Source organism: Corylus avellana, chromosome ca1 (assembly GCF_901000735.1).
Source record: "Corylus avellana chromosome ca1, CavTom2PMs-1.0".
In the NCBI taxonomy this organism is placed as follows: Eukaryota; Viridiplantae; Streptophyta; class Magnoliopsida; order Fagales; family Betulaceae; genus Corylus; species Corylus avellana.
In genome coordinates, this window is record NC_081541.1 from 22,399,890 (window position 1) to 22,510,422 (window position 110,533).

Consider the following 110,533-nt stretch of genomic DNA (forward strand, 5'->3'; position numbering starts at 1 on the left):
ATTGATTCTTTGACCCAAGATAGCTCCCAAGGTAAAGTCATTGGCATCACACATGAGCTCAAATGGTAGATTCCAATCAGGTGCCATCATTATTGGTGCAGATGTGAGCAGCTTTTTCAGTGTGTTGAAAGCAGTCATGCATTCTTCAGTCCATTCAAACTTGGCCTTCTTGCCTAGCAATGCACAAAGGGGTCTAGAAATCTTGAAAAAATCCTTGATGAACCTTCTATAGAACTCGGCATATCCAAGAAAACTTTGCACCCGCTTCACTTTCATATTAGGGGGAAGTTTGGAGATGATGTCAATCTTGGCCTTATCTACCTCAATGCCCTTGCTGGAAATAGAATGACCCAACACAATGCCTTGTTGAACCATGAAGTGGCATTTTTCCCAATTGAGCACTAGGTTGCATTCTTCACATCTCTTGAGGACACTCTTCAGATGATTGAGGCATTCATCGAAACTAGATCCAAAAACACTAAAATTATCCATAAATACCTCAACGAATTTTTCCACCATATTTGAGAAAATGCTCATCATGCATCTTTGGAAGGTGGCTGGTGCATTACATAATCTAAATGGCATCCTTCTGCAGGCGAATGTGCCAAAAGGACATGTGAAGGTGGTCTTCTCTTGGTCCTCTGGTGCTATAGCAATTTGGTTGTAGCCACTGTACCCATCCAAGAAGCAGTAGTAGCTATGGCCAGCTAACCTCTCTAGCATTTGATCAATGAAGGGTAGGTGAAAATGGTCTTTCCTTGTCACCTTGTTCAGTTTTCTGTAATCAATGCATACCCTCCAACCAGTGGTTATTCTTGTAGGTATTAGCTAATCATCTTCATTCTTTATCACTGTGATCCCACACTTCTTTGGAACTACTTGGACTGGAATTACCTATTTACTGTCTGAGATTGGGTAGATAATGCCCACATCCAACAGTTTCAATACCTCTGCCTTGACTACCTCCTTCATGTGTGGGTTAAGTCTTCTCTGTGCATCTTTGGTTGGCTTTGCTTCGTCTTCAAGGAAGATTTGATGCATGCACTTAGCTGGACTTATCCCCTTGATGTTAGCAATGGTACATCCCAAAGCAGTTTTATGCTCTCTAAGAACTCTCAACATCATCTCTTCTTCTACAGAACTCAGATTTGCAGCAATTATGATTGGTAATGTCTTGTTTTCTCCTAAGTAGGCATATGTCAGGTGTTCTGGCAATTGCTTCAATTCCAATATTGGTGCTTGGACATTAGAAGGGACAAGAGTTGTATTAGTAGGCTCAAGAGTCTCAAAAGGAGGGGTATACTTACTTGGATGCTTTGAAGAGGCCTCAAGAAGGTGTACGACTTCAATGATATCATCAGTAACATCCTCAGATTTTGGCTCAGTGTCCAGCTTTGTGAAACTATTGGTGAGGGTGGCTTCCAACGGGTCAATGTGATGGGCCTGGAAAATTTTCTCAACAATGCCTTGGACCATGCAAACATTAAAGCATTCTAAATCATCTTGAGGTAATTTCAATGCATCAAAAATTTTTGAACTCTATTTTCTCACCATTCACTTTCATGCTCACAATACCCTTTTTCACACATATTTTAGTATCTGTAGTTCTCATAAAGGGTCTTCCTAAGATGATAGGCAAGAGCAATGGCATAGGTGATTCTTCCATATCTAATACGATGAAATCAGCAGGTAAAATAAATTCACCAACCTTTACCAAGACATTCTCAAGTATACCTCTTGGTCTTTTGATGCTTCTGTCTGCCAGTTGCAAAGTGATAGATGTTGGTTGAAGCTCCCCCAAACCCAGCTTCTCATACACAGTGTAGGGTAGAAAGTTGACCCCTGCTCCTAGATCCAGTAGTGCCTTTACAAAAAGATGGTCTCCTATCCTGCAAGGAATGGTAAAGTTACCTGGATCTTTTAGCTTTGGTGGTAGCTTTCTTAATAGCACCGCACTTACCTCCTCTGTTAAAGCTACTGTCTCATGCTCCTGAAACTTCCTTTTATGAGTGCAACAATCCTTTAAGAATTTAGCATATGAGGGAATTTGTTTAATTGCATCTAATAAAGGAATGTTAATCTCTACTTTTCTCAAAGTCTCAAAAATGTCAAGAAGCTATTTGTCTTTCTTTGGTTTTACTAACCTTTGAGGGAAGGGTGGTGCATTTACCTTCTCCATTTTACTTACCTTGGATGTTGAGGTTTCGTCTGAGGATACTTGTGGTGGCTCTTCAGCTACTATCACCTTGCCATTTCTGAGAGTTGTTACAGCTTTCAGTTGCTGGTGACCTCCTAGATTAGGTATTGTTTGGGCTGAAAATTCACCTTGCTTTCTTTCACTAAGCTCTTTAGCCATTTGCTCCATCTGTACTTCTAGTCTTTGAATGGCTTGATCGGCCCTTGTATTGATTTGTATTTGATCAGTCATAAATTGCAATTACGAAGTCACGAGGGTATGTACTAGACTCTCCAATTTATTCAGCTTTAACTCTTGAATTGGTTGACTTACTTGTTAGGGGTTCCTTTACTGCCCTTGAAGGTTCTGATTATTACTCCATGAGAAATCAGGGTGGTTTCGCCACCCTGATTGTAGGTGTTGGAGTAAGAATTGTTCTTGGGAGGAGAATTGTTTTTCCCCACATAGTGTGTTTGTCGCTCATCTACAGATTAAAACAAAGGGCAAGTCTCAGTAGTGTGATCTAAATGAGAACATATGGCACATACCTGAAGTTAGGCGGCTTGCTAAATGGGAGAGATGTTCTATGTAGTTATGGAGTTTACAAGCATATTTAATGTCTTCTGCATGGTAGCCATCTGATTTTGCACTCTGTTATTTACTTTATACCTGCCTTTGCTCCTACAACTTACCTCCCTCTGGATGGGAATTGTTGGGTGTGTTCACTCAATGTCTCAAAGATCTCTATGGCTTCCTCACAGCTCTTTTCCATCAGCACACCTCCACAAGCTGTATCAACAATACCCTTGTTAATATCATCCAACCCTTCATAAAAAATTTGTACCTGGTCATCTTGAGGTATGTTGTGATTTGGACATTTAAGAAGCAGTGCATTGAAGTGGTCCCATGCATCAAAGAAAAGGTCTCCATCTCTTTGTTGGAACGATTGCAGCTCCCTTCTAAGCTACTTTTAAGTGCTAAAATATTCATATTTTTAGCCCTTAACTTACATGTTTTATTCATTTTGTTTTAGTTAATTAGGCCATTTTAGTTCTTTTATGTGTTTTCTTTGATTTTGTAGTTCATTGGAAGAAAAAGAAGCAATCTCAAAAGTTTTGGACTTAAAAAGAGCAATTTTGGATTTTGGAAGGCTCTGGTAGAGCGATCGATTGCAGGGGAGCTACGATTGAGCGCACTACAGGCGAGGATGGCACATTGCAAGGCAACCATGATCGAGCGCAGGCACAAAAAGGATCGATCATAGACCTGCGATCGATCACACTCGAGCTGCGATCGAGCGCACCAGTGCGTGATGGCCAAGACAGCCGCCAGCCTTAATAAGGAAAGAGCAGTTTCTAGGGTTTTGTAGCTTAGTGCGAACTAGGGCTCAAACCCTACGATTTTTAGGGATTCTATAGTATTCCTAAAGGCCTATAAATAGACCCTTAAACCACTAGAATAGACACACTTTCCAAGGGAGAAGAATTGGATCTCTTCAAGTTCAAGTTTCGGGTTTATTCTTTTCATTTATTTTATTTAGTTTATGAAGATGTTTAACATCAAACTTATGTGTAACTAATTTATTTAGTAGGGCTAGATTGAAGCCCTAGTTATGTTTAGTTGATATTCAATATTGGCACCCTTGTGATGATCTTGTTGTGATATCTAATTGATTAATTTCTGTTTTCATGAATTCCTCATATGTGTGTGCCTGATCAACATGTGCATGTGGTATGGACTAGTTAGTTAAATCAATTTAGATGACCGAGTCCTGGGTTTAACATAAGTAACAAAAGCAATCAACACCGGGTTCTTGGGTTAATCAACATGGGGAACCGGGAGTATACACCCATGCCTTAGGCCTCATGTGTTTGTCGATTTCCATAAAATATATACTTTCCTAAAAAACAACTTAGTATACACCCAGACTAAATCCTTTAGGAAAGAAAAGAGTTAGAGTATACACCTATGCCTAACTCGTTGCTTAGGGAAATCTATAGCTTAAGGAGTATACACCCATGCCCTTAGGTTGACAAACATTAGATACACATAACATGATCAAAACATTGGCATATTGACATATTATCTAAATATAATTAGTGGCGGATATCAAAGCCCTACCTTTTTATCATCATCAACTCAAATCCAATCTTTTGTTTTATTTTACTTTAGGAATTTATTTTAGACAAAATTCAGCAATCCTAGTGGGAATGACCCTGTATTTGCACACTATACTACTGTGTTGACCTCGTGTACTTGCGGGTAAAACATCCAATTATTTGCTTATTAATTTAGGTAGATAATTGTGACAACAAGTTTTTGGCGCCGTTGCTGGGGATTGTGGCAAATTTTGTTTAGAATTAATTTCCTTTAGTTGTGTTATTTTTACTTTCAATTTTCAATTTTGGTTTTGCCTTTAGTTTATTTTTGTTTTAAATTTTTCTGCTTTTCTAGTTTTTTTTTTTCGCAGTTCCGATTTTGCCTCTGGAGGTGCGCTCGAGCGCCCAACCAGGGCGATCGAGCACACCAGTACGATCGATCGCACATCCAGAAAGCATCACAGTTACTGCATTAACTATAGATCTCATTTTTTTTTTCTTTTGTTTCGTGTAGGGTCATTCGAGTCCGCATATTGGTAAGTTTTCTTTTTAAATTTGGTTTTTAATTTCCCTTTTTAATTTTTTTGTTATTTTATTTTCACATATGTGGGGAGGCATTCCGATGCCCCATGGACCATTTTCTTTACGCCACGACCCTTATCACCATGTTAGAGAATGTACTTCAATAAGACAAATTTCTAACAAAATTTTTGGGCATAAGAACACATTGTATTCTTGACCGGGGAACGGCCGCTATTTTGATTTATGTAACCCAACATGGAGCCAACAGTCCAATCTCTCATGGCAAGCTCAAGCTCCCGAAATTCATACTCAACAATCTCATAGACTACAACATCACTCATATCAGCAATTCTATGATCATGCATATTCCTGTCAATCAGTTCCACAGCAGCAATGTCAGGCTGAACCACCTTCTCTCATAGATATGATAAATACATTGATTAAGACTACACAGCAAGCATCTGAGGAGATGAAGACCTATTTCAAACCGAAAGGCAATAGTCTCAAAGAAGAAGAAGCATATCAAGAGGAGCCATCTTCGACCTATTGGCCTCCACAATACCAAGAAGAGGAGCCATCTCCCATATATGATCATTTGGACTCTTCTCCCCATCAACAATATCAAGAAGAACCACCTCCTCCAAAAAAATCTGCCTTACAAGAGCAGTTGATGCCTTAGAAAAACAGTGTGCTGACTTTACAAAACATACAGCAGCTCATATTAGCCACATGGAGGAAAGAGAGCAATCATTTGAATGGATGAAGGCCCACCTCAAGCAAAAATCAGATACACTTAAAGAAAAAGAAGAAGAAGAGTGTCAAAGTCAATTGGTGACCAATCCTAATGAGAATTACATGGAGGAAGAGTGCACCTACTATCATGCGCGAGCTGTCACAGTGAGGAGTCAAGAGGTGGTTGAAAATCAATTGGAAGAGGGAAAGGAGGAGCAGACCGAAGTTCCAAAGGAGCCACATCAGGAAAAAGAAGGAAGCACTAAGATTTTTTCACCATTAGCTATTATTCCTGAAACACTAAGAGGCCAAGAGAGAAGTCTGTTAGAGCTACCACATGAGCAAATTGAGGACATCAAGATAGAGAAGTTCCCTGAGTTTTCTTCTTACTATATTCCAGTTCATGATTCCCCACCGGATGAGCAATTGTTTGAGAAAACTCTGAGTGGTCCTCCCGGATCGATAAACACTTGGAAGTATCTTGCAGCAGAAAAGATTCATTCCCTTTGGTGCAGGAGAAGGAAAGATTGGTGCTTTGTTAAGTGCTAAAATATTCATATTTTTAGTCCTTAACTTACATGTTTTAATCCTTTAGTTTTAATTAATTCATGCTATTTTACTTCCTTTTTGTATTTTCTTTGTTTTATAGGTTTTTGGAAGAAAAGAAAGCGTTTTTGGAAAAGTTCCAAGCTTAAAGGGAAAATTGGGAAGACCTAAAAGATATGGTTAAGCTTAACCAATCATGGTTAAGTTTAATCAAATAAAGGAAATGATTAAATCGGAATTTTTCAAATTGGAGTCAAAATTGGATTGGATTCAAAATTGGATTCTGCATACCTCTCGGTATTTTGATCATAACTTTCAGATCAAATATCCAATTGAGGTGATTCAAGCGGAACTGGAAAGCTAACTCAAAATTATACAAATCATTGGGAAATAGCATTTTCCTAATTCAGAGCGTCGCAATGCCAAAATCACGCCGTAAGACAGGACCACAATTCTGGGCGAATCTTATTCCGATTTGGACTTAGGTTTTCTTTATCCTAATTGGACTTGGACTTAAATCTCCGAAATTCCTAGGATTACTAGGGCTTTTAGGACTCTCCTAAGCCCTATAAATAGACCTCTAAGCCTCACAATTCAATACATCCTTGGAAGAGGCATAGCTTGGGGAGAGGAATTGGAGGCTACTTCTAGGAGCGGTTTTCGGTTCTTTCTTTTCCTTTTCCTTTTCCTTTTCTTTTATTTTAATTATGTGTAACTAACTCTTATGGAGGGCTAGATTGAAGCCCTAATTATGCTTATTTAATATTTCAATATTGGCGCCTTTGTGATGATCATGTTGTGATATTTAAATTGATTAATTCCTGTTTTCATAAATTCCTCATATGTATGTGACTGGCCATTCTATGCATGTGGTATGGACTAGTTAGTTAAATCAATTTAGATGGCCGAGTCCTGGGTTTAATAAAAGTAACAAAAGAATCCACACCGTGGGTCTTGGGTTAATCAACATGGAGAACCGGGAATATACGCCCATGCCCTAGGCCTCATGTGTTTGTCAATTTTCATAGAGTATATGCTTTCCTAAGGAACAACTTAGTATACACCATGCTAAATCCCTTAGAAAGGAAAAGAGTTAGAGTATACGCCCATGCCTAACTTGTTGCTTAGGGAAATCTATAGCTTAAGGAGTATACGCCATGCCCTTAAGTTGACAAACATTAGATATGCATAACATGATCAAAGCATTGGCATATTGTTATATTATCTAAGTATGGTTAGTGGTGGATATCAAAGCCCTACATTTAGCTTTTCATTTATCTTTATTATCTTTTTATTTTTTTTTCACAATATCAATTCAGTGACAAGTTGATATTTTTAATTAATTTTAAATAAAATCACAATTTCCGTGGGATTGATCTCGTACTTGCTGCACTATACTATTGTTTTGATCTTGTGCACTTACGAGTTAAAACGTACTAAATATTATCTGTTAATTTAGGTAGTATTTGGCACAACATGCTTCAAGTTTAAAGAACCACCATCTAGCTGAAGACGTTAAACTTAACGCTCATGGGAGGCACCCCATAGTTTATCTTTTTATTTTTGTTTTGTTTAGTGTGTTTTAAGTCAATCTTTTTATTTATCTTTAGGTTTGTTTCTTTTTACTTGTTTTTGTGTTTTCTTATTTTACAGGGACAAGTGTGCTTTAATAAAAGTTTGGGGGTGTGCTATGAGCCATGCTTTCCAAGACTATGTCGTCCATCTCCCGAGTACACTCTTTCCTTAATTTAGACACATTAGGGAAAATGTGTCATTTAAGTTTGGGGGTATGGGCACACATGCTGTTCACACACTTTGTCCCAATTTCATGTTATTTGTTTTGTGTGTTTGTTTGGTTATTTGGAAAAAAAAAAAAAAAAAAAAAAAATTATGCATGTTCATGTTTGTCCTAAAATTTTAAGTTAATCTAAAAAAAATTGTGGCTTGAATTCATCAGTGAACTTAAAATTTTGAACACATGATCTGATGAGTGAATCTGTTAGTTTGGTTACTTGTTTAGGACAGTTGAAAAATCACATGTTTGATCTAATCACACAAGCACATTAGCACATAATTTGTGAGGTATGACATGAGGTCTAATATGTGTGTTTCTGTATCTTGGATGAAATGGGATGATTTATTAGATGGACACTTTGGCATATATATATGTTCAATAAATAATAATAATAATAAAAAGAATGATCATTGATAGGCTTTTCACTGAGTAACTGGGTCTCTTGCCTCAAAGCATTAAGTGTTCACGTCAAAAGGTGAAAAATTTGGATTTGATCAATGTCATGGTTAGTTTTATTTCGTAGCCTTTTTGACTCGAGTTAGTAGGTCCTTAGGGGTGTCTTTACACCTAATATCCTAAAACCATCTGGTTTGGGAGTCATTGACTTAACACTCGCTACATGGGTCAATTAGAAAGCTTAAGGGAACCAAACATTGCACAACCTGACCAAAAAAAAAAAAAAGAAAAAAAAAAAAAAGAAAAAGAATTATGCCATGGTTGTTCATTCTAATAGGGATTCAAGTGAATTTTGAGATATGGAGACACTACACATTGGAAAGATTTGGAAGCCTCATAATTTTGTGTTAGTTCACTCTACACTGTTTTCAAACTTGTGATGTTTTAGCATGTCATTTGTAAGTAATTGAACTTTGAGATTCTAATTCATTGTGAAGATGGAGTTCATCTTTTTAAGCTTGCTAATAAATGAAAATCATGATCTTGAAGTGATACTTTAATTTTTGGGATAACATGAACTGTGCATGATGTTTATGGGTAACATTTCTGAAAAACCCTCACGAGACTTCACTCGTCCTCTAGGGAATTCCTAGGGATTTAAAAAGCTTGTTGTATATGTTAAATGCAATCGTACATCCCACGAAAGATGGATTTATCTTTTTGTTCTCTGTTTTTCATTTTCATTTTTAGTTTTGTATTGCTAAGGGACTAGCAATATGTAAGTTTGGGGGTGTGTTAAGTGCTAAAATATTCATATTTTTAGCCCTTAACTTACATGTTTTAATCCTCTAGTTTTCGTTAATTAGGCCATTTTAGTTCTTTTATGTGTTTTCTTTGATTTTGTAGGTCATTGGAAGAAAAAGAAGCAATCTCAGAAGTTTTGGACTTAAAAGGAGCAATTTTGGATTTTGGAAAGCTCTGGTAGAGCGATTGATCGCAGGGGAGCTGCGATCGAGCGCACTACAGGCGAGGATGGCACATTGCAAGGCAACCACGATTGAGCGCAGGCACCAAGAGGATCGATCGCTGACCTGCGATAGATCGCACTCGGGCTGCGATCGAGGGCACTAGTGTGTGATGGCCAAGACAGCCGCCAGCCTTAATAAGGAAAGAGCAATTTCTAGGGTTTTGTAGCTTAGTGCGAACTAGGGCTCAAACCCTACGATTTTTAGGGATTCTATAATATTCCTAAAGGCCTATAAATAGACCCTTACGCCTCTAGAATAGACACACTTTCCAAGGGAGAAGAATTGGAGCTCTTCAAGTTCAAGTTTAGAGTTTATTCTTTTCCTTTCTTTTATTTTATTTTATGAAGATGTTTAACATCAAACTTATGTGTAACTAATTTATTTAGTAGGGCTAGATTGATGCTCTTGTTATGTTTAGTTGATATTAAATATTGGCGCCCTTGTGATGATCTTGTTGTGATATCTAATTGATTAATTCCTGTTTTCATGAATTCCTCATATGTGTGTGGCTGATTAACATGTGCATGTGGTATGGACTAGTTAGTTAAATCAATTTGGATGACCAAGTCCTGGGTTTAACATAAGTAACAAAAGCAATCCACACTGGGTTCTTGGGTTAATCAACATTGGGAACTAAGAGTATACACCCATGTCCTAGGCCTTGTGTTTGTGGATTTCCACAGAATATATGCTTTCCTAAAGAACAACTTAGTATACACCATGCTAAATCATTTAGCAAAGAAAAGAGTTAGAGTATACACCCATGCCTAACTCGTTGCTTAGGGAAATCTATAGCTTAAGGAGTATACACCCATGCCCTTAGGTTGACAAACATTATATATACATAACATGATCAAAACATTGGCATATTGACATATTATCTAAATATAATGAGTGGCGGATATCAAAGCCCTACCTTTTTATCATCATCAACTCAAATCCAATCTTTTATTTTATTTTACTTTCGGAATTTATTTTAGACAAAATTTAGCAATCCTTGTGGGAATGACCCCGTATTTGCACACTATACTACTGTGTTGACTTCATGCACCTGCGGGTAAAACATCCAATTATTTGTTTATTAATTTAGGTAGATAATTGTGACAACAGGTGCCTTGTCCTTTGAGCTGGGAAAAACTTCTTCTGGAATTTACTGGGTAGCTCTTCCCAAGTACGAACGGATTCTGCAGGTACGGAATTATACCACAACTTAACATTGTCTTTCAAGGAAAAAGGGAATAAGACTAACCTGAGTCTCTCAGGAGTTAGGCCTTGAATGTGCTAAAGCTTGCAGAGATCAAAGAACTCCCTGAGGTGTAAGTTTGGATCCTCAGTAGCTTTGCCTCTGAAGTGAGTCAAAACATTGAGTATTTGTGGGGATATATAGCAATTGCCTTCCACTTCTACTTGATAGGCGATGCATGATGGCTAGTTGAGGTTTCTTGGGATGAAATACTATTTCATGGGCCTTCGTACTAGTGGCGTGTTTTCTATCAGATCTTCCATTGTTACCTCAACTTCTTCTTCTTCTTCCGTGTCAAAGTTGTCTTTAGGCCCTTGTTGAATGGTCTCCTTATTTTCTTGCATAAGAAGATTTACCCTTGCAGTCATAGCAGCTTTAGTGCTGGTGTCCAGATACTCCCTGGAATTGCGCTTGATCGCAGGTTAGTGTGCTCAATCGCACACGGCCTCCACTTGATCGCGATAACAGTATGCAAGCACCGCAGAACTGAAACAGAACAGACACAGGGGAGTAAAAAGAAACAGAAAAATACTTTTGATTTTTGATAAAACAAAATTAAAATTAAAAATTAAATTAACCAAACTAAAGGAAAATAATTCTAAACAAAATTTGACACAATCCCCGGCAACAGTGCCAAAAACGTATTGTGCAAATATGTACCTAAATTAATAGGCAAATAATTGTATGTTTTTCCCGCAAGTGCACAAGGTCAACATAGTAGTATATGGTGCAAGTACGGGATCATTCCTACGAGGATTACTAAATTTTGCTTAAAAAAAATTCGTAAGTAAAACAAAACAAAGATTGATTTTGAGTTGATAATAATAAAAAGGTAGGGCTTTGATATCAACCACTAATCATATTTAGATAACATAACAATATGCCAATGATCCAATCATGTTATGAATATTTAATGTTTGCCAACCTAAGGGTATGGGTGTCTACTCCTTAAGCTATTGATTTTCCTAAGCAACAAATTAGGCATGGGTGACTACTCTAATTCTTTTCTTTCTTAAAGGATTTAGCATGGGTGTCTACTAAGTTGTTCTTTAGGAAAGTATAAATTTGTGGAAATCGACAAACACATGAGGCCTAGGGTATGGGTGTCTTCTCCCGGTTCCCCATATTGATTAACCCAAGAACCCGGTATGGATTTCTTTTGTTACTCTTATTAAATCCAAGACTCGATCATTCAAATTGATTTAATTAACTAGTCCATACCACATGTATATGTTGATCAGACAAACACATATGAGGAATTCATGAAAACATGAATTAATCAAGTTAAATATAACAACATGATCATCACAAAGGCGCTAATATTGAAATATTAACTAAACATAATTAAGGCTTCAATCTAGCCCTACTAAGTAAATTAGTTACACATGAGTTTGATATTAAACATCTTCATAAAATAAAATAGAAAGGAAAAGAATAAACCCGAAACTTGAACTTGAAGAGCTCCAATTCTTCTCCTTGGAAATTATGTGTGTATTCTAAAGGTTTAAGGGTCTATTTATAGACTTTAGGAATACTCTAGAAACCCTAAAAAACGTAGGTTTTGAACCCTAGTTCGTACAAAGCTTCAAAACCCAAAAATCAACACTTTACATAAAAAGGCTAGCGGCTGACTTGCTCCTCACGCAAGGGTGCGCTCGATCGCATCCCGTGTGTGATCGATCACAGGACTGCGATCGATCTTCTGTGCTGGGCACTCGATCGTAGGTGCGATCGAGGCTGCTTCTTGTGCACACGCCTTGCGCTCGTCTTGATCCTTGCCTATAGTGCGCTTGATCGCAAATCTACTGCGATCGATCGCACTACCAGAGCCTCTAGCTTTTCCCAAAATTGCTCTTTAAGCTCAAAACTTTCGAAATTGCTTCATTTTCTTCCAAAAGCCTACAAGAACAAAGAAAGCACATAAAAGAACTAAAATGGCATAAACTAACAAAACTAAGGAATTAACAAATATAAGTTAAGGGCTAGAATATGAATATTTTCGCACTTAACATACATCCCACAAAAGATGGACTTATCTTTTTGCATTTCAATTTATTTTCTATTTTGTATTGCTAAGGGACTAGTAATATGTAAGTTTGGGGGTATGATAAGCACTGAATGTTTCACATTTTAGCCCCTTAATTTGCATATGTTAATTCCTTAGCATTGTTATTTGTTTGATTTTTGTGTTCCATGTTTTAATTGGCAAACCATTGAAAATTGGGCATAAAAGGCAAAAGCTGAAGGCATTTTGGACTTAGGATTGAGCACACTGCGCTCGAGCGCACATCCTTAGGATCAAGCAAATTGCGATCGAGCGCACATCCATAGGATCGAGCCCATATGGGCGTACAGTGCACGGCAAGAATCCTTTTACAGCTTGGAATTGGTTTTCAATCTCCCAATTGGACTAGGAGACTGACTTTCGGTTTTCCTAGGGTTTCTAGGGTTTTTAAGGTTTTTAGGGTTTTCCTAATCCCTATAAATAGGCCTCTAAACATTGTAAAAAGACAGACCTCTTCCTACAGTTAGAAATTAGAAAATTATCTTTGGAGCTTAAAAGATCATGAGCGGCTAAACCCCTTCATGGGGTGTTGATGTAACCCTATCCAAGCACAATGGTTTGCTTTTATTTAATTTTTAGATTTTCAATTTATGCATGTTGATTGTATAACTATGAGAGTTGCTACCTTTTGATTCTGTTCTTAATTATTAAATGCAATTGTTCTTAAATTCCAAAATCAATATTTCTAAAATTCTTCTCTTGTCTTAGAAAGTATTTTACTTTTGTTGATCTCAAATCATTATTGTTTTCTGTGATTATGAGGATGATGGTTATACAATGGGTTTAATTGACATATGATCAATAGGATTTGATAGGCCATGCCTAAGGAAGACGGATTGTACTACACCCTAGTTTAGTGTAATTTAAGTAGACAGTTTATGCCAACCAAAAATGGGTTACACTTATTCATTAATTGTATTTATCCTGTTAAAGAATTTGATAATTTATACCTAGGGAAGATGGGTCGTACCGCATCTTAATGGTTAGGTGGATGATCCGTGCCAATTGAAGATAGATTATGCTTATTCTTTAATAAGGTAGTTTCTTGTTTATTTATAACATGCATAGAATGAATTTCTGGGATTAATTATGATTAGCCAGTGTTGTGCAGATAGAGGTGCAATACCCTATACTCTCTCTCTTATTTTAAATCTCTTTTATTTTCATGCACTTTAGTTTTAAAGAAAATCAAATCAATTCTCTTTTTAATTAAGTTAATTTTGATCTTTTGAAGTTAATAACAAAACCCTTGCAGTCCTTGAGGTTCGACACCCTCTTTATAGCTGTATCCTACAAAGATTCATCCTATTGCGAGTAGTTATTTTTATAATTGATATTTTTGGTCACAAAAATACCACATCAGTGAGGCGAAGCGATGCTTGCTGTTGTGAGGCGGAGCGATGCTTGCCGTGGTGAGGCAGAACGAAGCTCCGCCATGCTGAGGTAGAGCGATGCTCGACCGTGGTGAGATAGAGCGAGGCTAACCGTGGTGAGGCGGAGTGATGCTCGGCCATGCTAAGGCGGTGTAAGGCTCGCCATGGTGACGGGGAGCGATGCTCAATTGTGGTGAGGCAGAGCAATGCTCACCGTGCTGAGGCGGAGCGAGGCTCTACCATGGTGACGCAGAGCAATGCTTGCCGTGTTGAGGTGGAGCGATGCTCACCATGGTGAGGCAGAGCGAGGCTCGGTCCTGGTGAGGCGGAGTGATGCTCACTGTGGTGAGGCGGAGTGATGCTTGGCCCTGTTGAGGCGGAGCGAGGCTCGCTGTGGTGAGGCGAACTAATGCTCACCGTGCTGAGGCGGATGATAAGCGCCGAATGTTGCACATTCTTAATTTGCATATGTTAATTCCTTAGCGTTGTTATTTGTTTGATTTTCTTTTGTTTTTATGTTTCAGGGCTTTAAATGACAAATACAAGAAAAATCATTGATTTTGGGCGTAAAATGAAATTTACTATACCAGGGTACTATAGCTGGTTACTGTGGCTACAGTGCGCTCGAGTGCACACTGACGGCAAAGACAAAAATGAGTCCAAAATTGATAAGGAAAGTTTTTCTAGGTCTCCCAATCTGGTTGGGAGACTGAATTACGATTTTTCTGGGATTCCTAGGGCTTCTAGGGTTCTCCTAATCCCTATAAATCGGCCTCTAAGGATTGAGAAAAATAACACACAACTTCCTAGAGTTAGAAATCAAAAAATTGTCTTTAGAGCTTAGAAGATCATGAGCGGCTAAACTCCCTCGTAGGGTGTTGATGTAACCCTATCCAAGCACAATGGTTTGATTGTATTTAATTTCTAGATTTTCAATTTATGCATATTGATTGTATAACTATGAGAATTGCTACCTTTTGATTCTGTTGTTAATTATTAAATGCAATTGTTCTTAAAATCCAAAATCAATATTTGTGAAATTCTTCTCTTGTCTTAAAAAAGTATTTTACTTTTATTGATCTCAAATCATTTTTATTTTCTGTGATTATGAAAATGATGGTTATACAATAGGTTTAATTGACATATGATCAATAGGATTTGATAGGCCATGCCTAGGAAAGATGGTAGACTAAAAAAGGTGTTGCCTCACATCATCTCCTCTAATCAAAGCGCATTCATTTCAGGTAAGCTTATTACGGATAATATATTGGTAGCCTTTGAGGCGCTACATACAATGGATACTCGGATGAAGGGGAGAAAAGGGTTTATGGCTCTAAAACTCGACATGAGTAAAGCTTATGATCGAGTTGAATGGGAGTTCTTGGAGGCTATCATGGTTAAGCTTGGTTTTGCAAGGAGGTGGGTGGAGCTTATGATGACTTGTGTACGTACAGTCACCTATTCTATTTTGATTAATGGCCAACCATATAGGAAAATTACTCCGTCTCAAGGGGATTAGGCAAGGTGATCCACTTTCCCCCTATTTTTTCATACTATGTGCGGAAGGCTTAAGCACTCTTCTCAAGAGGGCCGAACAAGAGGGAAGTATAACGGGGCTGGCCATTTTGAGAGGTGGAACAAAAATTAATCATCTGTTTTTTGCAGATGATAGTTTATTGTTTTGCAGGACAAGCATTTTGGAGTGGGTGCAAATACAAGGGGTATTGGAGAAATATGAGAAGGCATCAGGGCAGAAATTAAACTGTGAGAAGACCTCTATATTCTTCAGTCGGAACACAAAGAGAGAGGCTAAGGAACTCATTTTTGCGGCGGCAGGGGTGACCTCAACTACATGGCATGAGAAATATTTAGGGCTCCCAACTCTTGTTGGGAGGTCCAAATTGCAATCTTTTTTAGTACTTAAAGGGATAATTTGGGAGCGTTTAAATGGGTGGAAAGAAAAATTCCTGGTTCAAGCAGGAAAGGAAGTTTTCCTGAAGGCTATTGTTCAAGCAATTCCCACATACACTATGAGTGTATTTTTGCTCCAAAAGGTCTATGTATGAAGATAGGTTCGATGATGTTGAAGTTCTGGTGGGGTCACAAGGAGAAGGATTCCTGGATTGTATGGATGAGCTAGAGTAGAATGAGAAGGTCCACGGAGAAGGGTGGCTTGGGGTTTAGAGATCTTGAGATGTTCAATCTAGCGCTTCTTGCCAAACAAGGCTGGAGATTAACCCAAAGTCATAACACCCGGGCTGCAACAATATTTCATGAAAAATACTATCCTAATGGGACATTTATGGAATCAGATTTGGGGCGTAGGCCCTCGTATGCATGGAGGAGTATTTGGATAGCAAACTCTTTTGTACAAGAGAGTGCAGTGTGGTGTGTGGGGAACGGTCAGTCTATACGTGTCTGGGAAGATAGGTGGCTACCAAATTTGAAGAACATTACTGACTTGGCTAGTGGGGCTTTTATTGATCGAGATGCAAGAGTAAGTGAGCTTTTGGATCTTGACACTAATTGGTGGAAAATGGATGTAGTCCATAATATGTTCAATGAAGATGAAGTGTGGGAAATCTATGGGATTACTGGGTGGGTGAAAAAAATGGGGAGTTTACTGTGAGGAGTGCTTATCACATGGCTAAGAAGAAAGGGCTAAGACATGAAGGGAGATGCTCCAATCCGCAGCTTTCGGAATCTTTATGTAAGGAAATTTGGAAGATAAAGGGATCTAGTGTGGTGAAGACCTTTATATGGCAGGCTTGTAATGATATTTTGCCAAGAAAGGAGAGATTATTTACGAGACATATTACAGTAGATCCGTTGTGCCCTATTTGTGGTCTGGAAACCGAAACTATAGGTCATATTCTTTGGAGTTGTCTGTCTGCAAGAGATGTGTGGCTAGAGTGTACTCCCCAGATTCAGAAAAGTACAAGTGATGAGATTGAGTTCATCTTTATCATGGAGAAGCTACTAGAGAGACTTAATGCAGATCAAATGCAGCTAGTAGCAACGATGGCCAGACTAATCTGGTTGAAAAGGAATTCATTGGTCTTCGGTGGTGATTTTATGGACCCGTCATCGCTTCTTCAGTGAGCACAGGACCAAGTTGAGGCCTATACCAAAGCATCCCAACGGAGGACTGGGAGAGGAGAAAAGCCAAACACCCCTTCCATTGTAGTATGGCAAAAACCACATGTTAGGTGCGTAAAGCTTAATTGGGATGCAACTCTTGACAGTCAATGGAAGAGGATGGGTATAGGAGTCATTGTTCGTGATCATTAGGGGAAGTCTCTTGCTATGCTTTGCGCAAGTAAGAGTTATGTCTCTGATCCTACAATGGCAGGGCAGTAGCTGTGTGGAGAGCTGTGAAGCTTGCTATCCAACTGGATCTTCGTCGTATCATTTTGGAAGGGGATGCATTAGTGATAGTCCAGGCGCTAAGGAAAGATGAAGATTGTTGGAGTTTGTTTGGCCAAGTGGTGAATGATGCTCGTGATATGTTGAATAACCATCAAGTTTGGGAGGTGCAACAAGTTAGTAGAAATGCTAATAGTGAGGCGCACCGTCTGGCGAAGATGGCCCTTATGAGGGAGGACGATTGTCTATGGAGGGATGCTTTTCCTTTTTCTTGCTAGTTCTGTAGTCATTTATGCTCTGCTGTTTTTTTGGCTTGAATGATTAGTACCAATTCAAAAAAAAAAAAAAAAAAAAAAAAAAAAAAAAAATCCTCTCCTAAATCAAAACTATGAAGATTAATTTGACAATAACCTAAACGACTAATTTAATAATGGACACAAATTTCCTTCAAATTGGTTTCGAGGAAACCTTCAAACTACTCTAATAAGTGACAAGTATCATTCAACATTTTTGGGTTTCTAAGAAATTAATGTTTTGGTTCCTACATTAGTGGAATGATAATAAATGACTGTTAAAATATTAAATAAATATTAAATAAAACATGTAATATATGACACTTGTTACTTATTAGAATAGGAAGAAAAACCTATCCTTCAATAATTTTCATATTATTAAAATCAAAGGGTGAAAACAGTACGAACTCGTGAGTCGTCGCCAAGTCAATGCACAGCATAATCAACCTTGGGAAGGGTGGGGTGCATTGGTCAAAAGCAAGTAAACCTCTTGACCATTTGCCCAAGGACCACAACTGCTGGCGCATGAAGAACAAAACATAAAAGTAGGAGAATTCTAGAATCATCCATTCTCTAAATTGAATTGGTGAATACTCTGACGTTCAAAAAGAACGAATGGGGTAGATGATAGATCCCTAGATCTGGATCTCTGGAATTCCCTCTTGTGGAATTCTAGATCCTGACCCTTCAATTTCATCCAAAAGCTAGTGTCCTGCTACGTGTCCTACTTATAATAAATTAATAAAATAATAATTAAATATTAAAAAGAAAATATAAAATAATAAAATAATTTGGGATGGCCGGGAAAAATGAGGTGGCCGGCCACCCTATATTTGCCATGGGGGTGGCTCCATGGGGGTGGCCGAAGCTGCAGCCAAGGGCCATGGGGTGGCTGAAGCCACGTGTCCTACTTATTTATTATAAGTGGGACACGTGGCGGGACACTAGCCTTTGCATGAAATTGAAGGGCCAGGATCTGGAATTCCAGGGGATCCAGATCCCCTTCATCAGTGCTGAAGGCTGAAGCTTATATGCCACGTAGTGAACTGTTTAAGTGGGACCCTTGATATTTATATCCTGATGATTATTATTATTATTATTATTATTAGTATTATTATTTCTAATAAAATGAGGGAAAGGTTACAAAGGTGGATCTTTCCTATTTTTGATCCTGATGGAAGAGAGAATGGAGAATCCTGTGGGAATGCTACCAAACGCAAGGTAGATAGTGACCCATTTTGCTAAAGCGTGTGCACGATAATTGGCACATTTAGAAACTTTCGAAGCATGCCAGCTTTGAAAGAAAGAGAGGACTAATCTAATGTCTGAAAGAAAAGAAGAAAAATGCCAAGAAGAGAAAAATAAGAGGTTGATTCACAGCAAGTGTAACCAAAAGGGCATCTCCTTTAAGGAGAAAATGAGCAGCACTTGCAGAGGCTGCCAACCGAGAGAAGAGGAGGGCAGCAAAGGCTTCTCCCATGAGCACATCAGTCGAAGAGAGTCTTTGAGTAGCAGTTAGGACAATTTCACCAGAAGAGTTACTAATCACAGCTGCTGCCATGGCAAAATTCTCATAGATGGCTACATCAAAATTCCCTTTCAAAAAACCAACACCAGGAGGAAGCCAAAGAGAGGGGAGAGCAGCAGCACTTCAAGCCATACAATGCTGCTACATGGTAGCTTTAAGCTTTTAAATAACCAATACCCAAGAAAATCAAAAACCACAACATGTCTCGACTCCGGCAAATTAGATATCCCAATACCTAATCCTCCTATTAAAGTATTTGTTCATCCTATAAGCCACCCGAACTAGTGAAGATGAAGCCCCATGAGGATGACTCATTTGTGGAAACCTTTCGTTCTGGGCAATTGTTACTTGAGGCATCTTGATAACACCCTCTTCAAAATTTTCTTAGTTTCTAAGAAACAAAATCAGATAGAAAAGAAGAAGAAACTATTACATAATAATTAATATGATATTTGTATATACATATTATATTTAATTAGGTAGATCGATATGAAGAGTGATGAGTACAAAAAAATAAGTATATCTATGTTAACATAAACTACCCTATAATATGCTAAACTATAACCCGCACTGGTGTTTTATTTTTCACTGTATTATTAATATAATGGCATCTAACGTGCTATTATATATTTGATATTATTAATATAATGGCATCCACATTTGCTATTATACATATAATACAATGTGATGTTTTTGAACTATGTTTGTAAGCAAATCTAATAGCACACTCAGGGCATGTTTGAGATTGTGTTTAAAAAACCTAAAAGTGCCTTTAACACTCAAAAAGTTCATTTAAAGGAAAAAGTACTTGTTTGGTAAAACAATTAAAAACACTTTTAAGGTTCAAAAACCTAAAAATAGCCAAAACGCAGGTTTGACAAAAACTTTAAAATGATGCTTTTGCCCAAAAGTGCTTTTTAATTTAAAACCTGTATTTTTCAAACGCAGTCCCAAACAAGCTCTTACAACATTATGAAATATTTAATGTTAAAAAAACAAAGTAAGCAAAAACAATCACATGTATGCAATATTTACACACATTAAATTCAAGAGACCATTTACATAATATTGTAATAAACAACATTGTGAAAAACAAAAAACAATGGGCCCACCTTTTGTCACATTAAAAAAAAAAAAAAAGACAATTATAATAAAGTGAGTTTTGAGATAATTAAGATACCGCAAGCTTATAATTAAAATCGTAACGGTGTTGCTCAAAAAATAATGCAAACAAATACTTTAATAGGAGGATTAGGTATTGCGATATACAATTTGCCGAAACCATGCATTGATCAATAAATATTGGAAAATTAAGATATATAGTTGTGAATTCCTCCCTCAGATTCTTTAAGGACGGGTGGCTTAAATGGCTTCCTCTTAGTTTAAATTAGTGAAAAATATATATAACAAGCGAAAAATAGTTTACATAAGTCGAAGTCTGATTACAGACACGAGAAATAAACAAAAAAAGATAGGAAAATTTGTTGTGAGAATAAGCATGTAACAATTCCCTGGCAACAGCGCCAAAAAACTTGTTATGCAAATTTATTTAACTCACACGTGCACGAATCGATTGTAGTTTAACGGATTGCAAGTGCGAGGTCGAACCCATAGAGAATTGTGTTAAGTGCTAAAATATTCATATTTTCAGCCCTTAACTTACATGTTTTAATCCTTTGGTTTTAGTTAATTAGGCCATTTTAATTTCTTTTTGTGTTTTCCATACTTTTGTAGGCTTTTAGAAGAAAATGAAGTAAATCTAGAAGATTTGGGCTCAAAGAGAGAAGATGGGAAAAATGGGAGCCCCTGACACTGTGAACGATCATAGGTTCCCTGCGATTGAGCGCAGTACTAGAGAAGACAATGCATGAAGCAAGCCATGAGCGTTCGAGTGCACAACAGAAGAGGCTCGATCGCAGACCTGCGATCGAGCGCACACGTGCGCAAGAGGCACATCAAAGCTACAGCCAGAATGTTAATATTTCCATATTAGGGTTTTCCAACTCCCAATTGTAATAGGTTTTGAAACCCTACGAAATTCCTAGGTTTACTAGTTTGTCAAGGACTTCTAAAGCCTATAAATAAACCCTTAAACCTCTAGAGTATGTATGTTTTGGAAGGAGACAACTTTGGGGGGAGGAATTTTGAGGCTACTTCTAGGAGCACTTTTCGGTTCTTTCTTTCCCTTTACTTTTCCTTTATTTTCATTATATGTAACTAACTCTTTAGGAGGGCTAGATTGAAGCCCTAATAATGCTTATTTAATATTCCAATATTGGCGCCTTTGTGATGATCATGTTTTGATATTTAACTTGATTAATTCCTATTTTCATGAATTCCTCATATGTATGTGACCAGCCATTATATGCATATGGTATGGACTAATTAGTTAAATCAATTTGGATGACTGAGTCCTGGGTTTAATAAAAGTAACAAAAGAAATACACACCGGGTTCTTGGGTTAATCAACATGGGGAACTGGGAGTATACACCAATGCCCTAGGCTTCATATGTTTGTCGATTTTCATAGAATATATGCTTTCCTAAAGAACAACTTACTATACACCCATGCTAAATCCTTTAGGAAAGAAGAGAGTTAGAGTATACACCCATGCCTAACTCATTGCTTATGGAAATCAATAGCTTAAGGAGTAGCACCCATGCCCTTAGGTTGATAAACATTAGATATACATGACATGATCAAAACATTGGCATATTGATATATTATCTAAATATAATTAGTGGTGGATATCAAAGCCCTACCTTTAGTTTTTCATTTATCTTTAGATCTTTTTATTTCTTTTTCACAATATCAATTCAGTGACAAGTTGATATTTTTAATTAATTCTAAATAAAATCACAATCCTCGTGGGATCAATCTCGTACTTGCTGCACTATACTATTGTTTTGATTTTGTGCACTTGCAAGTTAAAACGTACTAAATATTATCTATTAATTTATGTAGTATTTGGCACAACAAGTTTTTGTCGCTGTTGCCAGGGATTGTTTGATTTTGTTTGGAATTTTTTTTTCTTTTAATTTATTTTTGCTTTAAATTTTTCTGTTTTTATAGTCTTTTCCGTAGTTTCTGTGCCTCTGGAGGTGCGCTCGAGCGCCCAACCAGGGCGATCGAGCGCACCTTACGGTGTGATCGACGCACATCTAGAGAGCAGTACAATACTGCGATAATTATAGATCTGATTTTTTCTGTTGTTTTATGCAAGGTCAGTTGAGTTTGCATCTTCGTAAGTTTTATTTTTAATTTTATTTTTATTTTAATCTTTTGTTATTTTTACCTTCACACATGTGGGGCGGCACTCCGACACCCCTTAGACCATGTTCATGTTGCCACGACCCTTATCACAGTGTTAGAGAATGTCCTACATTGAGGCAAATTTCTAACCAATACATGAACGCAGCATTCTCTAGACTGGGGAACGGCCACTATTTTAATTCCTTTAACCCAACATGGAGCCAACAATCCAATCTTTCATGGCAAGCTCAAGCTCCTAGAAATCATTCATATTCCTCTCAATCGGATCCACCACTACAAGATCAGCTGGATGCCATGCAAAAGACATTAAATATACTTGTAAAATCCATGGCTAATCGAAACATCTCTCATATTCAGCCAGCCACCCAACTCCAGCAATTGATGACTGATCAAGAACAAATCAATACAAGGATCGATCAAGCGTTTCAAAGAAATGATCAAGCCATTCAAAGACTGGAAGTACGAATGGGACAATTTGACAAGGAGCGGAGTGCATTCCCCATCGATTGGCCTCAACAGTACCAAAAAGAAACACCTCCTCCAAAAAGGTCTGCATTAGAAGAAGCAATTGCTGCCTTCGTAAAACAGTGTGTTGACTTTGCAAAACATACAGCAGCTCGTCTTAGCCGCATGGAGGAAAGAGAGAAATGATTTGAATGGATGGAGGCCCACCTCAAACAAAAATCAGATACACTTAAAGAAGACGAAGAGTGTCAAAATCAGTTGGTGGCCAATCCTAATGAGCATTACATGGAGGAAGAGTGCACATACTATTATGAGCAAGTTGTCACACTGAAGAGAGAAGAGGTGGTTGAAAATCAAGTGGAAGAGGGGAGTGAGGAGCAAACCAAAGTTCTAGAGGAGCTACATCGGGAAAAAGAAGAGAGCACTAAGATTTTTTCACCATTAGCTCTTATTCCTGAAACACCAAGAGGCCAAGAGAGAAGTCTGTTAGAGCTACCACATGAGCAATTTGAGGACATCAAGATAGAAAAGCTTCCTGAGTTTTCTTCTTACTTTATTCCAGTTCATGATTCCCCACCGGATGAGCACCTGCTTGAGAAAACTCAGAGTGGTCCTCCCCGATCTAAAAACACTCGGAATCACCTTGCAGTAGAAAAGATTCATTCCCTTTGGTGCAAGAGAAGGAAAGATTGGTGCTTCAAGTTTAAAGTACCACCGCCTGGCTGAAGACGTTAAACTTAGCATTCATGGGAGGCACCCCATAGCATATCCTTTTTATTTTGTTGTTTGTTTTATTTTATTTATATTTTGTCTTTGTTTTCCTTTGTGTTTTATTTTACTTTAGTGTTTTAATGTTTCTAGTCCCTGGTCAATTTTGTTACATTCTATTACTGCGATTGAGCGCACCCTGAGTGCGATCGAGCACACTAACCAACTTTTGGCTGCATTGCATTCTATCAATGCGATCGAGCACACCATGTGTGCGTTCGAAGGCACATCACCCAAACACGCACTCCACTGCACGAGTGCGATCAAGCGCACCATGAGTGCGATCGAGCGCACACTCGGGCAGCAGGCCACATAACCTATTTTTGGTCACTTTCCCCCATTCCCCACATCCTTTTCTTCCCTACGCCATACACACTCCATCACTGCACATCACCTCTACCGGCACACCCCGCCTTATCCCTTACTTCCACCGGTCTTCAACCTAGGGGTGCCAAGGCGGTTAAGGTTAGCGGTTATTGACAATAACCGCTAACCGTAACCGCCTTAGCAGTTAGTAGATTTCACTAACCGTAACCGCTAACCGCCTAATGGTTAACGGTTAGCGATTAACCGCCGGTTAGCGGTTAGTGAAATAGATAACCGCCCGCTAACCGCTTTTTCAAAATTGGGCTTTTTTTTTTTGGCTTTTTGGGCTTTCTTTAGGGCTTTTTGGGCTTCTTTTTTTTGGGCTTTTTTTTTTTTTTTTTTTTTTTTTTTGTATTTTTAGTATCTTCTTGAGCCCAATTACTATAAAAAGAGCCCATATTGAAAAATCAAAAATATTTGACCCAAAATTTACATTTACTTGTACTTTAAAAAAATTTCCTTAAATATTAAATCATAACCGGTGAACCTTTATTTTTTTCTTTTTTTTAAAAAAAAACATATTAAAAAAAAAAATCAACACAACATATAAAAAAAAGTTCAGAATTCAAACAACTGTCACAATATATAATGATAATACATTAATACTTAAATTATGTTTATAAGTAACACATTGGTCATTGTTTAATCCAATGTCAATTACTTAATTTGATATTATACGAATCATATCATCATTGTACATTAATAATATGATTTACTTGAAGTCTTGAATAAAGTATTTGAATTGTCATTAAATCATATGATTAAGTATTGATATTATACATTTATATTATTCATATGCATATGTAGACTTATATAGACTTATAAGAGCATTCCCAATGGAAGAGCCAAATGTTACTTTTATCTAAAATAGCTCTTCAAATGTTTAAAAAACTCCCTATATTGCCCAAAAAAAAAATGTAAAATCGATATTTGATTGGAAGAGCTTAAAAAAAAGCTAAATGTAGCAGCACTTTTCAAGAGAGCTATTTTATTTTTCATTGTTTCTCTCACCTGTTTTCTCTTTTTCCCAAATTTTTTCCTACTTTTTCTCTGCATGTTCTCTTTTTCCCAAAAATTTTCCCATTTTTTCTCACATGTTCTCTTTTTCCCAAAACTTTTCTTACTTTTAATAATATTTTAATAGAATAGATAGAAATATAGCTAATCAGATGTAAAGACATTTAAAAATGACTTAGCTAAACTAGATAAAAGTGAGTCTTGAGAAGGCATTTTACATAAAATATAGCTCTTCCATTGGGAATGCTCTAACATATATAGATTTATAAGTTTATAACATACATTGGAAATAACTCTCTAGATATTTAATTCTTGTATTAGTATGAATTGGTATACTTACGAGTTATGTCATATTATATATGTATAATTTGTTATTATATAATCAAATGATTTAATGATCAATTGATCATGTGATATAATCATATGAATTATAGTGATAATATATTAATACTTAAATTGTGATTTAACTATTTTTAAAAAAAATTGTGATTTAATGATCAAGTGATTATATGATATAATCATATAAATTATAGTGATAATATATTAATACTCAAATTGTGTTTAATTATTTTTTAAAAAAAATTGTGATTTAATGATCAAGTGATTATGTTATATATATAAATATTTTCATAATTATAATTATAAAAATAGATTATATAAAAAGGCGGTTAGCGGTTACGGTTAGTAAACCCAATAACTGCTAACCGCTAACCGCTAGGCGGTTATAGTGGTTAGGCGGTTAGCGGTTAATACTGTTAAGCAGTTAAGCGGTTAGCAGTTAACGGTTATAAGGTTAGCAGTTAGCTGACGGTTAAAAACTGCCAGCATTGACACCCCTACTTCAACCACCACCTCACCGCACCTCCACAACACCACCACAAAACCACACAACCCGTTTTCCCATCACACAACACATCACACACCCAACTCCTACTCCCCCAACTTCCATTTTTACATAATTTTTGCAAAGTGTGGGTGTTTCACCACCCACATTTGCATCTCTGTGGTTGGGTTTTCATCTTTTGCAAGGGGTTTTGGGCAGTCGTTGCCATGCCTTAGCAACGTTGGTCATCACAGTGCACACCAGGTGTTCGACAGAATTCCCGAACCAAGCATCTTCTTCGGGACAACTTTGAGCAGGGACCACAGTCTGGCTGAAGACGTTAAACTTAGTGCTCATGGGAGGCACCCCATAGTTATCATGTTATTTTATTTTTGTCGTTGTGTATTTTCATTTCATCCTTTTATCTTTAGTTTTGTTTCATTTTACTTGTTTTTGTGTTTTCTTGTTTTGCAGGGACAAGTGTGCTTCAATTCAAGTTTGGGGGTATGCAATGAGCCATGCTATTTCAAATAGTTCGTCCATCTCCCGAGTAAATTCTTTCCATATTATACACACATTGGGTACAATTTGTAATTTAAGTTTGGGGGTATAAGGGACACTTTACACACACTTTATCCCAGTTTTATTTTATTTTTATTTGTGAAAAATCAAAAAGAAAATAATATATGCATATTCATGTTTGTCTTAAAATTTTGGTTGATCTAAAAGAATTGTGGCTTGAAATTATCAGTGAGCTTAAAATTTTGAACACATTATCTGATGAGTGAATCTATTAGTTTGATTACTTGTTTAGGACAGTTGAAAAATCACATGTTTGATCTAAGCACTCAAGCATGTTAGCACATAATTTGTGAGGTATGACATGAGGTCTGATATGTGTGTTTCTGTATCTTGGATGAAACTGGATGATTTATTAGATGGACACTTTGGAATATTTGTAAAAAAAGAAAAAAAAAAGAATAAATAAATGATCATTGATAGGCTTTTCACTGAGTAATTGGACCTCTTGCCTCAAAGCATTGAGTGTTCATGTCAAAAAGTGAAAAATTTTGATTTGATTGATGTCATGGTTAGTTTGGTTTTGTAGTCTCTTTGACTCGAGTTAGTAGGTCCTTAGGGGTGTCTCTACACCTAATGCCCTAAAACCATCTGGTTTGGGAGTCATTGACTTAACACTCGCTACAAGGGTCAATTAGAAAGCTTAAGGGAACCAAACATTACACAACCTGACAAAAAAAAAAAAAAAAAAAGAGAAAAATAAATATGCCATGGTTGTTCACTCTAATAGGGATTTCAGTGAATTTTGAGATATAGAGACATTACACATTGGAAAGATTTGAAAGCCTCATAATTTTGTGCTAACTCACCTTACACAGTTTTCAAATTGGTAATGTTTTAGCATGTCCTCTGTAAGTAATTAAACTTTGAGATTCCAATTCATTGTGAAGATGGAGTTTATCATTTTAAGCTTGCTAATGAATGAAAATCATGATCTTAATTTTTGGAATAACATGAACTGTGCATGATGTTTGTGGGTAACATTTCTAGAAAACCCTCACGAGACTTCACTCGTCCTCTAGGGAATTCCTAGAAGTTTAAAAGGCTTGTTGCATATGCTAAATGCAATCGTACATCCCACGAAAGATGGATTTATCTTTTTGTTCTCTGTTTTTCATTTTTGTTGTTAGTTTTGTATTGCTAAGGGACTAGCAATATGTAAGTTTGGGGGTGTGTTAAGTGCTAAAATAATCATATTTTCAGCCCTTAACTTACATGTTTTAATCCTTTGGTTTAGCTAATTAGGCCATTTTAATTCCTTTTTGTGTTTTCCATACTTTTGCAGGCTTTTGAAAGAAAATGAAGTAAATCTGGAAGATTTGGGCCCCAAGAGAGAAGATGGGAAAAATGGGAGCCCTTAACACTATGATCGATCATAGGTTCCCTGCGATCGAGCGCAGTACCAGAGAAGACAACGCATGAAGCAGGCTACGAGCACTCGAGCGCACAACAGAAGAGTCTCGATCACAGACCTGCGATCGAGCGCACACGAGTTGCAATCCATCTCACCCATGCGCAAAAGGCACATCAAAGCTGCGGCCAGAATGCTAATATTTCCTTATTAGGGTTTTCCAACTCCCAACTGTAATAGGTTTTGAAACCCTACAAAATTCCTAGGTTTACTAGTTTGTCTAGGACTTCTAAAGCCTATAAATAGACCCTTAAGCCTCTAGAGTATGTATGCTTTGGAAGGAGACAACTTTGGAGAGAGGAATTTGGAGGCTACTTCTAGGGGCTGTTTTTGGTTCTTTCTTTCCCTTTACGTTTCCTTTATTTTCACTATGTGTAACTAACTCTTTAGGAGGGCTAGATTGAAGCCCTAATTATGCTTATTTAATATTTCAATATTGGCACCTTTGTGATGATCATGTTGTGATATTTAACTTGATTAGTTCCTGTTTTCATAAGTTCCTCATATGTATGTGACTGGCCATTATATGCGTTATGTCATAGATCAAACCATTAAATACTCGATAATCCTCGGCTCCAGCTTAATCATGGAAAGGCCCAGGCCTAGTAAGGATTCGGGCAAACAAGTCTGAGACCTACATATCCGAGGCCCTCATATCCGAGACCCTTAAGCCGAGGCCGTTAAGTTCAAGACTAACTCAGGACACACAGGTCTCGGCTACAAGGATAACTCGGGTATCTTAAAAGATACAGCTGTTAACAGATAAGTGATCTTTTTTATTCAAAAGCTACCATATCTATCTAAAATGCAAATCAAATATATTATCCAACAAATCATGTACAAATGTTCAAATCAAGGGATACATGCAACTACCAAATCCTATGATCTTGATCCCCTAAGATCTCGGAGAGGATGATCACTCAAATCCCATATTAGTAACTGCATCGCAGAAACTAAGGGAAGAGTGATTCATTGGTGAAGGGACGTCCACTACTTCATGCCTATAAAAGACAGATGATCTCTCCATAAAGGGGTAAGCGCAACTTTGCCTTTGACTTCTTCTTTTGTTGCTCATACTATCTCTCATTCTGACTTAGGCATCGGAGTGTCTCCGCCGGCTCACCCCCGGTCTCTTCGATCCTTCTCTTCTTCTTTGTTGTGCAGTCAAACCACTTATGTGTTGGTCAACTCAAAGCCAGCAGGCATGCCACGTTATCTTTAGGAAAACTGTGCTTCAACAATTTGGCGCCGTCTGTGGGAACTCTATTTTTATCAGTTCTTACCATCTATTAATCCATTATGGTGACCACTCGTTCTATTGCCGGAGCCTCCAACGCACTAGTACCTTCCAACCTAGTTGAGTTTATGAAGCAGATGACCGAGTCTATGAAGGCCCTGAAGAAGCAGAATGAAGACCTCGCCACAAGGCTCACGGTTACTGAAGGCCACAATAGCCAGAGGGACCAAGAGCACGAGGAAAGGCGGGCAAAGAAGTGTGAAGAAAGGCGTGAGAAGGAAAGGTGTGTAGAAATCCACAAGGGAAAGTTGATTGCAGATTCGCACCGTGAAGAAGATGCAAGTTCGATTCATGCCAGCCATCATACGATTGTCCAGAATGAGGAACGTCATGAGCAGGAGAGCCCGGAGAGGTCTCAGCATACTAGGCCTCGACGGGAACAACCTCACCAAGGCGACCAGCATAATGGGCGGAATGAGGGCCAGATGAGTGATGACATGGAAGATCTTAAAAAGAAGTATGAAGAACTAACTCGCAAGTTCGCTGCCAAAGAGGAGAAAAGCCCTGCTAGGGAGCTTATGTACAACACCGACCTGCCTTTCACTGATCAAGTGTTGGGTTTCCCCTTGCCTGACAACTTCAAGATGCCTCGTGTCAAGGAGTTTGACGGTAATGGCGACCCTTCTAAACACATGGAAAACATCCGTGCTCATTTTTTCCTTCATAGATTTTTGGACGAAATTGCATTCAGAATCTTTCCCCTCACCTTAGAAGGAGTTGCTAAAGATTGGTTCGCCAGATTGCCCGCCAAGTCAATGGATAACTTCAAAGAACTCGGATGCCTCTTCTTAAGCCAATTCTTGGCGACCCGGAAGAGGAAGAAGCACTCAGCTTGTTTGCTATCTCTTCGTCAGGAAAAAGAAGAGAGTCTGAAGGATTTCATGCTCAGGTTTAATAAAGAAAAGCTGTTGGTGGAGAACCTAGGAGATCAAACAGTATTATCCGCATTATGGCACGGAGTCAGGCCAAATGGGCCTCTGATGGCCGAAGTATCAAAGAGTTCGACAGAGATAACTCTTCGCCAGTTTATCAATAAGACTGAGGAATACATCAATCAGGAGGAAATGATTAAGGCTTTAATGAAAGGTCAGGAGGAAGAGGACTGAGAAAAGGAGGAAAGCAAGAAGGAGATACCCGCAACGTCCACTGCGAAAGAAGGGAAATTCCAAAAGAAAGTGGTGAAGAAGACCGTGCCATCCTTCCTGAAGATAGAGCCCCATCGACGTGAAGATCGAAGGTTCACACCCTTGAATGTTGGTGTCAATGAAGTATTCATGGAGATTAGAAGGGACCCAACTTTCAGGTGGCCGAGTAAGTGCGGGGTGATCCGAGGAAGCGAGACCAGACAAAGTTCTGTGAGTATCATAATGATCACGGGCATTTGACGGAAGATTGTATAACTCTGCGTCAGGAGATTGAAACTTTCATCAGAAATGGAAGGCTTGTGAGGTTCCTTGCAGGAGAAAGGAATCGAGATGCAGTTCACCAACAGGCCCTTCTATTGGATGCAAACCGAGGCGCAAAAGAAAGAGATCGGAGACATGATCGCGAGGATGCTCCCAGAGAGGATCCGAGAGCTCCTCGGGACCAAGGAGTGGTAGGTGAAATCCACACTATTGCCGGAGGAATAGCTGGTGGAGGACAATCCAACTCAGCTAGAAATGCTTATGCGAGAAAAACACAGACTGAAGAGGTCCTTACAGTGCAAAGACCTTCTAAGGTTTCGAGGAAGGATTCAATGACTCTTTCTTTCTTTGAGGAGGATGCTAGGGGTAATGCAGCTGCATGACGATCCACTAGTAGTAATAGTGACAGTGGCCAACCATATGATCCATCAAATTTTGGTGGACAATGGAAGTTCAGCCGATGTCCTGTATTGGCCGGTTTTCAAGCAAATGGGTACTGGTCGCGACAGGATCAAACCATTTAATTCTCCTTTGGTTGGATTTGCAGGGGAGCAAGTCCAGCCAATTGGCCTTATTTCACTACCTGTGACGGCGGGACGGCACCCAAGCAGAAGACTGTAATGGTAGACTTCTTGGTCATTGACCGACCTGGTGCTTACAATGCTATCATAGGTCTTCCTGCTTTGAATAAGTTGAAGGCCGTAACTTCAACATACCACTTGATGATGAAGTTCCCAACTAAGGAAGGAGTTGGAGAACTAAGGGGGGAACAGACTTAGGCGAGAAGATGTTACAATACATCTCTCAAGAAGGCCTCGAATCCAACTCCTATAGTAATTGGTACAGTAGGTGGTAAAGGTAGGAATGAGCCTAAGGGAGAGCCAGCCGAGCCATTAGAAGACATAGTGGTCGGTGAAGGAAAATTTTTGAAAATTGGGACACAAATCAGTCCCAGGGTCCAAGACGGTCTTGTCACCTTCCTTCGACGGAACTTAGAAGTTTTCGTGTGGACCCATGGAGATATGCTAGGAATCAGTCCTGAAGACATTCTTCACCAACTCAACGTGGATCGAAGTATGAAGCCGGTGAAGCAAACGAGAAGAACGTTCGCTCTTGAACGGAATATATGGCTATAGCTGAAGAAGTAGAGAAGCTTCTCAAGGCTCGTTTTATTGAGGAAGTTTATTATCCCGATTGGTTAGCCAACGTAGTATTGGTTAAAAAATCCAATGGAAAATAGAGGATGTGCGTGGATTTTACCGACCTCAACAAAGTTTGTCCAAAAGACAGCTTTCCATTACCCCATATCGATGCATTGGTGGACTTGACAGCGGGGTATGGCTTACTCAGCTTTATGGACGCTTTCTCTAGTTACAACCAGATATATATGCATCAAGAAGATCGTGAAAAAATTGCATTCATAACCGACCGAGACCTGTACTGTTACAGACTCATGCCTTTCGGTTTGAAGAATGCAGGGGCAACATACCAGAGACTGGTTAACAAAATGTTTTGTGACCAGATCGGATGGAATATGGAGGTATACGTTGATGACATGCTAGACAAGAGTGTGCTACTGCAGAACCATGCACTCAACTTGCAAAAAACGTTTGTAACCTTGAAGAAGTACGGGATGAAGTTGAATCCCTCGAAATGTGCATTTGGAGTCTCATCGGGAAAGTTCCTCGGTTACATGGTGTCGAGCCGAGGAATAGAGGCTAACCCCGAGAAGATACAAGCTGTCTTAGACATGTAGTCTCCAAAAACTTTGAAACAACTCAGGAATTAAAGGGAAGAATAGCGGCACTAAATCGGTTCATTTCACTATCAATCGATAAGTGTCTTCCATTTTTTAAAGTCTTATGAAAGGCCTTTGAATGGACGGACGAATGTGAGGAAGCCTTCGGACAGCTAAAAAAGTATCTAATGAGCTCACCTTTGCTAAGCCAGACGAGGCTTGGGGAAGCACTGTATCTGTACTTAGCTATGTCTCCCACAGCTGTGAGTGCAGCATTAATCCGAAAAGAAGATGGAATTCAGAGGCCTGTGTACTTCATCAGTAAAGCCTTAAGGGGCGTTGAAGAAAGATATCCCCAGATGGAAAAACTGGATTTCGCCTTGATTATAGCGTCTAGAAAACTCCGACTCTACTTTCAAGTGCATACTATAAGGGTATTAACTGAGTATCCTTTGAAGAAGGTTTTAAGAAAGCTAAATCTATCGGGAAGATTAGCTAACTGGGAAATTGAACTGGGAGAATTTGACATTGAGTTTCTCCCTCGGAATTCTCTCAAAGGTCAAGCACTGGCTGATATTTTGGCAGAGTTCACTAATTTGCCGGATGTGACAGGTTGGCCGAATGATGAAACATGGGTAATTTATGTTGATGGATCATCTACGAAGAAGCACGGTGGAGCTAGAATAATGATGATTACCCCGAATGGGGAAGAACTGTGCAGTTCCTTGAAGGTAAAATTTAAAACTACAAATAACGAAGCCGAGTATGAGGCAGTTCTGGCAAGACTTGGTTTCGCTCGAGAAATGGGTGCTAAATTCGTAGAAGTGCGAAGTGATTCCCAAGTCATCGTTGGTCATGTTCGAGGTGAATTCGAAGCCAAGGGGGAAAAGATGAAGTTATACTTGTCGAAAGTACAAGAAATGCAAAGTTTATTTGAGAGGTTCAGCATTGTCAAAGTTTTGAGACCTGAGAATGAGAGAGCAGACAGGTTGGCCCGAATAGCCTCGGCAGCGAATGGGGAGATTGAAGACGAGACACCTGTCCAAATTCTTCCACAGTCATCCATTATCGAGACGGTGTCGGTCTCAACAACCGAGACCATACCCAATTGGCAATTGGAAATCATGGAATACCTGGAAAAAGGAGTCCTCCCGCCAGATCGAAAGTCGGCTATTCAGTTCAAAATAAGAGCTGCATGGTTTACGATGGTAAATGGAATTCTTTACAAGAGGGGTTTCATGTTACCACTCCTCAAGTGTGTTTCAAAAGAAGAGGGAAATTATATTCTCAGAGAGATCCAAGAAGGGATCTGAGAGCCACTCTGGAGCTAGAATACTAGCGCACAAAGCAGTTCGAGCGGGTTTCTATTGGCCCAACATGAATCGGGACTCGGTAGAGTTAGTTAGAAATTGTGACAAATGCCAAAGATTCACTAATGTCACTCACCAACCCCCTGAAAACCTGAGTGCAATCTCTTCACCTTGGCCCTTCTCACAATGGGGGGTAGATATAGTGGGACCATTGCCTCAAAGCAGGGGAGGTGTACGGTTTGTGGTTGGCGCTGTGGATTATTTCACTAAATAGGCAGAGGTTGAAGCCTTAATAAATATCACAGCCAAGGCAATAGAACGGTTTTTGTGGAAGAGCATCATATCCCGGTACGGCATTCCCCATGCATTCGTCACAGATAATTGATGTGCGCCAAATATTGCATATTTGGACCCCTAATTTACTTGTGTTAATCCTTTAGCTGTGTTATTATCTGATGTTCTGTGTTAGTTTTGTGTTTTTAGTATTTTGTAGGTGTTGAAGAAAAAAATACTTTTTGGAAGAAAACATACTTTGAGAAGACCTAGATGATGTGGTTAAGTTTAACCAAATCCAAGAAATGGGTAAATCGGATTAAGGATAAGATTGAATAAAATTTCGAATTGGATTCAAATTCAGATTCTATACGTCTCAGTATTTTGACCATAACTTTTCGTTCACATATCCGATTGAGGTGATTCAAGTGGCGTTGGAAAGCTAACTCAAAATACTACAATTCATTGTGAAATAGGATTTTGCTAATTCGGACGTTTACTATTCCAAAATCGTCCCGTAATTAAATGGTACAAACCTGGACGAATTGTATCCGATTTCAACTTGTAAAACCCTAAGTTTTAGGTCTATAAATAGGGAATTATCAGATTAGTTGAGGGGACTACGAATTTGAAGATTGCAGAGGAGAAAGAAGAGAGTTTAAGGTTTTCCTAACTTTTGAATCTCTACTTTGTGATTCTTATTTGTAAGTACTCGATTTTACATTATGAATTCAATCAATTTTGTTTTGTCTTTCAATAACATGAGAGGCTAAACCTTCAACTAAGGTTGAAGATGAAGCCTCACTTATGATTAGCAACTTTGTTTCATGTATGTAATATTTCCCAATTTAATGGTTTAATTGCTCTATTGTTTTACTTCTAATCAATTGGATTGAATAACTCTTGGATATCTTTTGTGATTCAAGGATACACTTGATGATTTAAGATTATTCAATATAATTGATTGCTTGGTTTTCTTTGTTAAAAATTGGATTTCCCCTGTGATTTATTCTCTGGATACAATTGATGTTTTGATAAAGATTGGATATTTTCTTGTGATTTCTGGATACAGTTAATGATTTGATCGAATATTGGATTTCTTTTGTGATTCGGGTTATGAATGGATACATGAGATCTTTTGATTAATTCTTTGAAGCAATAGTAAAACAAACTTAAGATTTATATGTGAGAACTTTGGAGAATATTATAGATCATGAAATTATGTTGTTATGAATTTGTGAGTGCGGATTCCGAAACCTTAGTGCTTCGTCATAAGATTTTAATCCCTTTAAATTGTTCATGCTTTTGCTTTTTCATTCAAACAAAAAAATCTCTCAAAAATTTGGAACTAGATTAGGGTTTAATTAATTTAGATTTAAAATTGCTTTCAAGAATACAATTCCCTGTAGGTTCGACCTCGCACTTGCAATCCATTAACTACAATTGATTCGTGCACTTGCGAGTTAAATAAATTTGCACAACAAGTTTTTGGCGCCGTTGCCGGGGACTTGTTTATTTTTTGAAACCAATTTATTTCTAAATTAGTTTTATTCTTCTACTAGTTATAATTAAGATTTTATTTTTCTGCAATTTGTTTTGTTTTATTCGTGTTACTAATAAATAAAAAAAAATAAAAAAAGATTTTTCTTTTTGTTTTTTGTTGTTGTTTTGTTTGTGTTACAGCCCTGCTACGATCGAGCACACTTGTGGCCAAGACAGCAACCGCAACAGTTCAGTAGATTTTTGCCATAATCTTTTGGTCCTTTTTTGTGAGTTTTTAGTTTCTGTTTAAATTAATTTCTGCTTGCAATTGTGTTTAGTTAGTTTAATATAATTTAATTTAGTTCAATTCATTTCAGTTTTTAGTTTATTAGTTTGTTAGCTTGTTAGCTTGTTAGTTCCTATTTGCATGTTCGGTCGTAGGGCTTTAAATCTGGAGTTAAACGCTTTTGATCCTGAAATTGAAAGAACAGCGAGAGAGAATCTAAGACAGCCACCAAACTCACCCACCAATTCTCAAAGTTCCGAGTCTGATTCAGAAAAGTCTGTTAAGATGGGAGAACGAAATCAACCTAGATCCCTCAGGGAGCTGTTCGTACCCAATATTACCAACACACCATCGTGTATAGTGTTGCCAGCTACTCGCTTCGAGTTGAAGCCGAGTACAATAGGCCACCTTCCTGCATTTAGAGGATTAGAGAATGAGGATCCATATGTTCATGTGAGGATTTTTTTGGAAATTTGCGACATTGTTAATACGCAAAATGCCCCAGCAGAAGCGGTGCGTCTTCGGTTATTCCCTCTGTCCCTACATGATAGGGCGAAATCCTGGCTACTCAACAATAGACCTGGATCTATCACTTCTTGGGATATGCTGCAAAGCAAATTTTACAACAAATTCTTCCCAATTTCCAAAATCAATAACCTCCGTCTACAGATCACCAATTTCAGACAGAAAGAAGGGGAAAGATTCACCGATAGTTGGGAGAAGTTTAAAGAGCTTACTATAAAATGCCCACCCCACGGGTTTGAGAATGAGGTGCTTGTTCAAATTTTCTATAGGGGACTAACACCAAGTGAGCGAAACTCACTTGAGACTATGAATGGTAGAGAATTCTTAAGTCTTACTGGGGATGAAGCCTATAAGACTTTGGACGAAATGGCTGAACGAGCACAACAATGGGATTTTCAAGATTGTTGGGACAGACAACAACCCGCTCCCAAGACAGGAGGCATCCATGAGGTGAGGAATGATGCTGAATTAAGGGAAGAGTTCAAGGTTCTCAGGCGTCAGTTTGACACTATGGTCTTAAACAAATCAGTGAATGCAGCAGATACTTACCAAGTTGATGCATGCGGGTTATGTGAGAGTCAAATGCATTTCACTCAAAACTGCCCAACTCTGTCAACAGAGTATCCAACTGAGCAAGTCAATGCCTTCAATGAGTACAGAAAACCCACAACTGGACCGTCTTCTGAAACTTACAATCCAGGGTGGCGGAATCACCCTAATTTCTCTTGGAAGCAGAATCAACCACTGAACTAGAGAGATACATCCATTCAAGCTCAGAATCAGTTCAGGCCATCTCACCAAACTCAACCTCCTGCTTATCAATCCACCACTCAAGGGCCACAGCCTGCACCACAGTCATCACTGGAAGACATGATGAAAGCATTCATGCAATCAATGGATAAGAACATACAAGATATGAAGAATGCTACCATGAGTAATTCCCAAGCTGTACAGGAGCTGAGGAATTCCAACATGGCTAATGGCAGAGACATACAAGAACTTAAGCAGGCCATGATCAAGGTAGAAGGACAAGTTGGCCATATAGCAAATCAAGTGGGGGAAAGAGAAAGAGGGAAGTTCCCTAGTCAACCTGTGCCTAACCCAAAAGGGCAATTTGTGATTTGAAGTTCCTCTGCCTCTACGCATGGTCAGGATCATGTACAAGCCATCACCACTTTGAGGTCAGGCAAACAGGTGGATAATCAAGTGGTCATGCCTGAAGAGGCCACTAAGGCTGCAGAAGAGAAGGAAAACCTGGACAAGCCTACGGAAGACACAGGACCGGACATTGCCATTCCGATTACTGAGGATCCTTCCAAAAAGTATATACCCAAGGCTCCGTATCCAGAAAGACTGAAACTGCCAAAGAAGAGCTCGAAGTTCAATGATATTTTGGAAGTGTTCAAGCAAGTGCAGATAAACATTCCATTCCTAGATGCCATCCAGCAAGTGCCTTCTTATGCCAAATTTCTGAAGGATTTGGTCACCATCAAGAGAAAGACGAACGTCCCCAAGAAAGCTTTCCTGACTGAGCAGGTCAGCTCTATCTTGCAATACAAGATGCCTGTAAAGTATAAGGACCCTGGATGTCCTACCATTGCTTGCAAGATTGGTGACAATCGAGTTGAGAAAGCTCTGTTGGATTTGGGTGCCAGTGTAAATCTACTGCCATATTCAGTATTTGTTCAGTTGGGATTGGGAGAATTGAAATCCACTTCAATTACACTTCAGTTGGCTGACAGATCTGTGAAGGTTCCAAGGGGAATTATTGAAGACGTGCTGATCAAAGTTGATAAGTTCTACTACCCTGTGGACTTCATTGTCTTAGATACAGAGATGGAAAATGCAGAAATTCAAGTTCCAATCATATTAGGGCGTCCCTTTTTAGCTACGGCTAATGCCCTAATCAACTGTAGAACTGGAGTCATGAAGATATCATTTGGAAACATGACAGTGGAACTGAACATCTTTGATATCAGCAAGCAGACCATTTGAGTATGAGGAGGTCAGAAGCACATGCTTAATTGAGGAGATAGTAGAGAAAACTGTCAATGAACCAGATATTGAAGACCCCTTGGGAGAATGCCTGATTGCACTGGGAAGTGACATGGCACTGGACACTTTATTGGAACAAGTTGACGCCTTGTTAGACTCAACGCCTGAGATAAAGACGGAGACTACAAAAATTACTTTGACATCGTCCCCTGATCCATCTTCATTAGCAGTTGAGCCTGTCAAGCGGGAGTTGAAGCCTCTACCAGACACCCTGAAGTACAAGTATCTGGATCCTATAGAATCTCTGCCTGTGATCATTGCTGCCGATTTGGATAGTGATCAGGAACATGAGCTGTTAGAAGTTTTGAGAGAGCATAAAGAAGCAATCGGGTTGTCAATAGAAGATATCAAAGGAATCAGCCCTACAGTAGTGATGCATAAGATTCATCTGGAAGAAAATGCTAAAACTTCTCGCGAGCCACAGAGACGGTTGAATCCGGCCATGCAAGAGGTAGTTCGAGCAGAGGTAATTAAACTTCTGGATGCGGGAATCATATACCCAATCTCTGACAGCAAATGGGTGAGTCCCATTCATGTGGTGCCGAAGAAGGCAGGGATTACAGTTATCAAGAACAAGGAAAATGAGTTGGTCCCCACTCGTGTGCAGTCAGGATGGAGAGTGTGCATTGACTACAGGAAGTTAAATGCCGTGACAAGAAAAGACCATTTTCCTCTACCTTTCATCGATCAGATGTTGGAGAGATTGGCAGGCCATGAGTACTACTGTTTCCTTGATGGTTACTCCGGCTACAACCAAATTCCACTGGACCCCGAAGATCAAGAGAAGACTACTTTCACTTGTCCGTTCGGTACGTTTGCCTATCGCCGTATGCCGTTTGGATTGTGCAATGCACCCGCCACTTTTCAGCGATGTATGATCAGCATCTTTTCAGATATGGTTGAACGTCACCTGGAGATCTTCATGGATGACTTCTCAGTCTTTGGTTCATCATTTAGGGAATGTCTACATCATCTCACATTGGTGCTGGTACGGTGCAAGGAGAAGAATTTGGTTCTGAATTGGGAAAAATGCCACTTCATGGTGAAACAAGGAATTGTTTTAGGGCATGTAATTTCCCACAAAGGTATTGAGGTTGACAGAGCTAAGGTTGATCTGATATCTAACCTTCCGCCCCCGCGGACAGTTAAGGAGGTTCGGTCATTTCTGGGACATGCTGGGTTCTACAGAAGATTCATCAAGGACTTCAGCAAGATAGCAAGACCTCTATGTAATCTATTGGCAAAAGATGTTCCTTTTGACTTCAATGACAAGTGCCAAACAGCCTTTGAGATTCTGAAAAAGACCTTAACTTCTACACCAATCATTCAGCCACCTAATTGGGGGGTTCCGTTCGAGATAATGTGTGATGCCTCTGATTATGCTATGGGAGCCGTTTTGGGTCAGCGAGTAGAGAAGATTCCGCATGTCATATACTATGCCAGCAAGACTCTGAATGATGCACAACTTAACTACTCCACTACTGAAAAGGAGTTGTTAGCTGTAGTGTTTGCTTTGGATAAGTTTAGATCTTACTTGCTAGGGTCTAAAGTCATAGTCTACTCGGATCATGCTGCACTAAAATATCTATTGTCAAAGAAAGATGCTAAATCTCGTCTCATCCGGTGGATTCTGTTGCTGCAAGAGTTTGATATTGAAATTCGGGACAAGAAGGGTTCCGAGAATGTGGTAGCTGACCATCTATCTAGGCTGGTTGTGGACTTCAATGAAAATGCTGTGCCGATTGCTGAGACATTCCCTGATGAACAACTTATGCACATCTCTCAAAATCCTGCACCATGGTGCGCAGACATAGTGAACTACCTTGTCACTGCCCAAATGCCATCACATTGGACTAGGCAAGACAAATCAAAATTCTTGGCTGGGGCAAAGTACTTCTTTTGGAATGATCCTTACCTGTTCAAATACTGCCCAGATCAGATTATAAGGAGATGCATTCCTGAAAATGACCAGCAAAATGTCCTATCTTTTTGCCATGATCATGCATGTGGAGGCCACTTCAGTTCTAAAAAGACGGCGGCGAAGATTCTTCAAAGTGGATTCTATTGGCCCTCCATTTTTCGAGATGCCCATGCCTACTGTTCAGCCTGTGATAGATGCCAGAAGTTGGGGAGCATTGGAAGAAGGAATATGATGCCGCTGAACCCGATCCTTATTGTGGAGTTGTTTGATGTTTGGGGCATTGATTTCATGGGTCCCTTCCCTAATTCTTATGGGTATCTTTTCATCCTTGTGGCGGTGGATTATGTTTCCAAGTGGGTGGAGGCTATTGCCTGCAAGACTAATGATCACAGAGTCGTGTTGCAATTTTTGAAAGAAAATGTGTTCGCACGTTTTGGGACACCACGTGCCATCATCAGTGATGGGGGGAAGCATTTTTGCAACCGATATTTTGAGCAACTCATGAAGAAGTATGGTATTACTCATAAAGTTGCAACTCCCTACCAAAACATTTTGAGAAGATCATTTGAAGTTGGTCAAAAAGTCCTCCTTTACAACTCACGTCTGCATCTGTTTCCAGGAAAGCTCAAATCCCGATGGACTGGACCATTCATAGTGCGTGCAGTTTCTACTCATGGAGCCATCGAAATCCAGGATCCTAAGAATGGAAGTGTTCTCAAGGTCAATGGTCAGCGGTTGAAGCCATTCTTGGAACTGGAAATTTCGGAGAGTGAGGAATTGCCTTTGGAAGATCCTACATCGTCTACTTAATCATCAGCGGTGAAAAGTCTGGCTGAAGACTGTAAACTTAGCGCTTATGGGAGGCATTCCTTTTTCTTTGGTATTTTTAGTCATTTTTTGTGTTGTTTAGTCTATCTTCATTTTTGTTTTATTTTTGTGTTTTTCAGGACAGGTGTTATTATGAGTAAGTTTGGGGGTCGTCTCTTTGCTCACTCTGGTTCCTTATACCTCTTGGTATTGTGTTTCTGCCTACATTGAGGACAATGTGTGATTCAAGTTTGGGGGTATGGAAAAACACTTTGTCTATCTTTGTCTATTTATTTTTGTTTTTTATTTGTTTAGTTTTATTTGTCTTTTTGTGTTTTTTTAAAAAAAAAAATTTGAAAAAAAAAAAATTATGCTATGTTTTTGTCAAGTTTGAGTTAAACTGTGACTGTGGTTTGCATTTCATTAGCTTTCTTAAAGGGTTGAACACATCATTATGTCATTTGGAGTCTGAGTCCTTTGACTTATTTTTGGGTAAAAGAGATTTCACTTGTTTTGAGATAAATTTTTATGAGCACATTAGCATGTTTTCTGTGAGGTATGATGTTTGAGCTTAAGCTTGTTCTCTTTGAGATTTGTTGGATGACCTATTGATGAATAACCATTGGCTTGCAAGATATAAAAAAATAAAAAAGTAAATAAATAAATAAAAAGAGAAGGAAAAAGAAAAGAAAGATCATGTTGAGTTTTTCGTTGAGTAACCGGACCTCTTGCCTCATTAAGCATTGAGTGTTCGTGTCAAAAGGTGTGAAATTCAATATTGATTTAAGATATGGCTAGTCTGGCTTCGTAGCCTTGTTGACTTAAGTTACTAAGCCCTTAGAGATGTTTTACATCTAGTGCCCTAAAGCCACCTGGCTTGGGAGTCATTGGCCTAACACTTGTTACATGGGTCAATTAGAAAGCTTAAGGGAGTTAGACACTACAAAGTCTGTTAAAAAAAAAAAAAAAAAAATTGCATATCTTGCCTTGGTTGTTTCATCTGTTAGGGATTCTTACAAATTTTATAGAACTTGTCTTGAGTTTAAGCTGAAAGCTTCATGATTGTATGCTAATTACACTTTACACATTTCAGAACATATGAAGTCTAAATTGTTCATTTATGAGTGATTTGATTCTGGATTTCCTTTTGATAGTGATGATGGTGTTTGTCTTTTTAAGTTTGCTCATAAATAAGAACCATGGTTTATGTGAAACTTCTTTCTTGTTAACAACATAGTACTACAATGTTTGTGGGTATCATTCCTGTTAAGCCCTCACGAGACTTCACTCGTCCACTAGGGATGCCTAGGGGTTTAAAAGGCTTGTTGCATATGCTAAATGCAATCGTCTCTCCCACGAAAGAGGATTTATGTTTTGTTTTGTTTTGTTTTCATTCTATTTTTCGTTTTGTTTTGCTAAGGGACTAGCAAAAGTTAAGTTTGGGGGTGTTTGATGTGTGCCAAATATTGCATATTTGGACCCCTTAATTTACTTGTGTTAATCCTTTAGCTGTGTTATTATCTGATGTTCTGTGTTAGTTTTGTGTTTTTAGTATTTTGTAGGTGTTGAAGAAAAAATACTTTTTGGAAGAAAACATACTTTGAGAAGACCTAGATGATGTGGTTAAGTTTAACCAAATCCAAGAAATGGGTAAATCGGATTAAGGATAAGATTGAATAAAATTTCGAATTGGATTCAAATTCAGATTCTATACGTCTCAGTATTTTGACCATAACTTTTCGCTCACATATCCGATTGAGGTGATTCAAGTGGCATTGGAAAGATAACTCAAAATACTACAATTCATTGTGAAATAGGAGTTTGCTAGTTCGGACGTTTACTATTCCAAAATCGTCCCGTAATTAAATGGTACAAACCTGGACGAATTGTATCCGATTTCAACTTGTAAAACCCTAAGTTTTAGGTCTATAAATAGGGAATTATCAGATTAGTTGAGGGGACTACGAATTTGAAGATTGCAGAGGAGAAAGAAGAGAGTTTAAGGTTTTCCTAACTTTTGAATCTCTACTTTGTGATTCTTATTTGTAAGTACTCGATTTTACATTATGAATTCAATCAATTTTGTTTTGTCTTTCAATAACATGAGAGGCTAAACCTTCAACTAAGGTTGAAGATGAAGCCTCACTTATGATTAACAACTTTGTTTCATGTATGTAATATTTCCCAATTTAATGGTTTAATTGCTCTATTGTTTTACTTCTAATCAATTGGATTGAATAACTCTTGGATATCTTTTGTGATTCAAGGATACACTTGATGATTTAAGATTATTCAATATAATTGATTGCTTGGTTTTCTTTGTTAAAAATTGGATTTCCCCTGTGATTTATTCTCTGGATACAATTGATGTTTTGATAAAGATTGGATATTTTCTTGTGATTTACGGATACAGTTAATGATTTGATCGAATATTGGATTTCTTTTGTGATTTGGGTTATGAATGGATACATGGGATCTTTTGATTAATTCTTTGAAGCAATAGTAAAACAAACTTAAGATTTATATGTGAGAACTTTGGAGAATATTATAGATCATGAAATTATGTTGTTATGAATTTGTGAGTGCGGATTCCGAAACCTTAGTGCTTCGTCATAAGATTTTAATCACTTTAAATTGTTCATGCTTTTGCTTTTTCATTCAAACAAAAAAATCTCTCAAAAATTTGGAACTAGATTAGGGTTTAATTAATTTAGATTTAAAATTGCTTTCAAGAATACAATTCCCTGTGGGTTCGACCTCGCACTTGCAATCCATTAACTACAATTGATTCGTGCACTTGCGAGTTAAATAAATTTGCACAACAATAATGGCAGGCAATTTGACTGCGACTCATTCCGAGACTAGTGTGCCAAGCTCCGGGTAAGGAACTACAACTCATCTCCAGGGCATTCCCAGGCTAACGAACAAGTGGAGGCTACCAACAAAACGATTTTCAAAATCTTGAAGAAAAAACTTGATGATTGTAAAGGAGATTAGGTTGAAGATCTTCCAAAAGTTTTGTGGGCATACCGGACAACCAGAAGAACTCCAACTGAGGAGACACCATATGCCTTGGCATTCGAAACTGAGGTAGTCATTCCAGTCGAGGTAGGCTCAGGCAGCTATCGTGTAGAGGCCTTCCAGCCCGAGACCAACAACGAGGGTTTACAGCTCCACCTGGACTTGCTACAAGAGAAGCGGGATCGAGCCTAAATGACTATGTCAGCATACCAAGCAAGAGTGACTCGGTATTTTAACAGGAAGGTCAAACCTCGACGCTTCAAAGTTGGGGATATGGTCTTATGTAGAATCACACTGGCAACCAAGGACCCAGTTGAGGGAAAGCTGGCTCCTAATTGGGAAGGACCCTACAGGGTGATTAAGTGCAAAAGGGCAGGAGCATACCACTTGGAGGATTCCAAAGGTAAGGCTTTTCCGTGGCCTTGGAATGCTGAGCACCTCAAAAAGTACTATGTTTAAAATGCTGTAATGTGTGATTTCTCTATTCATTTCATTATTTTTATTTCGATGAATAAAGTATCTTGGAGTTAAGGAGCATTCAATATTCATAAGTACAAATTAAAAGGTTTTATAAGTCTCGAAAAATACAGCTGAAAAGGCTTTTCCGAGCCTTAAAGAAATGCATGCGAAAGAAGCTTTCTTTAAACAAAACCCAGAAATCAAAAACCTTAGGGATTCCCCGAGATTTAACTCGGGGTACCATAACTATGGTTAAGTTAAAAACCCAAGGGATTCCCCGAGACGTAACTCAGAGAAGCATAACTAATGTTAAATCAAATTCCCCGAGACCTAACTTGGAGAAACATAACTAAGGTTAAACCAAATTTTTCGAGACCTAACTCGGAGAAACATAATTATGGGCTCTTTCAAACTACCTTAACCAACAGGCAAACATCAAAAGGTTATTATTCCAAGACCTTATGATAGACTTATGTTATTCTTCCAAACTTTTAACACAAAATTATTCACAAAAACTCATTTCATTAAAAGATTTGAGATATACAAAGAATCCGTAAAAAGTTTTACATCATTCTTCTTTGGGGACGGAAGTAGGAGCAACTTCAGAGGACTCGGCAAATGTGGTCTCGACGGTATCGGCCTCTACAGATTGCGCATTACGCGGGGCAGACTTGGTACCTTGGCGCTGTGGATCCAAAAAGGTGATCATAGAAAAATTATTTTATCTCTGTTGCATTAGGCATGTGTTCTTAGCCCAAGTTTACCAGTTGTACCTTAGTTGCATCCAAACAAGGGATGTCCTCGATCTTCACCTTGTCAAGATTTATTCTTCGGGTCGAGTCCTTAGCCCATGCTCGAAAGGTTTCGAAGCCCAAGATAAGCCTGTCGGCCCAGGCAGAGTTTCGAACCCATGAGGCAAAGGATAGCTAACGCAGATAATTGGCAGCTTGGGTTTTGGCCTCCTTCAGCTGAGCCCTCACCTAGACGTGCTTGCCTTTGAAGAATTTGAGTTTCTCCTCGGCAACGACCTTGGCTTCATTTTCCTTCACCACCAAGGCCCTCTAATCCAAGATCTCATTTTGAGCCAATTTCAGCTGATCCGAGACCTCTATGTGCGCTTCTTCTAGCTGATTTAGGTCTTCTTTGATGATAGAATTGTCCTCCTGAAGTCGGTTTACTTCAGCTCAGAGACCTTCAATCTCAGCCGACTGCTCTATGACCTTTGACTCAGCCCTTGCCCGAGCCGCAACTGCCTCGGAAGTCTTTGCTTGCATTATTGATTGTTGTTGACCTGAGCGCAGCAACTCTTCATCTTGCTTAGCTACCATCTCCTTCAGCCTGGCATTCTCAGCCTCTAGATCAGCAACTTTGTGTTCAAGACTACTCGTTTTAGTAGCCGAGTCCTTGGCCGCCTTCCGAAAGTAGCAATACAAAATCAACGACTTCATGATGCTCTGCAACAAGAATTTCATTAGCATGTATGTATAAATAGAAAGAAAGAGAAAGATATTATACTTACAAAAAGTTGAAAGAAAATCATCTGCTCAGTCATGCTTTGAGCAGATGTGTCACAGTCCATCGTAAGGTTCTCGTGTGGAATCAAATCCACTAGTGCTAAGAAAGGGTTGCCCTTCAGGTCACCGCTGAACTTTGCCAGGGGCCCGCTGACAGTCCAATCCTCCTCTAGAGGCCTTACTGGTGAGACGGAAGAAGATGAGGTCTCGGCAGCAGAGGCTCTCTCGGCAGCTGAGACCCTCTCGGCAGCAGCAGCCTTCTTGGCACATATATGTGTCGACAGCCGAGCCTTTCCTGATTTAGAAGCATGGGCTTCTGGTTCCTCCTCAGCAATGGGGGGTGGAGGTCGAGCTTCCCCGGCAGCTGCAGTAGGCCCCTCGGTCCTTTCACACACCATCCCCACGGAACTATTTGAGTTCACTTCTAATTGTATCTCAACCAGTATGTGTTGGATATTCGAGCCTAGGGGTAGGAGTGATATAGAACCAATGGGGATCGCGGTCTCGGCCACGACTCCAGCCGAGGCCAAAAGAGTAGCATTTAACGGCCGCTCCGGGACGGGCTCGTTTGCAAGGAAGGCCTCGACCTCTGCCATTGGTTTCTCCACGGGTTCAAGACCGGTCTTTCACCTAGCGGCCAAGAAGCTGGCGAATTGATCCTAAACCTTGGCCTCTGCCGCTTTTATTAGTTTCCTCTTTTTTAGTTGAGGGGCTTCAAGCTCTTCGGGTTCTTCGGGCTCATCTACCAAGCTCAAAGCCCTGGCCACCCGAGGAGGAGTGTTGAGTTTTTTAGCCCTAACGTCCATTTTCAAGGGCCTTGTAGTTCGAAATTGTGGAGTAACAGGTTGGACTACTCCCACCTGTATGAAGTGGGAAGTTCTTCTGCTTAGGTGGCTCGATTACTTTGCCTTTACCTTCATCAAGCCTGGGCTTCCGCAGGGTAGCTCCTCGGGTGTTGGTTGCCGGAGGGTCTGAGACAACAAGCTTTGAGTCTTAGACGACCACGGAAGCAGGCCTCTTTTTTGCTCCTCCAGCACCTCCTTCTTGAGCAACGAGGCCTCTCCCTTCCGAGGCCGTACTAATCAATAGGGAGTAGTTCAGTAGACTCTCGTGTCTCTGAGTCCACGCTAAAACGTCGTTCACACAACACTGCTCATCTTTGGTGAGGATTGGCTCTTTGGACGTGTTCCCTGCAAGAACGCATGTTTCCCGAGGCACCCTCGGACCTTTGACAGCTTCAGTAGGATGGAACTCCCACTGACCTGTAGCGAAGAAGTATTTACTTTTCCATGCATGATTGCTGGAATATTTGCCGTCTACATGAATGAATTTTTCCCGTCGTGATTGGAAGTTGTACAAACCTTCACACTTTGGGTTCTTTTGGAGCCAATATACCCATAAAAATTCTCGGGCAGAGAGATAATGCCCCAGTCCGAGCGCCATAGGCCAAAGCAACATGCAGGCATAGATATGCTTCCATGCGTTGGGCACAATCTGATGCTGAGCCAAGTTTACATAGCTCAACAATTCTCGCACTACCGACAGGAAGGGCAGTTGGAAACCAGTGTGAAACATGGTCTCGTACAGACAAACCTCGTGCGCATCAGATCGCACTATAGCGCCCACCTGTTCATCATCAAACCGATGCTTCACCGATTTGGGAATAAAACACTCCTCCCGAATTCTAGCTTCGTCAGCTCTGGTCAACGCCGGCTGCCAGCAGGCTGGATAAGTGTTGCCGCCGAGGACGTTGGAACCTGATCCCTCGTCACCAGACATAATGATGCAAGGAAAAGAGGAAAGAAAGAAAGCTTTTGGAGAACGAAAAGAAAGCAGAAAGTTAGAGCTCTGACCAGGAAGTAGTAGATGGAAAAAGGGAAGTCTACTACCACTTTTTAAAGACTCGCCTCGGCAATATGTGCATTAAATGCGCCGAGAGGAGCATGCCTTTGCAGATGACACATGGAGGTACTCGAGTACCTAGCTTAACGAACCGACAAGGTCTCGGGAATACCAACCATCACCACTTCGAATTTGAAATTCAATTTTCCTACCAAGATTTGAAAATTGAGCCGCCTCAAATTTGAAATTCAAATTTCAAAAGTTTTTCCCGCCTCAGTCATCCGAGACGGGACCCGGAAGACCATAAGTCGTCCCGGATGTCTCCATATGGGGGACAGCCTCGGAAGATAGACCTATTCCTACAGACATGAAATTTCCTTGGTTCTAAAAACATGGAAATTGGGGGGTAACTATTGGGTCATAGATCAAACCATTAAATACCCGGTAATCCTCAGCTCCAGCTCAATCATGGAAAGGCCCAGGACCAGTAAGGATTCAGGCAAACAAGTCCGAGACCTACATATCCGAGGCCCTCATATCCGAGACCCATGGGATCCGAGACCTTTGAGCCGAGACCGTTAAGTCCGAGACTAACTCAGGACACACAGGTCTTGACTACAAGAATAACTCGGGTATCTTAAAAGATACAGCCGTTAACAGATAAGTAATCTTGTTTATTCAAAAGCTGCTATATCTATCTAAAATGCAAATCAAATATATTGTCCAACAAATCATGTACAAATGTTCAAATCAAGTAATACATGCAACCACCAAATCCTATGATCTTGATCCCCTAAGATCTCGGAGAGGATGATCACCCAAATCCCTTGTCAGTAACTGCATCGCAGAAACTCAGGGAAGAGTGATTCATTGGTGAAGGGACTTCCACTACTTCATACCTATAAAAGACAAATGATCTCTCCATAAAGGGTAAGCGCAACTTTGCCTTTGACTTCTTCTTTTGTTGCTCATACTATCTCTCATTCTGACTTAGGCATCAGAATGTCCCTACCGGCTCACCCCCGGTCTCTTCGATCCTTCTCTTCTTCTTTGTTGTGCAGTCAAACCACTTGTGTGTTGGTCAACTCAGAGCCAGCAGGCGTGCCACGTCATCACTAGGAAAACTGTGCTTCAACAATATGCATATGGTATGGACTAAAAAGTTAAATCAATTTGGATGACCGAGTCTTAGGTTTAATAAAAGTAGCAAAAGAAATCCACACCGGGTTCTTGGGTTAATCAACATAGGGAACCGGGAGTATACACCCATGCCCTAGGCCCCATGTGTTTGTCGATTTTCACAAAATATATGTTTTCCTAAAAAACAATTTAGTATACACCCATGCTAAATCCTTTAGGAAAGAAAAGAGTTAGTATACACCCATGCCTAACTCGTTGCTTGGGAAAATCTATAGCTTAAGGAGTATACACCCATTTCCTTAGGTTGACAAACATTAGATATATATGACATGATCAAAACATTGACATATTGATATATTATCTAAATATAATTAGCTGTGGATATCAAAGCCCTACCTTTAGTTTTTCATTTATCTTTAGATCTTTTTATTTCTTTTTCACAATATCAATTCAGTGACAAGTTGATATTTTCAATTAATTCTAAATAAAATCACAGTCCTTGTGGGATTGATCTCGTACTTGCTGCACTATACTATTGTTTTGATTTTGTGCATTTGCGAGTTAAAACGTACTAAATATTATCTATTAATTTAGGTAGTATTTGGCACAACAAATTGTATTTTTGAAATAGCAATTTAAATCTAAACTAATTAAATCCTAACCTAGTTCCAAAAGGGTTTTGAATTTTAATTTTTGAAATTAAAAGACAAACATAAACTAATTAAAATAAATTAGGAGATAAAATACTAAGGTTTGAGAATTCACACTCATCGAATCATAACAACATACTTCCATGTTTATCAATATTAATCTGAAGTTCTCACAATTAAAATCTTAGATATGTTTTACTATGCTTCAACACTTAATCAAAACCATCACATGTATTCATTCATTGCACAAATCACAAAAGGAATCCAATATCAATTAAATCATCAAATCCATACGTAAATCACAAAAGATATCTAATCTTAATTGAAACACCAAATGTATCCGTAGAACAAATCACAAGGGATATCCAATTATTTAGGCAAATAAAATCAAGCAATTAATTATGTAAAATTATTTTAAATCATCAAGTGTATCCTTGAATCACAAAAGATATCCAAGAATCACTCCACACATTGAAAATAAGTAAAACAATTGAAATATTATATCCAATAAAATCAGATAAATAAATATTTACATGAAAGTATTGATGTTCTTTATCGGTGAGGCTTCATCCCAACCTTAGTTGGGAATTTAGCTCCACATAAAAATAAAACATACATCTAAAGAAAACCTAAACTAAAAATAGAAAAACTGTAGAATTTTGCTCTCTGGAATTCTATATCTTTTCTTGAATGCAAAAAGGTCTATTTATAGGCTTAGAAAAGTCCTAAAAGCCTTATTAAACCTAGATAATTCGAAGGTCTGTCTCCCAGTCAAAATAGAAGTCTGAAATCGGAATAGGATTCGTCCAAATTTGTGTCATTTGATTGCGGAGTGATTTTGGCATAGTAACCGTCCGAATTAGTAAAATCCTATTTCACAACGAATTGTATTATTTTGAGTTAGCTTTGCAATGCTACTTGAATTACTTCGATCCAATATTTGAGTAGAAAGTTATGGTCAAAATATTGAGATATGTGCAAAATCTGAATTTGAATCCAATCCAAAATTTATCTAATCTGAACTTTAATCCGATTTAACCATTTCTTGGATTTAGTTAAACTTAACCACATCATGTAGGTCTTTTCAAAGTATGTTTTCTTTCGAAAAGTAGTTTTTCTTCAACGACCTACAAAATACTAAAAACACAAAACTAATACAGAACATTAGATAATAACACTGTTAAAGGATTAACTAATGTAAATAAAGGGGTTCAAATATGTAATATTTGGCACTTATCAAATACCCTAAAGGCCAGCCGAGCCATAGCTTAACTGCCCGTGCCACCAAGGCATCAATGAGAACCAATGTGGTTTATACTACAAACTACCAATGCTATTACTATATTGTCAATATCTCTTCAAACTATCAATTATGTTAATATTCTTTCTAAAGTATTAAAAAAAGTCATTATCCACCACAAAGACAAAAATAACTTTAAAATTTTTTAATAAAACAAAAATACCTCTATAAATTAGAAAAAAAAAAAGAAAAGAAAAGAAAGGAAAAATTACAACTTAAAAAAAAAAACAAAACAAAAGAAAACAGAAACAAAACTAAAAGGAGTGCTTCCCAAATCAAATCGGCACGCTGCAGCTCTAAATGGCAGTAGAAAAAGGGAGAAATATTAAACATCTCAATTTTTTTTTTTTTCAAAAGTTAATTCCTAAATGATGTGTCATCACCTTATGAGTTCGTTACATATTTTTTAGAGTAATAAATTTCATTAGATGTTAACACATCATTTATAAATTAATTTTTAAAAATAAAATTTAAAATATATAACACTTCTAAAAATATAAATAAAAATTGTCCCCTAGAAAGTCGGGTCCTGCGTGACAGAGTCAATGCAGAAAGTACAAGGCGACTACACGCCGCGCGCATAGGCGGCGAGATTTGGATGCCGCTCTACTCCCACAGGAACGGTAAAAAGGTTCGGCTGCCAATTATAGTTTGACTCTTGTTTTTTCCCTTGAATTCACACTATTTCCCAAACCCATTTTACTACTTCAAGAGGATCCTCCTCAAGAGATTCCCTTGGTGGGAAAAGCAGTGTGATAGAACTGATGCTGGCTGAGATTGCTGAGGTGGAAAGAAGTGATTTGGTCGTTGTTAACGGCTACTTTGTCATTTTGTCTTTTTTTTATTTTTTATTTTTTTTTATTTTTATTTTTTTTTAACTTACTTTTAAATTCTTGAAGTATTAAAAAAAAAAATTTAAAACTTTAAAACTTATCAATTTGAACTCTTAAATTTTCAATTGCAGTCAATTTAGATTCATCCGTCAGATTTTAAAAGTTAAAAGTGAAATAATAACATTTATATCCTAGACTTTTTTATAAAATTTCAAATTTATCATTAATTTTAAATTAAAACTTAAAAAATATATATTATAAAAAAAAAATCATACATTGATCCACGGTTGGGCTACCTTGTGACCTTTTTTTTTTTTTTTTTAATTTTATATTTTTTAATAAAAAGAAAATTGGATGATAATATTGTCTTTTTAAAGGTTTTAACGGTAAAAATTGACGTAAATGTTCAAATTGATTGCAATTTAAAGTTTATGGATCCAACTTGAGAGGTTTTGAAGTTAGGGAATTTCTCAAATGGGATGGTAATTAAGTTATCCCTTTTTTTTTTTTTCAATGCGTTTATGGCTTCAAATGTCAAAAGAGAGAGGAAGTTTAAGGGGTTGTTTGTCAATTGGCTCATACTATTTATCTCAAATTCAATTTTAAAATTAGTGCTTTTTTATATCACATTAATTACATTTTACTACTATTTAAATAAAATAATAACTATAAAACAAAAATTTTCTATATTTCATATAAAATATTCATACTTTTTTAAGTCATCAATCAAATCTTGCTTCAATAGACACTTTCTTTTTTTCAAACCAATGACAAACAACCCCGGATCAATGTGATGCACTCTACGCGTAAGACTTTTACTTGAGTCTCGTGCATCCATCTTCCCACATTTTTTTAACAATTTCTATTGCCTCCCCCACCTCTTTTGCACATTTCCCTGCATTAGAGGAATGTTACCTATTCTTATGATATTATTTTTGTGTTTTTTCTAGTCTTGAAAAAGAAAAAAATTAAGAAAAAGCTACGAGTACCAATAAATAAACTATACATCATTTTGATACCCATTTTTAGGTAACAAATTTAATACCCATAGTGTATATATATATGAATGGTACTACTTGGTCCCTCCTAAGAGCCAAATAGTCATGAGAAATTATTATTTTTCTTTCCATCCGTCCTCTTATCTAATTCTTGCAAATTCACCATTAAATTTTTGAAATAGATATGCTATAGTATAATAAAAAGATTATTTTTAGCTCATAGAAATTCTAAGAAGCAAGAGGTCACAGGGTCATCAGTGGGTGAGGTCACAGCAACTACGGAGGGACCTATGACCTCTTGCCACCTAAAACTTTTATAGGCAAAAAATAATCTTTTTATTGTACTATAACATTTATCTTTTTGAAACCCATATAAACTCAATGATAAATTTATAAGGAGTAATACTATAAGTCTTTGAAAATTCTAAATACGACTCCAAACGACACCAATAAGGGGGTTGAATAGGTGTATGCAAATAATACGCAAAATTAAAAATTAAACAATCATACAACCAAAATATGTAGAACAATAGATCACAGAGACACAAATATTTTGGTTACGAAGAGGAAACCATTTAGAGAACTCTCTAAAATGTAAAACCTCTCAGGGGCAACCAAACCCAGGAAATCAATCAACTATAAAAGAATAAGGATTACAAGAAGTTCACACTTACAAAACCTTTGTAATTGACATTTCCTTGCATAAGACAAGCGACCCACTTGACTTCTACCGCAGTAGCCCTTTCCAGAACATCTGGCACAATCCTTCTACTTAATCTCCTTTACCGGAACTCCGGTAGACTTCGGTTGTATATGATTTGTGATAAAGACACAACCTTTAACTCTAAGAGAGACTAACCCTAACACTCAATATCTTAAACGCTCTCTTAGCACATGGAATTCTTATGTGGAATTCCTTACAATTTCGTGCATAACAGCTCTCTATATATAGACTACAAAAAAACCTAGTACTAGTTGAAATGTGAAGAAAAACTATATCTAGTTGGAATAGGATTCATCCAAATTTTCTTCCTTATCTTGCAAGACGATTTTGGCATAGCTAACTTTCGAATTTAGAAAATCTTATTTCACCAAGATTTGTATAATTTTGTGTTAGCTTTCCAATGCCGCTAGTTTCACCTCAATCCGATTCTTGAGCCGAAAGTTATGATCCGAATACTGATACATGTGCAGGATACGAAATTTAATCAAATCCTATTTTAACTCTAATTAAAGAATTCCGATTTGATTAAACTTAACCATATCATATAGGTCTTCTATTATGATTGGTTAAGCTTAACCACATTTTCTAGGTCTTCTCTTGACACAACACCTCGTATATGCACTGCTGACGGGATTGCAGATGAATGTATTTTGTCACTAAATTTGGCAATTCAAAACCCAACAGTCTTCTTAGAGTCATCCTAAATATGATGTGGTTTTTAAAATTACCGTTGAATTTGATATGTGATTTATTAGCTTATGATCTATTAGTAATTTTAAAAGCCACATCACATTTACGATGACTCAAAGAAAACTCTAAAAAAACTTATAGTATTACTCATTTAAAAGAGTCGAATTTCATGTCCCAAAAAAAAAAATCGTTGTCGAAACTTAATTTCATCCATGTTCCACAAAAGTCAACAAATGATTAGGTTTCGTCGTGGGGTTAAAAAATAAAATCGAATATGTGCTAATTAAGGGCTAAATTTAATATTTTGCTAAAAGGTCAAAAAGAGAGGCATCCACACGTGCGTAACCAATTTGTCTTTGTCCCTTGGAAAGTTGGGAATGACTTGTGTCGGTGCAGGCTTGCCAAATGCTTATGACTTAGCATCGAAGTGTTGACACGTGTGTAACCAAATGCTTATGACTTACTATTCAACTTGGAAAGTTGCAAGGGAAAAATACTTTTTTTTTACGGGTCGTCCTATACATCATTTTTCAGTCTTTTTAAGTCTTTTTGATATATATATATATATATATATATATATGAGATATTTTTTAAAATGTGCGATTTGAAAATGTAATTTTTAAAAACATAGATAAACCTTTAAAATTGTGCGTTTTTAAAAAGGAACCTCATTACCTACGATCACACTTTTTTAAAAATTGCGATTCTAAACAATTTATTTTTTGTGATTTAGATTAAAATCGTACTTTTTGTATATGGAATCGAGATCTCCAACATGCCTTTAGGTTTAGAGTGCTTTTACAGTAAAACCCTGGAGCACCGCACCGAGAGCAAAAAAAAAAATAAATAAATAAATAAAAGCATTCAATTTGGGTTAATTAGGTACTCATGACTTGACCTATTTATGCAATCTAAAGTTAGTAAATTACCATTAAAATAAAATAAAATAAGCTTAGAAATAGGTAGCAAAATTGTGTAATTGAAAATAGCCTGCGAGCAAGCAGTGGTATTTGCGATACAGAACCTAAGCCCCACCGATTCATGGACCGTAGTTGGGCCCATTGACCCAACGCTTACACACTCTAACCAGGCCTTTGACAGTTCACACTTCACATAAATTTAGAATTCACAGTTCACACTTCACATAAATTTAGAATTGAGAATGCTCATCCATCTTGATGAAGATGAGATCATGGTGTAATGGATTGCATTAAGGCCCCATTTGTTTCAGCATAAAATGATTTTCAGAAAATATTTTTTGTCTTTTTTAAATGAAAATATTTTTCATTTGACCAAAAATTTTTCTTGAATTAATTTTCTGTGTTTTCTTTAAGAGTTAAATTTAACTATTGGTTTAATTAACCACAGATCCTTTATATGTTGCGAGATTAAAGTTGTTATAAAATTTTTACCAAGAGTACATTAATGTATATAATTGAACACAATTCTAGTCCAAGAGCCTAAGTTAATGGGATAAGGTTCACTTAAGTATATTAAGCACTCTTTTCTTTTATATTTTCTCAATGTAGGACACAACATTCACAACAATCTCTCACTCACTTGTAAGAGCATTCCTAGCAGCCTCACCAAATTTTACTCATCAAAATAACCAAAAATACACTTTTGGTTATTTTGACAACTCACATTTTTAGATCACTCATAGTAGCCTCACTACTTAACAATCTACTTTCACTATTTAATTTAAATATTATTTTTCAATGATTTGTTTATTCTTTCTCTAACTTTTATATTTTTGAATGTTTATATTTTCCTAATGGTCTATTTTAAGAATATTTGTCTTATTTTAATGGTAATATTTTTAAAAATTTGTAATATTTCTCTTATTTTCTTAGTTTTAATTTCTATTGGAAGAAGATAATGTTTTCATGATTGATTTTGGATTGTTACACGTCGGCTTATTAATTTCCACTCCCATATCAATTCTGGGAATTTAAAAAAAAAAAAAATTAAAAAAAAAACAGGGATTTTTCGTCTGGAGAGGGAGAGAGAGAATATATATACTTTGATTTCATTGAAGAGGGGAGAGAGGTTGTAGAGAAAAGGGAAAGAAAAAAAAAAAAAAAAGAGAGAGAAATGAAAAGCGAAAAGGGAGAGAGAAAATATATTTGTTTAATGAATAGGTGAGTGAATAGTAAATTTTAAGTTTGGTGAGTATTGCTCCTCACCAAATTTTTTTGTTATAATGGTGAGGCTGAAAAGTATACATTTAAGCCATTTTGGTTAAATTGGTGAGCCATTTTAGTTAAATTGGTGAGCCAATTTAACGAAAAAGTGGATTTGAAGAGGCTGCTATGAGTGCTCTGAGTCTTTTCATATTGACCCAACTCTCCTTCGCTTGTGAGTCTTTTTACATTTCTAAGAGTCTCATGTCAAGAGTTGCGGATGGAGAAAACTCTAAACCTGATGCGTCTAAACACTTGTCCCAAGAAGGGAACCATGGCTCTGATAGCATTTGTTGGGAGATTAAAGCGGTTATAGAGTTTTTACCAATAGTACATTAATATACATAATTGAACACAACCCTAGCCCTAAAGCCTAAGCTAATGGGCTAAAGTCCACTTCAGTATATTAAGCACTCTTTTCTTTTATATTTTCTCAATGTGTGACACAATACTCACAAGTGTACTCACAACAATTCTATGTCGTTGAATTTTTCGATTCCTATCTTTGTTATTCTACTGCCATTGTGCTAAATACTACCTAAATTAATAGATAATATTTAGTACGTTTTAACTCGCAAGTGCAAAAGATCAAAACAATAGTATAGTGCAACAAGTACGAGATCGTTCCCATGAGGATTGTGATTTTATTTAGAATTAATTAAAAATATCAACTTGTCATTGAATTGATATTGTTAAAAAGAAATAAAAAGATAATAAAGATAAATGAAAAGCTAAAGGTAGGGTTTTGATATCCACCACTAACCATAGTTAGATAATATAACAATATGCCTATGCTTTGATCATGTTATATCTATCTAATGTTTGTCAACCTAAGGGCCTGTGTGTATATTTCTTAAGCTATACATTTCCCTAAGCAACGAGTTAGGCATGAGTGTATACTCTAACTCTTTTATTTTTTAAATGATTTAGCATAGGTATATACTAAGTTGTTCTTTAGGAAAGCATATATTCTGTGGAAATCGACAAACACATGAGACCTAGGGCATGGGTGTATACTCTTGGTTCCCCATGTTGATTAACCCAAGAATCCGGCGTAGATTACTTTTGTTACTTCTATTAAACCCAGGACTCGTTCATCCAAATTGATTTAACTAACTAATCCATACCACATGCATATAATGGCCAGTCACATACATATGAGGAATTCATGAAAACATGAATTAATCAATTTAAATATCACAACATGATCATCACAAAGGTGCCAATATTAAAATATTAAATAAGCATAATTAGGGCTTCAATCTAGCCCTCCTAAAGAGTTAGTTACACATAATTAAAATAAAAGACAAAAGAAAAGATAAAGAAAGAACCAAAAACCGCTCCTAGAAGTAACCTCCAATTCCTCTCCCCAAAGTTGTCTCCTTCCAATTGTCCATTGAATTGTGAGGCTTAGAGGTCTATTTATAGGGCTTAAGAGAGTCCTAAAAGCCCTAGTAATCCTAGGAATTTCGGAGATTTAAGTCCAAGTCCAATTAGGATAAAGAAAACCTAAGTCCAAATCGGAATAGGATTCGCCCAGAATTACATTCCTATCTTGCGGGGCGATTTTGGCATTGCGGCGCTCTGAATTAAAAAAAATGCTATTTCACAATGATTTGTAGAATTTTGAGTTAGCTTTCCAATGCCACTTGAATTATCTCAATCTGATATTTTAGCTGAAAGTTATGGTCAAAATACCGAGATATGTGCAGAATCCAATTTTGAATCCAATCCGATTTTGACTCTAATTTGAGAAATTCCGAATTAATCCTTTTCTTTATTTGATTAAACTTAACCATGATTGGTTAAGCTTAACCATATCTTCTAGGTCTTCCTAATTTGCCCTTTAAGCTTGGAACTTTTCCAGAAACGCTTTCTTTTCTTCCAAAAACCTATAAAACAAAAAAAAATACAAAAAGAAAGTAAAATAACATGAATTAACTAAAACTAAAGGATTAAACATGTAAGTTAAGTGCTAAAAATATGAATATTTTGGCACTTAACAACTGCCATCGCTCCAACTCGAACCAAAAGGTCTGATACCAGTTGTTAGGAAATTAATCCTATTATCCAAGACCTATGAGATGCGAAAAATAAGAAGAATGTAGAATAACAAAGATTAGGCAATCAACACACGACACCAGTGGTTTGGATTAACAAGTTTACATCTACTGGTGGAGAAACCCAGAGAAAATCCACTATCAAAAGATGGAGTACAAGAATAGAAGGAGAAAAAATCACTCAGATCTCAAAGCCCCAATACACTCAAATTTCACCATCACACAAGAGAGATTATTCCCAAAATAGAATACAAAAGACAAAAGTACAAACTTTTCTTTTGCTGGAACAAATGGCAGCTGATCTCCATGTTCTTTTCTCACTCTGCAGCACCTTTTTCTTCTAATCACTTGTTTTTGGCTCTCCCAAAAACACCAAGAAGAAAAAACCACACTTGGCTTTTCTAATTCCTTTGTGCGGCACTCCCTTTATGTTTGCTACCCTTGAACACACTTTTGATATCTCTCTCTCACGTTTTGTCCCACACTAATTGAAGCTATTCAGCTTGTGGCACACACACAAAAGGCTAAACATGCCTTTAAATAGTGCTTCTAAGTCAATCAAGCCAATCCTAGTACAAGTACGTCTTCAAAACCAAATACAAGACAAACTAGGAAAAAAAACCAAATACGAGTCAGACTTAGAGTGAGATCTCCAAAACCCACAAGGAAAAGAGAAAAGCCCGCACATGTTGATGATAGGTTGAAAGTCACAACACTAACAATCTCCACCTTGACTTGAAACCCATCAAGTCTAACAAAACAAATCTCCTCCAAAGGTCTCCGCCTCAGCCCTTAAGGGCAATCAAACTCCATAAGTGTCACTCAGGTCCAAACGCCTCTTGAATTTGAGCATAGGACTTGGTTTAGACATAACACCATGCTTTCCTACCAGTCCTGTAGACCATACAACTTTCTCTGATGACTTTTTCTTCAAGTAGACCCATCTATACCCTTTAGCCTTCTCTCCGTTGGGTAATTCTACCAATTCCCAAGTTTTACCTCTACATAGTAACTCCATCTCTTTCAGCGTACCATTATGAACAGATGATGGATATCCACTACAAGTTGTTAGAGCAAAAGAAATCATATTCTCAAAGTCATACCTTTCTGGTGCCTTTTGATCATGTTTCTCTTTGCCTCTTGCTAAAGAATAAGACTCTTCCCGGTGTTGTGAGTCTCTTGAAGATTCTATGTCATCATATTCATCGTGAGTGAACACTTTTCATCAAGCTCCACCTCCACGAATTGTTTCTCTCTCTGAACTGTACTTTCAGAAAGCTCATCTATGTTAACAAACTCAGACTTCTTTGGTTCCTGCTCCGTAACTTCAGGTTCACTTGACTCATATTTGTACATAGCACACTCATTAAAAACCACATTCCGACTTCTAATGATCTTCGGGTTTTGATCATCCCAAAACCAATAACTAAAGGTCTCATCTCCATTTCCAATGAAGAAACACTTTCTAGATTTAGCATCTAGTTTACTCCAAGCATCAAACTCAACATGGACATATGAAGCACAACCAAAAACTTTCAGAGGTGAAAGATTTACCTCTTTTTCACTCCAGACTTCTTCTGGTAGTCTATGGCTCAGGGGAACGGAAGGCCCTCTATTTATCATATATGCAACAGTGCTCATTACATCAACCTAGAAAGTCTTTGGTAACCCAGCATGCAACATCATACTCCTAGCACGCTCATTGAGGGTCATGTTCATGTGCTCAGCCATGCCATTATGCTGTGTTGTTTCTGGGATAGTTTTCTCCATTCTAACCCATTCACTGCTCAAAACTGTTTAAACCCCTATCTTCGTATTCTCCTCCATTGTCTGATCTCAAACACTTGAGCTTCAAGTCCGTTTTAGTCTTAACCGTGGCCTTCCATTTCTTAAAAGTCTCAAATACATCATATTTACTTTTCAAGAAATAAACGCATACCTTTCTGCTTGAGTCATCAATAAATGTAATGTAATACTGCCAGCCTCCAAGAGATGCCACTGGTGCGGGACCCTACAAATTTGTGTGTACTAGTTTAGCTTTCCAAGCTTAGGTGCTTTGTCAACTTTCACGAAACTCACATTCTTTTGCTTCCCTAGGATGTAGCCTTCACACAAATCAAACTTCAACTCCGGTAGTTTCCCTTTGACATAAGTACTTTCATCCCTTTCTCGCTCATGTGCCTAAGCCTTAGGTGCCATTGTTTTGAGTCAACACCCATATCTGCAATAGCAATTGTATCCTTGTTGTTCGTGGTCATAAAGAGAGTACCCAGTCTTATGACCACAAGCCAAAATCATAGCTCCCTTGCCGACCTTCCACTTTCCACCGTGGAAATGAATTGAATGCCCTTTATCATCAAGCTGTCCCACTGAAATCAGGTTCTTTTTCAACTTTGGGATATGCCTGGCCTTTTGCAACTTCTATACCGAGTCACTGTGGACTCTAATATGAACACTACCTAGGCCCACAACATCTAACGCTGTTCCGTTAGCCAAATACACCTTTCCAAAATCTCCATCCACATAATTTTCAAGAACTTCACGGATCAGTGTGGTATGAAAAGAAGCTCTTGAGTCCAAGACCCAAGAATCAAGAGGCTCTCAACAGATAGAAGTAGGGCACCATGGACTTCTTCTGTTACCACGACATTTGCGGTGTCGTTATCAGCCTTCTTCTTTAGCTCTCTACAGTTTTTCTTGAAATGGCCTGTCTTGCCACAGTTCCAACATTCGGGTTGTCCAAATTTGGATTTGCTTCTCCCTTTCATGGATTTTGGTTTTCCTTGACCGAAGTTTCTGTCTTCTCCTCTGCCTTGAGTCTCGAGGTTTAAAGTAGGACCAGAATAAGAGATTTCACCCACATCTCTTCTGTGAACCTCTTGAATGAAAATCAAATCCCTGATGTCTTCATAGCTTAGTTTACTCTTCCCTGTAGAGTAACTCACAGCCGTCCTCATGGTGTCCTAGCTATTTGGCAAAGATGCCAAGATGATCAACTCGTGAATCTCATCATCAAAATAAATTTTCATCGAGGACAATTTATTTGTGATGGTGTTGAACTCATTGAGATGTTGTGCTATCGAAGCCCCTTCCGCCATCTTTAGGTTGAACAATTTCTTCATCAGATGCACCTTGTTGTTAGTTGACAGTTTTTCATACATACATGATAAAGCTGCCATTAGACCTGCTGTGGTCTTCTCCTTTACAACGTTGTATGCAACTAATTTTGACAATGATAACTTGATAACTGCTAGGGCTTGATGGTCAAGAAGAGCCCACTCGTTATCATATATGTCGTCAGGTTGTTCTCCCAAAAGAGGTTGATAGAGGTCCTTCCCATAAAGAATATCTTCAATCTGCACCTTCCAGTACCTGAAATCTATGCCATTGAATTTTTTGATTCCTATCTTTCCTTCTTCTACTGCCCTCCCATTCAATCCAAAAGCTCTAATACTAGTTGTTAGGAAATTAATCCTATTACCTAAGACCCGTGAGATGCAAAAAATAAGAAGAACGTGGAATAACAAAGATTAGGCAATCAACACATGACACCAAGATTTAAGTGGTTCGGCTTAACAAGCCTACATCCACTGGTGGAGACGGCCTAAAGAAAATCCATTTTCAAAAGATAGAGTACAAGAATATTAGAGAAAAAATCAATCCGATCCCAAAGCCCCAATACACCAAAATCTCACTATCACACAAGAGAGATTATTCCCAAAATAGAATACAAGAGATAGAAGTACAAACTCTTCTTTTGCTAGAAGAGATGGCGGTTGATCTCTATTTTCTTCTCTCACTCTGCAGCACCTATTTCTTCTAATTACTTATTTTTGGCTCCCCAAAAACACCAAGAAGAAAACACCACACTTGGCTTTTCTAATTCCCTTGTGCGGCACTCCCTTGTGTTTGCTGCCCTTGCACACATTTTTGATATCTCTCTCACGTTTTGTCCCAGACTAATTGAAGCTATTCAGCTTGTGGCACACACACAAGAAGGTAAACATGCCTTTAAATAGTGCTCCTAAGTCGATCAAGTCAATCATAGTACAAGTAGGTCTCCAAAACCAAATACAAGACAAACTAGGAAAAAAAAACCATATACGAGTTAGACTTAGAGTGAGATCTCCAAAAGCCATAAGGAAAAGAGAAAACCAATGGAGCCCGCACATATTGATGACAGGTTGAAAGTCACAACACTAACACTTCAGGGAAAAAAGGCATTCATAAATGGGATATCAATAAATACATGCATGCTTAATCATGTGTTTTCTACAGCTACTATAAAAAACATATGTTGTTGATGAAGTTTTTATTATATCTTATTTGCTCTTTTATTATAAGTATATTAGTATATGGTTTCTAGTGGAGAAAGAACATTCATAAGTATATTAGTATATGCTAAGTTAAATATTGATATTAAGATCTTCTCACCATCTAATTGGTGCTTGTTTTAATTTTATATTTATGAGTCTGTTGGGGAGAAAACCAATAAGAGTCCATTATCCTTAAATCAACTCATTAGAGACTCACAAACCTCAAACTAGAAGCAAGCCCATCTTAAGTCCCTCGTTAGGATACAAGTTGTCAGCATTGAGGCAGTTTGAGACGAACCACCTTGAACAGGGTAAGGTTTCGTGCCGAATTCGAGGGGGCTTCGTCATTACTGAACCACAAGCAAGCCAAGTCACGCAAGCCAAACTATTTCACTACACCCAACGAACGGTACAAAAGATCCATACGGGGTACCATACCTCGCTTGTACAATTCCTAACTCAATCAAAAGCAAATGTCCCATCAGGAAAAGTACTTGTCTATTCGTAACAGGCAAGCGTCCAATCAAGCCCACCTTCGTTGGAGAGAGCATGGGAACTACCTGTTATAGTACAATCGGTGGGCTCGCCCCTGCAAAGGCCATGCTGGGTCAATCCCTATGGCCAACCTGTCACCATCCCGATGATGAGTGATGGGCCCAGATGAGAACATACTTTGGCAGCCCATTGACCCTTTTCTTGTAGGCATGTATAAAATGGGGCTAATTCAGCCGAGGGAAGAGAGGCTTGATGTATGAGCAAACTTGAGAAAGAACATTCAATAAAAGAGATGAAATAGAGTTCAAGTCTGAGTCCCATTGTCATTCTCTAATTAGCATTTATCATCTTTTAGCTTGTGTGTTAGTGAAAAATTATTGGTGGCAGGAAGCTGTGTGAATAGAGTCTATGATTGATATTTGTGGACTTGATATCAGTATTTTTTTTTTCTTTCTTTAATTATTTCACCATTAGTGAGAAGTGATAGCTATTTAGAAGGGTTTCTGAACAATCACAACATTAGGGTGATTGATCACCTAAGGTTTGATAGTGATCGATCACTTAGGCCAAAAAAAAAATGTCACAAGTGTTATTTCATGCTCATTTCTCATACTTTTCATGCCAAACTTTCTTTTTTTGTAAATCCATTGGTCTTAATTAAGAATTTCTAAACCCTAGTTTAGGTCGGGGTATTACAATTTGAGCTTGATTCTTTCCTTGTAAATATAGGGTGTCAATTTGTGTTCACGTGTCGGGTTCGGGTTCGAGACATAGGTATAAGACTATAAAAGTCAACCATGATCCGGTCCATTTAATTAAATGGGTTAGATCCTTCAACCCAAACCTGCCAATTTCGTGTTGGATTCACAGATCATGTCAAAAATTGATAGTCCTAATTATAGACGTGGTTAAATGTGATCTGGATTATAAGTCTATGTGTGGTGAATAATAATTAGTAGGAGTAGAACAATTTGTAGCATTTATGGGTCTAACCCATTTAATTAAATAGGTTAGACCCTTCAACCCTAACCTACCAATTACGTGTTGGATTCAGTGATCATGTCAAAAATTGACAACCCTGCTATAGATGTGGTTAAATGTCACTACCAAAAAAAAAAGAAAAAGAAAAGAGGTTCTCCCTGCGCCTGAAATGCCATGGGGAAGAGAAAACAAACTCCGGGAATTGTATTCTTGGCGTTTGGTGTTAACATCGGGTTAAACAGTGTCGGCAACGCTTTTTTCCATCGTTTTGAGCAAACGCTGGTGAAGTTAATATCAAGGACAGCGTCTTCTACAAACACCGGAGAAGGAATATGTGCCGGCATGATCTGTCAACGCCAGTAGAGGAGGATGCTGGTGTCTTCTACAAAATCCGGAGAAGGAAGTTGTGCCGGCATTATCTGTTGACGCCGACAGACATGGATGTGCTGGCGTCCTCTATCGACTCCGGCAGAAGAGGATGCGCTAGCGTCTTTTGCAAACGCCGAAGAAGGAAGTTGTGCCGGCGTTATCTATTGAAGCTGGTAGAGATGGATGTGCCGGCGTCCTTTGTCAACGCCTGCAGATGAGGATGCACCGACGTCCTCGAAGGATGACGAATAAAGTAGCTGTGTTGGCGTTCTTTGTCGATGCCGGCACAGCAACCTTCGCCGGCATCAAAAGAGGATGCTGGCTCATCCTCTTGTGCCGGCGTCCTTTGAATTTCTATTGCAGGATCCACGGAGATGCCAGAGAATATCCTATACAGGTAAAAATCTGAAGCTTTGCCGGTAAAAATCTGAAACTCATCTAATTTGAAGCTTTGCCGGCTATGTTTCCGGTGAATTATGATGCCATAATTTTTCTAGGCATTTTGCATTTATTTAATTGCTACTTTTTTTCTTTTTTTTTCATCTGGACACTTCCTCACTACTACCTGCTCGATGAACAAAGGTAAACCAACATAAAAAGGAATGATAAAGCATAAAGCTTTTCACCTTTCAAAGTTGTTCTTCTATTAATAAAACTTTCATTTAAAAAAGTTAATGGATACAACCAGGAAAACAAGCTTCCTGAACACTACAACTATACAGATTACAACCAGCAAAGTAACAAACTACATCAGCCAAACCATCACTGAGCAAACCATGCAACCAGCAGCATCTCAAACTGCAGGCTACTATTAAAAAAAAAATCTGAATGCTAAAAAACCTTGCTATACACTTGCTGTCTCAGTAGTAGCAACCATCCAGCATGACCCAATAGTTTTACAGGTGAAGCGGGCAAAGGGTACTGTATTTCAGGAAATGGCATCATTGGGGCCTGAGTTGTTGGTAGTGGAATTAAGCTAGATTTGCCTTTGTCCAACTTGTAGAGCCTGTATATTTTGGGATAAATTGACAATTAAAATTTGACATAAAGGTAACCACATAAATTAATAAACAAAGGCCTTCTGGCAAGATATTGGATATGGTCTCAAAGTATTTCACCACTAACCAGATAAATGTAAAAACATGAGAGCACTTAAATTACTCCAAAGTTAGTCAGCTTTCAAAATCTGATTTGGGCATTGATTTCTAGAACATAAGGTCAAAATAAATATTAACATAAAGAGGAAAAGAGTAATAAGGCTTACAGTATTTTCATTCAAATTGATAACCACAGCTTTCTTTAGACTACTGTGAAGAAAATGCTCCCCACTATCACTGTAACATACCATGAGTCAGCTCATACTAAACCATGTACATTGAATGACATAAAAGCTTTACAAATAATTTGTTCATCTAGATGCTACCACAATCTCTCAGCAATTTTTTTTTTTTTAATTTTTTTATTTTTTAAAATGTAGATCTTAACGCAATCAAGCTTTTCTAAAACAATTAATTACTCAAAAAAGCATATGGATATTCAAATGATGTTTCAGAACTGTTACAAACCCACATTTATATATCATGTTTATTTTATAATTAAAAATAATTCATACATAACGGACTCAAATCATCATCTTTTTACGAAGTTGAAGTTTGGTTAATGTTGGGTCATAGATCAACCCATTAAATGCCCAGCAATCCTTGGGGCCCAATCAAACCTTGGAAAGGTCCAAGCCCAGTAAGGACTCAGGTAACCAAGCCCAAGACCTCGAGATTCGAGACCTATATATCCGAGACCTACAGGTCTGAGACCTATATATCCGAGACCTATAGGTCTGAGACCTTTAGATCCGAGACCCAAGAGATCCGAGACCCTTCAAGCCGAGACCGTTAAGTCCAAGACTAACTCAGGACACACAGGTCTCGGTAGCAAGGATAACTTGGATATCTTGGGAGATACAGCTGTAAAATAGATAAGTGATCGTATCTATACAAAAGCTATCACATCTATTTAAAATACAAATATTCAAATTAAGTGATACATGTAACCACCAAATCCTACGATCTTAATCCCCTAAGATCTCTCGGTAAGGATAACCACTCAAATCCCTTCTTAGTAACTACATCGCAAATACTCAGGGAAGCGTAAATCATTGGTTAGGGGACTTCCACTACTTTATGCCAATAAAAGACAGATCATTTCTTCATATTTGGGTAAGCGCAACTTTGGCTCTTAAGCTTTCCTATGTTGCTTATACACTCTCTCTCAAATTCTGACTTAGGCATCAGAGTGTCCCCACCAGCTCACCCAGTCTCTTCTATCCTTCTCTTTTTCTTTGTTGTGCAGTCAAATCTCTTGAGTGTTAGTCAACTCAGACTCGGCAAGTGTGCCACGTTACCAGTAGGAAAACAGTGCTTCAACAGTTCTGCGCCATCTGTGGGACCCGATTTTCATCAGTTCTTACCATCCATTAATCCAACATGGTGACCACCTGTTCTACTGCAGGCACTTCCGGTGCACTAGCACCACCCAACCTAGCCAAGTTCATGAAGCAGATGACCGAGTCTATGAAGGCCCCGAAGTAGTAGAATGAAGACCTAGCCACAAGGCTCACGGTTGCTGAAGGCCATAATAGCTTGAGGGACCAAAAGCCTGAGGAAAGGCTAGCAAAGAAGCGTGAAGAGAGGCGTGAGAAGGAGAGGCGTGCGGAGATCCGTAGGGGAAAGCTGGTTGTAGATTCGCATCGCGAAGAGGGTGCGAGTTCAGTTCAAGCCAGCCATCATACGACTGTCCAGAATGAGGAACGTCGCAAGCAAGAGAACCTAGAGAAGTCTCAGCATACTAGGCCTCGATGAGAGCAATCTTGCCAAGACGACCACCATGATGGGCGAAATGAGGGCCAAATTAATGCTGACATGGAAGATCTCGAAAAGAAGAATGGAGAGCTAACTCACAAGTTGGCTATCAAGGAGGAGAAAAGCCCTACTGGAGAGCTTATGGACAACACCAATCTTCCCTTCAATGATCAAGTGTTGGGCTTCCCCTTGCTTGACAACTTCAAAATGGATCGTGTCAAAGAGTTTGACGATAATGGTGACCCTTCTGAACATATGGAAAGCATTCGTACACATTTTTCCCTTCATAGAACTCCGGAGGAAATCGCATGCAGAATCTTTCTCCTCACCTTGGTAGGAGTTGTTGAGGATTGGTTCCCCAGATTGCCCGCCAAGTCAGTAGATAGTTTCAAAGAACTCGGGTGCCTTTTCTTAAGCCAAATCTTAGTGACCCAGAAAAGGAAGAAGCACTCAGCTTGTTTACTATCCCTTCGTTAGGGAAAGGAAGAGAGCCTGAAGGATTTCATGCTCAGATTTAATAGAGAGAAGCTGTTGGTGGAGAGCCCAAATGATCAAACGGTACTATCTGCATTATGGCACGGAGTCAGGCCAAATGGGCCTCTAATGGCCAAAGTATCAAAGAATTCAATGGAGATAACTCTTCGCCAGTTCATTAATAAGACAGAGGAGTAAATCAATCAGGAGGAGATGATTGCGGCTCTAACAAAAGGTCAAGAGGAGGAAGACCGAGCAAAGGAGGACAACAAGAAGGAACTACCCGCAACATCCACTTCGAAAGAAGGAAAGCTCCAAAAGAAAGTGGGTAAGAAGGTTGTACCATCCTTCCCGAAGATAAAACCCTTGCGACACGAAGATCAAAGGTTCACGCCCTTGAATCCTGGTGTCAATGAAGTGTTCATGGAGATTAGAAGGGACCTAGCTTTCAGGTGGCCGAATAAGTTGTGGGGTGATCCGAGGAAGCGAGATCGAACAAAGTTCTGTGAGTATCATAATGATCATGGGCATTTGACGGAAGATTGTGTAACCCTGCGACAGGAAATCGAAACCTTCATTAGAAATGGAAGGCTTGTGAGATTCCTTGCAGGAGAGAGCAATCGAGATGCGATTCACCAACAACCCCTCCTGTTGGATGCGAACCGAGATGTAGGGAGACAAGAGCTGAGATGTGATCGAGACAATGATCCGAGAGTGGATTCGAGAGCACCTCGGGACCAAGGAGTAGTAGGTGAAATCCACACTATTTTTGGAGGAATAGTTGGTGGAGGACAGTCGAACTCAGCCAGGAAGGCTTATGCAAGGAAAATGCAGACTGAAGAGGTCCTCTCAGTGCAAAGACCTTCTAAGGTTGCATGGAAAGACTCAATGATCCTTTCTTTCTCCGAAGAAGATGCCAGGGGGTAATGCAGCCACATGATGATCCACTAGTAGTAACAGTGATGGTGGCCAACCATATGATCCATCGAATTTTGGTGGATAATGGAAGTTCGGCCGATGTCCTGTATTGGCCGATTTTTAAGCAAATGGGTATTGATCGTGATAGGATCAAACCATTTGGTTCTCCCCTTATCGGATTTGCAGGGGAGCAAGTCCAACCGATTGGCCTTATTTCACTCCATGTAACAACATGGATGGCACCCAAGCAGAAGACTGTAATGGTAGATTTTTTGGTCGTTGACCGACCCGGTGCCTACAATGCTATCATTGGTCATCCTGCTTTGAATAAGTTGAAGGCCGTAACTTCAACTTACCATTTGATGATGAAGTTCCCGACAAAAGAAGGAGTCGGAGAAGTGAAGGGGGATTAGACTCAAGCGAGAAGATGTTATAATACATCTCTCAAGAAGGCCTCAGACCCAAGTCCTATTGTAATTGATACAGTAGGTGGTAAAGGCAAGAATGAGCCAAAGGGTGAGCCAGTTGAGCCACTGGAAGACGTGGTGGTTGGTAAAGGTAGAATTTTGAAGATTGGGACACAGATCAGTCCCAGGGTCCAAGACGGTCTCATCACCTTCCTTCTACGAAACCTGGAAGTTTTTGTGTGGACTCATGATGATATGCCAGGAATCAGTCCTGAAGACATTCTCCACCAACTCAATGTGGATCCGAGTGTAAAGCTAGTGAAGCGAAAGAGAAGAAAGTTCGCTCCTGAGCAGACTATGGCTATAGCCGAAGAAGTAGAAAAGCTTCTCAAGGCTCATTTCATTGAGGAAGTTTACTATCCCGATTGGTTAGCCAATGTAGTATTGGTCAAAAAGTCCAATGAGAAGTGGAGGATGCACGTGGATTTCACTGACCTCAACAAAGCTTGTCCAAAAGACAACTTTCCATTACCCCGCAACGATGCATTGGTTGACTCGACAGCTGGGTATGACTTACTCAGCTTCATGGACGCTTTCTCTAGCTATAACCAGATATACATGCATCCAGAAGATCGTGAGAAAACTGCATTTATAACTGACCGAGGCATGTACTATTACAAAGTTATGCACTTCGGTTTGAAGAATGCAGGGGCAACATACCAAAGGCTGGTTAACAAAATGTTCCGAGACTAGATCGGACGAAATATGGAGGTATATGTTGATGACATGCTAGTCAAGAGTGTGCTACCACAAAACCATGCACTCGACTTGCAAGAGATGTTCGCAACCTTGAAGAGGTATGGGATGAAGTTAAATCCCTCAAAATGTGCATTCGGAGTCTTGTTGAGGAAATTCCTCGGTTATATGGTGTCGAGCTGAGGAATAGAAGCCAACCCCGAGAAGATACAAGCTGTCTTAGATATGTGATAAGTGTCAAAATATTCATATTTTAGCCCTTAACTTATATTTCTTAATTCCTTAGTTTTGATAATTTATGCTATTTTATTTTCTTTTTGTATTTTCTTTGTTTTATAGGTTTTTGGAAGAAAAGAAAGCGTTTCCGGAAAAGTTCCAAGGTTAAAGGGAAAATTGGGAAGACCTAGCCGATATGGTTAAGCATAACCAATCATGGTTAAGTTTAATCAAATAAAGGAAAGGAGTAGATCGGAATTTCTCAAATTAGAGTCAAAATCGGATTGGATTCAAAATTGGATTCTGCATAAGTCTCGGTATTTTGACCATAACTTCCAGGTAAAATATCCAATTGAGGTTATTCAAGTGGCATTAGAAAAAAAACTTAAAATGCTACAAATCATCGTGAAATAGCATTTGCCTAATTCGGACTGCCGCTATGCCAAAATCACCCCGCAATAGAGGAACACAATTCTGGACGAATCCTATTCCGATTTGGACTTAGGTTTTCTCTATCCTAATTGGACTAGGACTTAAATCTCCGAATTTCTTAGGATTAATAGGGCTTCTAGGACTCTTTTAAGCCCTATAAATAGACCTCTGAACCTCACAATTCAATAGACAATTAAAAGGAGAGAACTTTGGGGAGAGGAATTAGAGACTACTTCTAGGAGCTGTTTTCGGTTCTCTCTTTCCCTTTTCTTTTTAGTTTTATTTTAATTATATGTAACTAACTCTTAAGGAGGGCTAGATTAAAGCCCTAATTATGTTTATTTAATATTTCAATATTGGCGCCTTTTGTAATAATCATATTGTGATGCTTAACTTGATTAATGCCTGTTTTCTTGAATTCCTCATATGTGTGTGATTGGCCATTATATACATGTGGTTTGGACTAGTTAAGCAAATCAATTTGGATGACCGAGTCCTGGGTTTAATAAGAGTAACAAAAGAAACCCATACCGGGTTCTTGGCTTAATCAACATGGGGAACCGGGAGTAGACACCCATGCCCCAGGCCTCATGTGTTTGTCGATTTCCATAGATTTTTGTTTTCTTAAAGAACAACTTAGTATACAGTCATGCTAAATCATTTGAGAAAGAAAAGAGTTAGAGTATACACCCATGCCTAACTCCTTGCTTAGGGAAATCAATAACTTAAGGAGTATACACTCATGCCCTTAGGTTGACAGACATTAGGTATTCAAAATATGATTGGATCATTGGTATATTGTTATATTATTTGAGCATGAGTAGTGGTGGATATCAAAGCCCTACCTTTACCTTATTTTTATCTTTATTTCTTTTCTTAGTATCAATATCAATCTTGTGACAATTTTGGTATTTTGATTACTTCTAAAACAAAATCAACAATCTTTGTGGGATTAATCTCGTACGTGCTGCACTATACTATCGTTTGATCTTATACACTTGCGAGTAAAACGTACTAAATATTATCTATTAATTTAGGTAGTATTTAGCACAACAATATACAGTCTCCAAAGAATCTGAAATAGCTCCAACAATTGACAGGAAGGATCGCGGTGCTAAATTGGTTCATTTCACAATCAACAGATAAGTGTCTTCCATTTTTTAAAATCTTGCGAAAGGCTTTTGAATGGACTGATGAATGTGAAGAAGCCTTTGGACAGCTAAAGAAGTATCTGATGAGTTCACCTTTGCTAAGCCAAACAATGCCTTTAGAAGTGTTGTATCTATACTTAGCTGTATCTCCAACAGTTGTCAGTGCAGCATTAATCCGAGAAGAAGATGGAATTCAAAGGCCTGTGTACTTCATTAGCAGAGCTCTAAGGGGAGCCGAAGAAAGATATCCTCAAATGGAGAAACTGGCTTTCACTTTGACTATAGCATTCAAAAAACTCCGGCCCTACTTTCAAGCTCATACTATATGGGTGTTGATTGAGTACACTTTGAAGAAAGTGTTAAGAAAGCTAGATCTGTTGGGAAGATTAGCTAACTGGGCATTTGAGCTGGGAGAATTTGACATTGAGTTTCTCCCTTGGAACTCTCTCAAAGGTCAAGCGCTGGCTGATTTTCTGGCAGAATTCACTAATTTGCCTGATGTCACTGGCTGGCTGAGTGATGAGACGTGGGTAATTTATGTAGATGAGTCATCTACAAAGAAGCATGGTGGAGCTGGAATAGTGATGATTACTCCCAGTGGGGAAGGGTTATGCAGTTCTTTGAAGTCAAAATTTAAAACTACAAATAACGAGGCCGAGTATGAGGCTGTTTTGGCAGGACTCAGTTTAGCTCGTGAAATGGGAGCCGAATTCGTGGAAGTACGAAGTGATACCCAAGTCATCATCAGACATATTCAAGGTGAATTTGAAGCCAAGGAGAAAAGACGAAGTTATACTTTTCTAAAGTGCAGGAAATGCAGAGTTTGTTTAAGAAGTTCAGCATTGTAAAAATTTCGAGGCCAGAAAATGAAGGAGCAGACAGATTGGCTAGAACAGCTTCGACATTAGATGGGGAGACTGAAGATGAAACACCTATCCAAATTCTTCCACAGTCATCCATTACCTAGACGGTGTTGGTCTCGACAATCGAGACCATACTCGATTGGCAACTGGAAATCGTGGAATACCTGGAGAAAGGAGTCCTTCCTCCAGATTGAAAGTTGGCTATTCGATTAAAGATAAGAGCTGCAAGCTTTACAATGGTAAATGGAATTCTTTACAAAAGGGGTTTCATGTTACTACATGTCAAATGTGTTTCGAGAATAGAAGGAAGTTATATCCTTCGAGAGATCCATGAAGGGATCTGTGGAAGCCATTCTAGAGCTAGAATACTGGCTCATAAAGCTGTTCGAGTGGGTTTCTATTGGCCCAACATGAATCAGGACTCGGCAGAATTAGTAAGAGATTGTGACAAGTGCCAGTGATTCGCTAATGTCACTCACCAACCCCCTAAAGACTTGAGTGCAATCTCTTCACCTTGGCCTTTCTCACAATGGGGGGTAGACATAGTGGGACCATTGCCTCAGAGCAAGGGAGGTGTACAGTTTGCAGTTGTCGCTGTGGATTATTTCACCAAATGGGCAGAGGTTGAAGCCTTAGTGAATATGACAGCCAATGCAATAGAACAGTTTTTATGGAAGAACGTCATATGCCAGTATGGCATTCCTCATGCATTCGTCAGGAATAATGGCAAGCAGTTCAACTGCGACTCATTCCAAGACTGGTGTGCCAAGCTCCGTATAAGGAACTACTACTCATCTCCGGGGCACCCTCAGGCTAACGGGCAAGTAGAGGCCACCAACAAAATGATCTTCAAAATTTTGAAGAAAAAACTTGATGATCGCAAAGGAGATTGGGTGGAAGATCTTCTAGAAGTTTTGTGGGCATACTGGACAACCAAAAGAAGTCCAACTGAGGAGACACCATATGCCTTGGAATTCGGAACTGAGGAAGTCATTCCAGCCGAGGTAGGCTCAGGTAGCTATCGTGTAGAGACCTTCCAACCCAAGACCAATAACAAGAGCTTACAGCTACACCTGGACTTGCTACAAGAGAAACGGGATCAAGCCCAAGTGACTATGTCAGCATACCAGGAAAGAGTAGCTTGGTATTTTAATAGGAAGGTCAAGCCTCGGAGCTTCAAAGTTGGAGATATGGTCCTACGTAGAGTCATGCTGGCAACTAAGGACCCAGTTGAGGGAAAGCCGGCTCCTAATTGGGAAGAACCCGACAGGGTAATTGAGTGCAAAAGGGCAGGAGCATACCACTTGGACGATTTCAAAGGTAAGGCTCTTCCGAGGCCATGGAATGCTGAGCACCTTAAAAAGTACTATGTCTAAAATGCTGTAATATGTGGTTTCCTTTTCATTTCGTTATTTTCATTCCAATGAATAAAGTATGTCGGAGTTAAGCAGCATTCAAAGTTCATGAGTACAACTAAAAGGTTTTACTAATATAAGTCTCAGAAAGTACAGCTGAAGAGGCTTTTCTGAGTCCTAAAGAGACTTAGCCGAAAGAAGCTCTCTCTAAACTTAATATAACCCAGAGTTCAAAAACCTAAGAGATTCCCCAAGACCTAACTCAGAGGAACATAACTATGGTTAAATTTGGCGTTAAGTCAAAAACCTAAGAGATTCCCCGAGAAGTAACTCGGAGGAACATAACTTTGGTTAAATCTGGGGTTAAGTCGAAAACCTAAGAAACTTTCTGAGATCCAACTCAGAGAACCATAACTATGGTTAAATCTGAAACCTAAAAGATTTCCTGAGACCAAACTCGAAGAAACATAATTATGGGTTCTTTCAAACTACCTTAACCAGAAAGTAAACATCAAAGGGTTATTATTCCGAGACCTAATGTTAGTATTACGATATTTTTCCAAACAGTGAAACGCAAAAAATATATACAGAAACTCATTTCATTAAGAGAATTGAGATATGTACAAAAAATCCTTAAAGGGTTATACATCATCCCTCTTTGGGGGCAAAAGTAGGAGCAGTATCGGGGGCCTCCACAGATGTGGACTCAGCAGCATCGGCCTCAGTAGATTGTACATTACCCGGGACAATCTCGGTACCTTGGCACTGTTGATTCGAGAAGGGATCATAGAAAAATTCTTTTATGCTTGCTGCATCGTTCATTTGTTCTTGGCCAAGGTTAACCAGTTGCGCCATAGCAGCATCTGAACAAGGGATGTCCTCAATCTTCACCTTGTCAAGATCTATTGTTTGTGTCGAATCCTTAGCCTAGGCTTGGAAGGTTTCAAAGCCCAGAATAAGCCCATCGGCCCAGGCAGAGTTTCGAACCCATGACGCAAAGGACAACTCACGTAGATAGTTGGCTGCTCGGGTTTTGGCTTCCTTTAGCTAAGCCCTCACCTGGACGTGCTTGCCTTTGAAGAATTTGAGTTTCTCCTCGGCAACCACCTTGGCTTCAGTCGCCTTCACCACTAAGGCTTTCTGACCCGAGACCTCATCCTGGGCCAATTTTAGCTGATCTGAACCCCTGGCATGCGTTTCTTCCAGTTGGTTCAGGTCCTCCTTAATGACAGAGTTGTCCTCCTAAAGTCGGTTTACTTTAGCTCAAAGACCTTTAATTTCAATCAACAACTCATTAACCATAGACAGTGGCGGACCCAGGAAATTCGTCCATGAGGGGCATGGTTTTTTTTATTTTTTATTATTTTTTTTTTTTTTTTTAAATGAATACAAAAAATAAAGTTTAACAAAAATATAACAAGCCGAATAAGTGAATAATTCAACAAAAAATTTAATTATGTTCTAAAACATGTAAATATAACTTACAATTTGTTTTGTCACGACTAGCACTAAGGCAATTGTCCTCGACGAGTCTTCATACCTTGGAATCGCTTCATGATTTCTTCATTATTGATAGTCTTGAATATATCTTTCTCAATGTAAGTAACCTAGGCATTAAATGGTAGCTTTTGTTTTACCGAGGTTTAAATGATTTTATAGACCATTAGATTTAAAATGAAGGGCCACGATTAACAATTGGAGAATTTCCAATTTTTTTTCAATTGAAAATTTTTTTAATTTTTCCCTAATTAAAGGAGATCCGGATCCGAATTTGCAGCCTGGCAGGCCTAACGCCTGGCCTGCCCCCTTGGCCCATGGCCTTGGACTTGTCTTACACGTATCCCCTGGAGGCATAATTTTTTTTTGTCTTGTGTGTTGTGTCAATGACAACATATTATAATTTTATTAATTTACAATATTATTTTTTCCACTCCAAAGTCCAAAGCAGGCTGCACCTGTACAAAATTGTCAAATGAAAAACAGTGCATTTGAAAACTGAACTGTTCATCATCTTCAAGCTTTCAACATTTCATTTTTCTGCAAGACTGCAACATTCAAATTCTTAAAAATTTTCAAATTTCAACGGAGCATAATATGGCCAGAGCTTGAGGAAGGGGGCATAATCATGAGTAAGAGGGGCATAATCAGGACATAAAAAAATTTTTACCATACTAGGGGGGATTTTTGGGAGTTGAGGGTGGGCGGATGCCCCCCCTCGACCCCCCCTGGATCCGCCCCTGACCTTAGATTCAGCTCTTGCCCTAGCCACGGCGGTCTCGGAGGCCTTAGCTTGCATTATAGACTACTATCGATCCTAGAGCAGCAGCTCCTCATCTTGCCTAGCCACCATCTCTTTCAACTTGGCATTCGTGGCTTTCAGCTCAGTGACCTTGTCTTTGAGACTGCTTGTCTCTGTGGCTGAGTCCTTGGCCGCCTTCCGAAAGTAGTAGTACAAGACCAGCGACTTCATGATGCTCTGCAACAAAAATTTGATAAGCATGTATATATAAAAGAGAGAGGAGGAGAAAGATAATATACTTACAAAAAGCTGGAAGAAAATCATCTACTCAGTCATGCTTTGAGCAGACGTGTCATGTTCCATTGTTAGGCTCTCATGGAAAATTAAATCCACCAATTCTTGGAAAGGGTTGCCCTTTAGATCGCCACTGAAATTAGCAAGGGGCCCACCGACAATCCAATCCACCCTTTGAGGCCTTATAAGCAAGTTGGAGGAAGAGGAGGCCTCGGCAGCAGAAGCCTTCTTGGTAGCAAAGGCCTTCTCGGGAGCAGAAGCCTTCTCGGCACGTGAAGGTGTCGGCAGCTGAGCCATTGCAGGTTTCGAAGCTTGAGCTATAGGCTCATCTTCAGCAATAGGAGATAAAGGCCGAGGCCCTAACCCTTCCTCCACTGCTGTAGTATGCCCCTCGGCCTTTTCACTCACCATCCCTATGGAGCTCTCTGAGTTTTCCTCTAACTCTATCTCATCCAAGATGTGTTGGATGTTTGAGCCTAAGGGTTGAAATGACGCAGACTCTATGGGAATTGTAGTCCCGGCAATAGCTCCAGCCGAGACTAAGGGAGTAGCATTCAACGGCGTCGGGATGGTCTTGTTCGCAAGGAAGGCCTCGACTTCTTCCCCAGGTTCCACCACGGGCTTAGGACCAGTCCTCCTCCTAGCAGCCAAGAAGCTGGCAAACTGATCCTGCACCTTTGCTTTTTCTGCCTTCACTAGTTTCCTCTTTTTAGTTGAGGAGCCTCGGGCTCTTCGGGCTCATCTACCAACTGCAAGACCCCGGCTACACAAGGAGGAGCAGTGATGGGTTTTTTGGCCTTGGCATCCCTTTTTAGAGGCCCCGAAGTTCGAAGTTGTGGAGCTACAGGTTGGACCGGTCCCCCACTTATTTTTAAAGCCCTACATGTACGAAGTGGGAAATTCTTCTGTTTTGGTAGCTCGACCATCTTACCTTTGCCTTTATCAAGTCTAGGTTTCCGGGGGTAGCTCCTTGGATGTTTGCTGCTGCAGGGTTTGAGGCGACAAGCTTTGGGTTCTAGACGACCACGGAAGTGAGTCACTTTTTTGTTCCGCCAGCACCTCCCTCAAGAGTTTCGATGCCTTTTCCCTACGAAGCCATTTTAATTAGTCTGGTGTAGTTCATCAGACTCTCATGTTTCTGAGCCCATGCTAAAACTTTGTTCACACGACGCTGCTCATCGTCATTAAGGATTGGTTCTTTAGACGCATTTTCTGCAGGAACGCATGTTTCCTGAGGCACTCTTGGACCTTCGGCAACTTCAGTAGGATAGAACTCCCATTGACCCGCAGCAAAAAAGTATTTACTTTTCCACCCATGGTTGCTGGAATATTTGCTATCTATATGGATGAACTTCCCCTGTCGAGATTCGAAGTTGTACAGCCCTTCACACTTCGAGTTCTTTTGGAGTCGATATACCCATAAAAACTCTCATCCAAAGAGAAACTGCACTAGTCCGAGCGCCATGGGCCAAAGAAAGACACATGCATAGAGGAGCCTCCATGCATTGGGCACAATTTGATGTGGAGCCTGGTTCACGTAGTCTCACACTACCAGTGGGAAGGGCAATCGGAAACCAGCACGAAACATAGTCTCGTATAGGCAAACTTCGTGTGCATCAACACGCATAAAAGAACCCATCTGTTTGTCGTCGTACCGAAGCTTCACTAACTTGGAAATAAAACACTCTTTCCAGATTTTGGCTTCATCAGCCTTGGTTAACTTTGGCCGCCAACAGGCTGGATAACTATTACCACCGAGACCGTCTAAGCCCGATCCCTCATCTCCAGACATGGTGATGTAAAAAGAAAATGAAGGAAGGGAAGGAAGAAAGCTCTTGGAGAATGAAGGAAATGCAGAAAGTTATAGCTCTTACCAAAAGATAAAAGAAGTGAAGGGAAAAAGAGAAGAAGTCACCATTTATAAAGGCTCACCTCGGTAACACGCCCATTAAAAGCACCGAGAGGGGTGCACTTCTCCAGTCAACACGTGGAGGTAATCAAATATCTAGCTTAATGAATTGACAGGGTCTCGGGAATACCAACCGACGCCGCCTCTAAATTTGAAATTCAAATTTTCCCACCAAAATTTGAAATTCAAAATTAGTCTGCCCAAAATTTGAAATTCAAATTTCAAAAATTTTCCCGCCTCAATCGTTCGAGACGGGACTCGGAAGATCATCAGTCGTCTTGGATATTTTCATACAGAAATGAGCCTCGGAAGATAGACCTATTCCTTCAAACATGAAATTGCCATAGTTGTACAGACATAGAAATTGGGGGTAACTGTTGGGTCATAGATGGGCCCGGTCTAAGCATGGAAAGGTCCAAGCCCATTAAGGATTCGGCTAACCAGGCCCAAGACCCCAAGATCCGAGACCTATATATCCGAGACCTACATGTCCAAGACCTTCAGATCCGAGACCCTTCAAGCCGAGACCGTTAAGTCTGAGACTAACTCAGGACACACAGGTCTCGGTAGTAAGGATAACTCGGATATCTTGGGAGATACAGCTGTTAAATAGATAAGTCATCTTATCCATACAAAAGCTATCACATCTATCTAAAATACAAATATTCAAATTAAGTGATACATGTAACCACCAAATCCTATAATCTTAATCCCCTAAGATCTTGGTAAGGATAACCACTAAAATCCCTTGTAAGTAACTGCATCGCAGAAACTCAGGGAAGAGTAAGTCATTGGTTAGGGAACTTCCACTACTTCATGCCTATAAATGACAGATCATTTCTTCATATTTGGGTAAGCGCAACTTTGGAGCTTTCCTTTGTTGGTTATACTCTCTCTCAAATTCTGACTTAGGCATCGGAGTGTCCCCGCCGGCTCACCCCCGGTCTCTTCGATCCTTCTCTTTTTCTTTGTTGTGCAGGCAAATCTCTTGAGTGTTAGTCAACTCGGACTCGGCAGGTGTGCCACGCCACCAGCAGGAAAACTGTGCTTCAACAGTTAACATGAAATGTCTCATTATAAGGGTTTTTTAGAGTGTTTTTTGCTTTTAGTTTGAAAAAGTATCTTGATTGAATAAAAGTGAATTTTTTTTTAGTGTTTGTTAAAAGAAAAAACAAATTTTATATAAACATAGTCTAGCAGCAATGCAGCATGAGTATATCCACATAACATGTTTGTTATTCTAACATTAAATCAACAGACAAAGGGGAAAAAAAAGTAGAGGAAAATGGTTTTGAAATTAAAGATAATAAAATCACAACCGAGGATAGAGGGAGTAAGGGAGAGATAAGAAGAGAGATCCACGTGGGGTGTTGCTTACAAAAATTTAACTTCACTTGATGATGGCATAGACAGCATAAATAATCCCAGGAATGCAGCAGAAAAGGGTCAGCAACAAACAGATCCAAAACTCCACTTGATGAATCACCCCAAATAATTTACATTTACATAACATTATAGTAAAGACATCAAAAAGAAATTACAAAGGAAAAAAAAAAAAAAAAAAAACATATCAGAGAGAAATTACCAAATCAATGAAGGTTTTTTTATAAGAGAATCAGGTTTTGCTCCCAACGTCAAGGTTCTTTTTCCATCTCCAGGCAACAAATTTCATTAACAGCTGAACTATTAGTTGAATTAGTTAAAAACAATAAATAAATAAAAGACCTATCATGACAGCTGAGAAAAAAAATAATCTCTTTGTCCCGTATCCCATATTTTCACGGTAACCAAACATATCTTGAAGGAAAAAACTAGTAGATGAAAGCAAACTTACCGGTTCCACCATCTCCGACAATCACATACTTGATCCTTGTGTAATCAACAATCTGTTGGTTCGGCAACCCTACAATACAAAACCAATAAATTAGAATTAAAAAAAAAGCCGAATAATTCATAAAAAATAAAAGAAAGGAAAGGAAAGAATAGATGGAAGAAAATAGGCTATGTTTGCTGGCTTTCGACAGCTGAAGGATCAAAACCCCCCACTTTTTCTAGATTTTTTCCGGCTGCAAGGTTCCCCATTTTTTCCTATGCAACTAGGGTAGAGATTTCACAGAGAGAGAGAGAGCAGAAGAGGGGGTAGGAGGGATATGCTTGATTTCACCCAAGAAAAGAAGAAAGAGTCAGTACGAAAACTACAAATAGTCTACACTCTGTAGGGTATGGGAGTCTAGAGAGAACCACTGCTGTGAATGAAGGAGATGAGGGGGTGCATTTGCGAAAATTGGGGGAATTTTGAGAAGGGCAGGTGAATTAAATTTTCACCCATTTCGGCGGCTAGCGCCAAAAATTTAGGTAAATGTCTATTTTAACCTTTGTTATTATAAAAATATCCTTATATTTCAAGGGTAATTGAATAATTTGTGCAATTTAATAATATCACAATAATCATTAAATATGAATATTAAATAATAAAATCCTTATATTTCAAGGGTAATTGAATAAATATGTGCAATTTAATAACATCACAATAATTATTAAATATGAATATTAAATAATAAAAGTGAATAATATTAATGCTTAATCATATAATCATTAGATCATGTTATATAAAATCGAAGATCATACGAATTGTTAGATATCAGATGATAATACTTAGATCATGTCATCACATACTTAGGAATTATGATCATTATGAGTCTATGACTCAAAATTATCATATTATTATATGATAATCGTTAGATCATATTATCAGGAATTAATCATATTATTATATATATGATAATTGTTAGATCATATTATCATATTTAGGAATTATGATCATTATGACTAATATTGATCATATGGTCTTAGATCCAACGTGATCTAATGATTCATATGTAACTAATGATAATACTAAGATGTAATGATTATATTCATATCATATAGTAATTATATAAATCATATAACATATGGTCTTATGAGATTCTTATGATCATACTTAAGAATTTGGATAACTATAAGTCATAATGATCATACTTATCATAGATAATCTTATAAGTCATATGATATATATGATATTATGAGGTATTCAAAATTTGAAATATTATCTTAAATTCCATTAAACACATTCCATTGAAAATTACATTAACCAAATTCATATATCCCTAATTGAAAAACCCAATAGAATATCTAGTTATAAAACAAAAACCAAAACCATAATATTGTTAGCCTCCAAGTCATGTCCAACGTAAATATAAAAACTTCTATAATCTACTACATTTTGCATCATTTGGTCAGGCGGAATGAGTAAGATCTTTCATCGTTGCTTAAAGTTTTCAAGTAGGGGTCTCAACTCTGCTATCTCTGCCCTCAATGCCACTCTTTCTTGTGCATCGTCCTGTATACAATAAACAACTAGAACATAGTTGATGAAACGAAATGAATGTAATACAACATAACATAATTTAGGAAATAGATGGATTATAATTTAACCTCTCATTGTCGCCTCGACTCTGCTACCTCTAACCTTAGTGCCGCAAGTTCTTGTGCATCTTCTGGAGCAGAAGCATTGGCAATAGATTGTGAACTACCATGACCCAAAAGGGATGAAGGGGTAATCCCTAGTCCAAACCTATGCACCCAACCATGATGTTCCTTAGCCAATGATTTTGAGTCGGGATCATTATGATGGTACATCATGTTGCCCACTTGGGTACCCTCTTGCGAGTTTGGAGGCTCCTGCATTATGTTCTCCTCAATTTGAGACTATAACCAAGTGAAGCCATGAAATGCAGTAGTAAGCACATTAAGCTTAGTGAAGAAATAACTAAAATTTAAAACAGTACTAGTTAATTAGTGGTATTAAATATTACTTGTCTCCTCGTTCACATGCATGCCATCATTATGCTTATGTGTGTCAACAAATACTACAGGCCTGGTTGGTATAGCCCCAATAGATTTCCTCAACACATTTCAATTTTTCACGTTTGTAAGCAAACTCAACAACTTCAATTGTACTACTAACTAAAAACTAAGTACCATTTTGTTGGTGCGTCGAGCAAAGCTTTTTGGCCCTGATGCGTGGTTCATTTCTTGTTTTGATCGGCTCACCTTAGCAACCTGCGCCTTCTCCTACATTGTCAATATAATACTAGCAAACATTTAAAATTCTATAGTTGCTTATAAATTATTTTTATAAGTTTGGTACCTGAACTTTTCCATCTTTCCTGTAGTTTACAAGATTTGCAAATTGCTTGATGTTAATTTTGGTTGAGTCAGGAGTCACCACTATTTCTGCAGCAGTTAATGAATTGCTGAAGTGAGTACTCTTCAATTCATTCCAGTAGCCCCGCAATTGCTTTCCCATGTTTTGCAGTACCCACTTTTTGATTTTCGGGGTTTGGTGTTTTGGTATCAAGAACTTTTTCTACAATCAAATAAAAAAATTAATGATGTTATTGTTGCAATTTTTAAAATTATTACAAAATATATAGAAGACGTCAACATAAAATGGAATTTTCATACTTGTATTATGTTCCACGCATCCGCCTTGTGTCTATTAGGAACTTTCTTCCAATTCACAACATCTATAGGCATAATGTTCTTATCCCTAACAAGTGTGCCAGCGAAAGTACTGAACTTCCCGCCATGATTGCCAATTGGCTGACCCATGTCATTAAATTCAATGATTACTTTTTCATCCTCCGATAAATTCCATATGTCTGCCATGCGGGTAACACCATGCCTTCTCTTGTTGCCTGCAATGTGTAGAAAATAAAATTAATGTTAAGAATTTGGAAAATATATCTCAATTAATTTTAAAAAATGCAACAATATGTTACATATACCACCAGTGTCTACCTCTCCAGGTGTGGGAATTGTCTGCTCAGGATCCTCATTAGGGAGAAAAGCCCCTAAATCATCATTGCTAGTAGCTCCTTGGAGTGAAGGTCCATCGCCTATGGAATCATGTTGTGTAGGTGCCTCCACAGCCTACACAGATCGGGTAGTCCTCAATCATTTGTTCGGGGCCATATGCCTACACCAATCAACATCATATCAGACTAACAGCACCAAAGTATGTAATAATCACAAAAAATCATCTACAATCACGTGAACACTTACATCCACACTCGCATGGACAAATGAACATTTCAAAAGTGAATACATAACGATGACTATGTTAGTCATCCTGACTTTCATCATGATGAATTTCATCTCTCAAATCCTCATGGGTATCAAGTGTTATTCCTTCTATGCCATTTCGATCACATGCAAGATTATCAATGACATCCTCAAGTACTCCCTCAATGTTAAGGTTGGAAGGTTCATTATCATTATAGTCATCCACATCATTTTCATCCACGTGCCCTTCACCAACGTCAAATACGTCTCTTGGTTTTGTCTTCACAACAACAACCCAATTCGGGTTTCTTTCATCAACTACATAATATACTTGAGAAACTTGGGAAGACAATACGAATGGATCATCAATAATCCGTTCCCTAGTGTGTATTAGACATAAAAAATTCACAAGGCTATAGCCAAAGTCATCAATCTTATAACCCCTGCCCAGAGCAATGTTTGCCCAATCACACTTGAATAGTACATATCGAGATCCATCATAATATTGAACCTCAATGATGCGTGTTAGTTGGCCATAGTATGCAGTGTCATCTTCAAATACACAAACTCCACTATTTTGTGTTGATTTGCCCTTTTCATAATCTTTAATGTGAAACATCACCCCATTCACAACTTATCGCTTAAATTTTTGGGACACCTTTATAGGACCTATGGAATGAGATACAATTTTACCATCAATTTCATTTCTACGAAAGTCATCCATGTTTTGAACCTGATATTTGCACATTTTTATTTGCGATTAGTATAACAATTAAGTGTGTAATCTCGTAATATTAGTTATTTGACTTAAAAATAACACTTACATAGCCTCGGAACCAATCACAAAATTGATCTCTGTGCAACTTATCTAATTCATTTTTCGTTCGTTGATTCCTACGATTTCTCGTCTTTAGCTCCTCCTTGTGCGTCCTATATTTATGGGTGGGACAACAAATTCATGTTACAATTACTTTTTCAAAATGTAATGAATTTCTATGTGTACAAATTAAAAATGAAACTCATATGCGGAATGGAATGAAATCATCAGAGTTGAAGAGTATATATCGATGTGCCTGAGCCAATGATTTTTCATCATGATTGAAACTCTTGACCTCTCCTCTAGCATCGTCATGGTTTCTAATGGGTCTATTGAATACCGTTCGCGATGATTCCAAATAGCGAGAAAAAAACGTCAATAATTCCTCTACTATGTACCCTTCAGCAATACAACCTTCAGGTGACGCTTTATTGTGTACGTAACCCTTATATCGATGAAAGCACATATATTAAATAAAGTATATAAGTATCATGTCAAATAAGAAAAAAAATAATATTAGTTTGCATTATAATAATTTCATACCTTTCAAAGACATGCATCCACCGATAGTGAATGGGTCCACCTAGCCTATATTCAGCAGCCAAATGTACGAGAAGGAGTACCATCACTGTGAAAAATCCGGGTGGGAAGACCATTTCCAATTGGCACAGTATGTAAGGGATTCGAGACTCAAGTCGATCGAAATCTTCCAATTTTAGTTTTGGAACAAATCTCTTTAAGGTAACTAGACAACTCAATTAAGGGTTTCACAACCTTATTCGGTAAGGATCCGCGCAAAGGCATTGGCTTAAGTTATTGCATTAGAATATGGCTATCATGACTCTTCAAACCTACAATACTACATTCTTCAACTCTGATACAACGTGACATGTTTGAAGCATGTCCATTAGGCATTTTTCCATTCTGTACAACTTTTAAGAAGTTCGTTTTCTCTTTCTTAGTCATTTTGAAACAGGCTGCGGGAAAATACGTCTTGTTTGCACCTTTAGGAATTGGGTGAAGTTCAGGTCTTAAACCCAATTCTTTTAAGTCCAAACATGCTTTTATGTTATCCTTCATTTTGTTCTTCATGTTCAACAACATGCCAATAATATTGTCAACCACATTTTTCTCTATGTGCATTACATCAAGATTGTGGCGCAACATATTATTTTTCCAATAAGGCAATGTGAAGAAAATACTTCGCTTCTTCCATATTGATTGCTCATCAGGACCCACCTCTTTCCTAATAGCCTCAACAACACTATCAACACCTTGAACTTGTCTCCATATTTCATCGCCAGTTGGCATTGGAGGTGGATGATCCAATTCTTGGGTACCATCAAACAACGTTCTTTTCTTTCTCCACATATGATCCATTGGCAAGTATTGTCTATGCCCCATATAGCAAAATTTGGTCCCATATTTTAACCACTTAGACTTTGTACTACCCATACAACAAGGACATGCATTCCGTCCTTTTGTCCTCAACCTAGACAAATCACCAAATGCAAGAAAATCATTTATTGTCCACATAAAGACAGCACGCATCGTAAACATCTCATTAGAGGATACATCATAAGTTAGTTCTCCAACATCCCACAATTCCTTCAACTCTAAGATTAAAGGCTCTAGGTACACATCTATTTTGAAAGAGGGTGATTTTCAGCCTGGGCTAATCAATGACAACATTAAAGATGATTGTTGCATGCACATCCAAGGAGGTAAATTGAATGGTACCAAAACAACCTGCCACGTACTGTAACTTGTGCTCATGTTTCTAAAAGGATTAAAACTATCTGATGCTAATCCAAGTCTAACATTGCATGAGTCAAAAGCAAAATTGGGGTACTGTGAATCAAATGCCTTCCAAACTAAGGCATCGGCTGGATGCCTTAGTATCCCATCATTCGTTCGATTCTCTGCATGCCACTTCATATCTGAAGCAGTTTTTGATGACATGAATACCCTCTGCAATCTTGATTTCAAAAGAAACCACCGTAAAATCTTCTTTGGTTTTCTCTTCGATTTTTTAGATGACTCAGCCACATTCATAATATCCTTCCACTTCGATTTTCCACACACTATACAATTTTCCAGATTCTCGTAGTCTTTTCAGAACAACATGCAACCATTACGACAAACCGGAATCTTCTCATATCCAAGCCCCAACTCCTTCATGTTCTTTTTAACCTGATATGTGTTATCGGGCAACTACTCATCCTGTGGAAGCATTTTACTCAACTTTTCAAGCAACAATGTAAATGAGTTATTACTCCACTCAGACATACACTTTAAATTATACATGTCTACAATAGCAGTAAACTTAGTATATTCTGTGCACCCTTTATGTAGTGGCTTCTTACCATCATTGAGGAATTCAAAAAACTTTTCAGTACCCTTACTAGTACCTTGTCGATCTTCGTGTACTCCTTCAGATTCCCCACCCATTTTGGATATAGGGCATTGACTCATTTTAGGATCCGTCGCAATAGGAAAAACCTCATGCAACATATCAAGCATTCCACTAGAACCGTCATGCATTGGCTCCCTATGAAAGGGGGTGTTAGTAGCCTGATGACTAGAAGTAGTCCCAAGTTATTCTCCATGAGCATACCAACAAGTGTAACTGTTGATTTAACTTGCAAGTGTATGAATCGATTGTAGTTTAATGGATTGCAAGTGCAAGGTCGAACCCGCAGAGAATTGTATTTTTGAAAGATCAACTTATATCTAAACTAATTTTACCCTAAAACTAGTTCCAAAAGGGTTTTGATTTTGATTTTGAAAATTAAAAGACAAACATAAACTAATTAAAATAAACTAAGAGATAAAATACTGAGGTTTGGGACTTCATACTTACCGAATCATAACAACATACTTCCATGTTTATCAATATTAATCTGAAATTCTCATAATTAAAATCTTAGATATGTTTTACTATGCTTCAAACAATTAGTCAAAATCATCCCATGTATCCATTCATTGCACAAATCACAAGCGAAATCCAATATCAATCAACTCATCAAATGTATCCGTAAATCACAAAAGATATCCAATCTTAATTGAAACACCAAATGTATGCATAGAACAAATCACAAAGGATATCCAATTATTTAGGCAAATAAAATCAAGCAATCAATTATGTGAAATTATCTTAAATCATCACGTGTATCCTTGAATCACAAAAGATATCCAAGACTCACTCCACACAATGAAAAGAAGTAAAACAATTGAAATATTAAACCCAATAAAATCAGATAAATAAAGACTTACATGAAAGTATTGATGTTCTTCATCGGTGAGGCTTCATCCCCAGCCTTAGTTAGGAATTTAGCTCAACATAAAAATAAAACCTAAATCTAAAGAAAACCTAAACTAAAAAGAGAAAACTGTAGAATCTTGCTATATGGAATTCTCTCCCTTTTCTTGAATGCAAAGAAGTCTATTTATAGACTTAGGGAAGTCCTAGAAGCCCAAGTAATCCTAGATAATTCGGAGGTATGTCTCCCAGTCAAAATAGAAGTCTGAAATTTGGAATAGGATTCGTCCAGATTTGTGTCCTTGTATTACGAGGCAATTTTGGCATAGTAACTGTCCGAATTAGGAAAATCCTATTTCACAATGAACTGTAGTATTTTGAGTTAGCTTTCCAATGCCTCTTGAATCACTTCAATTCAATATTTGAAAGGAAAGTTATGGTCAAAATACTGAGACATGTACAAAATCTAAATTTGAATCCAATCCGAAATCTTATCCAATCTGAAATTTAATCCAATATGTTCCTTAATCCGATTTAACCTTTTTATTGGATTTGGTTAAACTTAATCACATCATTTAGGTCTTCTCAAAGTATGCTTTCTTTCAAACTTTGTATTTTTCCCTTTAAAGCTGTAGTTTTTCTTTAACAACCTACAAAATACTAAAAACACAAAACATTAAATAACGACACATCTAAAAGATTAACTAATGTAAATAAAAGGGTCCAAATATGCAATATTTGGCACTTATCAAACAACCCCAAACTTACATTTTGCTAGTCCCTTAGTAAAACAAAACGAAAAATACAATGAAAGCAAGAAACATAAATCCTCTTTCGTGAGAGGATTGTATTTAGCATACGCAACAAGCCTTTTAAATCCCTAGGCATCCCTAGTAGACGGGTGAAGTCTCGTGAGGGCTTAACAAGAATGATACCCACAAACATTGTGCACTATGTTGTTAACAAGAAAGAATTTTCACATAAACCATGGTTCTTATTCATGAGTAAACTTAAAAAGACAAACACCATCATCACAATCAAAAGGAAATCTAAAATCAAATCACTCATAAATGGACAATTGAGATCTCATATGTTTTGAAAAGTGTCAAGTGTAATTAGCATACAATCATGAAGGTTTCAGTTTAAACTCAAGACAAGTTCCATAAAATTTGTAAGAATCCCCAACAAATGAAACAACCAAGGCAAGATATGCATTTTTTTTTCTCTTTTTTTTTTATTTTTTCTTTTAAAATTTTTTTAATTTTTTTTTACAGGCTCTGCAATGTCTAGCTCTCTTAAGCTTTCTAATTGACCCATGTAACAAGTGTTAAGCCAATGACTCCCAAGCTAGGTGTGTGACGTCCCACATCGCCTGGGTATAGAGATGGGGATGTGCTTAAATGTATACTACACCCTTAATGACAACAACGCGTTTTAAAGCCATGATGGTTATGATCCCATCAGAACTCCGCAGTTAAGCGTGCTTCTGCTAGAGTAGTACCAGGATGGGTGACCTCCTAGGAAGGCTTGTTCGAGGGGAGCCAAAAGCGAACAATATTGTGTGTCATTGGGGTGGGATGTTACAAGGTGGCTTTAGGGCACTAGATGTAGAACATCCCTAAGGGCTTATTAACTTAAGTCAAAAAGGCTACGAAGTCAGATTAGCCATATCATCAATCAACACTGAACTTCACACCTTTTGACGCAACACTCAATGCTTAATGAGGCAAGAGGTTCGGTTACTCAGCGGAAAACTCAACATGATCTTTCTTTTCTTTTTCCTTCTTTTTATTTTTATTTTTATTTTTTTATATCTTGCAAGCCAATGGTTATTCATCAATAAGTCATCCAACAAATCTCAAAGAGAACAAGCTTAAGCTCAAACATCATACCTCACATAAAACATGCTAATATGCTCATAAAAATTTATCTCAAAACAAGTGAAATATCTTTTACCTAAAAATAAGTCAAATGACTCAAATTCCTAATGACATAATGATGTGTTCAACCCTTTACGCGAGCTAATGAAATGCAAATCACAGTTACAGTTTAACTCAAACTTTACAACAACATAGCACAATTTTTTTTTTTTTTTCAAATTTTTTAACACAAAATGATAAATAAAAATAAACAAATAAGAGCAAATATAAACAGACAAAGTGTTTTTTCATACTCCCAAATTTGAATTTCACATTGCCTTCAATGTGTAGTATAGAAATACATTACTGGAAGTAAGGAAACATCAAGGTGTGAAAAAGGGGTAGGGCATCCTCCAAACTCAAACACTAAAACACCTGTCATCAAAACTAATAGCAATTTTTTTTTTTTTTTATAGAAACAAAAATCAAAAGATTAATTACTGTTAGAAACAAGAACAAATAAAAATAACATGTACTGAAAAATGAAAGAAAGAATTTGTGGAGTGAAGTGCAAAAAATATACTGGAGGAGAAAACTTTATAGTGCTTCCCCCGATCATGCTAATGTCCAACCAATCCCTTCCACCCCTTTTTCTTCAAAACTTCATAGCACTCTGGAAGGATGCTTTGCCATCTTATGTAGAATTGCTTGCTTCGAAGGATCTTTTTAGGAAAGTGGTTCCTAGATTTGTGTGCTTGTGTGCACAAGTCCTTGAGTATCTTGACATAAGATGGCTCTTTGAGACATTCAGGCGATGAAGCTTTGGGCTCTTGATATTTCTCAAGAGGGACAGTGATGTAGGCAGGAGCTTTAGTACTCACTTCCATGTCACTAGGTAGACCAGGATTTGTTGGTGGCTCACTGTTCTCATGGTGCTCAACTTGCTCAAGGTGCTCAACTTCTTCTTCTTTTTCTTCCTCCTCAATGTTATTCACAATTTCCTCCTCATCAATCATGTAGTTTAGAATGAATGGACACTTTTCTCTCTTGTGATAAGGATTATAACAATATCAACATGCCTTATATAGTGGATGATTGTTAGGCAATGTAAGATGGTCAACTCTAGCTTCTCTGAACTGGGCTAATCTCTCGCCTATGTCATTAACATGAGTAGTTGGAAAATGTTGCACTAGTGCTAGAGAAGCATAATAAGATTTGACAAATTCATGATGAGATATGCTAGCATCATCCTCCATCATGCTTACATAGTGTAGAAAGAATGGGCATTCGCTTTTGTGGTGAGTGGGATTATAACAATATTCACAAAATAGAGATGGTTCGCGTTTCTTCATAAATCTGACATAGATTTTGTGGTGAGTGGGATTATAACAATATTCACAAAATAGAGATGGTTCGCGTTTCTTCATAAATCTGACATAGATAGACTTAGCTGCCCTGAGTTAGTATTTTCTTCTATCTAAGTCATCAATGTGAGCAGTTGGACAAAGTTGCCATAAATCATCTTTGGGAAGATAATTTAATGTAGCACTTTCCTCTCTTTCAAAGTTGGTGGTGGCTTGGACATGCTCATAATAAGAATTTCCGGACTCATCCTCATCAATCATGTAGTGCCCTTTAGCCATCAACTGACTTTGAAACTCTTCTTCCTTGTTGTTATCCTCTATGCTCTCATTGTCCCAATATTGAGTCATTGGGTCAAGTTGATGTTCAGATGGATGTTCATTCTCACTCTCACCAATCCATTCTTCCATCCCTGCGGTAGCATGAGTATTGGCATCTTTGAGCTCTTGACGCAATTCTTGTATGGTTTGTAAGTTGTAAGTCTTTAGCTCTTGTACAGCTTGATGCATATTTTGCATGCATGCTTTGAATGTGTCTTCCAATGATAACTCTTATGGAAGAGGTTGTGGCACTTGAGTGATGGATTGATAAGCAAGCAGTTCATTCTCACTCTGGCCAATCCATTCTTCCCTCCTTGTGGTAGCTTGAGTGTTGGCATCTTTGAGCTCTTGATTGAATTGACGCAATTCTTCTTTAAGCTCTTGATTGAGTCTATTCATATCTTGCTTCATCTTGTGCATGTTCTTATCAATTGATTGCATGAATGCTTTCATCATGTCTTCCAATGATGACTGTGGTGCAGGCTATGACATTTGAGCAATGGATTGATCCGCAGGTGGTTGAGCTTGGTGATCGAACTGCAGATATTCTAAATGGTGCCATCAAATTGGTCAGCATAATTTCCTGTAGCCTGAGCTGACCATGAGAAATTTGATTGGTTGCTCCAGTCCGGGTTGTAATAATTAGAATTTGAGTCAAACTCTGGACTGGAGAAACTGGTGTTCATTTGCTCATATGGAAAATTAGAAACTTGTCCCCATGATGGACAATCACTATAATGATGATAAGATTGGAGCAGTATGAACATGGTTTATATGGGTAAAATTTTTTAGGGCAGTTGGTAGGAGCTGGTGTCCTACAACTAGGAGAAGCGTGTTGTACAGAGAAATTATTAAAATTATTAAACGGAAAATCCATACTTCACCCTCACTCTTTAGCATGCAAATTTCCCACATAACACATCAACCATTTTTTTTTTTTAAATAAAGTAAACGAAAAAAAACAACTAACAAAATAAAAATTAAAAATTAAAACTAAAATTTAAATGCTCACAAAAAGGACCAAAAATAAATTTTTGGCAAAGATCTACGGAACTGCTGCAATTGCTACCTTTGCTGTGAGTGCGCTTGAGCGTACTGCAGTTGCGCTCAATCGCACTTGCAATGTGTACGAATGAAGAAACGGCAGTTGACGAGCGCAGGTACGCTTGACTTGCTGTCTTGCCCTGAGTGCACTCGATCGTAGCAGAGCTGCGATTGATCGCACTAGCAGAGGCATGCGAAAGGTGCTATGGCAGAACTGTAAAACAAGCCAAAAAAAAAACAAAAAACAAACAAAAGAAAAATCTCTTTTTTATTTTTTTATTTTTTTATTAGTAATAAACAAAACAAATTGTAGAAAAAATAAAATCCCAATTCCAACTAGTAGAAGAATAAATTTAATATAGAAATAAATTGGTTTCAACAAATAAACAATTCCCCGGACAGCCCCAAAAACTTATTGTGCAAATTATTTAACTCGCAAGTGCACGAATCGATTGTAGTTTAATGGATTGCAAGTGCGAGGTCGAACCCATAGAGAATTGTATTTTTGAAAGATCAACTTATATCTAAACTAATTTTACCCTAACCTAGTTCCAAAAGGGTTTTGATTTTGATTTTGAAAATTAAAAGACAAACATAAACTAATTAAAATAAACTAAGAGATAAAATACTAAGGTTTGAGAATTCACACTCACCGAATCATAAAAACATACTTCCATGTTTATCAATATTAATCTAAGTTCTCACAATTAAAATCTTAGATATATTTTACTATGTTTCAAACAATTAATCAAAACCATCCAATGTATCTATTCATTGCACAAATCATAAAAGGAATCCAATATCAATTAAATCATCAGATGTATCCGTAAATCACAAAAGATATTCAATCTTAATTGAAAAACCAAATGTATCAGTAGAACAAATCACAAGGGATATCCAATTATTTAGGCAAATAAAATCAAGCAATCAATTATGTGAAATTATCTTAAATCATCAAGTGTATCCTTGAATCACAAAAGATATCCAAGAATCACTCCACACATTGAAAAGAAGTAAAACAATTGAAATATAAAACTCAATAAAATCAAATAAATAAAGACTTATATAAAAGTATTGATGTTCTTCATTGGTGAGGCTTCATCCCCAACCTTAGTTGGGAATTTAGCTCCATATAAAAATAAAACTTAAATCTAAAGAAAACCTAAACTAAAAAGAGAAAAAACTGTAGAATTTTGCTCTCTAAAATTCTCTCCCTTTTCTTGAATGCAAAGAGGTCTATTTATAGGCTTAGGGAAGTCTTGGAAGCCCAAGTAAACCTAGATAATTCGGAGGTCTGTCTCACAGTCAAAATAGAAGTCTGAAATCGGAATAGGATTCGTCCATACTTGTTTCCTTATTTTACAGGGCGATTTTGGCATAGTAACCTTCCGAATTGGGAAAGTCCTATTTCACGATAAACTATAGTATTTTGAGTTAGCTTTCCAATGCCACTTGAATTACTTCAATCTGATATTTGAACGGAAAGTTATGATCAAAATACTGAGACATATACAAAATCTGAATTTAAATTCAATCCGAAATCTTATCCAATTTGAAATTTAATCCAATCTGATCTTTAATCTGATTTAACATTTTTCTTGGATTTGGTTAAACTTAACCACATCATCTAGGTCTTCTCAAAGTATGCTTTCTTCCAAACTTTGCATTTTTCTCTTTAAAGCTACAGTTTTTCTTTAACGACCTACAAAATACTAAAAACACAAAACTAATACAAAACATTAAATAACGACACATCTAAAGGGTTAACTAATGTAAATAAAAGGGTCCAAATATGCAATATTTGGCACTTATCAGTAACCTTGACAAATTCCATAATTTATCAAATGTGCGTGTACCATACTCCGTACCCACGAGGTGCCATTGGCACACCTCGTACACGAGCAACGAATTTTCCCATTATGAGTTCCATTGTTAGATGGATATTCCAAAAAGTCATTAACCCCCCTCACATACTCCTCTGACCATTTATTCTTTGTCATCCAACTTTTGTTCATTGCTAACTATAACACATTGAATCATTTTTCCTTTTTCTAATTGTATTTAGCTCCCACTAGCCTAACAACGAAAAATATATTTCTACATTTGTTTTAATGAATGCTTGATTATATATTGATTAATATATACGGTAATTCCAAATCTGAAAAAATAAATAAAATAAAATTATAAATTTAGTGAAATACTTGAATGAGAGTTTAATCATGTAAAAGATACATCTTCTAATCATGCCTCTATGTTAAGCACATGAGGATAGGCATAAAGATATCAAAAAAAAAAAGGGGGGGGGGGAGGAGGATAGGCATAAAGGTTAGAGCCTTAAATTACTAATTATCTTAAAAAGTTAAGTTGACAAAAATTATGAATTTATTTATTTAATTACTACTTTAATACTCCGGGCTTAAATTTCCTCTCAACAATTGAATCCTTTTAACATCATATTAAATTATTATTATCTCAAAAAAATTAAGTCACATAAAAAATAATATATTTAATTATTTAATTAATATCTAACAAAAAAACTCAAAGAGACCTCATGTTTTATCAAAATCTATGTTATCAGATTAGGTGTAATGACACCTTATTTAATTGATAAAAGAATGTTAGACTTTATCTTAAACTTAAAGCTATAAACAAGTGTGGATTCCACAAGAATAGGGAATTTTTGTTTGAGAGTAAAATGACTATTTTGACCTTCTTGAATGAAAAAAAATTTAAAAAGTTAATGAATTGCTAAAGTGAGTACTCTTCACTTGGTTACAGTCAGTCTTAACTTAATATTAGTTAATTTAGTTATATATATATATATATATATATATATATATATATATATATATATATATGTATATATATGGGCCCATTTGAACCATAAATTGTCTTGTTGAAGCATGGGATTTATGGAATGGAGGAAAGGCGAGCATGGGTCTCCAGAAAAAAATCCACCGCTTGAAGCAAAAATTGAATTCGGTCTAGGGAAGCTGTGATGTGCGGGCGGGAGAGGAATGATAAGTGCTAAAATACTCATATTTTCAGCCCTTAACTTGCATATTTTATTCCTTTGGTTTTACTTAATTAGGCCACTTTAATTCCTTTTTGTGTTTTTCGTACTTTTGCAGGCCTTTGGAAGAAAAAGAAGTAAAACTAGGTAATTTGAGCTCAAAAGAGGAAATGAAGACAATGGAGCTCCCTGGTACTTCGATCAATCGTAGGGTACTTGCGATCAAGCGCAATACCCGAGAGGACATAGCAGCAAATAGGCCAGGACCAATCGAGCGCATGACAAAAGAAGAAACGATCGCAGACATGCGATCGAGTGCACACAGGCTGCGATAGAGCGCACCCGTGCCCAGGTGACTTATCAAGTGGCGGCTGGATTGACAATATTTCCATATTAGGGTTTTCCAATTCCAATTTGTAATAGGTCTCAAAACCCTACGAATTTCCTAGGTTTACTACTTTGTCTAAGACTTCTAAAGCCTATAAATAAACCCTTAAGTCTCTAGAATTGGACGCTTGGTAAGGAGAAGTAGAGGAGCTCTTGAAGTTCAAGTCTCAGGTTTATTCTTTTCTTTTCTTTTACTAAGATGTTTAACATTAATTTTATGTGTAACTTTTATTAGTAGGGCTAGATTGAAGCCCTAGTTATGTTTATTTGATATTTCAATATTGGCGCCTTTGTAATGAACCTGTTATGATATCTAACTTGATTAATACCTAGTTTCATGAATTCCTTATATGTGTGTGCCTGATCAACATGTGCATGTGATATGGACTAGTTAGTTAGGTCAATTTGGATGACTGAGTCCTGGGTTTAACATAAGTAACGAAAGTAATCCACACCGGGCTCTTGGGTTAATCAACATGGAGAACCGGAGTAGACACCCATGCCCTAGGCCTCATGTGTTTGTCGATTTTCACAGTTTTTATGCTTTCTTAAAGAACAACTTAGTAGACACCCATGCTAAATCCTTTAAGAAAGAAAAGAATTAGAGTAAACACCCATGCCTAATTCGTTGCTTAGGGAAATCAATAGCTTAAGGAGTAGACACCAATGCCCTTAGGTTGACAAACATTCAATATCCATAATATGATCAAAACATTGGCATATTAATATATTAGCTAAATATAATTAGCGGTGGATATCAAAGCCCTACATTTTTATTATTATCAACTCAATCAATCTCTATTCTACTTAAGGAATTTATTTTTAAACGGAAATTCAGTAATCCTCGTGGGAATGATCCTGTACTTGCACCATATATTACTATGTTAACCTTGTGCACTTGCAGGTAAAACGTACAATTATTTACCTATTAATTTAGGTAGATATTTGCACAACAAGGAAGCAGCCCTTTTGCAGAGAGATAAATTCTTTGCTAGACCAAGAAGATACGAAATGGAAACATAGAGCAAATGCGGACTGGCTGAGGATGGGGGACCGAAATACAAAATTCTTTCGTGCTTGTGCCAATTAAAGGAAAAAAAAAGAAAAACCAGATTTTTAAGATACAAGATGCGCATGGAGTAACTTGGGAGTCTCCAGAAGAAATAAAGGTAGCTTCTGTTGACTATTTTGCTAATTTATTTACTACTGGGGGTGGAAGTAATATGGACCAGTGTTTGTAAAATATTAATACTAAAGTAACGGATGAAATGAATAATGAGTTGTTGAAAGAATTTTCTTGTGAAGAAGTTACTCTTGCTCTCAAACAAATGGGTCCTCTTATAGCTCCGGGGCCGGATGGATTTATTGCGGGATTTTTCCAGAATCATTGGGAGACTATTGGGAGAGAGGTTGGCATGTCTGTTGTTGATATTTTAAATTCTGGAAAGATGCCGGAGAATTTAAATCTTACACATATAGCCTTGATACCCAAAGTAAAAAGCCCCAAGTGCGTAATAGAATTTCGACCCATTAGTCTATGTAACCTGTTATACAAACTAATCTCCAAGGTCCTTGCTAACCGTTTGAAGAAAGTGTTACCTCATATTATAGCCCATACTCAAAGTGATTTTGTCCCTGGTAGACTCATTTCTGATAATATATTGGCAGCTTATGAAACTTTGCATACCATGCATACTCGTATGAAGAGTAAGAAGGGTTTTATGGCTATAAAATTGGACATGAGTAAAGCGTATGAAAAGTTGGAGTGGGGTTTTCTGGAGGAAACGATGTGGCGGATAGGTTTTGCTCCTAGGTGGAGACAATTGATGATAATGTGTGTGACTACGGTACATTATTCAATTTTGGTGAATGGGGAACCATATGGGCATATCCAACCTTCAAGAGGCCTTAGACAAGGGGATCCGATTTCGCCATATTTGCTCCTCCTATGTGTGGAAGTCCTTAGTTCCATGGTGATACAGGCAAACAGGGGTGGTTTACTGGCGGGGGTCCCTACTTCCAAATATGGATCCCGGGTAAGCCATCTATTTTTTGCTGACGATAGTTTGCTATTTTGCAGGTCAAGTATTTCACAATGGAATCAATTGTCAAACATTCTAAAATTATATGAGGAAGCTTTGGGCCAAAGGTTAAATAATGCAAAAACTGCCATATGTTTTAGTCAAAACACGACTCAATTGATAAAGGAGGAGATTGTGGAGGAGGCAAGAATACCGGTTACACAATGATATGATACCTATTTGGGGTTGCCGGCGTTGGTGGGCAAGTCAAGAATTGCTACTTTTCGGAGTATAAAAGATCGAGTATGGAAACGATTACAAGATTGGAAGATTCAATTCCTTTCTCAAGCCGGTAAGGAAATTCTACTTAATGCGGTGATTCAAGCAATCCCTACGTATTGTATGAGTGTGTTTCTTTTCCCGAAGCTCCTATGTGTGGAACTAAATTCTTTAATGCAACAATTTTGGTGGGGTCACCGAAATAAATCCAAGGTGCATTGGATGAGTTGGAGTCTAATAAGCTTAGCAAAAGTTGATGGAGGTTTGGGTTATAGAGATTTTAGGAGCTTTAATAAGGCTTTGTTGGCAGAACAGGGATGGAGACTTTGGCAAAAACCCGATAGTTTCCTCTCAAAAATTAAGGAAGCAAAGTACTACCTGGGTGGTGATTTTCTAGATTCCAATCTAGGGGATAGACCATCCTTCGCTTGGCATAGTATCCATAGTTCTTGTGAGTTGCTTAAGGAAGGATTAAGATGGAGAATTGGGAATGGTTAGCATCTACGAATTTGGAAGGATAAATGGCCTCCTTAGCTGACTACTTACATGGTACAATTTCCGCCCGTTTTATTGAACTTGAATGCTTTGGTTAGTGAGCTGATTGGATACGAAGTGGTGGAATCTCAACATTTTGGAGAACCTGTTTCTCAAGGAGGAGATCCAACTGATTTTGTCTTTACCATTAAGTACAGCTAATCAGGGGGATAATCAAATCTGGAGGGGAACAAAAAATGGGCTATTTTCTGTTAAAAGTGCCTATTTCCTATAGAAAGAGATGGAACAACGAGGAGTGGCTGAGACTTCTTTTAGGAGAGGAGTTAGCAAAGTATGGCAGGAAATTTGGAAACTTGGACTCCCAAATGTGGAAAAAACTTTCTTATGGCGTGCTTGTCATGAAATATTGCCAACTCGGGTCAATCCACACCGAAGAAAGATTGTAGAAGATGCTTTGTGCCCACAGTGCGGAAGTGAAGCAGAATCAGTGATCCATGCCCTCTGGCAGTGCCCGGCAGCAGTGGATGTGTGGAGTGTGGGGTGTAAAAAGTTGCAAAAATGGTCATCTGAGGGAAGCGACTTCTTACATTTAGTTGAGAAGGTGTTTTCCATATGTGATTCAAAGGAAACCCACCTATTTGTGGGAGTTGCAAGACGCATTTGGCTTAGAAGAAACAACGTTGTGTTTGGTAAGCCTTTTCAACACCCAACTTCGTTGGGTAATGGAGTGAAAGACTATGTGGCAGAATTTATGGTGGTGATGGAAAGAAGGAGTAAGGAAAGCCCATCTACTGCTGTGCTAAGGGAAACAAAATGGAAAGCACAGGCACCCGGATGGTTGAAGGCAAATTGGGATGCATCCATTGTCAAGACCCAAGGCTGGATGGGATTTGGAGTGGTGGTGAGGGACGAAAAAGGAGAGGTCATAGCAGCTCAATGTAAATTAGTAGTGGGAGCTCTTGATCGTACGATAGTGGAGGCTCGAGCAGCTTTGATGGCGATCCAAATGTGTGGCGAACGTGGTTTTATGAAGGTTCAGTTTGAAGGGGATGCTCAGATTGTAGTAAATGCAGTGAATGGACAGAATGTGGACTAGGGCAGAGTTGGCTTGCTAGTGATGATTTTTGCTGGAAGACACAAGCTCTTCAGTGTTGGAGGATGTCTTTTGTCAGCAGGGAAGGAAATAACGCAGCACACCTTTTATCTAAATTTGCAACTAGAAACTTTGTGGACAAATTGTGGCTTCTTGAGCCACCCAAATGTATTTTGGAAATTATTAAGATGGAGCAAACTACTCTATCATGCTAAGAGTTAATGAGAATGCAATGATTTTGATTCAAAAAAAATTAACCAAAATAAATTCAAATTTAATGTATTTTTTTTTATTTTAAATATTATTTGATAAGAATTATAAGGAATCTTGACAAATGTAAATATGAGAACGTTAATATACAAAAATTTCTTTCTTTCAAATAAAATTTGAATTTTTAATTCAAGATTGATACCAAGTTTTCCTTAACTATCCTTAAATGTGCATAATAATTGCTCAACGTTTAAATAACCTAAACATAAAATTATATTCTTTGAATTTCATTAAACACTAAGTCAATCGTAATTAATGCTAAAAATAAAAAATGGTGCATTTTGGTATTGGCTAATTAAGGATTTGTATTTAAATCACCTAAATTCTCGTGAAAACGTACTCAACCGTTCAATTTTGTTTTGATTAAATGTGAGTCGTTGATGCCGATGCGTGATGGGATACGCACAAACTCAAAAGGCAATAATCTTATGTCCTGCATGTTCATCACCGCACAAAGATCCAACGATTTCATTTATTCATCAACTAATTAAGATCTTTTATTTGACAGTTTGAACCAATCAATGGGCGACGTGGAGCGTAATTGCACGTGGAGAAACTCACAGTTAAAAATTTCTCTGTGCCTAACAATAATGCATACCGAGGCCAAAAATGTACGGTTGATTTTTAATATGAGTCGTTAGATTATTTTCTATTTAATCTGAACTATTGGTCAAGGGGAAATCGGATCCAGCTGTAGGCCACCTCATGCTCTGCAAATTATATGGTGCTTTAAATAACCAGGAGCTCAATCTTATAGATTTGATCCAACGATTTAAGTTAACTCTTAAAATTGATTATCATAATTAACGCTCAAGATTACAACATCCACTCATTTAAGCTATATATGGCCATATTGAATCATTAATATTGTTTGACTCTTACGTTTATGGGCAAAGAATGTGTCTTCCTTTTTTATCTTGAATTTCATTAAACACATTACCATAAGAAATTGAATTAAACAAAATAAAAACAAATTTAATGTATTTTTATATTTCAAATATTATTTGATATTCAGTTATAATATGTAAATATGAGAATGCTAATAAACAAAAAATTCCTTCTTTAAAATAAAATTTATATTTTTAATTGAAGATTTATTACCAAATTTTTCTTAACTATCCTTAAATGTGTATAATAATTGCTCAACATTTAAATAACCTAAACATAAAATGATATTCTTGAATTGCATTAAACACATTCTCTTGAAAATTACATTAACTAAAATAAATAATAATTTACTAGATAAATATTAGTTAAACCCACTCTCTTTTATTTTATTTTTTGAATCCTTTTTTCTTTTCTCTTAGTGAGAATTAATATTATATTAAATTGTTAATGACAATAGTAGAAATTTACAAATATAATATGTTAGTCATATAATTAATTAAATCATATATGATATTGCTGAAGAAGATCAGAGCAAGATATTGATTTGATTTAGGAGTGTTGATTTGCAGAGATTTTCGAATATTTAGACCATTTAGTTGAACTTAGTTTTCAGGATATTGATTTGCATAGATAGATATTAGTTGAACCCACTATCTTTTATTTTTATTTTTTGAATTATTTTTTTCTTTTTTCTTAATTGAGAACTAATATTATATTAAATTGTTAATCACAAGTCACAACTGTAGGATTGTAGGAACTTACAAATATAATAGGTTAGTCATATAATTATTTAAATCATATATGATAATTGATCGAAATTTAAGGAGAAAACCACGACCTTTAATTAATTTACGAAATTGAAATGCAGCTGTGCAATTCTTCTCGCAGCATTTTACCATAACGTTGGTATATATATATAAGGCTGAATACTGGTTAATGGTTTAACAGCAACTTGAACAGAACCAATATGCAAGAACTTAAATCCTTTAGCAAGTGAGTCATTGACAAACTTTTTATTAAACAATTAAAATTTCTCATTATTACTAGAAATAGCAAACGTTTGTTCAACGGTTTTAACAGAGTATTCAGCCTTAATTGTTCACAGAAATTTCCCATTTCATATTTGACTTTTTTAGTGTTCTTTAGTTGTTGTCTTATCATTTTTTGATCAATACACATTTTTATGCCGAGTTTTTTAACAGTAGAAAACAAATCACCATAAGTTAAATTTTCATATTCAATTAATCTAGTGTTGGAGTTAATAAGTTCAACTTTAACTTTGTGAGCAAATAATGAAGGTAATCCATCAATAAACTTTTCTTTCCAATAGGTTTTTGACTATCAGATCTAACCATAACACGGGAAAGAAAAACATTTTGATACCATCTATAATCAGACACAGTGGGACCACGAAGATTATTCAGGAAGTCAGAAATGCGAGAAGTGATGTTAGAAGGTGTTCCAATAAAGTGTTTAATGATGGTATAAATTAATGTGTTAATACTGTCGGGTTCACCAGTGCCACGTTGTTCATCAAATATAGGTAAGCCATCTTCATCTTTCTTGACAGCTTCTCTAATTGTTTCTCGAGAGTCTTCAGTGAGATGTTTATCCCACCAATTCCGAAGAGTTCCTGAGAAACCCGTAGAAAGCAAATCAACAATTTCTGATTGGCTTAAATTGTGATTAGTAACGTAAGCATTAGCAACCATAGACATGTAATTCATTTTATTCAATACTTCTTGTTCAGATAAACCATCAATGTTCCATTCATAAAGTTTATCACCTGAAACGGAAAACTGAGATTGAAAAAATCTTTCTTCATCTGATTACGATTTTTCAGCAACTTCAAGTGACTCTGATTACCATTCTGCTAGTGAATTTTCTGATAATGATTTCAAAATTGGTTGTAATGATTCTTGCTGCAAAAATGTTAAATCATGCAATGTTCTCACAAAAACTAAAGAACAAGAAAATTTACTAATTACTTTAATTTCAAAAATTGAGAATCCTGAACTCAAGGAAGACTACCTTAAAAAACTCAAGAATACAATGATTAAAAACGATAATAAACCTAATAATGCAAAAATCTCTCTTGATGAAACTCTGGAACGATTTTCTAAACAAAAATCCAAAGAAATTACTATCTCAAATTTGCAACATAAGATTAGTAATATTGTTAAAATATATATATAATATAAAATACTAAAATATAAAAGAGAGAAAAGAGAGCGGAAGCGGAGAGAGACGTATGGGCTACATCTTGTATATTTACTGTATCAATCAATATTACATAACTCTCTATTTATAGAGAGACAATGAGTAGTGACCAAGAAACTCAAATTAAACCCTAAAATACATAAGGAAAGAAATAAACCCTACATTACAAATTAAATAACGGAAATATAAAATATTCTAACAAAGGAAATAATTTATTCTAACATCCCCCCTCAAACTCAAGGTGTAAGCTTGAGTTTGGAAAAGAGAATAAATTGAAGGCATCTGAAGTCAATGGTTGGATCAATACAATGCCGACGAGAAAGGCTGAAAGTGACGGCCAGAGAAATACCGGAGACCAGAGACAAGCTGCTAAAAGAATCCAGTTAAGGGGCCGCAACTGACAATGACGGTCGAAGAACGAAAACTAGTCATTAAATCCCTTGAAGGGCCAAACCACATTGTGCCAGGGTTCGCCAATAACAAAGACGAGAAAGGCTGAAAGTGACGGCTGGAGAAATACCGGAGAACGGAGACAAGCCACTAAAAGAATCCGGTGAAGGGCCAAGCCGCAACTGACAAAGAGGCCAGAGAACAAAAACTAGCCGTTAAAATTCCCGTGAAGGGCCAAAACCGCATTGTGCCAAGATTCGCCAATGAATAAAGCCGTGGATCACAACAAAATTAAAAGATCATTAGAAGAGAATGCTAGAAAATACCATAGAAACGTCATAAGACTTTTATTGAAAGCCACAGTAACAGAAACGTAGCTCTAATACCATGTTGAAATATATATAGAATATAAAATACTAAAATATAAAAGAGAAAGAAAAGAGAGCGGAAGCGGAGAGAGACGTATGGGCTACATCTTGTATAGTCACCGTATCAATCAATATTACATAACTCTCTATTTATAGAGAGACAATGAGTAGTGACCAAGAAACTCAAATTAAACCCTAAAATACATAAGGAAAGAAATAAACCCTACATTACAAATTAAATAACGGAAATATAAAATATTCTAACAAAGGAAATAATTTATTCTAACAATCAAGAAAGAAATTGCAGATTTGAAAAATGACCTATTTACTGTTAAATTTGATAATAATGATTTAAAACAACAACTATTAATACTGAAAATTCAAAATTGTTTTTAAGATCACAATTCCGATAGAAAATGATAAGCAATCTGAGCATTCTAATGAAGCGGAATCCAGCAATAGAATGATTTCCAATGAAGTCAAGATTATCAGTCTTATTAACAAGATTGTTCCATCTAAATGGTATTCTAAAGTTGATATTGTTATTGCTCCTGATTATGCCTTTGATACCATTGCTTTGATTGATTCTGGTGCTGATTTAAATTGTATTCAAGAAGGAATAGTGCCCAACAAATATTTTGAAAAATCCATTGAAAGGTTAAATTCTGCCTGTAGAAGTCGTTTACAAATCAAATATGAATTAAATAGTATACATGTTTGTTAGGGAAATATTTGTTTTGATACTCCTACTGTTCTTGTTAAAAATATGACTGAAAAATTCATTCTTGGTCTTCCTTTCATTTGCATGCTTTATCCATTTTCTGTTGACGAATCTGGTGTTTCAACTATTAAAATGGGTGTTGAAGTAAAATTTTATTTTACTGACAAATTTGAGATTGATACTAGCCACTTTAACATTATCTATGCTAAAACTAAACATTTAATTTTTTAAAAACAAGAAGTTAAATAGAAAAAGATTGCTGAACAACTTTCTGATAAATTATTGCAATCTAAAATTGCCTCTTTCAATACCTACATCATTGATCTTGTCTGTTCTTACCTTCCTACTACTTTTTGGCATAGGAAAAAACACATTGTTTCTTTACCTTATATTAAAAAAATTTCTGAAAATAAAATTCCCAATAAAGCCAGACCCATTCAAATGAATGCTGGAACTTTAGATTTTTGCCAAAAGGAGATAGCTGATTTACTTGCCAAAGGTATCATTCGTAAGAGCAAGTCTCATTGGTCTTGTGCTGCTTTTTATGTAATGAAAAATGCTGAAGTCGAAAGGGGAACTCCTAGGCTTGTAATCAATTATAAACCACTCAATGATGTACTAGAATGGATCAGATACCCCATCCCTAATAGAAAGGATTTAGTTAGTCACATTAGTGAGGCAATAGTTTTCTCTAAGTTCGATATGAAGTCAGGCTTTTGGCAAATTCAAATTGATGATAAAGCTAGGTATAAGACTGCATTTAGCACCCCGTTTGGACATTATGAGTGGAATGTTATGCCTTTTTGTCTCAAAAATGCTCCTAGTGAATTCCAAAATATCATGAATGATATTTTCAATCCCTTCAGTCACTTTACTATCGTTTAAATTGATGATGTTCTGATTTATTCTAAATCTGTTGATGAACACTGGAAACATTTGAATTCGTTTCTAGAAACAGTCAAACACAATGGACTTGTTGTTTCTGCTAAAAAGATCAAGCTTTTCCAAACCAAAATTAGATTCCTTGGTTTTGGTTTGGAAAAAGGACAAAGAGGACAAAGAGAAGATTTAAGGCTAAATAAATTGTTATTCAGCCTTAAATGTTCACAGAAATTTCAGCCTTAATTGTTCTTTATTCAGCAAGCAAAAAGGACAAAGAGAAGATTGAATCCAAGCCTTTGGTCTTGAAACCAAAGACTGCCATTTCTCCTCCAGCTACCAATTCATCTATTGCTTTGGCCAATCGTTTCTCAGCTTTCAATCCTAGATCATCGGCCACTTACTCCAGTGCTCTTATTTTGGATTATGACCATTTTGTCATCGCTTCTCAAAAAAATCGCTGCTCCTTTCATTAAATACAATAAAACCTCAGTGATGTGGTATTTTTGTGACCAAAAATATCAATAATAAAATTCCCACTCGCAATAGAACGAATCCCGTAGGATAGGGCTATATTGAGGGTGTCGACCCTTTTGTCATCACTTCTCAAAATTAAAAGAGAGTGAATTGGTTGTGAGAATTTAAAGTGCATAAAATAAATGGAAATAAAGGGAGTAAATTTATGAGAGAGAGAGTAGGGTATTGACTTCACCACGATCCACACATCAATGGTTAACCATAATTAACTCTAGCAATTCATTCTATGCATGTTATAATTTCAACAAGAAGACATAAAAATAATCTCATACAATCAACGGAATAGCATAACCCATCTTCGGTTGGCACGGACCGTCTACCTAAATTACACTAAACTAAGGTGTAGTACGATCCGTCTTCCCTAGGTATGGTCTATCTAATCCTATTGATTGCATGCCAATTAAATACCATTGTATAACCATCATTCTTATGATCACAGAAAATAAGAATGATTTGAGTTCAATAATAGTAAAATAATTTCTAAGACAAGATAAGAATTTTACTAATATTGAATTGGAATTTAAAGAATAACTGCATTTAATATGAAGAACAAAAATCAACTGTAGCAATCCTCAGGGTTATACAATCAACATGCATCAATTGAAAAACTAGAAATTAAATACAATCAAACCATTGTGCTTGGAAAGGGCTACATCAATACCCCACAATTGGGTTTAGCTGCTCATGATCTCCTAAGCTCCACAGACTATTTTATTGAATTTTGCTCTAGAAGCGGTGTGTCTGTTTACAATGTTTAGAGCCCTATTTATAGGGATTAGGAGAACCCTAAAAACCCTAAAAACCCTGAGAGAATCGGAGAGCAGTCTCCCAGTCCAATTGGGAGACAGAAATCCAACTCCATGGTGGAGAGGAGTTCTTGCAGTGCACTGTACGCTCGAGTGCGCTCGATCCAAGACTTGGTGCGCTCGAGCGCAGTGCGCTCGAGCCTGGATGGTGTACGCGCGAGCGCAGGAATGTGCTCGACCCTTGATCGCAGACGCTCGAGCGCAGTGCGCTCGATCCCATGAATGCTGCGCTCGATCCTAGTTCCAGAATGCTCAACTTTTGGATCTTTTAACCCCAATTTCCAATGGTTTGTCAAATAAGACCTAAAACATAAAAACAAAACAAAATCAAACAAATAACAATGCTAAGGAATTAACATATGTAAGTTAAGGGGCTTGAATGTGCAACATTCGGCGCTTATCACACCCCCCAACTTACATATTGCTAGTCCCTTAGCAATATAAAACAGAAAATAAATTGAAAAACAAAAAAGATAAATCCAGCTTTCGTGGGACGTACGGTTGCATTTAGCATATGCAACAAGCCTTTTAAACCCATAGGAGTTCCCTAGAGGACGAGTGAAGTCTCGTGAGGATTTTCCAGGAATGATACCCACAAACATTTTCTAGCCATGTAATTCCTAAGAATGCAATCTCATGACCATCATGGTTTTCAGTCATTAGCAGGCATAATAAAACAAACAGTATCTTCACAATTTCAGGCAATCACAACTTAGCTCCAATCATGGCAATTATGAGATATTACAAAATTCAATTAGTGTATGTGAACTCAACACATAATCAAGGGATTTCAAAACTAATCTCAATCATGCATGGATCAATACTCAAAATTCATTAGACTCCCCATCGGACAAACAACCAAGGCAACTTTTTTTTTTTTTTTTCACTTAGCTCCCTTAAGCTTTCTGATTGACCCATTTATCGAGTGTTATGCCAATGACTCCCAAACCAGATGGTTTTAGGGCATTAGGTGTAAAAACACCCCTAAGGACTTACTAACTCGGGTCAAAAAGGCTACAAAGCTAAGCTACTTTTTTTTTTTGTCAACCAATCCAAACTTTTCACTTTTTGACACGAACACTCACTGCTTAATGAGGCAAGAGGTCCGATTACTTGGTGGAGAGTTTAAAATGATCATTTTTATTTTTTTATTTTTTATTTTTTATTTTTTATTTTTTATACTTTATGCCAAAGTTGTTTTCCCAATAAGTTGCCCAACTACATTTCGAATATTAAAACCAAACATTCTTGGTTCCAGATTTTATACCCCACAGACTATATGCAAGTGTGCTTGTGAAAATTAAATTGAAACAAGTAATATTTCATGCTGCCAATGAGAGTAACCCAGTTTTAATTTCTTAATCAAGTGATCATGTGTTCGTCATATTAAGCCCATCAATGAATTTCAAACCACAATAGGAAAATCAATTGCATGCTCAGAACTATCATGTATATGCCCACACCCCCCAACTTAAAGTGCACAATGTCCTCAGTGTGTGGAAAATAACAATAAAACAATGCAGGGGAAAAAGAAACACCAACTTGTCACTGTGGCGCAGAAGAAGATGCCCCGGGGGCAGGTGGCAGCCGAGCTACAATGGCACGCAGCAGTTCTTGCTGGGCTTCAAATCGTTCCTCTGCCTGGCGCCTGTCTTCCGCTCTCTGGTTTGCAAGCTCAGAGCGGAGGTCTTGCAATTCTTTATGTAAGGACTCATACTGTGACATGGTCAGAGTGACTGTAGCTGCTGCTCCCATGCTGTCGATTGGCGCTGCTGGAGGTGGCTCATCGGGCACAGGCCCATCAGCGTCCCTATCAACTGCTGCTGCAGCAGGCACCCGTCGTCGTCGCGGCATGTGAGAATAACTCTGATTCCACTGGATCAGACCAAACTGAGGATGTGTGGAAATAGGTCCATCAGTAGGAGTACCCTCTATGCCTCGGGTCTGAAAGATCTGGGTGAGGAGAAACGGGAATGGAAGTCCCCACGATGCCGAACCCTGCGTGCACCGCACAATTGCCCCATCCCAAAACTTGTGCATCTGGTCCCAAATGAGCTGGGAAATGGAGATCCAATAGCCTCTCTGAAAGGCATAGAGTGCTGCAAGAAAGGGGCCGCACCTCTGAGTTTTGTGTCCAAAGGGGCACACATTCCGTTGCAGGATGAAGTCCACAAACCACAGGCGGGAAGGTAGCAGGACCTTTCTGGTGGAATTGCGGAGGTCATCGGTGTAGCGGCCGTGGCACATGTCATCGACAATAAACTGCAATGTGAGGTCGGCCGGCAGGTCTGAGTACCGAGGTGAGCCATCCCGAGCCAAAATGTCGGACAGGCACTCATGAGAACACTGCAAGGCAGAAGCAATGTCTTCAGCGGTCAGCTCCACGTCTATGCCCGCCACTGATGAAGAGAGGACGCCCGGCCGGGTACAAACAAAAGTTAGGTGGGCATAAAAGTCCCAAACCAGCCCTTCGTACGCAATGGGGCTGACTGGCTAGAACAGTGCAGTGAGCCCGCGTCGTCGGCATTCCTTGACCGCCCACTTGGTGGCTGGAAGGCTATGAAAAACTATGTCGACGGCAAAGGAGGTCTCCAAGATGAGCTTCCGGGGCTTCCCACGGGGAGGTAATGGCTGGGAGGGAGCCTAAGGGGTGGTCTCCCGGGCAGGGGAAGAGCGGGATGTGGAAGCGGTGGCCGGAAGCATGGCTGGGCTTCGTTGAGGCAATTGCTCGAACACTTGGTGTGCACCACAAAATGGAGGTGGTGAAGAACCACCTTACTAGGCTGCCCAACCCCCTGCAAACAAAGAAAAACCAACACAGAGCAGTCCGTGGACCCACGAACTGCTGATTTCTACAAAAAAAATTGAGAAAACTGGGGGCGGTGGGGTATTGGGGAGAATGGGAAATGGGGGTGGTTAAAGTGGTCGGAGAGGGGGAACGTGGGGCGACGTTGGGGTTTCGGTGGTGGTAGGGGAGTGCGGCGGCGACGGAGTGGAGATTGGTGGTGTTTGGTGGTGGTATTGGGTGGTGGTGTTGGGTGAGCGCAGTGGTGGGGGAGGGGGCGGTGCTGCGGGAGAGGGGAAAAATGGGGGAGAAAGAGGGGATTTCGTGACCTAAAAAGGTCACGTGAGGTCTCTGGACGAGTGCGCTCGAGCGGCACTAGCGTGCGCTCGATCGCACTCGTGCAGAGGATGGAGTGGAGTGCAGGGATACGCTCGAGCGACACTGAAGGTGCGTGCAAGCGTACGCGTGCACGTGTGTGCTTGGTTGAGAGCGGCTGCGCTCGATCCCACGCAGGGTGGGCTCGAGCGCAGGCCCGTGTACTGGGATCGAGCGCATAGTGGGTGCGCTCGAGCCCAGGGTGTCAGTGCCTTAATCAAAAAGATAGACGGGATCCGTCAAATCGACGGATTCCACGTCTGTACCTGGCTCGAGGTTCTGGATGCAAGGCTTCAACCTTTGACCGTTGACCTTGAATAGAGTGCCATCCTTTAGGTCCCGCAATTCAACGACTCCATGGGGTGACACTAAGGTGACTATGAAGGGGTCGTCCCATCTTGAACGGAGCTTCCCAGGGAAAAGCCGGAGTCTGGAATTGAAGAGCCATACTTTCTGATCCCGAACAAATTTCTTGGGCAAGATATGTTTGTCATTAAAGGCCTTAATCCGCTCCTTGTAAAGGCAAGCACTATCATAGGCATCTCGCCGCAGCTCCTCCAACTCTGTCAACTGAAGTTTCCGGTGCGGACCGGCACCTTGCATGTCGAAATTGAACTGCTTGATGGCCCACATAGCCTTGTGTTCTAATTCCACAGGGAGGTGACACGCCTTGCCATAAACCAGCCGATAGGGAGACATTCCAATGGGGGTTTTGTAAGCTGTGCGGTAGGCCCATAATGCATCATTGAGGCGCAAGGACCAATCCTTGCGGTCTGGCCTAACCGTTTTCTCCAGAATATGCTTAATCTCCCGGTTAGACACTTCCA

The 110,533-nt window shown here is 38.0% G+C and overlaps 3 protein-coding genes and 1 non-coding gene across 4 annotated transcripts; 3 read left to right on the forward strand and 1 right to left on the reverse strand.

Annotated features, from left to right (window-relative positions):
• The first annotated feature begins 32,494 nt into the window (after positions 1–32,494).
• LOC132167505 (uncharacterized) lies at positions 32,495–33,619 on the forward strand. Its single transcript, XM_059578503.1, has one exon. It carries the CDS (start codon positions 32,495–32,497, stop codon positions 33,617–33,619), a length of 1,125 nt encoding a protein of 374 aa, XP_059434486.1.
• Positions 33,620–36,311: 2,692 nt separating this feature from the next.
• On the reverse strand, positions 36,312–36,418 carry LOC132168285 (small nucleolar RNA R71). The gene has a single exon (XR_009438803.1). It is a non-coding gene; the product is annotated as a small nucleolar RNA R71 (small nucleolar RNA).
• Positions 36,419–68,082: 31,664 nt separating this feature from the next.
• On the forward strand, positions 68,083–68,796 carry LOC132167523 (uncharacterized). The gene has a single exon (XM_059578526.1). The coding sequence runs from the start codon at positions 68,083–68,085 to the stop codon at positions 68,794–68,796; it is 714 nt and encodes a 237-aa protein (XP_059434509.1).
• On the forward strand, positions 68,796–69,947 carry LOC132167531 (uncharacterized). The gene is made up of 2 exons (XM_059578538.1): positions 68,796–69,128; positions 69,237–69,947. The coding sequence occupies exons 1-2, from the start codon at positions 68,796–68,798 to the stop codon at positions 69,945–69,947; spliced, it is 1,044 nt and encodes a 347-aa protein (XP_059434521.1).
• The last annotated feature ends 40,586 nt before the right edge of the window (positions 69,948–110,533 follow it).

Coding starts and splice junctions, on each gene's coding strand:
- LOC132167505 (XM_059578503.1), top strand. CDS start 32,495: ATGAGCTCACCTTTGCTAAGCCAGACGAGGCTTGGGGAAGCACTGTAT.
- LOC132167531 (XM_059578538.1), top strand. CDS start 68,796: ATGCAGCCACATGATGATCCACTAGTAGTAACAGTGATGGTGGCCAAC. Junction 69,129..69,236: donor CTTTGAATAAGTTGAAGGCC/GTAACTTCAACT, acceptor ACATCTCTCAAG/AAGGCCTCAGACCCAAGTCC.
- LOC132167523 (XM_059578526.1), top strand. CDS start 68,083: ATGATTGCGGCTCTAACAAAAGGTCAAGAGGAGGAAGACCGAGCAAAG.